Source organism: Arachis hypogaea, chromosome 17, assembly GCF_003086295.3.
Source record: "Arachis hypogaea cultivar Tifrunner chromosome 17, arahy.Tifrunner.gnm2.J5K5, whole genome shotgun sequence".
Classification (NCBI taxonomy): Eukaryota; Viridiplantae; Streptophyta; class Magnoliopsida; order Fabales; family Fabaceae; genus Arachis; species Arachis hypogaea.
The window spans coordinates 5,439,130-5,583,308 of NC_092052.1; the positions used below are offsets into that span (position 1 = coordinate 5,439,130).

The window sequence follows — 144,179 nt, forward strand, 5'->3', positions numbered from 1 at the left end:
ATCCTTTTAGCGAGGACATAATGAGGGCAAAGGTTCTAAGAAACTTTAAAAGCCCCGATATGGACCTCTATGATGGAACCACAGATCCAAAGCATCACTTGAGCAACTTTAAAAGTCAGATGTATCTGGCTGATGCTTCCGACGCAACGCGTTGCAAAGCTTTTCCGACTACCTTGTCGAAAGCAGCGATGAAATGGTTCGACACCCTCCCCCCAAGGTCGATAACCAGTTTTGACGACCTCTCAAGGAAGTTCTTGATGAGGTTCTCTATTCAGAAAGACAAAGTAAAGCATGCGCCAAGCATCCTGGGGATAAAGCAGGAGGTCGGAGAATCCTTACGAGCCTACATGGAAAGGTTCAATAAAGCATGTCTAGAAATCCAAGACCTGCCCACTGAGGCAGTCATAATGGGGTTAGTCAATGGGCTTAGAGAAGGTCCCTTCTCACAGTCCATATCGAAAAGACACCCCACCTCCTTAAGTGATGTACAGGAAAGAGCCGAAAAGTACATCAACATGGAGGAAAATGCTAAGCTGAGAGACCTAAGTTGCCGACCTGGGCACCCCCCCCAACAAAAGAAAGGGAGAGGGAAACCAAGAAGAAGGAAGAACTCGGTCTTGATAGACCAAGGGAATATCACTCTTATACTCCTCTAAAAGTCTCTATAATGGATGTATACAAAGAGATTTGTAATACTGAAAGGCTGCCACCCCCCAGACCCATTAAAAATAAAAAAGGTGGGAGCCGCAGTGACTACTGTGAGTACCATAAAATATATGGTCACTCCACAAACGACTGCTACGACCTTAAAAATGTGATAGAAAAACTGGCTAGAGAAGGTCGGCTTGACAGATATCTCATAGAAAGGTCGGACAGTCATGGGAAGAGAAAGCGAGATGATATAGATAGAAGAGACCCACCACCGCAGACTCTGGAGAGACATATCCATATGATCTCAGGGGGGTTCGCGGGAGGGGGACTCACCAAATCCTCTCGCAAAAGGCATCTTAAGAGAGTCTACCAGGTCGGAGGAGAGTCATCCGACCTCCCTACCATTTCATTCACGAAAGAAGATGGGCAAGGAATAATCCCTGGACATGATGATCCAGTGGTAATAACTATGATCCTGGCAAATGCCCATCTCCATAGAACCCTAGTGGACCAAGGAAGCTCAGCGGACATTATTTTTAAGCCCGCTTTCGACAAACTAGGGTTGGATAAAAAAGAGTTAAGAGCCTACCCCGACACCTTGTACGGATTAGGTGACACGCCAATAAAGCCACTGAGATTTTTGCCCCTCCACACCACTTTTGGAAAAGGGAAAAAATCAAAAACTCTGAGTATAGACTTCATAGTCATCGATGTAGGGTCAGCATATAATGCTTTAATCGGCAGAGCTACCTTTAATCGACTCGGAGCGGTGGTATCCACTCCCCACCTTTGTATGAAATTCCCGACCTCAGCGGGGATAGCAACGGTAAGGGGAGATCAGAAATTGGCAAGGAAATGCTACAATGAAAGCCTAAACCTGAGAGGAAAGGGCCGAGAAGTCCACACAATAGAGCTCGGAGGTGCAAGGGCTAGAGAAGAGCTACGACCACAGCCAGGAGGAAAAACCGAGGAGATACAGATTGGCGAAGAGGAAGGGAAAGATACTCACATAGGAGCCAACCTAGGGGAAACCCTAAAACAAGGGTTGACTAAGCTCCTAAGAGATAACTCCGATCTCTTTGCCTGGAAGGCCTCCGACATGCCAGGGATAGACCCCGAGCTCATGTCCCACAAGCTTTCGGTCTATTCGGGGTCCCGACCTGTACAACAAAGAAGACGCAAGCTCGGCCCGGAACGAGCCCTGGTAGTAGAAGAGTAAGTACAGGCACTCCTAGAAGCCAACTTCATCAGAGAAGTCAAGTACCCAACATGGCTAGCCAATGTAGTGCTAGTCAAAAAACAAAATGGCAAATGGAGAATGTGTGTTGACTATACCGACTTAAATAAGGCCTGTCCCAAGGACCCTTATCCACTGCCAAGTATTGACACCCTAGTAGACTCCAGCTCGGGGTATCAATACTTGTCGTTCATGGACGCTTACTCGGGGTATAACCAAATCCCGATGTATGAGCCAGACCAGGAGAAGACGTCATTCATCACGCCCAGAGCTAATTTCTGCTACGTGGTCATGCCATTTGGATTGAAAAATGCAGGGGCCACATACCAGAGGTTGATGAATAAGGTGTTCGCCTCTCACCTTGGAAGCCTAATGGAAGTATACGTCGACGACATGTTGGTGAAAACCGAAAAAGAAGTTGACCTCTTGTCAGATCTATCACGAGTCTTCGACACTATAAGGTTATACGGGATGAGACTAAATCCCGCAAAGTGTGCCTTCGCGGTAGAGGCAGGAAAATTTCTAGGGTTTATGCTGACACAAAGAGGGATCGAAGCAAATCCCGATAAGTGTAGAGCTATCCTGGAGATGAAAAGCCCGACTTGTTTAAGAGAGGTCCAACAACTGAATGGCCGACTTGCAGCCCTCTCCAGATTTTTGGCAGGATCAGCACTAAAATCCCTTCCACTGTTCTCCTTATTGAGAAAGGGATGTCAGTTCGAATGGACTCCTGAATGCGAAGAAGGGTTCCGGGAGTTCAAAAGATTCTTGAGCCAACCTCCCATTCTGACCCGACCTATAGCTGGAGAAAACCTCGTCCTATACTTATCTGTACCAGACAAGGCCGTCTCATCGGCCCTAATAAGAGAAGACGAGGTCGGTCAGTACCCAGTATATTTCATCAGTAAAGTTCTACAAGGCCCTGAGCTAAGGTACCACAAACTAGAGAAGTTTGCCTACTCCTTAGTAGTAGCCTCACGAAGACTACGACCTTACTTTCAAGCTCACACAATAAGAGTCTGCACGAACCAACCCATGAAGCAAATCCTCCAAAAGACGGATGTTGCAGAGAGAATGGTTCAATGGGCAATAGAGCTCTCCGAGTTCGACTTGAAGTATGAAACTCGGACGGCGATTAAAGCCCAGTGCCTCACCGACTTCATTGCAGAATACGCAGGAGACCAAGAGGAAAAACCAACTACATGGGAACTCTATGTAGATGGATCCTCAAACAAAACAGGAAGCGGTGCAGGCATAATACTGGTGGACGAAAGAGGAACCCAGATAGAAGTTTCCCTCAAATTTGAATTCCCAGCCTCAAATAATCAGGCAGAGTATGAAGCCTTGATTGCTGGATTGAAGCTGGCGGAAGAAGTCGGTGCTACAAAGGTGATGATATACAGCGACTCGCAGGTGGTGACCTCCCAGATAAGTGGAGAGTATCAGGTAAAAGACCCAAATATGAAGAGGTACTTGGAAAAAACTCTGGAACACCTTAGGCGCTTTGCAGAAACCGAGGTCAAACACATAACTCGGGATCTCAATTGCAGAGCAGACGCCCTATCCAAGTTAGCAAGTACCAAGCCAGGAGGGAATAACAGAAGCCTGATCCAGGAAACTCTCCAGGAACCCTCCGTAGTAAAAGAAAAAGACAAACAAGAGGTCCTTGAGGTAGTCGGATTAAGCCTCGGATGGATGAACCCCTTGGTCGAATACATAAAATTCGACATCCTCCCGAAGGAGGAAAAAGAGGCTAAAAAATCCGGAAGGAAGCACAACACTACACCTTGGTGAAAAATATTCTCTACAGGAGGGGAATATCAACACCATTATTAAAGTGCGTACCGACCTCAAAGGCCACCGAGGTGTTAGAGGAAGTCCATAGTGGGATCTGCGAAAATCATCTGGGAGCAAGGTCATTAGCCAGGAAAGTGATCCGAGCTGGATTCTACTGGCCACCTTGCCGAAAGATGCAACCGAATTTGTGAAAAAGTGTCAACCATGCCAGATGCATGCAAATTTTCACGTGGCTCCCCCGGAGGAGCTCATCAGCATCACTTCTCCATGGCCCTTTGCGAAAGGGGGAATGGACTTATTAGGTCCTTTTCCCCAGGCGCCAGGACAGGTCAAATACCTGATCGTGGGAATAGATTACTTCACAAAATGGATAGAAGCAGAACCATTGGCCACCATCACCGCACAGAGAAGTCGGAGGTTTCTATACAAAAATATCATCACAAGATATGGGATACCCTATTCCATTACTACAGATAATGGAACCCAGTTCACCGACTCTACCTTTAGAAGCCTAGTAGCCAGTATGAAAATCAAACACCAGTTCACCTCGGTGGAACACCCGCAAGCCAATGGGCAAGCCGAGGCAGCCAACAAAATCATACTGGCAGGGCTGAAGAAAAGATTACAAGATGCAAAGGGAGCCTGGGCCGAAGAGCTCCCACAAGTGCTATGGGCTTATAGGACAACCCCCCAGTCCGCCACTGGAGAAACGCCCTTCCGACTAGTCTATGGCGTAGAAGCCATGATACCAATAGAAGTCAACGAACAAAGCCCAAGAGTAATTCTCCACGACGAGGTCGGAAACGTACAGGGACACAAAGAGGAGCTCGACTTGCTCCCCAAAGTCCGAGAGAAAGCCCAGATAAGAGAAGCAGCGTTGAAGCAAAGAATGACTACAAGGTACAACAAAAAAGTCATTCGAAGAGCATTCGCCCCGAACGACTTGGTCTTGATCAGAAACGACATTGGAGTCAACAAATCAGGGGAAGGAAAACTCGCTGCAAATTGGAAGGGACCATACAAGGTCAATGAAGTCTTAGGAAAAGGTTATTATAAAGTAACCGACCTGAACGGAACCGAGTTACCGAGGTCGTGGCATGCTTGTAATATGAAAATGTACTACAGTTAAAAGCGAACTCTACTCCCTGATGTACTCTTTTCCTAACTTCATGATTTTTTCCCAAAAATCAAAGGGTTTTTTTCTGGAGAAGGGTTTTTAACGAGGCATCATAGTAGAGGTTAAGGGAAATAGGTTGTCAAAGACCCTTAGTAACAATAAGGTACCTCCCTGATTAATAAAGATCTTTTTTACAAATATCTTTTATAAATTCCTTCTTTGTTTTCTCTTTCGACGAAACGCGCCGACTTAAGCTCGACAAAACGTGAAAATCCCATGAACCGACCTAGATGGTCGTCAGGATAAAACGACGAGGTACAAGTCGGTGTAAAGAGGTTATAAAAGTTGATCGTAATAAACTCGGAAATTATCTGACTTACAAGTCGGAAAAGCCGAGAAATAAAGAAACGCATCGCAAAAATAACCTAAGTCATAAAAACTCAATAAAACAAAATTCAGTACGAGGAATAAACAAAAGAGATCGAAAAACCCAGGAAAATATCAAAAAGCTGCCCTTAAAACCCTTAAAACAAAAAGGTGCAGAAAGACAGACAAGCCAAAGAAAAGGTTTTTTTAGAAAAGATCAAGGAGAGTTCGAGAAATCACTATCAAAAAAGCATGCACACATAAGGTAACTTAAACCCTTATCCAAAAAAGGGCATTTATTTTTAACTTAAACCCTTATTAAAAAAGGGTATTTTAAATATGTTGTTTACGGCCTTATAAGGCCAGAAGTAAATTGTTCAAACAGCACCAAACACAAATAAAGTTTAAAAAAGGGGGGACCCACAGGCCGGGCCCCCATATAGCCAACAAAATTATTTTTTCGAAAGAGGAATAGACGGATCACCACCACCAGAATCAGGAAGAGCACCACCAAGACCGGGGAGAGAGGCATCCATTGGAGATGAAGAGGAAGTCGGAGGAACTGCTGAAGAACTCGGAGCGTCCTTTGAGTGAGGAGGGGACTCAATGATCCTCTGCCCCCGAGTCTTCAATTCTGACTCGGAAACGATCAGGGGAGCAGGAGGATCAACTATGGCACCGTCAATGACGACTTTGTCAGGATCCAAAGGAGAAAGGTCCAAGTCAGGAGCAATGACTCCAACTTGTTCTCTAAAGATCCTCCAAGCCTCCTCGGAAGCCTCAGCAATAGAGTCCTCCAACTCGGTATATGCCTTCCGAGAATTCAGCAAATCATTCTTCACAGACACAAGGTCTTCAAATAAACTTTGGTAGCTGTCCTGCGCTGTCTTCCTCAAACCCACCTCCATGTTGCATTGGGCCTACAACTTCCTCTCCCTCTCCCGAAGGCCATCTCTCTCCTCCCTCAGCTTGGCGACCTCCTCCTTCAACCCCCTCTCATGCTCTTGATATACAAGAAGCCTTCCTTCCAGCTCCTCAACCTTCAAGGTTGAACCCAAAGAGCTGAGAGGAGCCTTTTCAAAAATATCTAAGAGTTTACTGCAAACACCTGCCGCCCTGAGACTCTCCTCAACCAAAGAGGTAAGGTGATTCCGAACAGATACATCATCCATCCTCATATGAGCATGGGGGTAGATGTACTTTCGGACGAATGCAAGGGCATCCGCCTTAACATCACCCTCAAAGGTAGAGCCAGACTCTAAAGTCTTGCGCTTTCTCCTCTCAGGCTCAGGAGAAGGTCGGGCGGAGGGAGGCGGCTGAGAGAAAGTTGAAGAAGAAATCACGATAGGCTGGGAGGGAGTCCCAACGTTCTGAGGAGGAGGGGGAGGAGGAGCAGAGATAACCGCCTTGGAGCCACCAGTCCTGGCTCGAGACCTCGCTTCGGCCTCCTGGACTCTCTGGTAAGATTCCTGAGCATTCTGCTTCGCCATCTCTACAAAAGCAAGAAGTAACTAAAAGTTAAACAAGTCGGTACAAGAAATCACAAGTCATAAGCAAATTAGAAAAAGCTACCTAGCTGTGCCTGGACAAAGGTCGGGGACCCTTGGAGAAACTTTTTAGTGTCCAAATATGGGGCCCTCCCCCACACTTCTCGGAAGAACCCCACAAATGGCTGCTTCTACCTCGTCCAGGTCGTCCAGACCATATTTCTCGCAGGGGAAGGCCTCCAGCCAGTATAGAGGAAAGCGAGGAGAAGAACTCTCGTCCAAGAAAAAGGGGTGGTGACCCTCTACAGCTTGAACTTTGAAAAAATAGTTTTTAAAGTCGTGGAAGGATTCGTCAAAAAGGGTGAAAACTCTCCGACCTTGTATGGCTCGAAAAGACACCCACTGTTGCTTGTTATTTAGCCCACTGAAGGGCTTGGTCATATGGAAGAGATAGAAAAAAATCCTCAGAGAAGTCGGGAACTCCAAAGCCTGGCTAATAAATTGATAAATTTTCAAAAAACCCCAAGAGTTGGGATGAAGCTGAGTAGGGGCAACTCGGCAGTGACGCAACACAGACATCTCAAAATTCGAAAAATGAAGGAAAACACCCAAACGGGTGATCATGCACTCATACATAAAGAAAAAATGAGGGGCCGCCTCATTGGCCCTCCCAAAACAAACCCGGTCTTCTGGACCCGGGACTACCAATTCATACTTCGGCTCATCTTCCTCAGAAGTACAAATTCTGTGGTGAGTACGAAGATGGGTGATAAACTCAGTATCGACCGAAGGCTCCTCCCCTAGGACCGTGACATCAATCCACTGAGAAAGAACATCTACGGAACCCATTTCTTTTCTTAAAAAGGTGACAAAAAACCTACAAGGGAAAAAGGAAAGGAGAATCAAAAAACACGGTCTCTAAAGGGGGGGAATACGGAACTAAAGACTACAAACCAACCTATCTACAAAATAAAGGCATGCAAATAGAAAGCATGATTACAGAAGGAGAAAATGCTAACCTTTATCTGAAAATGAGGTTGGAGGAAGTAGAAGCCTTCGAAACACAAAAGTACAGCACGAACAAATGAAGAAGAAATTTGAAAAATTGCAGAAACGAAACAACGAAAAAGAGGGAAAGTATTTATAAACATGTTAGGGACACAATGGTAAAAGCGAGGCAGTCATTAATGAGAATGCACCGTTACCAAGACCATCAATCCCTACGCATATCCCTAAACGGACACGACGCTTGATTAGACGTAACTGTCAGAACCAAAAGGTCACAAAAAGTCACGTCGGTTTCAGAACATCACGTCGGTCCTCCAACAAGTCGGCTACGACCCCGAGTAGAATACTCGAACCCAAATCTTAAAAAATTGGGCTCGAGTAGGGGCACTGTTCATACCCTGACCCAATGATAAGGCCCAGGTCTAAATAAAAGGCCCAATTCTAAAGGATGAGCCCCGCATCTCACCTTCCATCCTCCCCGGAAGTCGGTTCCTACCCCGACTTACTCTAAAGAAGTCGGGGATGAGAGTTAGCTGCCAGATAAACACTCGTTTGAATGAGTAACTGCCCCTAGAATCTCTCTAACCACTTCTAGGAGCCATATCTTAACCTCCCTAAGATAAAGGGACGGTTAACACCCTAAAAAAGTGGCACTACTTCAACGGTGGTTATTGGTTCACCACTATAAGTACCCTGACATCCCTCAGGTATCTCGAAGTTCCAATACATTCTAAACCTGTTTAACCCCTTTGCTGACTTAGGCATCGGAGTGTCTTTGCAGGTACCACCCCCCATTTGTTCATACTCACAAGTCGGACGGAGGCCCCCAAGGTGCAGACCATCTCAAAGGCTTCCTTCCTCAGACGATTGGGCTAACCTAGCAAGTCCAGCCCACCATCTCTGGTTACCCATCGTAACAAAAGCTAACATAGGTAGGAAGATATCTGTTAAGAAAATGACTTTTTGCTTCGAACAACTTCTCAAGTTATACAAGACCAACCATAAAAAGATAAATGAAATCACAAGTACACAATAGCTAACAAAGTCTTGATCCAATGAAATTTAACGGAAAAAGGAATTCAAATAAGACAATTAAAGAAAATCGGAGACAAATTGTAGAGACCTTGCTAAATTCTATGGTAACTTGTGAAAAGATGATGCAATAGACCTACTTCTTGCAATTGAAAGAAAGGGAAGATTTTGCTAAACGCTGCTTCTCGACGGTGGTGGTGTTTACACGGCCGGTGATTGGGCTGTTGTCCATCTAAAATAATGAAGTCTATCAGATATCAAAAACTCACAAGAAAATCTCTATACATGGCAAGGTACCAACTGCAAGCTACTAAAGCTATAAAGGAACAATAACTTGCATTTTTTACCTATAACTCTGATTTGGTGAGCCAAGGCAACTATCTTCCAAACAAAGAAATAAGATAGGAAATGGAAGGAATAAGAATTTAATTAGAATACAAAGAAGGCACTCACCATGAATGAAAGAAGCCCTATGAGTATGCTACATTCGTAAATTAGAAAGTTCAGTATAGACCATTAGAAAGCTGTGTAGAAAAGTAACCAACATCTACAATTATTCTCAGATACAGGTTACTTGTGTAAAAGCATATAACTACAATCCAAAAGTTAAATGAATAGATTAAAAAACAAATCACATAACGAAACATCATAACTAAAATCAATCTGACCTTGAAACAGACCACATAGCTAATTTAGTGACTGATTTTGTGTGTCCAGAGTATTTTTGTACAACTTTTAATATATTGCATATATGCCTAGCAAAAAGCACTTGACACATTATTCACTTTCTTACGGATATTGTATATTTTGTTGAAAATACCCCAAACAATTTAAACTAAGTATATTTATTCTCTAAATTCATTAATCCAAATCAGTATCACATTAATTAGTGTTTAATTTGTCTTAACTCTGGTTTAATCTGCAAGTATCAAGTGACATAACTGACATGCATTACATTATGATGAGTATATGATATTTTATTTATTATATGATGACATTATTTCACTTCTTGTTGTAACAATAGGGAAGGAAAGTAACTGCATACCCTGCAATGAAGCTTAATATGGTATTAGCAGGAGCAACATGGATTGAACCAAATCCCATAACACTTTGCATCACTGATGGAAACTTAATTACTGGTGCTTCATGGCTAAGTCACCCTCACTTCATTTCTCACCTCATGGCATTACTTGGTATTAGTGTTTCTTTCTAGTGTAGCAGTTTGCAACGGAATCTATAATAATAAAGTATGCTTGCATGTTAGCCAAATGAGCCTTAGCTCAAGGAGCAGCAAAACATAGAAATATTAAATCAAAATTAGTATCTCATAATATTAACTGATTTGTGCTATAGCAGATAAAAGAACTTACAATCACTGAACCAGCAATAAAATAACAACCAGCAACAATGAAATCAATGATCAGTGACAAGTAAAACAATAAAACAAATAAAACAATAAATTTCCCTAAACAATGAAAAACAAATAAAATAATAACAAGTTTACAACAACCAGCGACAATAAATCAATGATTATTGAACAGAAATTAGTCAAATTACCTAATTACATACCTGACTCAGAGGCTCGGGCTCCATATCTCACTTGAATCGGAGGCTGGGTGGCTCGATGGTCAGTGCTGTGCTGTGCTGTGTTGTGGGTGGCCAGAAACGCTGCTGGGAAGAAGGCTTCGGCGCGGCTAGGCTGTGCTGTGCTAGGTGGCTCGGTGGGAACTGGGAAGAAGGCTTCGGCACTGCTGGGTCCGTGCTCGCTGTCGCTGGGAAGAAGGCTTCGCTGGGTTGGCGCTGCTGGGTTGGTGCTCGCTGGGAAGAAGGCTTCGGCGGCGCTGCCAGGTGGTGGGAGGAAGGGCTTCGAGCTCGAGACTCCAGTGCAGAGAGCAAGAGTGTGAGACGGAGAGGAGAGAGCAGCTAGAGGCCTAGATCTAGGTTTATGTTTGGGGGTGGGGGTGGAGGGTTAGGTCACAATGAGAGTCACGTTTGGGGGGCGGGGGGGGGGTTGGTTTTTTAGGGTTTTCAATATACCGATTTGGTTCGGTTCGGTTGGAGTTTTCATTATCAAAATCAAAAACCGAACCGAACCGCAATAAAAATAAAAATATTTTTTTGGTTTTTTTATTTTTGGTTTGTTCGGTTTTTTGTTTTTCGGTTCGGTTGATCAGTTTAGATCGGTCCGGATCGATTTTGAACATCCCTATATAAAATATCACCAACTAAATGTAATTAATCATCAAAATACTCGAAAACTTACAGCAAATATGTTGGCAATTAACATAATTATACTTCCATTAAAAGAGTAAATAGCCGTTTCTAACCATGAAAGATTCAGATACCGACAAAACTGACCATAAAAATTAAAACTAAAATTATACCCATACAAGATAAGTTTTGTTTGACAAAAATGACCAACAATTAATTTTTTATTAATAATTCCATAAATACTCTCTTCTTTCCTCTTCCTTCCTCATCTTCCTTTCATCAATCAAACTCAACCTGAATTTCTTCACATCTTCTACAGCAGTGCTTCTAAACAACCCAACATCAACAACATCAAACTCAACCTGAATTTCTTCACATCTTCCCATTTGGATGCAATCAATGCCAATCAACGGCTGAAATCTCACCAACGTTCTTCACTCCCTCAACGGACTCAACCTGGCACATAATCAACATCTCTTTTTGGTAATTACCAAGGTAACCTTCATCTATGTCGTAACCGGAAGCCCGGACGACGAAGTGAGCCGAGCCACGGATCCCAATGGGAGGGATCTGGCAGAACGACACGATGTCGATGGCAGATTTTGTGGAATCGATCATTAGAAACATGATCCCCTGTGGGCCTAAGTCAAGGGATTTCTTAGCCCAAGTGGCAGAGCTCTTTGGAACCTGGAGGATTGCAGCGGTGCCGGTGGCTGCGAAAGCATGGAGACAAGAGAGCGCGTCAGAGATTCTGCCGTGGCCGTGCTCCATGTTGATGGCGACGAAGTCGTAGTCTACAAGTCGGCGATTTCAGCGAGTGTTGGGGAAAAGGAGAAGAGGAAGAGGCCATAGAGTGTCGTCATTTTGGAGGCGTGACCTGAGATTTTTGGGAAGACAATGTGGCAGTTGTGTTCATAACAGAAAAAGCTGAGATGGCAGAGGAGACATCGCCGACGTAGGATTTGGGAATACACATAGTGTCGGGTCTGGTGGTGGTGAGGGTTTTGAGGGGTTTGAGTTTGAATGCAGAATATGAAGGGATGAGGATTGAATGGGTCTTTGGGTTAGTTTGGGAGAAGAGAGGAGAGGAATGCAGTGGTTGTTGGCAAGATGCAGATGTTTGGAAAAAGTGGGAATAGAGTAGATCTGGTGGAACAATAAATTTTCAGTGGAGTTAATAATGGTTATAGAAGGAAGATGAAGAAGGAAGAGAAAAGGAAGAGGGCATTTATGGAATTATCAATAAAAATTTAACTATTGGTTATTTTTGTCGTATAAAATTTATCTTATATGGGTATAACTTTAGTTTTAATTTTTCATGGTTAGTTTTGTCAGCATATGAATCTTTCATGGTCAGAAATGGCTATTTACTTTTCATTAAAAATAGTTGAATTGAATTGCAGTGCACAAGTTAAAGATAGAAAATATTGCCTTAATGTAACTGAGTCAAAAAAAGTAAAAAAAAAAAAAAAAAAAAACAGGTCCTTTTAATTTTTACTGTTGTAGGCTTCAATATAATCATTACCATACAAAGGAACTTTCTTGAAGGGATTTATGGCAACCAAAATAGGCCCTGCTTTTATCTGAACAAAAGCAAGATATGATTAACAAGGTTAAATTAAAACAATATTTTCCAGTTGTCTCACTGAGTCCAGCTAGATGGAACAGACATCACTGTGTACTATGGTAATTCTAGATCATATCTTACTTTCCCATTAGGAAGTGAAACAACAGACTCAATTCTAAAAGATGCTATTATCTTCACCAGCTCCCAATTCCCATTTGAAAGTTGAAGCCAACACTGAACCTTCTGAAACAATGAACTTCAGAAGTAAGGGAACGAAATAGAAAATTCTAAGCTATCCATGTCTTACTAATAATGAGAACAGAAAAACTCAATCTCTTGAACTCAATAATTACATAAGTTATCCAACTAAATAATTGCATCACAGTTATCATAAACTGATTTCAAAGCCTAGAAGCAGAGTGGAATTAAAAACATGAGGCATATAATAAATCAAAAGATCACCAATTGCAAATTTTTTAACAAGAACGGAATTTAAGAACAATGAAATTAATAAATCATTCACGAAATTAAAAACAGCAGCAGCATTCAGCAACAAACATTTAGCATTCATCACAAACATCATTCAGCAACAAGACCATATCTAAACTCAACAATCAGCATTCAGCAACAAACATTACAAAACATTAACCCATAATCACACTAAACCTCCAACCAACAACCAGTAACCAGCAATGACAAAATAACAACAAACATTAGTACATAAACATTCCAAAACAGTGATGACACTAAACCTGCACCCAACAACCAGTAATTACAAAACAGCAACATTATAAAACATTACAAAATATTACACAAAAATTTGAACAAAAATTCCAGAAATTAAAACGATCAAGAAGAACCAAGCATTCAAAAATTAAACAAAGCCATCTCTCATCAGTAAACGGAGCAAAATCAAAAGGAAGGAGCGGATCGAAGCAAAATTAAACAGACCCATCAGTAACCAGAAGCAAAATTAACCAGAGCCATCACTCATCACTCGTCGGTACCACTAACCATGGCAAAATTAAAAAGAATGAGCGAATGTGAAGCAAAGTTAAACAGACTAACAGAGCCATCAGTAACCAGAAACAAAATTAAACAGATCTATCACTAACCTTCGACGGAGACACGGATGGCAATCAACGAGACGACGACGATAGGCGAGGCGACGGCAAGCGGCAAACCAACGGCGAGCTGCTCCAAGCCACAAACAGAGAAGACAGGGAAGATGGGGATGACGAGCCGAGCTACCTGGGTTCCGGACAGGGGGAAGAGGAAGAAGTGGATGTGCCGAGAACCTAGGGACGGCGGCGGCAAGGATCCTAGGGCTAGGGTTCTCTTTGCTTTGCTTCAGAAGGGGCTAATGGGGGTGCACAGTGATTCTTGATTCGGGAAAGGGAATGTTTCAGGATTTGTTTCTTTTTCTTTTTTTCTTAAATCACAAAACGGCGTCGTTTTTATAGAACCGGCTGGTTACCGGTTCGATTCAACCGGCCGGCTAGCATTTTAGATTACCACAAATATCTGGCCTCCCTTGTGACTCCTTTTTTTTTTATAAATACTAGTGTATGTTTTATTATTATAAATACTTTATGAAATTATAATTAAAATTAAAGTCTCAGAATTTTTAATATTAAAATATTAAAAATAATTAATATTTATCTTAATAATTTGAGTTTGTTTTTGTATCCTCAATGGGATAATACATAAAATTATATAAAAAATTTTATTAAAAAATTAAATAAAATATATATAATAATTATTATTATAAATATTTTATAAAATTATAATTAAAATCAAACTTTCAAAATTTTTAATATTAAAATATTAAAAATAATTAGTAATTGTCTTAATCAATTTGAGTTTGTTGAGTGATAATCTCACTCATCCGCTTAAACAACTATTAGAAGTTAGAATTTCGCCTTATGTGTGTAGCAATTCATTGGCTAATGATAAACCCGTAATAAATGGAGCATCAATACATGGTTATACTGGGCAGGAGTACCCGAATACACGGATATTCGACCTATCCATACCCGATTGGGGAGGGTAATAACTTGACCTGAGTCAGGACAGATTTTGCTTAGGACATGGCATGGTCGGGTTTAGGATGTACCCGCCCCGAATAAATACATATAAACACTTTTTAGGAATTAGGATTTGACTCACATCTCAGATTCAGTGATTCACAACTTCACTCCATACTCTATAGCCATGCAAGAAAAATCCAGTCATCCTCATCCAAAGTCTTCTTCTTCTCGATTTTTTCACAAAAAATTTCATAGCTCCCGTCATTGTTGTTGCTAAGCCCATCGCCGCCTACCCTTTCACAGCTTCCATCTTCCTTCACAACTCATGTCATCATCGCTGCTTATCCCGTTACCATCGTTGTTGAGCCCGTCGCCGCCTTTCTCCTGCCAAGTCCCTTTTTTCTAGGTAAATTTCCCCATTTCTCTCATTGTGAGTTTGTTAAGTTCTTCTCTTCTTCTTCTTTCACAGACTCATCACTTAATCACCATCGTTATGAGTTCGGGCGTTGCCGTTGCAGTTTTATCTGAGCCTGCCACCGAATAAAATAAATTTTTTATTCAAGTTGGACCAGTTGAAAGTATAGCATGCATGAGATCATTTTTGCATATAATTTCTGAATTTTTTCATACAAATTTGATCTATGTGATTGAGTATTTTAGTATGGCGATCATTGTGGTTTCGTTGCGACACTAATGTGATAAAAGTTGCAGTAATTTCATAACTAATATATGAGACAGACCAAATTATTAAAGTAAACAGGGAAATAACATTCAGATGTGCACATAAAATTTATAAGATGTGATTATTTCAGGAAAAATATATATGTATAGCCCAAGTAGAAGATTGTTAGGAAATTATTATTTCTTAATATATTTATAGGCAATACATATATTAATTATAATTGCAAGTTAAGTAATTTCACATTAAATTACTTATATAACGGTGATTCCCATTTATTGTCATAAATGTTGAATTAAATAAGTCATTATTACTTTTGATTTAGATAAATGAGATTAAAATCATAGATATTATTTTATTTGAGTTTTAGGGTTTAATGAGTGTCACACTCAAATATAAATAATGACTTCAGGATTTTAGTATTCGACGCATCAAACTCATTTCCGTAGCTCTTTTCCCACAGTGGAATTGTGATTCAACCCTATCAAGGATATAGAAAGTTTTGGTTGACGAATATCAAAGAACCACAAAAGCCAAGCTTTCTGATCTCAATCATGCTCTCGAATGAAGGGATGCTCCTGCGCTCTCAGTTATATTTTTTAATGATTTAATATCGATGATCTAGAGATTGAGAAATCAAAAAATTTTCAGATAAAATAGAATTTTTATTCAATCAAATGATGATAAATAATTTTATTGAATTAAAGTATAATAATATGATCATTGGATGATAAAGAATGCTAAAAAAATAAATAAATAATATTTTAAGAGTATAAAAAATTAAATTGTCATTTTATTTTACTTTTTTAATTAATGACAATAAATATCTTGAATTAATTAAATTTTAATAAAAAATTATATACCTAAAATTATTTCATGTCTTAAAAAATCTTTTGAATATACAATGGTTCCATGAGAAGTTGACTATTGAGAATTGAATATAATATTTTTAAATTAATATTTTCAATAAAAAGATGTACTTAGTTCTATTCATCCTAAATAATTCTATATTCACTATTACTTATTTATCTAAATAATTCTAACATTAATAGAATATTATTTTTAGATGCAAAAAATTAAAATATATTTATTCTATTTCAAAAATCAATATTCATATTTAACTTAGGATTTCAACATATATAGCAAAAAATATTACATTTTTTAGTTAAAAAATAAAATATCTATAAATATATTTTTGTGCTTTAGCTTTAGATTTTTCAAAAAAATTTGGCAAGTTAATGGAATGAAATCATATTTCTATAACATATATAAGAATGTATACACATAAATAAAAAATGTTAGGTGTAATAAGAACAAATACATAAATTAAAGTAAAATTTAGAAAAATAAGAACTAATAAAATATTGAAGAAAAGAAATATAAATAGAAGAGAAATAAAATTATTAGACAGAAGAAAAATAATTTATTGTGTATTACTTGCTTGAATTGCTTGTGTTTGTACAACTGAGATGCCCTCATGCTGGTGTCGGTGGGTGTGAGGGCTGTTCTTGATGGGATGAACTGATGATGCGATTGCATGATGATGATGATTATTGAATGAGATAATCGGAGCTCCCTGGGTAGACGCAGTGATGTAGTTTCACTAGCTCTAGGCGAGGGTATGATGTATTGATATAGAATTTCTGAGGCAGAACAACTGGTGATGGTTTTGCTTATAATTCTGAGTTTGATTCGTGGAAGAGTCAGCGAGTTGGGAAATATGTGAAACATGAATTAGATTTAGCACTCCCTTATGACAGTTGCCTATTCATGGATTAGCGAGAACCTAGGATGAATATTTGGTGAAGAAGTTTAGGATGCTTAGTGAGATTTTATTGCAGTGCATTGTATCTATTTGGCACTTTTACCGTACTGGGAACCCATAGGCCCGGGGTTCTCATTCCGTATATATCTCTTATTTTTCATATACAGGTCCAGGTGCTCAGAAGTGAGTTGTGGGTCGTCTGAGAGACGGCAAAGATCTTTATTTCCTCTACTTTGTGTTTTGATTAGAATCTCTCCACCTTTGTTTTGAAAAGATTATATTATGTATTGAACTCTTTCGGAACTTGCCTATAGAGGCTCTTATGTTTCCTTTGGGAGAGATTAGGATATGCTGTTGTCATCTACTTTCATACTGTACCCTAGCCGGCCTAAACTTCGCGGGTCGCGACTAGTGGCTATTTACTTATGTTATATATATATCTATCTCTTAATCTCCTTTATGCCTTGTCCGTATATCGCGTTTGGCTTAGCAGTTTAACTTTTCGTTGTCGAAACGTGAGTGATACGCCTTCGCGATTTTATTTCTACTCTTTTCAGGCTTCTCGATTAATACTCTTTTCGAAATTACCTATATTTATATATTAAAAATCCACCTGAGAGTCGTACCACCGTAATATCATTGACTTATGACTCGAGCATAAGGATTTGAGTATTAGGGTGTTACATTTTACAACATAATTAAAGCATAATTCATACTTTTTTATTTTGTGATTAATCAATTTTTTTAAATTTTTTGGTTAAGTCTTCTGTATTATTTTATGATTGATAAATGTTCTCTACAAAACATAAATTTATAATGAATTATTACACTTATAATTAATTAAAAAATTAAAGAAAAATTATAAAAAAATCAAATGAAAGAAAAAATAGAATAAAAATTTATTTTGAAACTAAAAATTTGTCAATTATGCTAGAAATTCTAAAAATTTGTATCTTATTATATAATCAATTTTGTTACTCACTTCAACTTCAATTGCATCCAAAAAAGTATATAATGTCACGCTTATTTCAAAAAAAGATGAAACTCTTCAAATACACGGTATAATGTATAATTTAAGAATAATAAGATAAAAAATATCTAAAATTTTATAATAGTATTTGAAATTTTCAATGAAGATAATATAAAGAGTTTAAATCTACTAAATGAATTCAATAGTTATCTTTTGTACATCTTATTTAAATTTGAATTTTAAAATTTAATTTGTAACTTCTTTTTTCCTAATATAAATTACTTTTGACAAAAAATAGGAAAAAAATCTATTAGACTAAAAAAATATTCTATTAAAAGAATTATTATAAGGAGATTTATCATTAAAAAAGAAAATAATAAAAATATTAATAATAATAAAGAAAAAATGAAACTCTTATTAAAGAATATTAGAAAGAAATAATAAAGTTCCTATTAATAATAATGAATAAATGACCATTTGTACTCATGAAAAATGATAACACTGACATATGTACTCATGATATATCGAAACTGATCTTGTACCCACAAAAGGTGCCTTCCGTATGACAAAAGTACCCTATTTTGATTATGCACTTGCTTCATTATTATCCGAACCTACTTGGCACCCCCAACCCTCCAAAACCCTATCCCTCTTCAATTCCATTTTTAATTTCAACCACCCATCCCTATTCCATGGCGGCATCTTCCTCCTCCTCTGCCGCCACTGCCGCTCATCCGTCCTTTCGTACTTTCGTCTCATCCCCGCATTCTCCTTCTCAACTCTCCGTCTTTTCCAAACCTTCCTATTGCTTCCCCAACTTGTTATTGCATCTTGAATCTTCATAGCCACATAATTTTAGTTATCTTTGCCAGAAGAATCATTGGATTATATAAAATTGATGTCCAATTTTTACTTCAAAAAAACAAAAATTAAAATTACTTGTAAACCAAAAGATCAAAAAATAATGAATTCAATTCAACCATGGAAGTAAAACAACCTAACTTGAAACAATGTCGCAAATGTAACTGCACAAAAAGAATCAAGAATCGAGCACAAACTCATCGCCAGATCTAAATGAATGAGAAAATAGCTAGAGAAAGAGAAGTTGTCTGTGCAACTGAAGCTTCTCTTCTTCGATGTTCTGCAACAAGGAGAAGAAAGAAATCAAAGAATGAGAAAATGAAGTAACAACGGAATTGAATTGAAGGGCGAAGAATAGAAAAGTACCTTCTCGGTGTAGCTAATGATGAAAGCTTATCGAGGGAGACCGTCAGGTCTGATCTCAGGGATGAACGACTAGTTTGAAGCCATTTCGGAAAAAATCTCATACTCACGACGTGGGGTTTGCGATCTCCAAACAGCAGCGGCACCTGTGGTTCGACACCGGTTCAGAACGTGATTTTTGAGGGATTGAACCTAAATAAAAAAATGGCCTCTGATGGAGACATGGCATGGTGTTCTCCATCCCCCATAGGTGTTTTGTGATTGTTCGGAGCTTCTTACTTTTTGATGGAGAAGGGTTTGAAAAAGAGGGAGAGTTGGGAAGGAGAGCGCGAGGATGAAACGAAGGTGTGAAAGGACGGAAGAGCAGCCATGGCGGCAGAGGAAGAAGAAGCTGCTGCCATGGAATAGGGATGGATGGTTGAAATTAGAAATGGAATTGAAGAAGGATAGGGTTTTGGAGGTTTGGGAGTGCCACGTAGGTTCGGATAATAACGAAGCAAGTGCATAACTAAAGCAGGGTATTTTTGTCACATGAAGGGCAACTTTCGTGGGTACATATGTCAGCGTTATCATCATTCATGGGTACAAATGGTCATTTATTCTAATAATAATAATGCTAAGGAATGATATTGTTAGTTTAGGCTTCTAGCCTCCGCCTTTAGCCATCGTTTTTTTTTCTTTCTTTACTTTTTTATTTAAATTATCAAGTCATAAAAAAATAAAGAACAATTCAAGAAAACGAAAACAGTAAGATTAATAGTAACTATATAAATAAAAATACATAGGAGAAAAACAAACTATTATATAATAGAATTAACATGAGTATATTTTATTATCAAATAAATAAAGTTAACGCAAAGCAAAATTACACGTAAAGATAAAAAAAGAGTTAAAATATCCAAAGTGATAAAAAGATTATTTTTACCATTTTATTCTGTCATATTTATATATATATAGAAGACTATAAAAGAATGAACTTCTAACTAAATTAAATTGTATTTATTATTATTAGAAAGGGTAAGTGAGAGAGCATTAGAGAAAAGGTTTGTGTGTATTCAAGTTGTGTAAAATGATACAATATAAAAGGAGATTTATAGGTGCTAAGAGAATCGAAATATTAAAGACGTAATATCCTATAATAAATATTCAAATATATTAAATAATGTTAATTGATCTAATTGATCCTAATTATACTCTAACATCCCTCCTCAAACTCAAATGACAACTTAAGTTTGAAACAACTAAATAAAAAAATACATAAACTGATAAAACAGGTGCAGAGGGAACTGCCTGAAGAAAGCGTGCGCAGACAGAATTGTCGAAAGAAAGCACAGACGGAACTGTCAGAAGGAAGCGCAGATAGAACGGAATTGCCACAAGAAAATGCAGACGAAACTGTCACAAGAAAACGCTGACGGAACTGCTAGAAGGAAGTGCAGACGAAACTGCCGGAAGGAAACGCAGATGAAACTGCTGGAAGAGAACACAGATGAAACTGCTGGATCGGAAGATAACGCAAACAGAACTGCCGCAAGAGTGGCCAACTGCCAAAAAACTGCTGAAAAGATGGCGAACTGCCGGAAAACTGTTGAAAAGTGACAAAGTGCAAAGAGATGATAAACTATTGGAAGGTGACGAAAAACATATGGTTTCTCCATGAGAATAAGTATTGGATGAGCTAATCAGTCAGAAAAGCATCAAAGTATTGACAAAAGAGAAAAAAAATGACACAAAAGAAAAAGTATGAAAAGTATGGTGATTTTACCAGAAGAAAATCAACTTATCCTCCTCAAGGAGGATACCAGGATACCATGGCTCTGATACCATATTAGAAAGCGGAAAGGGAACAATAGAAAAAATGTTTGTGAGTATTCAAGTTGTGTAAAATGATACAATATAGAAGCATATTTATAGGTGATAAGAGAATCAAAATAATAAAGACGTAATATCCTATAATAAATATTCAGATATGTTGAATAATGTTAATTGATCTAATTGATCCTAATTATACTCTAACAATTATATTTAATTAATTGATATACATAATATTAAATTGTGTGATACTTAAATATCTAATCAAATCAATTAGTTGATATAATTAAGCCATTGTAATGAATTGTATTTAATAAGTTAAAAAAAATAAATTAAAAAACACTCTCAAAAATATGTCACATCAATTTTATCATTAAATGAAAAAATCTGATTTTTATATAATAGAATAGATTATTAAACTTATGGTATATTATTTAATTTTAAAGTTAAAATAAAATAAAACTAATTCGTCAAAATGATTTTATGAGTGGAATTGTATAAAAGTTATATCCAATACAAACACATCCTTAAGTTAGAATGGAGAAATTAACACAACAAAAAGTAAAAACAACAAAGAATATAATAATAGTTTTAGAAAATAGGGGGTAAGGTATTTAAGAGCTTTAATAGCATGTATTGTAAAAATATTTGAAATTTTTTATTTTTATCTCAAAAATATTAAATAATGTAAAATGAAATATTTTAAACATTAGGTATGAAACTAAAATTTGATTGAAAGATTAAGAACTAAAATATAAAACTAAAAATAAATAACTACGTTTTGGTTGGTTGTGTTATAAGCAACATATGGTTATCTGTTAATCCATGTATGAAAGGGACTTAATTATTATAATTAAGAACATATTCTGTTTGTGCTTGGCCGTGACCGTTCATTTCTTCTTCTTCTTTATTATTATTATTATTATTATTATTATTATTATTATTATTATTATTATTATTATTATTATTATTATTATTCAGTTATTTAAATGTGTGATAATATTATTACCGCGTGAAGAACACCAACAACTTCTCAATTGAAACAATATCATCACTAAAACTGAGACCATCCACATTTTCAATCAACATTATTATTTTATTTATGACAATAGATAAAATAATTAATAAACATAACGTAATCCAATTATAATTATTTATACTACTATACTATATTATAGGTGTAGCAGTTACCACCACCATAATTTCTAATGCACATTGCTTCCACTATCTTCATATTAATATCAAGAACATACTAATTTATTTGAGTGATCAACTAATTTATCTACTTAAATAAGTATAAAATATTTAAATTCTATTTTATATATGTAGTTATTTATTGGTTAATAATAAATTTTTAAATAAAATTTAAATTCACGACGAATTATCATTTAGTTTGTGTAACTAAAAAATACCGTATACAAAAAAAAAAAATCAAGAACACACCATATTTATAAAAGCCATATATAGCAGTTGACTATTTTACATTGTGTACAGCTTGTCGGGTACCGGGTGGTTCGGGGGTCTCCTTTCAAGGCTTAGTGGTTCCCGCTTAGTTGCTGGGTGTAGATGCGAGGGAGCGCAACCGACCTTCCGAGGACTTCGAGTTGTGTGGGAGGTGTCACCTGCAAAGACACTCCGACGCTCAAGTCAGCGATGTGTGCAGGTAAGGAAGAGAGTAAGGTTTTTGCTAGTGACGTACCTTGGGGGAGGGGTAGGACCCTCTCCTTATATACCGTGTCAGGAGTGGGTCCCGCAAGGGCAGACCCACCTTCCTCGAAGCTTCCCCATACAGCTGTAGTAGATAGCTGTCAAGGACGCGTGTCCGGATCGGTGGTTGAGCGCCTCGTACCCGACCGTTCGGGTCGGGTGGCTTATGGGTCGGGTCAGCCCACGTGATGTTTGGGCCAGGCCGTAACAGTGTCCCCAACGCGCCAGCAATGATCGTGAGAGCCATTGGTGGCGTGTTATGTTCGTTGCTGGGGATAACCGTTCGTCGTCTCGTTCTTCGCGTTGAGCATTTAATGCTCATAATGGGTTTTTTCAGACCCTGCGAGTAAAGACTCTTTTGCCCTTGCCTTTCGCGCTTCTTGGGTTGGTTTTCTAACTCCCCCCCCCCCCCAGTTTTGCATCCTACTTTCTCCTCCGTGACTGGCTCTTTCCTACTTTCATCTTTTTCTCTCGAATTTCCTGCTGTGATTCCTGCATCCTTGTGCATTCACTCCCTCTCACTCCCTTTAGAGTCATCACAATCAAGCATTCATCCCTTGCCTTCTGTTTCATGTTCACTTTATCTTCATTATCTATGCTCCTGTATACATGCTGCTCTCCTGATTTGACTTGCGTGCTGGCTGTCGTTAGTGTTAGATAGGTGCATTAGGGGGGGTTACCATTGTAGGGCATTAGTTTTAGGCTTTACTTAGGATTTGCTTCGGCCATGCTTGGTTCCAGTTGTTGAATAGGCTAAAAGTAGTTTCTGGGTTACTTCCGACCTACCGAGCTCTTAGACTAACGGAGTGGTGCCCCACTGTAGGTATGCCTCGTCACGTTGCACGGGCCTCCCCTTCGTCCACGGCTTACGATCGGTACGCCTGGGTGACTTCCGACGTGAAGGACTCCCCAAACCAAATGGGTGAGGAGGAGCTTACCGAGTTCTGTCAAGCCGAATACTTGTGTGGCGGGACTGACGAGGAGTCTAACTACGGCGTTTTCATCCCCGCCCCTTACGAGCGGTTATACGAAGTCAACCTCCACTCCCCCCGAGTCGCCGATTGGATCTGGTTCTACAAGGCGATGTTTACCCAATTGGGGGTTCACATTCCTTTTTCTTCTTTCCAAATGGCGCTCCTCAGCCGATGCTCCGTGGCGCCGTCGCAACTGCATCCGAACAGTTGGGCTTCCATCCGCTGTTTCGAGATGGTGTGTGATTATCTTGAGCTGACATATAAAGGAATGTCCTCTGTGGACAAAAAGATTGCCGACGTATTGTTGGCCGTGTTCGGGAAAAATCACGTGAACCTCCATCTCCTTATGGGTGACCGGGAGGTCGCTAGAAATTATATTTGTGAGTAGATTTAACTTGTATTTCTTGTATTACTGTTGCTTTTGTTTTGTTATGCGGATTTCTCGACTAACCAGTTTCCTTATCTTGTTGTAGTGTGGATGTCTGCTGAAGTGGCCGGCCTTGAAAGTCTATTCGAGACTTTCCTTGGTGGTGATAGCGACGAGGAGCAGGCCAATGAGAACCAGGAAGCTCCACCTGAACACAATGGGAGCCAAGCCGTGCCCCCCTCTAATGCTAACGAGGTGCCGATCCAGGGTGCTGAGGGGGGTCAGGCTTCGGTATCTCCCCTCCGGGAAGAGGCCGTCAGTGCTGGCGAGCACTCGTTCTCTAGCCCCCAATTTGAGGAGGATGACGTGAGGATCATTAGGACCCCTAAGAGAAAGAGGTCGTCCTCCAGCCCTGAGGGGTGTTCACCGTGATGGAGAAGAACTTCGATGCCGGGAACTTTATAGATTCCCAATTGCTTCCCGGCATGGAGGACTATTTCCATGGCGCCGACCTCCCCGGGCAGGCGAGGTGGATGTACCGTTCTCTCCTCCGCGGCACCGCTATTTCCAGGAAGGCCGAGTTTGAGTTGTCGGAAATGCAATCGGTGCGAAGGAAGCTTGAGTCTGCTGCTAAGGCCAACAATGAATTTAAGGTTGAAGTTGAAACACTTCGGAAGCAGCTGTCCCAGGCGAGCGAGAAGCTTAAGGCTGCCGAAAAGAAGGCCACGGCGGCTGAAGAAAAATTGAGGACTTCAGATGCGGTCGTTTCTCGTTTGACCGAGCGGGAGATGACTCTGGAGAGCAAGCTCAACTCTGCGCAAGGTCGGGTCCCTGTGCTGGAGAAGGAGCGCGACGAGGCTGACTCGTTGGTCAAGGCTGCTCGGGCAGCGGCTGAAGAGTGGAAGGGAAAGCACAAAGAGGTCGTGAAGCAGGGAAAGAGCGCCATCCTAATGACTGAAGAGGCTCTTAAGGCCCAGGTGAAGGTGGTGGCTCCTGAATTCGACACGTCGGCGATCGGGGAAGTGACTTTTGTAGCTTCCACTTCTTTAGCCTTGTAATTTTTATCTTTTTGGATCTTGGTTTGTAAACTCTGACTTCCTTACAAATGTTAGCCGTTTTGTTGGCTTATAAGTGTTATTTTATGACATCCAATAGTCATTTCATCGGTACCTGGATATCCGATTATGTTCGTTTTACCGTTGTGTCGGTAGTCGGCACAGCCAGGTCGTGGCTTCTATTGCTATATTCGTTTTGTCGCGTTATGTTCTCTGGTTCCCAGGGTTATCAGTCCCGATGTACCGTGTTGCCGTTTGCGTTTGCAATATGAGGTGAAATAACAAGAAACATATTTAATTGTGAAGTTAATGTTAATCGGAAATTGGACAAATGTACACGATGATAATAAACACTTGAAACAAAAGCTTGGATAGTGTTTTCCGGTTACTTATCTAAGATGGGAACCTTACTGATTTCGGAAAATCGTTGGGTCGCCTAGCTCGACCTAAGAGTAAAACCTTCTCAGGTTCCCCGCGTTCCATGTTCTAGGAACTTCTTTGCCATCTAGCCGTTCTAGCTTATAGGCACCTCTACCGAGCACTTCTTTCACCCTGTATGGGCCTTTCCCAGTTTGCCGCCAACTTTCCTTCCCCTTTGGTCGGTAGGCCCACATTGTTACGCCTTAAGACCAGGTCATTCTATTCGAACTCTCTTTTGAGCACCCTGGCGTTGTAGCGTAGGACCATCCTCTGCTTCAACGCCGTTTTCGACAAGTGGGTCATCTCCCTGGTTTCGTCGACTAGATCCTTTTCCACGGTCTCCTCGACTCCTCCCAAAAGTAGCCGCGGGCTCGGCTCACCAATTTTGACAGGTATCATCGCGTCTACCCCGTAAGTGAGACGAAAGGGGGTTTCGCCGGTAGACAACTGTTGCGTAGTTCGGTAAGACCAAAAAACTGAAGCCAACTCATCTGCCCATCCCCCTTTCTTGTGGTCGAGTCACTTTCTAAGGCCTTGTAAAATAACTTTGTTAGCTGCCTCGACTTGACCATTTGTTTGGGGATGTTCTACTGACGAGAACTTTTGTTTTATCCCCAAGCCGACTAAGAATTCTCCGAACCTTTTGCCGGCAAATTGGGTTCCATTATCCGACACGACGACTTCCAGGATTCCGAACCTGGTTTTCACTTGCCTCCACATGAACTTTCTACAGTTGGCTGAGGATATGCTCGCCAGTGGTTCTGCCTCTATCCACTTGGTATAATAGTCAATGGCAACTATCAAGTACTTGACTTGTCCTGGACCGACCGGGAAGGGTCCCAGGAGGTCGACTCCCCAGTGAGAAAAAGGTCGGGAGGACGTCAACAGGCTTAGTTCGGTTGCTGGTGCCTTGTGAAAATTGGCGTTTTCCTGGCACTTTACGCACTTTCTCACGAAATCTTTAGAATCCTTCATCATTGATGGCCAGTAGTAGCCGGCTCTGACGAGCTTTCTTGCTAGGGATTTTCCCCCAATGTGGTGGCCGCAGCATCCTTCATGGACTTCCTTAAGCACATACTCCATTTGGTCGGGATGTAAGCACTTCGGCAAAGGTTGGCTGAGGCCCTTCTTAAACAACTGGCCTTGTATGATTGCATATTTTGCCGCCTTTCTTCTCAACGCTTTGGCTGACTTCTCGTCTTCGGGGAGCTTGCCGCTTTCCAGGAAGTCGGCAATCGGGTTCATCCCAGAGGGGTCTACCCTTGTTATATGGAGGGTAACTGTTGGCTCTCTTGCCAGGCCTTGGATGAGAGATCGGTTTCTCACTCTTGGCTTGGTACTTGCCAGCTTCGACCAGAGGTCTGCTTGTGTATTCCTCTCTCTCGGGACGTGTCGTACTAAGACTTCCTCAAATTGCTTGGTTAGCTCCTTAACTTTCTCCATATATTTTTGTAGCAAAGAGTCTCTAGCCTAATATACCCCATTTATCTGCGAGGTCACGACCTGTGAATCGTTACATACTTCGAGTCTTGTGGCTCTGACTTCCTTAGCCAGGACCAACCCACCTAGGAGGGCTTCATATTCCGCTTGGTTGTTTGACACTGGGAACTCAAACTTGATCGACTGCTCGTAAACGACCCCAGTGGGCCTTTCCAAGATTATCCCGGCTTCGCTGAACGTTTGGTTGGAGGCTCCGTCTACATGAAGCTTCCACCGTGTGCTCGGTGACTCGGTTGGGTCCCTCGTCATCTCCACCAAGAAGTTGGCCATGGCTTGCGCTTTGATCGCGTGCCTGGGCTCGTATTGCAAGTCGTACTGGGATAGTTCGACTGCCGAGGTCATCATTCTTCCCGCTAAGTCAGGCTTCTGGAGGACCTGGCGAATTGCCTGGTCTGTCCTAACGACCACTTTGTGACTTTGAAAGTACTGTCGTAATCTGCGAGAAGAGTGTAGGAGCGCAAGTGCTAGCCTCTCCAATTTACTATACCTAAGTTTCGCTCCTTGTAGTGCTCTGCTCACAAAGTAGATTGGTTGTTGGGCCTTTCCTTCTTCCCGCACCAAGACCGCTGCCATCGCTTGATCCGTCATGGCCAAGTACAAGTATAACGGTTCACCGTCCTTGGGCTTCCCGAGGACAGGTGGTGATGCTAGTATTTTCTTGAAGTGTTCGAAAGCCTTTTCACATGCAGAGGTCCACTCGAAAGCTACCCCTTTCTTCATCAAATTGAAGAATGGTAACGCCTTAGCCGCCGACGCCACGAGGAAATGGGACATTACTGTGAGCCTTCCTGCCAACCTTTGAACGTCCTTGACACACCCCGGGCTCTTCATCTGGAGTATTGCTTGACATTTCTCCGGGTTGGCCTCTACTTCCCTTTAGGTTATCATAAACCCCAAGAATTTTTCTGCTTCCATGGCAAAGGCACATTTGAGTGGGTTGAGCCTCATGCCGAGTTGTCGGAGAGAAGCGAACACGTTTTCTAGGTCGCTTGTGAGGTCCTCAGGTTGGGTGGTCTTTACCAAGATATCGTCTACGTATACCTCCACTGTTTTGCCTATAAGGTTGCTAAATATATTGTTCATCAACCTTTGGTAGGTGGCTCCCGCGTTCTTTAGCCCGAATGGCATTACCTTGTAGCAGTATGTCCCCCCTGGCGTTATAAACGCCATTTTCTCCTCGTCTGGCCGGTGCATCGGTATCTGATTGTAGCCAGAGTAAGCATCCATGAAGCTCAGATACCGGTATCCTACCGCCGCGTCGACGAGCGCATCTATGTTGGGTAGGGGGTAGGAGTCCTTAGGACATGCTTTGTTAAGGTCGGAGTAATCCACACACATCCTCCATTTTCCATTGTGCTTTCTAACTAGAACTACGTTCGACAGCCAAGTCGAGTAGTCAAGCTCTCGTATGAACCTCGCTTTAAGGAGGCCGGCCGTCTGCCTGGCCACCTCCTATGCTCTTTCTTGTGATATTTTCCTTCTCCTTTGGGCTACTGGTTTGACCTCCGCCTTGACGGCCAGGCGATGAGACATGATCTGGGGGTCTATCCCGGGCATATCAGCTAGTAGGGGTGTTTGCGGTGCGGTTTGGTTCAGTTTTTGAACGAAAACTCATCCGAACCAAACCAAACCAATTAAAATCGGTTTGGTTTGGTTCGGTTTTTTGGTTTTTTCAATCAATTCAAAAGAAATATTTTCGGAGGTTTAGAGTCATATATACACTATATAGTTCTTGTTAGGAAATATTATATAAGCCCCACCCCTCTCCCCTTTGAGAGTGAAAAAAATTTACTGGATAAGAGTATGGAAGAATGGTATAGGAAAATCAGTTGCATGATAATAGATTCAGTTGTATATCAGTATTTGCTACATAAGTTAATGATATACACTCTATTTTCTCCTTCTCTGTTCTCTTCCTGAATACAATGATATCCAAGCAAATTTAATTAGCGACCTATAAGTCAAGTGTATCTCTAATATATAACTGCATTAAAAGCTTCAAAATAGAGATCTTTATTTAATTGTAAATCAAACTAATTAAATAAGAATTTTATCACAGTTGACTGGTTGAGTGAGGTGCCTTTTCATTGGAGCAGAAAAAATATGTGGTCTAAGATTGATGCATGGAGAGAAACCCACTGAACCAGTGAACCAGCAATCAGAAGCAATTTCCCTAAAGAATGAACAACAAATAAAATAATGAACACTGAACCCAGCAATAAAACAACCAGCAACAATGAAATCAATGAATCAATAACGAGATATTGAAAAATGTGTAATAACATGTTTGGTTTCATGTTTTAAAGTCCTAAAATAGAGGAAAAGGGTCACTAGCTCATAGAGTTCTAAAGCATGCAAACAAAACAAAACACCTAGTATACTCTAGAATAGACTAGAAGGAAGGATGAAAAAGGCCATTGGAGATAATTGATTTTCATACTGTGGCCTATGATTCATCCATGGAGAGTTCTAAATATATGGTCTTCAAACCAAAAACAGCTTTTCAGATATCATGATCAGTAAATACAACTTTGCTTGCTAACATCCATTCCATACAGTGGGAACTGAAAAAACAACTATTCAGGCTATGCCGTAAACAATACATTGAACAATGAACAATGAACAACAATCAGAAGCAATTTTAGTAAATCAACAACAAATAAAATCATAACAGAGAATAAAAATCTAACAACCCTCAACCAAAAAATCAGAACCAACAACCCTAAACCTATGAACTAAAATATACAAATAGAATTGAAAATCATGAATCCGAAATAACCCTAAACCCCTAAATCAAAATAGAACAAAAAGTTTAGAATTGAAAAACAAAATCAGAATCAACAACTCAACCATAGAATCAAGAACAACTCAACCAAGTATTAATTATAAATTAGAATCAATAAGAAGGCTAAACCAGAATTTAAAAATAAAAATAGAATCAGAACAAAAAACAAACACGAGGCTTAGCCTCCATTACAGAAGATGATGGAGGCTTGGTGGGAACTGGGGTCGGTGGTTTGGCGCTGCTGGGAAGAACGTTCCTGGGCCGGTGCTCACTGGCGATGCTGGGCGCTGCTGGAAAGAACGCTGCTGCCTACTGGGAACTGGGAAGAAGGCTTCGGTGTTGGTGGCTGGTGGGATTGCGACTTTGCGAGGGCGAGACTAAGAGCAGCAGAGAGCGACTGTGACGGGCCGAAGGCTTCGCGGTGGTGGGTGGCTGGGTGCGCAGGTCAGCAGGTGTGGCTGGGTGCGCAGGTCGGCAGGTGTGGAGATTTGGAGAAGAGGGAGCGATGAGTACTGACTAGGTTAGGGATTGGGGATTTGGGGGTTAGGGTAGACGCTCACACTCACGCAGTTCTGTTTGGGAGGTGGGGGTTTGGGTCGCGCAGTTTCGTTAGAGGGGTAATGTTTAGGGTTTTTTCCTAATCGGTTCGGTTCGGTTAGGGTTTTCAAATTCAAAACCGAAAATCGAACCGAACCGCACAAAAAACAGCAAAATCAATTTTTTTCGGTTATTGGTTTATTCAGTTTTCGGTTTTTTCGATTTGGTTCATCGGTTTAGTTCGGTTCGGATCGGTTTTGAACACCCCTATCGGCCGGCATCCAGGCAAAGAGATCGACGTTAGCCCTAATCATTTCCATTAAAGGTTCTTTCAATTGGTGTGAAAGGTTTCTGTTGACAAAAGTGAACTTCTCCTCGGAGTCGCCAACCCTAAACTTCTCTAAGTCTCCTTCTGGCTCGGGTCTAGGCTTGTCCTTGACCCTGACGTCCAGGTCGGCGAGAAAGACTCCCGACGCCTCTTTGGATTTCTTTCTTAAGGAGAGACTGGCGTTGTCGCAAGCGATTGCCGTTTCCAAGTCCCCCTTATGGATCCCACAGATACGTTATCAGTGATGAACTTCATTACCAACATCTTTGTGCTAATCACTGCCCCAAGATCGTTGATGGTCTTTCTCCCAAGAATGATGTTGTAGGCTGTGGAGTCTCGGAGGACCACGAACTCCGCCATTACCGACCTTTTTCCTTGTCTCAACCCTATGGATATATGTAGGGAGATTACTCCATCAGGCTTGATGAAGTGGTCGCCCAAGCCTACTACGCCATGCTGGTGAGTCTTTAAATCGGCATCTCGGAGGCCTAGGGCATCGAACACGTTGCGGAACATAATATTCGAGTCAGCGCCAGTGTCCACGAGGATCTTCTTGACCAAGCCGGTTCCCACTCTGGCCGTGATGACAATTGGAGGGTTTTCCGTGATCTCATCAAACCATTGGTCATCTGGACCGAATGATATGGGTGGGGTCCTCTTAGAATTTGGCGTGGGGCTAGATGACGATACTGCTAGGACTTTGGCGTCCTTCTTGTGTGCCGACTTCGACCTCGGAGCCACGTCTCTTCCGATTACCACATTTACTATGGTGAGGCCGCGCTCATTGTCCTCGGGCTCTTGGCGTCGTTTTACCGCGCGGTTTTTGTCCTCTCCATCTCGGTCCCGGTCACGTCTCCTCGGTTCCCTGATGAGGTGGGAGAACTCGGCTAGCTTTCCATCCCAGATTGCCTGCTCCAGCGCATCTTTTAAGTCAAAGCAGTCCTGTGTCTTGTGTCCATAGCCCTTGTGATAATCACAATAGAGGCTTTTATTCCCTCCCGTTCTGTCCTTTAGGGGTCGGGGCCTAGATAAGATCCCCTTCTCGACTATCTGCTGGTAAACTTCCACAATGGGGACTGCGAGGGGGGTATAGTTGGTAAATCTTCCTATTCGGGGGAATGTCTTGGTCGGCACTCCGTCTTTGGTGTGCTCCTTCTGCCTTTTCCCACTACCGTGCTGCCGGGCTTGGTTGTTGACGGGCTGCCGTTTGTTGGCCGCCACCACTTGACTGACTTCTTCATCATTGATATACTCCTTGGTCACGCCTTGGATCTCTTGCATCGTCCATACCGGCTTCGTGGTGAGATGCTTTCTGAAATCCTCGTTCAGAAGTCCGTTCGTTAAGCACAAACTGGCCACCGAGTCGATTAGGCCGTCAATCTCTAAACACTCGTCGTTGAACCGATCCAGGTATTTTCTGGTCGGCTCCCTAGGCCTTTGCGTCACCCCGAGTAAGTTGATTGGGTGCTTCGCCTTCGCGATTCGGGTCGTGAATTGGGCCAAGAAAGCGTGGCTAATGTCCAAGAACTTGGCGACGGAGCCTTGCGGGAGGCTGTTAAACCACCGTATTGCAGGTCCTGCCAGGGTGACCGGGAAAGCGCGACACCTAACTTCTTCGCCTACCCCTTCCAAATTCATTCTGGCCTCGAAGGCCGTCAGGTGCTCCTGTGGGTCTTGTGTTCCATCATACCTCATGTCCGTTGGCTTATCAAAGTGCTTTGGTAGCCGGACCTCGAGGATGGAGCGATGGAAAGGGGTTGCGCCCATGATCACGGGCTGTCGAGCTCTCCTCGCCCTTTCTCCGCCGTCCTCCTGATCTCTCCCAGCGGCTCGTGTCCTTCCGGATCGGGCGTATATCAAGGGGTCATGCCGCCTTCTTAGTTCTTCTTGGTCCTCCCGACTACTTTCAGATGCAGATCTTGGGATGGACGTGCGTCGGGAGTGACTTCTCTAAGAAGTTCTTCCACGGCTCTCGGGGGATGGGAAATAGTTTGGGTCAGAGGTTTGCTGACGATGCTTCTGATCCGCCAATTGACGTTCCAGGTTCTGCACCCTATGGCGCAGTTCCTGCATTATCTTGGCGCTGTCGTTACCGGTTCCCCCAAAGGGACGTCTTTCTCCGCCTCGTGTAGACGTCTCTGGTCGTCGCGGGGGGGGGGGGACCTCGTGCGTTCCCGGGAAGAAGCCACGGAGGCTGCCCCTGGGTCCGGCTCCATCTTCTGGCTCTACAGGTCCTAGCAGAAAGTCCATTTAGGCGGTCCCCACAGACGGCGCCAATGTACAGCTTGTCGGGTACCGGGTGGTTCGGGGGTCTCTTTCCAGGGCTTGGTGGTTCCCGCCTAGTTGCCGGGTGTAGATGCGAGGGAGGGCAACCGACCTTCCGAGGACTTCGAGTTGTGTGGGGGTGTCACCTGCAAAAACACTCCGACGCTCAAGTCAGCAATGTGTGCAGGTGAGGAAGAGAGTAAGGTTTTTGCTAGTGACGTACCTTGGGGCAGGGATAGGACCCTCCCCTTATATACTGTATCAGGAGTGGGTGCCGCAAGGACAGACCCACCTTCATCGAAACTTCCCCATACAACTGTAGTAAAGAGCTGTCAAGGACGCATGTCCGGGTCGGTGGTTGAGCACCTCGTACCCGACCGTTCGGATCGAGTTGCTTATGGATCGGGTCAACCCACGTGATGTTTGGGCCAGGCCGTAACACATTGTTTCCCAGTTTTATTGTTTTGTTGACAAACCAATGTCTAATCATATCACTTCTTTCTTATATTCTTCTCCATTTCTCTAAAGTCCTTTTCTTTTTTTTTTAATTATTTTTTAATAAACCTTTTCTCGAATTATTAGTAGTTCTATTAATTATATCCTTTTCGAAACTATATATTATATAAGAATTTCCTCTCCATCAAGTAGTATTTTTTTATCCCTTTTTTAGGTTTTGTCTTTGCCTATAATAATAACTATCGCTACTGTGGTTATAATGATTATGTACTTTTAAACAATATTTATAAAATATTGTTAAATTTTAGGTCATATTTTTATTACTTGACAATATTTTTGACATTTTTTCTACTTTAAAAATATTTTCAAGTAATTAAAATTTTTATTTTAGTTTTAACAATATTTTTTAAAAGTTGCCAAAGTTACATAAACATTATAACTACCATAATAGTAGCTATTATATATAGATAATACTAATCGGGACACAAGAGTATAGCTTTTTTAAGACTAATTTTTAAAAAAAATAAATATCTAATTATTTATATTTCTCTATGTAATTCTACTTATTATTATACCAATTAATTAAGAAAGTAGTGAAGCTCAACAACCATGACAATAATAATAGATTATATATCTGATTGTAAATTGGAATCATGGTGCTTTGATATTGTTACGGATCCGACCCACGGACCCCGCATACTCGGTTATCCGGGGACGACCCGCTTCAACCCGAAGGCCCAAACACCGGCCCTTCAAAGCCTCTAACCCAAATATCTCTCTTATCTTAACCAAATAAGATAAGATAAGATATTCACCATCACCTATAAATAAGAGGACCCAGGTCCCCCCAGGTATTCATTCATTCCTCACACTTTCTGCCTCTTAGATCCATTCTGACTTGAGCGTCGGAGTGTCTTTGCAGGTACCACCCCCATCGTTCCAGTCAAGCAATCCGGTTCCAGTTCCGCCCGCGGGTTCCCGATCCACCCTTCAAACCGTACCAGAGACTTCTCGTACATTGGCGCCGTCTGTGGGGAACCCGCGCCAGCTGGGCCCGATGGGGGACGTCCTGGAGGAAACCCCCTCAAGCCAGGATGACTCTCAACCGATTAACCCAACCCCCGAGCACCATGAAGTCACGAACCAAGCGAGAATAGCAAGCACTATCCAAAACGCGAACGATCACAACATCATGGACCGACGACATCCTGAGAAGGCCAGCGACAAAGCAGCGCAGATCATCCAGGATCTCTGCCTCAGAGTTCAGGAACTCGAAGGCAAGATAACCAATAAAGGAAAACACAACAACGAGCACGGAAGCCATGCAACCTCCAGATCAAGATCTCGCCGCGGAAGGTCGCCAACCCGACGACACGACAGAAGAGACGGTCGCAGCTCATCACGCGATCACAGACACGAGAAATCGCCAGAACGGCGATACAACAAGAAACATAACCGCAGCGCTTCTCAAGACCTAAGTTATCAACACTACTCAGACGAAGATCGGAGGGACCGGAACACCAAACGCACGAGAAACGACCATATAATAATGGGAGCTACACCCTTCACAGAAAGAATCCTAAGGGCAAAACTCCCCAAAGGCTTCGACAAACCTACCGATATGAAATACGATGGAACTAAGGATCCCCAAGAACACTTAACGGCTTTTGAGGCCAGAATGAACCTAGAAGGAGCGGCCGACGCGGTCCGATGCAGAGCCTTCCCGGTAACCCTCGCCGGGCCAGCGATCAAATGGTTCAACTCCCTCCCGAACGGATCCATAGCCAGCTTCCACGACATTACACGAAAGTTCATGGCCCAGTTCACTACTAGGATCACCAAAGCCAAACACCCCATCAGCTTACTAGGGGTCACGCAAAAACAAGAAGAATCCACAAGAAAGTACCTCGACCGCTTCAACGACGAATGCCTAACGGTCGACGGACTCACGGATTCCGTCGCAAGCCTTTGCCTGACCAATGGGCTAATGAACGAAGATTTTCGCAAACACCTCACCACCAGACCGGTATGGACCATGCATGAGATCTAGAACGTCGCCAAAGATTACATCAACGACGAAGAAGTCAGCCAGGTCGTCGCCGCCAACAAACGGCAGCACGGCAACGCCCAGCGCGGCAATTCGGCTTCTCACCAAAACCCAGCACTCAAAGAAAATCAACGGGACCACCCCAGGCCGACCAGCCGACCCCCGAGAATAGGCAAATTCTCAAATTACACGCCCCTGACAGCACCAATTACCGAGGTATACCACCAAATAGCAGATCGAGGCATCATTCTGAAAGCCCGGCAACTCAAAGAAAGGACAGGAGGCAACAAGACCCTTTACTGCGAATACCACCGAGGTTACGGTCACAGAACACAAGATTGTTTCGACCTTAAAGACGCCCTTGAACAAGCCATACGAGACGGCAAACTCCCAGAATTTGCCAAAATCATCAGAGAACCGAGACGCGCGGAGAGAGACAGGTCGTCGGAGAGGGAAGGACGTAACCCGAGAACCCAAAAGCAACCCCCGAGGGAAAGCCCAGAGGAAGATCCAACCATCATAGTAAACGTCATCACAGGCAAAGACGTATCAAGCAAGTCAAAACTAACAATGAAGAAAGACCTCAAGGTAATGGCTGTAAGGAACCAAGTCTCAATCTCCGCGGCCGACAATACGATAACGTTCTTACCAGAGGACTGCCAACACGGCACCTCAGCCGAGGATGCCCCTTTCGTCATCTCAGCTAGAATCGGAACAGGACTCGTACGAAGGATACTGGTAGACACCGGGGCAGACTCAAACATCCTTTTTCGAGGAGCCTTCGATAAACTCGGACTCCGCAACGACAACCTCCAAACACACCGCCACGGCGTCACGGGACTCGGAGACAACTTCCTCAAACCAGATGGCTCAATCACACTTCCCATCACCATAGGAACGAGCAGCCAGAAGAAGACAATCCTATCTGAATTCGTAGTCCTAAAAGACTCCACAGCCTATAACGTGATTCTCGGAAGGAAAACAATCAATGACTTCTCTGCAGTTATCTTTACCAAATACCTCCTTATGAAATTCAGAACCGATGACGGCTCCGTCGGCACCATCCACGGGGACCGAGAAGTCGCAGCCGAATGCGACAACACCAGCCTAGCCCTAAGGAAGAAATCACGAAATGCGGCCGGAGTATTCCTAGCCGATCTGGATGCCCGACAAGACGGCCAACCCAGGCCAGAGCCAGAAGGGGATATGGAAAAACTACAAATAGGGCCAACCAAGGATGAATACACCTTCATTAACAGGAACCTCCCATATGACCTCAAAGAGGAGCTCTCTCAACTCCTGAAACAAAATAGAGACCTGTTTGCATTCACACCGGCCGACATGCCGGGAATAAACCCCGACCTAATGTCTCACCATCTAGCCGTGGACCCCAAAGCTAAACCAATAGCACAAAGAAGAAGAAAAATATCACCGGACCGAGCCACCGAGGTCAAAAAAACAAGTTAAAGCCCTACTCGAGGCCAACTTCATCCAAGAACTCCCCTACACGACCTGGCTAGCCAACGCCGTACTAGTGAAAAAATCTAATGGGAAATGGCGAATGTGCGTCGACTACACGAACCTCAACAAAGCTTGTCCAAAGGACGCCTTCCCCCTACCAAACATCGACGGATTGGTAGACGCTGCATCCGGTCACCGATACCTCAGCTTCATGGACGCATATTCCGGATACAACCAGATTCCGATGCACCGACCAGACGAAGAGAAAACAGCGTTCATCACCCCAGACGGGACGTACTGCTACACAGTAATGCCCTTCGGCCTAAAAAACGCTGGAGCAACCTATCAAAGACTGGTTAACAAGATATTCCAAGACTTATCCGGTAACAAATTAGAAGTCTACATAGACGACATGCTCGCCAAAACCGAATCCGGCGAACAACTAACCGACGACCTCAAAGTCATAATGAACACCCTACGAAAGCACCAAATGCGACTCAACCCGGCAAAATGTGCCTTCGGAATGGAGGCAGGGAAGTTCCTCGGCTTCATGATTACGCAACGCGGAGTTGAAGCAAACCCAGAGAAATGTCATGCCATCCTCGAGATGACGAGCCCCAAAAACCTTAAAGACATCCAAAGGCTTACCGGCCGACTAACGGCATTGTCACGCTTTCTCGGGGCTTCGGCCCAAAAAGCGATCCCTTTCTTCAAACTAATGAAAAAAGAAGCCCCCTTCAAGTGGGAGACGGAATGTGAAGAAGCATTCCAACACTTCAAGAGGGTCCTAGCGGAACCACCAATTCTCGCCAAACCCCAAACAGGGGAAACACTTTACTTATACCTCTCCATAACGGAAGAGGCACTCGCAGCAGCACTCGTCCGTGAAAACGAGAAAAAGGAACAAAAACCCGTATACTTCATAAGCAAGGTCCTACAAGACGCGGAAGCTCGCTACTCACGCTTAGAAAAGCTAGCTTTCACACTCCTTACAGCCTCCCGACGCCTACGACAATACTTCCAAGCTCATCCCGTGACGGTTCGAACCGACCAAGCGGTCAAACAGGTGTTGCAGAAACCCGACCTAGCTGGAAGAATGCTAGCGTGGTCCATCGAACTATCTCAATTCCAGATCAAATTCGAACCCCGGAATGCGATCAAAGCACAAGCTATGGCCGACTTCATCGCCGAGATGACCCCGGGAAAGCTCACCCCCGAATCATGGAAACTACATGTCGACGGCTCATCAAACTCCACCTACGGAGGCGCCGGAGTCATACTAGAAAATCAAGACGGAATCACGATCGAACAGTCGGTACGATACGAATTTCTAGTATCGAACAACCAAGCGGAATACGAGGCCCTCTTGGCAGGCCTATCCTTAGCCCAGGAAGTCAGAGCAAAGGTCCTAGAAGTAAATACCGATTCACAAGTAGTCAGTTCCCAAATTAACGGAGACTACCAAACACGAGACCCCCTACTCCAACAATACCTCGCCAAGGTAAACAAACTAAAAGAAGGATTCGAACACGTCACAATACGGCACGTCCCTAGGGAATGAAATGCCAGAGCAGATCTACTCTCCAAGCTAGCTAGTACCAAACCCGGACACGGTAACAAATCGTTAATCCAGGAAGTCGTTAAGACACCTTCCGTGTCAACAACAACCAACGCTCACCTGACAATCTCAAACCAGGGATCTTGGACTTACCCGATCCTGCAATACCTCCTCGATGGAACACTGCCACCAGACCCCAAAGAGGAAAAGCGAATAAAAAGGGAAGCCGCCAACTATACCATTGTCGCAGGACAGCTATACAAACGCGGATTCTCGCAACCCCTGCTCAAATGCATCGAACCCGAGAACACGGAGTACATACTCCGTGAAATCCACGAAGGCTGCTGCGGTCACCACGTCGGAGGCAAGACTTTAGCCCAAAAAGTCATCAGAGCGGGCTACTTCTGGCCTACGGTTATCCGAGATTCCATACAAATAGTTAAAAACTGCGACAAATGCCAAAGGCACGCCAATATTCACCAAGCCGCACCGCACCAGCTCAGCACCATATCGGCAGAACGACCGTTCGGCACTTGGGGCATCGACCTCGTCGGACCTTTCCCAACGGCACCCGGCCAGCTTAGATACCTCATCGTCGCCATAGACTACTACACTAAAGGGATCGAAGCCGAACCCCTGTCCTCCATAACGGCAACCCAATGCCGAAAATTCCTCTGGCGTCAGATCATCACCCGATTCGGGATCCCCGAGATCGTTATCTCGGACAACGGAACCCAATTTACCGACAAAAAATTCAGAGAATTTTTAGAAGGGCTACATGTTTCCCACTGTTTCAGCTCGGTAGAACATCCTCAGACAAACGGACAGGTGGAATCCGCGAACAAAATAATCGTCAAAGGACTTAAAAAGCGGCTCGACGAAGCCAAAGGACTATGGGCCGACGAGCTCGGATCGGTCCTATGGTCGTACCGAACCACACCTCAAACAACAACGGGAGAAACACCTTTCCGACTAACATACGGTGTTGAGGCGGTCATCCCGGTAGAAATCGGAGACCCAGGCCCCAGAAAAACGGTCGGAGGTAACGACGAGGAAGCAGAACGAGACCTCATTGACGAAACAAGAAGCATAACCCATCTCAGAGAGCTAGCCCTAAAGCAAAGAATCAGCCTGAGATACAATCACGGAGTCATCCAGCGAGAATTCACGGCCAACGACCTCGTTTTACGACGAAACGACATCGGTCCCCCGACCCCAGGAGAAGGGAAGCTCACCCCCAACTGGGAAGGACCATACAGAATCAAGGCCGTAATCGAAAAAGGAGCGTACAAACTCGAACGGCTCAACGGCGACGAAGTCCCGAGAACATGGAACGCCGCCAACTTGCGACGATACTATGCCTAGACCAACCCACAAGGTCGCACCCTTGCCCTCATTTCTGTTTTTGTACTTCTCCTACCAGTTCACAAATTCTAAGTTTTTATTTCATCTAAGTTTTAAACTCGGGTACTCTTTCCCGCCACCAACGGAGGGTTTTAACGAGGCCCAACCACCAATAAAAATTCCATTAAAATAGCTATTTATATTTTCCTAAATGTCCCAAAAACGGAACGAAAACATGGCCACAATTGGGGGACTGATCACCCCCCAGGCCCAAAACACGCGGATATCCATGAAAAAACCCGACCAAACGACGGTCCGAGGGAACAAAATAGCCTAAAAACGGAATATAAAGAAGGCCCGGACGGCCCAAAAACAATATAACAAACGGAACATACAAAAAGGCCCGAACGGCCGATAAACACTAATAAAACGAAAGTTCGGTGTTCCAAAATCCCAAAATACACGGCCCTTGGCCATCCAAAAGTATCCAAAAACACAGTCTGAAGAAAAATCCAAAAACAGATAAAGATAGAAAGCTACTCGAGGTCAACGATCTGGCCATCACGAACAGTCTTGAAGGCCCCCATCACGGACACATCCGCACCAGGAGCCAGCACTAAAGCCTGAGCCCTCATCGTCTCCTCGGTAGCCGCAATCGCACCCTTTGCATCAGCCAATAACTCCGCCTTCTCCCTCCTCAAGGCAGCGACCTCGGCCTTCAAATTCTCTGATTCACTGAGAAGCACAGCCGCCTGAGAACCCGCATCAGAAGCCCGTTGCCGCTCCTCTGCCAGTTGAGAAAGAAGCGAAGTCTCAACCTCGGAAAGCCGGAGAATCTCCGCCCCGGCTTCCTCGGATGACTTCACCGCCTTCTCCCTAGCAACCCCGGCAGCCTCAAGCTCCTCCTTCAGCTTAGCCACCTCAGCCTGAGAATGACGGAGCTTCTTATCCAACAAGCCAACTTGCGCCATCACGGGCTCGGCTTTTCGAACAACAACGGCAGAACGGAGAAGAGCACGATACACCGACTTAGCCTGGAACGAAACATCGCAGCCATCAAAAAATGGCTCCATCCCAGGCATCAAGTGTTGATCAATAAACCCCGGAGCATCGAAACGTCGGTCCATCACACTGGGCACCAAACCTTCATCCTCAAAGGTCTCGCTGCTCGGGTCCTCAGGCCTTCTTCTCTTCCGAGAAGCCTCAGCAGCCGTCACCACAATGACTTCAGGAGAGTTCGTAGGCCCTGGAGAAACTTGAGCCTCGGCCCGCGCACCCGAGGAAACCACCTCCTGAGAAACTGGCTGAGAATCCACGGCAGGGTTAGAAACAGGAGTAGCCGGAGACGACAACCCCTCCTCCAGGGCCATCGCCGCCTTCAAACGAGCCAAGGATGTCAAGCCACCAGCCATCTCAACTGCAAACAATACAAAAAATCCCAAGTTACAAAAACGGGAAACAAAACATAAAAACCAAAGAAAAAATAGACACACACCAACATATGACCGGCAAGCAACCGGATCACCCATCACGTCCCGGGGATTAAGAGGACGCTCCCCAAACAACTGCCACAGAACGAGAGCAATATCCCGCTCCTCCGAGGACAGGAACTCTTTCGAAACCCGAGTAAAAACCGACGGACCCGCCTTAAAATTCCAGTAAGTGGGGAACCGACGATCACCCTCCAACGTCAACCAAAAGGGATGATGTCCCCCCGCGGGACGAACCTTAAAATAACCACTCTTAAAACCGTGGAAGGAGTCTTCATACAAACCAAAAATCCGACGATGGGGCTGAGCTCGGAAAGACACATACCCCTTTTTATGCTTACCCTCCTTAGTCGGAAGAGTACACAAGAAAAGGAAAAGAAAAACGTTTACTGAGGCAGGTAACTCTAAGTAATCACAAACGAGCTCAAAAGACCGTATTGCCGCCCAGCTGTTCGGATGTAGCTGGGATGGCGCCACGGAGCACCGATTCAACAACTGCTGAACAAAAGGAGAAAAGGGAAGCCGAACACCAAGCCGGGTGAACATCGCCTCATACATCCACATCCAATCTGGCACTGTCGGGGAGTCGAGATTGGTATAGCAAACCCTCTCGTCAACCCCAGGAAGGGCAAGCTCGTAGTGGCGTTCGGCATCGCCACCCCCACAAACAGCCCCTTCATCACGGAGCCGTTGGAGGTCCGCCTCCGTCATCCGCGACGGTGTCCCCCAAACATCACTGGTGACCCAAGAAAAAAGGTCAGGGACACCCCCCGCCGGGGCCACCGGAGCCCTCACACCCTCCGTCCGTCGGCGAGCCATACCTAAAATATCGACGAGCACCACCGTCAGCCAAACCTCACGGCAGAAAACGACGGCAGGTAAAAAACCAAAAAATACCGCCACCGCACACCACCAATTATACGGTGGCACTCGCCCCAACCCTTTTCTAGGAACCCAACAGAACTATCTAAACCACCATACAAACACCACAAAACTACTCTAAAACAGCTACACTTAGCAAAAACAAAAACAAAATACTGCAGAAGAAGCAAAAAGAGACAAGAGAAATGCTAACCTAATAAATCGAAGGAAAGACGCCGCAGAAGAAAACCAACCGAAACCACAGAAAGCGAAAATGGAGAATGGGAAATGCTGTAAGAGAAGCAACAGAGAAGTAAAAGCAGAACGAGGGAACTGAAGGAGGAAAACCAAAACGGTTTTTGAAAGAAGCAAAACGACGAAAATACCCTTAGAAAGCAAAGCAAACGCAAGGGCAAAAAAGAAAAAGCACAACCTGCAATAAATACCCCCTCGAAAAAGGTAACGCCTCGAAGAACGCAACAGACGCGACTGATACGGAAGAGTCACGTCAAACCCAAACGGTCAGACAAATCTTCCACGAAACGGAGACCGAGGCACCGACCTCATCTCAAAAGAAACCAGACGGGCATCCGAGAAAAAATCGAGCCCATGACAAACGTCTCCCAGCGACAGACCGACCTCGCTCGCTCTCCCGCTGCGGGGGCAACTGTTACGGATCCGACCCACGGACCCCGCATACCCGGTTACCCGGGGACGACCTGCTTCAACCCGAAGGCCCAAACACCGGCCCTTCAAAGCCTCTAACCCAAATATCTCTCTTATCTTAACCAAATAAGATAAGATAAGATATTCACCATCACCTATAAATAAGAGGACCCAGGTCCCCCCAGGTATTCATTCATTCCTCACACTTTCTGCCTCTTAGATCCATTCTGACTTGAGCGTCGGAGTGTCTTTGCAGGTACCACCCCCCATCGTTCCAGTCAAGCAATCCGGTTCCAGTTCCGCCCGCGGGTTCCCGATCCACCCTTCAAACCGTACCAGAGACTTCTCGTACAGATATAATTATAGCAACTTGAATCAGCATTATAATTAATAATTAATAATGTTATTCCAAAAAGCTTCTAATTAAAAATAAATAAAGGTCATGAAGTCAAGGTATCATTTTTTAAATTTATCATCACCATTGTTATTAGGTGACAGATTCTTCCATTAAACGTATGGGAAAAGTATGACGTGTTCTCCTGACAAAACGGTTTTCAGGTAGTCAATAGTATTTTTGTCTTGTAGTTAGTGTTATAATCATAGTAATTGAAAAATAAATAAGAACACAAAGAAAATTAGATAAAATAATGTATGCATATTCATCTATACTTATATAATTTTATCAACTTTATATTCTTAAAATTATGTGTGTATTTTATTTGTCTTTGCTGGTTTTATCACGTCTTTTATCCATTTATTAACATTTTAAAATCAAAACAAGTACAAAAAATGGGTTTATTTTATTTCATCAAGAATACAAAACTTTAAGACATTCTCATCTGTCTATTTGCATTGAAGTGAAAGGTAATAAGGTTAAAGCTTTTGCAACCAATGTTAAAGGTTTGAAGCATAAACAGCCAAATAATATGATAGACTTAGGAGCTTATAAAGAAGTTAAAAAATGACTTCCCTCTTAATACTATTACTTTTTATCATATTTTTATAAAATAAACATTTTAAAAACTAAAAATTCAAACACAAAATAATTTATTTATAAACTACTTTTAATATAATCATTTATTGTTTAAGCTATTTTTTCAAAAGGAACTTAATTAAGTTATTTACCTAAATTTCTCTTATAACTTTTAGTGTATAAAAGTAGAGAAAGAAGGGTTTTAACCATGGTTCTAAAAATTGGACCGGACTAACCAGTCGAACCGGTTCAACCGAAAACTGGCAATGAAAATGATCCGGTCTGTTGTCAATAACTATTGATCAGAAAACAGTTTGGAAACCGCTGAACCGGCCAAAAACCAGTCGATTGAATCGGACCAGTAACCGGCCGATTCTATGAAAACGACATCATTTTGTGTTAAAACTTAAAAAAAAAACCCCAAATGTGCAAGTCTTTGAAGCTAGCCATTCAGCCATTCCATTCGTGAACCCCCGTTTCCCCATCATTGGTGAAACCCCCCTCCCCTTTGGAGCAAAACCCTAGCCGCTTCTTCCTCAGATTCCTTGTTGTCGCCGCCACCCCAAGTTCTCCGTTCTCGTCGCCTCCGCTTCTTCTTCTTCCCCAAATCTGGAACCCAAGTAGCTCGGCCCGTCGTCCACGGGCTTCTCTCTTCGTGGCTTGGAGGTTGGAGTAGCTCGCCATTTGCTGTCGCCGTCGTCTCGTCTCTCGTCGGTTGCCGTCTGTGTCTCCGTTGAAGGTGAATGGTCGTGCTTTGCTTCTTCCTTTTAATTTTGCTCTAGTTACTGATGATTCTGGTTACTGAATGCTTGGTTCTTCTTCTTCCTGCCTTGCTAATGCTCTGTTTAATTTCTGAAATTTCATTCAGTGTTTAATATTTAATTTAGTGCTCTGTTTAATTTCTGAAATTTCATTCAGTGTTTAATATTTAATTTAGTGTCATCACCTCGAACCCCTGTCCTCAGAGAACAAAAGTGCCATTGCAGCCGCTAGGCTATTATGTTCCTTACTCATTTAAATGCAAATTATAATATATATAAATATTTTTTATCAAATAATTTACTTTTATTTAATTTACTTTAATTTTAGTTATAAATTCAATCATTTTTAATTATATTTTTATTTAATAATAATTATAAACTCACTTATTTTTTCTTTTCATAATTATATAATATATATTAATATTATTTTTTAATAAATACTCGTAGTATATAATGGTATAATAGATATAAACTAATTAATAAATTATTGAAATTTAAAAATAATAGTTATTTTAATACAAAACAAAATAAAAATATTTGTGATAGAATAAAAATAACAAAATACTTATTGTTCTTGTTCCATATTATTTTAAAATAGTTTAATATTCTTAAAATGTTAGTGAAAACATGTATTTTAAATTTTCAGCTATTTTTTATTTATATAGGACTGGATTAAACGGTTCAACTAGTAACTCACCGGTTGAACCAGTAACTCAGTGACCTGGTAACCTGACCAGTTCGATCACCGATTCAGTTCTGACAACTATGCTGAATGGCGTTGCTGTTTGATAATGTACTGGTGTTGCTGTTTTAGTGGTTTATAATGTACTGCTGTTTTCAGTGTTTTGTAATTGCTGAATGGTGATTGTTGAGTTTAAATATGATGTTGTTGATGATTAATTTACTGTCACCTTTTAAATGTTTGTTCTTTGTTGTTGAATGCTGCTGCTGTTTAGTTATGGTTTTATCACTTTATGCTTGTTGATAACTTATACCGTGTTGTTTGTGCTGAGGTTTTATGTTGCTGCATACTTTTTTTCAGAGCTTCATGTTTTAGGAATGGTTTTTATTGGCCTTATTTTTTAAGTGTTTGTTTTATTTATAATAATTTGTTCCTATTTCATGGTATGAATCTAAATTAATTTTTCACTTAGGTAGTTGTTATGTTTATTAGCAACCTTTCAATTTGTTTCTGTAATACTGCCTCTACTTTTTAATTGTTATACAAATGAATGTGTGATATATGTTGATTGTCTCTTCTTTTTTACCTCTTGTTGACTGTGGTAGAGTTGCTTGTTTGTTTATAGGATTTGGAGCATTTTCCAATTGAGATTAATTGGTTATGTATAACTTATTCATTTTTTCAATAACGTTCACATACTAAATCATGTTGCTGTTTCAACCTAGTTGATGTGTCATATAAGCCGAGTTTATCAGCTATTGTTATTTTAATTGCTATCCACCTGTGTATGAAAATGCTTATGGGATTTTAGTCTTCTTGTCTTGCATATGAATCCTGAAATCCTGAAATGCCGATAAATTTGAAATTTTTGTTGTAGTATTTTAAATTTGTAAGATATTTTAAGATTTATATTATTCTATAATTATATTTTAAAATATTTATTTATAATTTATTTATTATTTTATTCTAAAACGATTTTTCTGATTGAACCACAGTTAAATCGGTTAGACTAATGAACCAGTGAATAAAACGGTTTGATGATCGGTCCAGTTTTCAGAACTTTGGTTTTAACCCAGCTGGCAGCCGCCACCGTCAAATATGTGGGCTCTTCGTGGTCGAGCTTCTCTTCTTCCTCTCAGGTAACTCTAACCCTAATCGTCTTCTTTCTCTTCCTTTCTCTCTTCTATAAAAAAAATCATTTTGATTGCAACGTAATCAATTCTGGTACTTTGGAGTATTAGGAGGGCATATGACCGTTTGTTGTTGCCGAATACGTTTTACCATTATGGGCATGCCTCCCTGAAATTCGCTGTGAGTAGGCGCGAGCTTTCTTGGCAAAGTGATGCCAATAGCATGGAAGATCGCGATAAAAAAGGATGTTTTGATGTGCCTACGGGTATGTTTGCCGAAGAAACGGAAGAAAGAATCGAACGAGATATCTCACGGGCAAGGCGCATGGTTAAGCTTAACCCCTTCGACACTGAGTATAAAGCTGCCCTGGTAATTAAATTAATTGATTTGTGTGATTTCATTTATATTGTTATTTTGTAATAGTAACGTGAAACGTGATTATTATTATTATGTTCAGTCTTATTGTGATTTATGATATACTCATCAATATCAACCTCTAATAATAATCAGATAACAGTGTATGAGTTGTTTTCATTGATCCGTGTCATCTAGGAATACTAGTGCCTTATTAAAGAGTTTGTTGGATACGTGTGTTGTAGTTTTTCTCAACCTTCGAATTATTCTTCTTAGATCTTTTCAGCATCCTGGCTCCTAAATTACAATTGTTGATTAACAAAAATATTACTTCTATATTAAATTCAATAATTATATATTTTATTGAATTAGTTGATTTGTGTGATTACATCTATTTTTTTATGGTTGGTTTTGTGTAGCTTGAGAAGTTGTTCGAAGCAAAAAGTCATTTTCCTAACAGATATCTTCCTGCCTATGTTAGCTTCATTGCTAAATCGTCTCGTTATGAGTTACATGAGTTAAAACTATACTTTGAGGGTTCTCCTTCTGACTGGAGTGCTGGAGTTCTCCGATCAATTCGAGGTGCTCATGGAAAAAGAAAGGCAAGGGTAGTTGAAGACCTTATAGCAGCTGGGTTGAAAGAAAAGGCCAAAGAGTTATTGAAGGAAATGGAAGATGAAGACTTGCCAAAAAACCCTCAGGTTGGTAAGTACATAATTAGGTCTTATGCTAAATTGGCTGATACAACTGAAATGAGAAGAATTTGGCAGCTTTGTAAAGCTTGCCCTCAAAGGGAAGTATGTCTGGGTGCAATTGAGGCTTTTGGCTTAGTGAATCAAATCGATGAAGCAGAGGCCGTTTTGGAGTTTATGTCAAAAAGATGGCGGCTTATTCCCAGGAACTACTCACTTATGCTGAAGATTTATGCAAATAATAAGATGGTAAAAAAGGGCAAGGATCTCGTTAAGCGAATGGCAGACAGTGGGATGCGAATAGGCCCATTGACATGGGATGATCTAGTTAATCTTCATATCAAAGCAGGGGAAGTTGAGAACGCAGAAACCATTCTGGAGAAGGCAGTCCTGCAGAACCAGGGAAAACCATTTATCAATTCTTATACTGCTATTATGGAGATGTATGCCCAAAAAGGTGATATCCATAATACAAAGAGGATTTGGCGCAAAATGGATGATGAAATGGGCTACAAGTTGACTTCGAAGCAGTACGAAGTTCTAATGCAAGCCTATTCAACTGCCAAGGTTCCAGTGAGATAAAGTAAAAAAATAAGTAATAAAAAGTGGATATAAAATTTAACTTCTTAGTCAATATAATTATAACGTTAGTTTGAGTGTGATCAATTGAAAGTTAAGAATGGAAGCAGCATCTGGTTTAGTTCCCTCTGCAGAAAATATGCACCATCAGTACTATTTAATTGTTACCATAGGGCTGGAAATGATTTGTTTCTCATTGTAAATATTTTCTAATTACTTTTTTATATATTATGCAGGTTAATTTTTTAGGGTATCGATAGAAAATATTAAGCTGTTCATCATTATGGTTTATTGGTAAAAGATGTAGTGTTGAACTGATAGATGTAGTAATGTTGACTTGAGAGAAAATATACACCATCATTATGACTTTTACTAACAAATATTTCTATAAGGGTTGTTTCTACTCAACCTTGCACCTTTAATAACTGATAGTAGTCTTGTTCTGATTACACATATCTCTTTATTTTAATTCCAAAAGTTTTTCATAGCTCTTTCAGTGACTTACTATTCAATTTAAGTTCAACATGTTATGCTCTGGATCATTGTTCCTAATCTTAACTACTATGTAACCAGTTTTGATACAAATGATCTGTGATTTTAGCAATACGAATCTTGTTAATAAACCTCTTTCTAAAGCATAAAGCATTCTCAAATTTCTTAAACAATTATCTCACTGATTGGTTTTCTCTGAAGCAATAGAACACAACATAAAAAATAATGTTTCAAAAACCTGTAATAATGAAAAACATGTTAGTTAAGAGTATTGTGATGACAAACAACAACAACAACAACAAAGCCTTGTCCAAGTGGGGTCGGCTACATGAATCAAACGATGCCATTGTGTTCTGTCATGTATCATGTCTACAGAGAGACTATTTACATGTAGATCTTGTTTGACCACCTGATGGATAGTCTTCTTAGGTCTTTTTCTGCCTTTCGCCCTTTGTCCATCTTCCATCTCATCCACCCTCCTGACTGGATGTTCTATCGGTCTTCTTCTCACATGTCCAAATCACCTGAGACGCGATTCAACCATCTTTTTCACAATGGGTGCTACTTCAACTCTCTCTCTTATATCTTCATTCCTTATTTTATCCAATCGCGTATGTTCGTGCTCCCCTTTAGCCGCCCAACACTTCGTATCATACAGCATAGCCGGTCTTATAGCGGTGCGATAGAATTTACCTTTAAGTTTTAAAGGCACTTTTTTGTCGCATATAAAACCAGATGTACTCCGCCATTTTGACCAACCTGCTTGGATCCTATGATTTACATCCTGTTCAATCTCTCAATTATCCTGTATGATGCACCCAAGATACTTAAAACTTTTAACTTTTCGTAGGATGTTTTCTCCAATCTTCACCTCTATATTGGGGTTTTTCCTTCTCAAACTGAACTTACATTCCATATATTCTGTCTTGCTACGGCTTATGCGCAGACCATACACTTCTAAAGTTTCTCTCCATAACTCCAACTTCTTATTTAAGTCTTCTATTGACTCTCCCATAAGGACGATATCATCGGCAAAAAGCATGCACCATGGCACAGGCTCTTGGATGTGCTCTGTGAGTACTTCCAAGACTAATGTGAAAAGGTATGGATTTAAGGATGATCCCTGGTGTAATCCTATACCAATAGGGAATTCCTCTGTCACATCACCTTGGGTCTTCACTAGGGGTGGCAAGCGGGGAAGCCCGCCCCGCCCCGCCCCGCCAGAAGCCCACCATTTGGTGCCCGCCCCGCCTAGTGAGGCGGTCCTAGAATCCTAGCCCGCCCCGCCTAACGGCGGGCTGGCGGGCTAAGCCCGCCAAATATCCTCTTTTTTTTTTTTTTACTTTTAACTATTAAATAATATATATAAAGATATAAAAAAATCTCTTTTGTTTTTTACTTTTAACTATTATAATTTCTAAAAGTATAAACAAATTATAATTTTTATATTCACAAACATTAAAGTCTTTGTAATTATAAATATTGTTTCCAAAGCAAAATAAACATAATCCAAAACATAATTAATAATATTGTCTCCAAAACAAAACAAACATAATCTAAAACACCCAATTTTCATCTTCATTCTCTTGTAAGTTGGGTTGGGAAAGTTGGTTTTTGGTAAAAAAAAAATTATAAAAATACCCCTTGCTAAAAAAATACTAAGCCCGGCGGGGAAGCCCGCCCCGCCCCGCCAAAGCCCGCCAAAACCAGCGGTTTAAGCGGTGCGGGTTAAGCGGGCTTTTGCTATTTGGCGGTCCCAATTTTCCAGCCCGACCCGCCTTTTTTGGCGGGTTACGCGGGCTGGCCCGGCGGGTTTAGGCCCGTTTGCCACCCCTAGTCTTCACACTAGTTGTGGTCCCATCATACATGTCTTTAATTGCCCGAATATATGCGATCCTTACTCTCCTCTTTTCTAAAACCTTCCATAAGATCTCCCTTGATACCCTATCATAGGCTTTTTCCAAATCAATAAACACCATATGTAGATCCCTTTTATTACTACGATACCTCTCCATCATTCTTCTTAATAGGTATATCGCTTCAGTGGTAGATCTGCCTGGCATAAATCCAAATTGGTTCTCTGTTACTTGTGTCTCTTTTCTCAACCTCCGATCTATCACACTTTCCCATAACTTCATAATATGACTCATAAGCTTAATTCCTCTATAGTTTTCACAACTTTATATATCTCCCTTATTCTTATAGATAGGTACCAATGTGCTCTTTCTCCACTCATCAGGCATCTTCTTTGACCTTAAAATCTCATTAAAAAGCTTGGTTAACCAGTTGATGTCTTTTTCTCCAAGACCCTTCCAAACCTCAATCGGGATATTATCAGGTCCTACTGCCCTGCCATTTTTCATCTGCTTTAGAGCATCTTTTACCTCGAAGTCTCGAATCCTTCGATAGTAGTCAAAGTTTTGATCTTCTTCCCTTGTGCATAATCGACCAAGGCTCGGAAGAGTCTTCTGTCCCTCATTAAATAACTCGTAGAAGTAGCTCTTCCACCTTTCATTAATCTTCTCTTCTTGAGCCAACACCTCTCCATTCTTATCCTTTATGCACTTAACCTTATCCAAATCTCTCGTTCTTCTTTCCCGACTCTTTGCGATTCTATATATACATTTTTCTCCTTCTTTCGTGCCCAAAGACTGGTTAGAGACCCTCATATGCTCTTGTTCTTGCTTCACTTACAGCCACTTTTGTCTCTTTCTTAGCCGCCTTATATTTTTCCCAGTTATCTGTATTGCGGCATAAAGACCACTCTTTAAAGCATTCCCTTTTTATCTTTATCTTTTCTTGTATACTCGCATTCCACCACCAGGACTCCTTGTCTCTTGGTCCTATTCCTTTAGATTCACCAAAACTTTCTTTTGCTGTTCTTCTAATAACTTCTGCCATCTCCCTCCACATCTCTTCCGTGCTTCCATTCCCATCCCACTTTGCCTCTTTTCCTACTCGTCTTAGGAAGTTTCTTTGTTCCTCACCTTTCATCCGCCACCACCTCGTCCTTGGGTTCTTCGTATGTCTTTTTCTCAACTTTTGCTCAACGCGAAAATCCATGACGAGCACCCTATGTTGTGTTGTCAAACTCTCTCCCGGGATAATTTTACAGTTAATGCAAAATTTCCGGTCGACTCTCCTCAACAAGAAGAAATCGATTTGAGAACTTGTCATGCCACTCTTATAGGTTATAAGATGTTCGTCTCTCTTTTTAAAATATGTATTGTGATGACAAACAATTAAAAAAAAAAAAATAAACAATTTATAATTAAAAAGTTTAAATAACTAACCATTTTTAGCCAAAATACGATCAACAATTCTATTTTCATTGTCTTTTTCTTTTTAATGGCCACATGAAACATAATTCTTTGGCACAAAAGAGATACAACCACACAAGCGACATTTCTTTAATTTATTTCTGTAATTGGTTAACTAACAGATTTTAACATCATATTCATTTTTGTAATCTTATAATTAAAAAATCATATTAAGTATATACAAAAATCAGTCACTAATTAATTATTACATATAAAAATACGTATTTGATATCTACTAGATATAAGTGAATTTGATTTTTTATCTATTGTAAGTTTTAAATTTCACTCTGATATGTTTGATTATTCTAATAATTGATTATTTAGTTAAAAGAAACATGTAAATTAATATATACAAATATATAAATATTGATAACTGATTTTTTTTTGTGTAATTAGTATTTTTTCTTTAAATTCTAATCTTGTATATTTTTTTCCCTCTAGTGTACATTTCTTTCAAATGTCACCATTAAAAAAAATGGAAGATAGGGAAAAGGGATTGAGGGCATAGAAAAAAATAATTACAATTTTCAATGGCATAATACAACATTGTTATAAATATATATAAGAGCATATAATTTTTAATGGCATAATAATTGCAAACACACCCTAACATTGTCCCCTTCCATTCAAAACTCTACTATGTCTATGTGCTTCATATTATGAAAAATACAACATCAGCGTTATGTTTGTGCCTTCTAAGACGAAAAGAGCCTAGAAAACAAATAACCATGGCAACCCTGCACTATATCTAGCAGAGGTGCAACTTGGCATGCATCGTCAACGTCGCAATTCTTCCATTTCTCTAGTATACCTTCAGCATTAGGAACAAGTTGATGTTGCAAAACTGCAGCACCAAGAGGACCTATCAAATTCAACCTTGTAGCAGCAGAAATAACATCCCTCATTGTGATGTACATATAAGCTCTTTGAGAATCAGTACTATCTAATCCTAGTGTGCCACATATAAGTCCAAATATGGGAGCATGGTGAAAAGATACAGTACCTGACCCCAAAGAAGCATTTCTCATTGTTTTCAGAGAAGGGAGTTCCGAGAATACGGCTGAACCCACCCTCATTAGTGCAGACCCTTGTGAGATCGATGCCTTTCGGCTGACTTCATTTGTCAGTGTGGCATCTAATATTTTGTCAAGATTGTGCCAGGTTTCCAAATTGGGCGACACGGAAGCCGAGTGCACGAAAGGAAGGAGTAAGCTTCCTGTGTTCTCCAAGACATGGATAATGAATGTCTTGAGTTCATCTGGATTTGAGACCAGGTTGGACTGAACTGCTGCTTCAAGGCCAAAAGAGTGAGCAAAGCCGCCGGTGGGTAGAAGAGAATCAAGCAACTGCCATTGGCTCCACTGTGAAATGGAGTCTGCAAGGCGAGGTCCGTTGTCACACCCTTCACCTATTTGCATTGTAAATAATACTCAGCTGGCATCGACGACAAATATCAGATTCCCACAAAAGGCCTAGAAGAAGAAACCAGGCTTATACATTCAAATTCTTTAAGGAAATTGAAATATTTCCAGACATCATTTGAAAATGAATTACATATCATACAAGAAATAAAACTCAATGTCTCGACCAAAATTGAGCTCCCAAAAGCGTGATCTTGAGATCAAATGGAGACAACTCGATCACTGCTCCAAACCTATCTTCAAACAAATGCTTAAAATCCGGAAGAACCTTGAAAATTCCTCGGTTCCCATTCTTTAATTATTCTGAACTCTCTATGCCATGCTTATTAAATATTAACCATAATTCACTTACAGAGGGAGTAAGACATTTATTTATCAGATCTCATTATGAATTTGATCTCACTATGTTGTTCTGTGTCCAAACAAGGATTATGTTTTTTTCAATCCAATCAGAATCATATCTTCCAACATAACAAATCAGCATGTTAAAATGAAATTGCACAAGGAAGTAAGAGTTGCAACAATCTACTAATGGTGATTCTACATTATGTGATAAAAAAGACAAAACATTCAGTAGTTCCAACTTACAGACAATACACCTATGCTATCACATTATCTATTATCTCTGTCCCTAATATCATTACCCAAAAGAAAAGAGAAAAAAAAAAGAGGGGGGGGGGGGGGACTAAGACTCGTTTTCTTGGGATTTATCATCGTCCCTGTTCATGAAATGGAATCCCATAATATACCTATATTCTCCAGTACCAAGGCAACGGGAGCAGTAACCAAGACCGCTTCCGCCACAAGTTCTACACCATTTTGGCCAGTCACCTTTCGGGAGCATTTCCAAATGAACCTGGTTTGTCCTTCCCTTCCCACGACAATGGTGGCAATCGACTCGTCCACTCCCCTCACAGACTACACAATGCGGATCCGGCTTCTTTCTTCTCTTCTTCTTAACATTTGACTCCGTTCTCACAACCCAAGATGGCTTAGTGAGTGAGATGTGACTATGTGGCGACAACTTGGGGGAGCGAGGAGGAGGTAGGCCATTGAAACTCCCACTCTCGAATCGAATCATTGCCAATAAACTCAGGGTCCCAATAGCCATCTATCTAAGCAAGCAAAATATTTCCAGTATCTACTCCACCATGACCCTTGATATCTGAAACAAACGAGCTTCTTACTTACTTTAACATTTTCTCAAACATCTGGTGGGCATGATTGTGACTGTTCCTAACAGTGTGTATATTGAAGCAACATTGCATCCCTTTAACTGGATGGTTCTCCATTTATTCTATTGTACTATACACTCACCTAACTTATACATCCTCTGTAATCATGCTGATTGAAAAAATGAAATATTTGAGGATTAAATCATAAAATTTGCCCCAAAAAATAAACCAAAGAAAAAAAAAAGTCGAAACATTATTGAACAATATCATAGTACTTAATAATTTCTACTGGCAACACATGATTATTGAAGTAAGGAAGATATGCAATTGAATCCATAATCCATGACACAAAAAGTATTGAGGTTCAAACAAAATTCACAAAGCAATTTCAAGTTTTCAACATAAAGTAGAGTAATTCAGAGAAAATGAATCAAAAGGGTATGTGAAAGTTTACCAGGTGAAAAAAAGGTGGTGACTGAATCTGAGGCCAAACCAGAGAGAGAGAGAGAAAGAGAGATGTATGGTGTAAAAAATTAAAAATAGCTAATATATGTCCATCAAAAATTTATGCGGTAATTATTTGAACTTTTTCTTTTTAATATTGTATTACTAGAAGTGAAATCCTTCATCATGAACCAAACTATGTGTTGAGCACAACTATGGCCATTTACAAAACGTCAGTGACGTTTTGTGTTTCTTCAATTAAAATAATATTTTTTATTACAAAACGTCAGCGACGTTTTGTTCTTTCATGATTAAAAAATTTTTTTTATCGCAAAACGTCAACGACGTTTTGTGTTACTACCACAACCGTGTAGAACACCAAAATGATCAAATATTTTTGTATTTCACATTAAAATTATTCATATATAAAAATTTTAGCCTAATTATTTATGTGCATGACTTTGGTCTTTGGTCTCCTTGGAATATGCTGAATAATTTTTCCTGGCTTGGAACCACTTAACTGAATAAGATAACTTTTTTTGGGCTGTATATGATATCTTTCAATTAGTAGATCAATAATTAATTTGTTGTATATTTAGTTTTATATTAGATAAAATTTAAATTTTTAATATTTATTTAAACTGATAAATATACTTATCATTTAATCAATCTAAATTAATGGAATAAGATAATTTTTCTAAAATTTTTTAAAAAGCAATTTGATCTATATCTTTTACAAATTGACTTGTTAATAATTTGTCACCTAATAATTATGGAAAAAAAATTCTAAACGGTACTTGATAATTATTTCAAAAGACAATAAAGTCTTCAATAAAAAAAATCTTCTGGTTCTTGAACTTTATTTCTGTGATATTATTTATTTCTTCTGTCAATATTTTCTCTCTGTATTTAGAATAAACTTACATAGCATGTTAAGCTGTTAATTAATTTATTAAGAGCTAACTAAATTTGACGAACTTTTTTTGTTAGGAGTCTCATTGTCTTTTAAAGATAATTGTTAGTTTTTTTTTTTTTAGTTATCTTTTTAAATATATTGACTAAATTTATGATGTAAAACTAAGAAATATTAGTATTTTTTAAATTATTTTTATTTAAAAAGTTAAATAGAAGACATATTAGTGATTAACGAATGATATAAGTATATTCTAAAAAGAAATCGTTGACAAAAAAATTAATCAGTCTCACAAAATTAATTATCAAAACTCAAAAGTCAAATAGATATTTTTTTTTGAAGGTCTCATGATCTTTCAAAAAAATATCAAGGCTAGAATAAATATTCGTCCAAATTTTATATTTTAAATTTTAAATTCACATTATAGTCAAGTTGATAAATGATGATTCGATCTAATTGTATACTAGTCTACTAGGTGACCAGATTTTATAACAAAAAAATTTTTACTTAATCAGCATCAAACATTATTTCAATTAAAAATTTATTAGAATGAGTACTAATTTTTTAAGGAGATTGATAAATTTTTTATTAAATATAATCAATATTCATATTCTAAAGTGTTATCTTGAGAAAATAAAAGTGAATCGATTTGAAATAGAAGTCATCCAAAGTTTATAAATAATAAAAATGACAATTATGAATATCTGTAAAAGATTTTAATATTAAATTTAGCAAGTATATGAGTAGAGTAAGTTACTTGGATTAAAAAGTTATTGAGATGTATATTTATAAGAGAATCTAGAGTTGACCATAAAAAATCTTTCAGTGACATATCGTGTGCAAATAATTATCGCCTTTAACGAAGTAATCATTCTCATTGTAGGAGATTAAGTCTCAGTTTGTGTGTGAAATATTTTTGTTAGTAGATAGTTGTAAATATACTCTCAAAGTCAAGTGAAGTACCATATTAGAGGATTGATTTCTTATGTTTTTTTTTAACTCAATAGACTGAAGATTAATTCATCGCGAATTAAATTTTATTTAAGAATTTATCGATGATCAATGAGTTACTGCATACACAAGAAAAAATTCGAACTTTTGACACTTACTTAAACATACTAATGAACTGATAACTAAATCACTTTAGTTAGAAATCAAAATTATATCAAATCAAGTAGTATTTGGCAACTTGATGCGATTGAAATAAGCCCAAAGCATCTCCTCCGTCCTTGCCAAATCCCTTTGTCTTTGGGTGGATTGCAGAGGTTGAATGATACAATGAGTGAAATTTGGTTGTGGATTAGTCCTTTATATGTCGGATTGGAGAATATTGCGAGCAACAAAAAAAATATTTTTTCAATTTATTTGTTTGTCAAGAAAAAAATATAAATTTCTGTGATATAAATATAAATATAAATTATACTGATTTATTATAATTTGAAAAAAAAATGATAAATAGATTTTTGATCTTTTGATTCGCAAATATTTAAGTACTCGAAAATTTGAAAATACATTTAAGTTCCCAACCTTTTTAAAATATGGATATATCGATCCCTTATATTCACTTGGGTCTGTCAGACCTAGGAAAAAAATTAAACATGACTTCTGTTGTACTGATTGATATGAATGCACACATGAAAGAATTTTTAAAATGGGACAAATTAGACTTAGAAATTAATGTATCCAAATTTTAAAAATGTCAAAAACTTAAATATATTTTTAAATTTTCAAAAACTTAAATGTCCATAGACTACAAAATCATACATTGATCTATCATTTTCTCTTATAATTTTAAATTTGATATAATGATTAAACTTTTAAATTTTTTTTTCGGCTATTTAAGATTTCTTTGGATTTAATCTAATCTGAAGTTTGTTACTTTGTTTCGGTTTATAGTCTAATTGATGTTTGATTAAAAAAAATGAGTAATACCTCAAATAGGTCCCAAAAAATTTGGCGATTTAACAAATTTTTCCTTCAGAAAAATTAACTAGGTCCTGAGTTCCCAAGATTATTAGATATATACCATATAGGTCTCCAAGCCAGGTTAAACCGGTTAACACGATACTCTCTCTCCTACATGGGGATTGTAGGTGCGACGTGTCAGGTAAAGTAACATACGTGGCACTCAAGACACATTAGTCCCTGGACACATGGCTAAAACGACGTCATTTTGGGACAACACCAAACGACACCATTTTGAGGGGACAGATACGTCCCCACCTTTGTTCTCTGATTCTCCAAATTTCGACGTTTTAAAGTCAAATAGGTCCCCTAAAATTTTTGTTACAAGTCAAAAAGGCCCCTAAGTTTATAGTATATATGTCAAATTAGTCCCCTAGAATAAAGCAACTAGAACCATAATTAGAATGAAATCATGATGAAATTATCCAAAGTACGTTGAAATATGCAGTTTCAAGCACATGAAATGACAAATCTCAAGTACAATTACAATCAAACAATTAGAATTTGTCAGTATCCTCGTTTAGCATCTTGTTCTTTTATAGAACTTTGATCTCTTTATCTCCATAAATTGGATGAATACCAGATTCTAAGTTAGCAAAAGTGGGATCATACTAATACGTTGTCTTGTGGTCAACTGGTTATAATAATCCAAGTCCAAAAAAAAATTTCTATAGGTCAAAGAAATAAATCAAGTCATCAAGCAACCAACACAATACAACATCACAACAGAATACAAATTTCAAATACTATTATTGTTTTTGTTATTATCAAATACGTATTCGTAACCACTTCACAACTCTCACTTAAGCTACACCTATAACATACTATCTTTGATCTACCCTAACATCACATGCATGTTCATCATACTTCACTCTTTACTGCCAATTTAATGCAGCAAAAGCTAACCTAACTTACTTCAAACAATGACGATATACACGACACACCACCACCAAACAGTCCATGTACACACCATCAAAGCACCATTACGAATTTGGATAAACGTTAATGGGGTGAAGAATATGAAGGGTTACACTACAAGAAAAAGTAATATTTGTAACAAAAAAAATTGTTACAAAAAGTCGAAATTTTAAAATAAAAGGATTTTGTAACAAAAAAGGGGTTGTTGCAGTATGTCCCGTTACAAAAAGTTTTTGTAACAAAAAATAGAATTGTTACAATTCAAAGTAATATTTTGTAACAAATTTTTCTAATACAAAAAACTAAAAGTCATTACAAAAGTGATAACAAATTTTGATCTTCAAAATGTTTTTCGTAACAATTTAAACTTTTTTGTCATAATATTTTGTTACAAAATACTACTTGCTTTTGTAACATTTTTTATTCTTAGTTACAAAAATAGAAAATTCATTTTAAAATATTTAATTAAATAATTGATAAATCAATTAATTTTCTAAACATGCTAACTTAACATTTATATAATATATAATCATATAGATAATTAGAATATCTTACATGTCATTAAGATTCTTTTACAATAAAATAAATTCTACAAATTCAACTAAACACAACTTTTTCCTAACATAAAATTGTATCATATCGGATTTATAATTCTTGATTCTTCTAGCATATTTCAGTCAATATAAAGTCTAGCATATTGGCATCAATTTTGTACCCCTGCAAATATGAGCAATGAAAACCAAAATTAAAAAACCACATATAACACTATCTTCATCAGAGTAAAAATAAAATTAGAACTTACAAGTTAAAATTAACTAATTCTTAAAGAATCTATTCTCAAAGTTTAAAACTAGTCAATCAAGAATGCAAATTATCAAAAATTGACAATTCAATATATAAACTCGGCCTAATTAATCATAATTCAATTCATTAAATTTACATAAGTATCAATTGTCTAAAAATCACTACAAAGCATAATTTTCACCAAAGTCCTCATAACAAATATACTTGACTTTTGAAAATAGTTTGAAAATAGAAAAGTATAGCAAGAATGGAAAAATAAAACCGAATAACAACTTGACAGCTAAGCCACACTATCTTGAACTTTCTTGACAACTAAGCCACACTAATCCAGAGATCTCTTTTGCCACCTAATTTACTTTTATATGATTTTTTTTTAAAAATCGGCTACTGATTTAGTACACTTCAGAAAAACAGCAAGCAGTAACCAATTTAAAAAAAAAACATATAAAATCCATCTTTTATTGGATTCTCCTAAATTTTGGTGTGGTTGAACTAGAATTTCTCATCTGTCACCCAGTTCAAGTTCCAGAGAATCTTCACTTCTCTAGAAATTTTCACTTTTCTAGAAAAAGTTATACCTCTTGAAATATGATTTTGTTTTAAGGAAAGGATGCTGTCACAACAGTGAATAGCCCTGCTTCCAGAAAGCACAACTTTCTCTACAAAACTCGAATTATCCTAAAATTTGGACATAAAATACTAGACATCCTAATATTTCACCCCTCTTTGGTTTCACCTCCAAAGTATTTCAGAGTATTGAGATATGTGGTTTTGAAGTTACTGTTCCAGAATTCGGACAGCAATATTTCTGCAGAAAATGACCATTTTCTAAAAATCATATCTCCCAAACCACACATCAAAAAATTCTGAAATTTTAGAGGAACAATCTAGACATATCAAATTTTTATAAAAAAATAATTTCACCCATTTTGAGTGGTTAGATTGCTCCCAGTTTTGTTCACAAAGTGCTGTCTGAAACTGCATAATTCTGCAACATGTAAACTTGGTTTTGAGAGGTCAAAAATTGATTCCTAGCTTTTCATTCACTCTAACCTTGAATTCTAACTTTTTTTATCTATTGTGACTTGTTAAAAATATTAAATTAGCCTCAAGTACTCATGATTAATAAATCACCATTTTTGGTCAGTTTTCACATTTAAGCATACTCATATGAAATCAACAAGTTCTGCATTACTCAACACAATCCAGCCACAAATTACTCAAACAATTCACATATATTATCATCAATTTACTGCATCATATATAACAAATAGTCCAACATCATCTCAAGTAATCATTAGCATGTATCATCAATTAATTCAATCATAAAACTTGGCTTTTAGCCTTTCAACAAATTCTGCACTCTAACAAACAGAATTTTCAGCATCATCAGCATTTAATAAATCAAACACAGCATCATTCAATCAGTTTAAACAAAAAGTTTTCTAAAGTTGCAATAATCAAAATTCTATACACGCATCCTCATCACAGAAACTATACACGCATCCTTAATAAGAAATTCTAATCAAAATTCATAAATTTCAATAATCAACATTTATAATCAGTACAATTTAACAATTCATAGTATTTTTTCTTTGAAAATCTCTTTACAGGAATAATCACATTTTGTTTTACATGTATCTTCTTCTTGCTATCAATTTAGCTACATAACTTGAATGCAGATGGCTTTAAATATTAGTATTTACACAGCATCTCATCAATTTAAATTCCATATATATATAATAAATCAATATATCATTCCATCCATCAGATTAACCATTATCTAAGTCTGGAATAAGACATGACTTAACGTTTTTTATATACATGAAAGGGGGTTTGGATGATTGACACTAACAGGAACTCAGGAAGAACAAAATCAATCAATATTATAAAGCCTTAATCAAAACACTAACAGGAACTCAAGAAGAACAAAATCAGAACAATTCACTAACAAGAAGAGAAGAGAAGCAAATTTCAAATTTACCTAATCAGAACTTCTAATAACCAAATCCCAAATTTCAGAAGAGAAGCAATCTTAATCAGAAATTTCAATTTTCCAATAATCAGAACCCTAAATCCCTAATCATAAATTCCAATAATCAAATCCCTAATCAAAAATTTTAATAACCAAATCCCTAATTAGAAATTCAAAACATATAATTTACCTGAACTGAACTTGAGCAGGGGCTAGAAAAGAGAAGAAGACCAGCGGAAGATCAGTCGTTGTCGCCGTCGTCCTTCAGGCCTTGAGGGTCAGAGAAGCTCCGTCGCTGTTTGCAGTTATTTGCCATCTGAAAGAACGCTTCTCCTCCAGACTTCCAGCAGCAGATCCGGCAAGACACAGCTCCACCGACGGCACCAGGAAGCACGATGATGACAGCTTGGTGAGACGCGACAGCGGCGAAGCATGATGACAGCAGAGACAGCTTCGTGGTGGCATTTCCCTTCACACACGCTCTCTCTCCTCTTCGTGATTCTTCTCAGGCTACAGAACCGGCTTGATAGAAGGCAGAACGGCGACTGGGCAGCGACGAACGGTAGACTCCAAGGTGGCGACGGCGCAGTGGCACTGCGGACAGCCCCCCCTTCCTCCCTTTTCTTCTCCTGGCGCGACTCTCTCTTCCCTCTTCCCTCTTCCCTCTTCCGTTTCTTTCTTTCTTTCATATTTCTGTGTGTGGGTGTGTGGAACAGGTGACCCCTGTGTGGCTGGGTGTATGTGCATGCTGAAGAGGGGTGGGGGTTCTAGGGTTAGATTTTCCTAAGGGTTTGTAATTTTAATTAAATTAGGGAATAGAGTATTCACTAAAAATATAATTTAATCTCTTTAAATTTCTTTAAAACATTAATTAAATTATTAATTTGTTAATTAATTCTTAATAAGTATTTTAATTTAAAATATAAGATGATATAATTAATTATAAAAATTAAAGTATTAAATTCTAAAATCTCAATTATTTAAATTAAATAGTATAATTTTTTTTACAACTACTAAGTCTTATAATTTAAATATAAAAAATTATTCAATAATTCTAAAATTCAGTAAAATTTTTATTTTAATTACCAAAACTTGATTTAATTACTCTCAATGAAATAATTTTTGAAAATAAAATCACTAATAAATAAATAAATTTGGAATCAACTCAAAATAGGATTTTTCAAAAGTTCTGGATCTTACATAAATAATTTTTTGAAAATAAAACCATGAATAACTATAATAAATCACAATACAAATAATTTATTATTTATTTTCTAACAATCGTAGATTTTACCGGCTTAATGATGAGTGTTAGGTTAAGGTGGGTTTAGGACTAGTAGAGAGAGAAAAAGAGCTCTATATTTTATACTTAAGGGAGTTTTTCAAAATTTTACTTAAATGGACGAGGATGGCAAACAACAAAATAAAAAATAAAGGTGAGGGTTAGAATTAGAATTTTTATTTTTTATATTTGTTTTTATTTTTAAATTTTAACTATTTTTATTTATGTTTAATAATTAATTTTTTAATTTAAAAATTTAATTTTTAATCAACATTTAAGATTTAATTATTAGTAAAATTATATATTAATTTTATAAAAAAATATAAAATAATATATACCATTTTTAAAAATAAATCATTTAATCTTTAATTCTTTTATAAAAAATAATTCTTTTAATTATCTTAGAGATTTTAATCATTTAATCGTTTAATTCTTTTAATTATCTTAGAAATTTTAACATTTTAAAATAATTTTTTTACTTACAAAAATTTTTGTATTTTGTGACAAACAAATAACTTGTTACAAACAATATTAAATTTTGTGATAAATTAATTTTTTGTTACAAAATAATTGGAGTTTTTGAAACAAATGGACATTTTGTTACAAAATATTTTAAACTTTTGCAACAAAACAATGGTTCGTTACAAAAGCCAATATAATTCGTAACAAAAAAATCATGTCGTTACAAAATATCAAAACATTTTGTAACAAATTGTATTGTTGTTACAAACATTATTATTATGTAACAGTTACTAATTTTTGTTACAAAAGAATAATTTTTTGTAACAATTTTAAATTTGTTACAAAGTTTTTGTTACAAATGTTCAATTTTCTTGTAGTGTTAGTTTGTAAAACCTAGGTGAGGGTTTGTGATACTTGTAATTTTATAAAGAGAAAGGGAAAGGAAGAGGTTTTTTTTATGTAAGGTACTCACTTAAATTCAGGCACCTTTTTGACTTATAACAAAAATTTTAGGGGACCTATTTGACTTTAAAACGTCGAAGTTTGGAGAATCAAGGAATAAAAGTGGGGACGTATCTGTCCCCTCAAAACGGCGTCGTTTGGTGTTGTCCCAAAACGACGTCGTTTTAGCCACGTTTCCAAAGACTAATGTGTCTGAGCGCTATACCTGACACGTCACACCTACAACCTTCACGTAGGAGAGACAGTGTTGTGTTAACCGGTTCAACCTGGCTTGGGGACCTATATGGCATATATCTAGTAATCTTAGGGACCCGAGACCTAGTTAATTTTTCTGAAAGACAAATCTGTCGGACCATCAAATCTTTGGGGACCTATTTGGGGTATTACTAAAAAAAATTGAACGGTCTGTAAAGTTATTAGGAAGGGATGAATATAATGTTCAGAAGGAATGAAAATGAAAATGGCATCGTACAGAGAGAGAGAGAAAGAACATCGACAATGCTACAGCCATTAAAACATGTAACCAAATGCAATTCCTCTTCTCTTCTTTTCTCATTCACAATAACAACCCTTTTTCCTTTCTTCTTCTTCTTCTTCATCTTCTTTTTCTTCCGCCGACGTGTCCCCGCCTTCTATCGGATATGCTATTGCGGGTAAGCTTGAGATTGCACTCCACTTGAATGCCTGAGATTTGGATACCTTTAGTTACCATATGCTTTTGAATGTCCTTGTTAAGAAGAATTATTTCGATGCTGTTGATGTCATTGTTAGGAAGATTACGATGAGGGGTTTTGAGAATCGGTATACCAATACGCTTGTTATGAAGGATTTGTGTAAGCAGGAAAGGTTGGATGATGCTAAAGAGTTATTGTTTAGCTTGGTGGATGGTGGCAAGGAGCTTCATGGCTCCGAGGTGAGTGTTCTTATCAGTGTTTTGTGTGGGAACAATAGGTTTGATCATGCTATTAAGTTGGTTAGAGAGTTTGGAAATTCGGGTTGGTGCCGTTGGATCATACTTATGGAATTTGGATAAGGGGTCTTGTGCATGGCGGCCGGTTAGACGAGGTCTTGGAGTTTTTCAAATAGAAGAAAAAAAAGATAAAAGGTACATTCCTTGTTTAGCCAAGTAGAACGTGTTGATTTACAGGCTTTTAAGGGAGAAAAATAGGCTCAAAGAGGTGTATGATTTATTGATGGACATGTATGAGACTACGGTTCCACCGAATATGGCTACCATAAATGCTGTGTTTATTTTATTTTTGAATACTATTTTTTAATTTTTAAAAGAAAATTTAATAGACAAGTACTCTTTATTTTATTCCATTTTTATATCTAAAGTTTTTTTTTTGTATAACTGTAAATCGAGTACTACTGCTTAATATGTAAAAAAATTTCTTATATGAACCAGCTTTAAATAATATATAAAGGCAATACTACAATTTGATGTCTAACTTTTGAAGAAATTATGTGCCTTCAAATAATTCATTTCACAAAATAAATTTAATGGATAAAATAGTAACAATAATTTTTTTAAATATTTTATCTTTATTATATAATATTTATTCAAAAAAATTTTCGTAATGAATAGATTTAAAGATATGTTATTGCACACTACTATATATAAAATGCCTAATAACAAACAAGATTATGAATTTGATAATAAATAATCAAAATAAATTTTTAACAAATAAAAAATTTTAAAATAGACAATACATTCATAATACTAATAATAGTAATTGTAATAAAGTTAAATTTTTTGATTAAAAATAACATTTTAATATAAAAAATTTTAATATTATAAAAAGAGAAAGTATGAGGAGACAATAGCCTTATTGTACAATACATACAATGGGGTTTTTTAAATTATGGGTAATTATTTAATTTTAAATAATTCCTAATTTAAAATTTAAAAGAAATAAAAATTCTGGTCAGTTACCTAAATCCATCCAAAAACTACTTCCCTCTTCCCCTTCGTTGTTATCTTCTAACCCTAATTTATTGGCACCGTTCACCCAATAATCCTCTTTCCCAGAAACCGCCACCGTCACTCTCAGCAATCATCCCACTCACCGGCGGTAGAGGCTTCGCCACCGTCAACCATCGTCCGCCCCCGTAGCCCCTCCCCTGCGCGTCTGTCTCTCCCTCGCCGGCAGAAAAAGTAGTAGAGGGCCCCATTCGTCCCCGTCGCGCATCTCTCTCTTAGTCGCCGGTAGCCATCAACGCGGAAGGCAGGTCCTTTCCTTGTCCCCAGTTCTTTCTATTTTATTTATTTCATTGCTTTTAATTCTGATTTCTGCATATAGATTAGGCTTAGGACTAGTTAATATCTGTTGCTAGATTCAATGTGTTTGATGGTTGAATTTTATGGGTTGATTACTGCTTCCATTGACCTGAATGCTCACATGATGCACATCATATGTTCGATGAAATGTCTAAATGAAATCTTTTTGTTTAATTCTTATGTATGGCCAGCATTTGACTTAAATTATATCCTCATAAGGCATTATAATTTACAATTGTGCGGTTTGATGTGATTTCTAATGATGTTTGAGCTTGAATTTTGTTATGCACTTGTTTGTGATTTTTTTATCAAAACACCAATTTAGTTAAAAATTCAAATATTATCAATTGTTTGATATATTTTTAAGAAGTGCATACCATGTTTTATTGAGTGATTTGAATGAAATGGTTTATTCATGTTGGTTTTGAACATAAATGATCACATGCATCATCACTCGTTCTTTGAAGCTTTTGAGCAATTAAAATTGGTTTTCATCAATATTATTGCTTTTTGAACAAAGGGCTGTGTTTTTGTGATTATTTTATACTCTTTGACATGAATAAGTGGGCTTCTTTTTTATTGCCTTGATTATTGTCTTTGTGCTAATTTTGATTAACTCTTGCAAATTCAATACACAATTGCAATAACCAAGCTTTGCAGCCTCAATTCACTCTAAATTGCTTTAGTCTAAGTTGTTTGCATTTATTCCTTTATTAGTTACTTAGGCTCCTTAATTTTGGAAAACCTCACTTTCTTTTGAGCATATTACACATTTTCAAACTTTTTTCCTCAACATTTTACATATTAGGTTTGTCTTCATATTATCACTCTGCGGAAGTTCTTTAATAGAGTCCATTTTGGTTGAACCGATATGTCGTGTTCCATCTTCCGACGGCAATGAGAATTCATCACATGCACATGAACACGTAGCAAACCATGATGTCGTCGAGGGTGAGAAATCTAATATGGTGAGCAACGTTCGTTGAATGCATTGATAATGAATAGTTATTTTCATGTGAATTAGATGTTCATGCTCAATGCAAGTGGCGTGTTTATTTTTATGTTTAATGCTTACCCAAATGCATCATAAGCATTCATGATTCAACCAAACTTATGAAGATTTTATGTTCATGGTATGCTTTTATGTATGAGAAATTTGCATGTGTTAATTAAGCATGGCATATTAATGTGACGCTGGATGAAATTAGGTCTTTCTTGGACAAACTTTTATTGGTATATGAATTTATATGACATAATGTAAATTGCATGTATAAACATGAGATTGTTGAATATGAAAAATAGCGAATGTTATTATCATCATTAAGATTTAATTTGATAATGAAAATTAAATAGCCAAGAGTTAGTTATCAATGGATGGGCGACATAATATGCTTCCTGCATGTTCAGTTTAGAATATACATATGATCACACATGATAAACACTAAATGAATAAAAAAACAACTCTAGTCACCATTGGCTCTGAAACCGATGTCTAGACTATGTGCTTGGTAGTTGTATCTACTGCATGTTCATGTATGTGATGTATAGTGACATTGTTTGTGCTAGTTAGTGAGGTTTCTTTTTTGGTCTATGTGCTTGGTAGAATGATTGACTTGATTTCGTTTTTGGGTCGCATTATTTGTGCTGGTTAGTGAGATTTCAAGCAAATGATATATACTAAGGATTTATCTTATCATTTTTTTTGGAATTGTAGGCCATACAACTATCGGACGTTATTGAGGTTGGAAGTGAAGAGATGGATCTTGGTTACGAGGTTTGGACTCTAGAGGTCGGTGCTCATGTTGGCCGCAATGAGCCCCACCAATTTGGTGCGCTCGTATGTTTGTTAAGCTCATTCGACAATAGTTAGTTTCTGTTGGACATGACTTTCAGTACGTAATTCATGTATTAGATACCATAGACGAAAATGGTTATCTGGTCCGGAAAGAGTAGGTTTATTTTTAAAAAAATTTGGATGTTCGTTTCTAAATATTAATGATGTTCACCGTTATTGTATCCATCCGGATGGTTAATTTATTAGACAAGCTGGATGTTCATTCTGATTATATGATCCCACTTATTTATTACACAATTATCCCTACTCACAAATGTTGGATGTTCATCTTTGCATATAACTGGATGTTCAAACCGTGGTCACTATAGTGTCTGTTCAGGACGCTTCATGAAATCTTGGCTCAATGACAAAATTCAAGAACTCAATGCTTAACAAATTCAAGTCATTTGACTTTGGAAAAGTAAACATAAATCTCTGGATAAAGATAGGATGTTCGTTATAGTAAGAATCTAGATGGTTACTTTCGCAGGAACAATGGATGTTCACTTTCGCTGTAACATCTGTTCAGAACGCTTCATGAAAACTTGACTCAAGTTCAAATTTCAAGAACTCAATGCTTAATAATTTCAAGTCGTTCCACTTTGGAAAACTAAAGATAAATCCCTGAATAAAGACATAGATAGACGGATGTTCGGTTTAGCTAGAATATGGATGTTTCCTTTCACAGAGAAAATGGAGGTTCACTTTCATGCATTTTTTAGAATGTCATGTCTGAGTGAATGAAGACCAACATATTCACAAAATTACAAAAGGTAAAAGAGGGTCTATAGTTACGTCCTCCTAGTTTCACATAAATAAATTCCCAAGACTAGAACCAATGTATAAGCAAATCAAAAGTTGCATTCTAGTATCAGTATGCTACTTTTTTCTGCCCTTGACCTTTTCCATAGGTGGTAATCCTTCAGCCCGTCGCGTTAACATCCTCGTGCTAGGTGCTGTGAGTATGCTAACACCTGATCACGCAATTGGTCCTCTGTATATATGGGCGACGCCGTAAACATTTTCATACCTTTTTACCCACCTAATTCTTCGTATCGACTGCAGAAGTTTGGACGGATGTCACGCCGCTGACACCTGCAATCCATTGCAATATGTTTTCAATTTAATAACCAAGAAACAAGATAGATAACAGGACAAGGTAACATTTAAAAAATTCAGTCAATATTTGGTACCGAATTCATATTCCTTACAACAACATGGCAGCCCGATTAATTGATGTTTACAACCGGCAATAGTGTTCCGAATATATTTTAAATTAGCCACTAATTTCAGTAAAAATTGGTTATTTCTAACTCAGATTAGAACCAAGGTTGCGCATCATACAAGGGTGTGTTGACCTAACAAAATCAACCAAAAAAAATTAAAACAAAAAATCGATCAAACATCAACCGATTCAATGAAGCCTTCAATCTAATAACATCAAACTACCATTCACGATCATCAAAATCAATCCTCCAATTGTCCCTATAGTAAGCACATCGAATTAGGAGGAAAACTATATTCAAGGAACAGCGACGTGAATAGATACTAATTTAGCCACCAATTTCAGTTATAATCGGTTCTTAGTAACTCATATCAGAACCCAGTTTTTACGTCATACATGCATATGTTTACCCAAAAAACAAGAAACCACATAGGGACATAAAAAATATAAAAAAAAATCAGACATCAACCGAATCAATTCTCCATTTGCCCATACAGTACGCCTGAAAAACCATAATCAAGCAAGCACTCAATCAATTGTGAAAACCAACCATCCGAATGGTTACTCAATTAGGCCACCCATTAAACCGATAAAAATATCTATCATGAAGACCAACCATCCAATACGTGTATAACACCCCTAAACAGAAAGGATTCCATCAGCATCAGTTCAATTGGTCCAATAGACAGGGTGAATCAGTTACCAACACAACAATCATTAGTGTCAAATATTCTAACTCGATCTAACAAAATGGCAGCCCCATAAATCAATGTTCACAGCCAGAAACAGCAACGCGAATAGATATTAAATTAGCCACCAATTTCAGTTAAAATTAGTATTTGGTATCTCATATCAGGAGCCAATTTTTGTATCATACATGCATTAGTTTACTTAAAAAAACAAACCGTGTAAGAATGAAAAAAATAACCGATTCAATCCTCCAGTTGACCATATAGTAAGCATATTTAAATAAAAGGAAAACTATAATCAAACATGGATACATGCGACTGTGAAAACCAACCATCTGATTACCTAGTAAAGTATCCATCCAATTAAAGGGGCAAAAAAATATCTATCATGAACACCAAACATCCAATACCCTACTAAAGTAACCATCCAATTACAGGGGGAAAAAAAACCTATCAATAATACCGAACATCCAATACCCTACTAAAGTAACCATCCCATTATAGTCAACATTAAGAAGCAAGTGATCAACTTGGTTTACGTAACCTCGCATCCAAAGGTTCACACGGGGCGGGAAAATAAAATGCTATGTAAACTAGATTAACAAACTTATTTCACATTTTCCACTCAAAAGTTATATCAATTGTAACGATCTCAAACAATAACTAATTTCACATGCTCGAACATACTAAAATTCCACATACTGCATTTTCACCATGTAAAATCAATCAAATAAGCAACATAGACTCTCTACATTACAAAATGCAAGTGAATGATGTTTCATGAAAGGAAAAAACTAACCCACTTAACGTGGATGCTTGACGACGATATAGTTCTGATGTTCGCGTTGGTCCCAGTAAATGGTTCACGTCAGGCGGCGAAGCTGTTAAATCAATTGCAACAATCTCAAGCAACAGCTAATTTCTAATGATTTCTCAGTACGTATAATCACTCATATCAGAAGCAAAATCAGTCAATAGTACAACATGCAACAACGATTACTATTCAATAAATGAACAACTCAACCCACTAACCTTGGATGGTTAGCCTACTGCCGGCGATGATGTTCGTTGTGTTCCCAGTGGATGATCGACAAGCAAGCGGGTAATCTTCCAGGATCGGATGCTTAGCTGCCAACAGTGCAATGGGTTTGCTGGAGTCGACGGCTTCCGCGCGATGAGATGTGCGATGGAACAGTGCGAGGCTGATCGGTTCGGAGGGGTACCGCGCAGAGGCTGGGCTCCAGTGACGGGGAGATGGGAAACGGCAAGAGGGCGAGGGACTTGAGGGGAGCGATGAAGGATGCTCGCGAGGATAGGTCGTCTTCCGATGTTGCAGCTTCCGGCGCACGCCGTTCTCCGTCGATGGGCGTCTCTGTAGCGACTGGGAGGGTTTGGGGTAGGGGAGCCAAACCGTGGAAACCAATAGGATTGGGTAATTGGGGAAAAATTTGAAATAGGATTAATTTGGGGGTGAGGTAAACTAAACAGCCATTAGGAATTAGGGTTATTGATGGTTAATTTACTCTTTTAGTTTTAATTGGGCCCAATAAACAACCCATTGTAGCTATTGTATACAACTCCATTGTTTCCCTAGCGAGACTCTTATAAAAAATTATGACGTAATAATTGATAATAAATAAAAAATATTTATATTTTTATGCAATTATACAAATTATATTTAATTTATTCAAAAATAAAAAAGATTATATTTATCATTTTAAGTTATGTGTAAAAAAATTATTTATTTATTTACCTATAAATATATTCTATGTTTATTAAAATCTATTTATATTTTTTTTGTTACATCGTTTGATACAATTATTAAAGTCTATGTTTATTAAAGTCGATTAATACTTTTATTTACATATTAATACGTATTAATCTATAACGACTTAAAAAAATGCAGCATATGAGAATGGTTAGTATGAATGAAGTAAGAGTAGTTGTTGAAAATAATGGGATTAGAGCAGCAAGAATGAATGAAAAAATAATGGAATATTAGGCAACAGTTTATAATGGACTTTGGATGCGTAGAGAGCAAGTAATAGATACCATGAGACATATATAAAAAGTTTAGACACAAGAGTTGTATGAAACTGTGAGCAGCATGTAAGTGCTCTAGGTGACATGAAATCAACGTGCCAACAAATACAACATGAAGTGAAACAGTAAAAATGTATTCAGCAGGCAAAGAAGTTTTAATGTGTAGTATACATGATAATAGATAGTACTGTTATTGTGTCTTCTGTAGTATATTATTAGTGTCAATAAGTCCTATGTGTTATTTTCGAGTGATATTATTGAGTTGTATAATTATATTTAGTATTTTGTTGATAATGGATATTATCTATTTTTTATGATACTGCTAAAGAGAATAGTTTAATAAATCATAATATATTTTTTTTTTGCTTCTTTTCATGATTCGAATTGTATGAACAATCTAAAAAACAGTGAGGCGCAGTGGTTAGTTAAAAAAAATTGACAATAAAAAATATGAATAGGTTATCCTTATAAAAGTGTAAGAAAGACTCAAAAAATATGACACATATATGCTATTATGTTTTTTTTTTTTCACTTTTCAATTTCTTATATCTTATTTTAATCCTATTAACATAATCTGAAACTAATTTTGCATATACTTATTTCACTAACATTACAAAAAAGTTCACTCATAACTTTTTGCAAAAAATTATTAGTTTTGTCTTTTATAATATCATTTGTCTAGCATATGATACTGGTTATTTGATTGACATATGAATGACGTAATCTACACTTATTAATAATTTGTTAACACATTAATAGATTAATTTTCTAAACTATTAATTATGTTAAATATTGTACGTGACATCTAAATACATGAAAATTTGTTTATACTTAAATTAAATAAATAAATTATATTTAAAAAATTAATTAATTTAATATTATTTGTTTAATATATATCACAAATTATTTTAGTGGCTTATAAAGGACTCAAGAAAGTCTACACCTACTAATGATAGAATAAAAAATCTCACGCATATTTTATTAACTTCTTTTTTTTTAATCTGTTTTACATTTGATAATATTATTTTTTATCGATTATGAGATTAATATATAATATTAAAGATGTAGCAAGATAAGAACATTTGTTGAATTGTTTTTTTTAACTAATTTGACAACTCAATAAAATAAAATTATTTTATTTTATTAGTTTTCTAATTTATTTTATTGTATTTTTCTTTTACTTTAAAAACTTTAGGATCTAAAAATCTCAGTTTAAATAATTTCAATCATTTTGATTAAAAAGTAAATCGAGAAAATAGGTTTGAATTTAAACAATTTATTGAATGTAACTAAAATAAACATATTGAAATACAATAAACAAAATTGTTAATTAATTCAACATTTATTAATAAATAATTACTAGAAGAAAAAATATTGCATAAATAATAGAAATAATTAGATAATATATAGACTAATTTAGACCATAAAAAAAGTAAAATAAGTAACAAAAAGTAAATATATAATTTTATTAAAAAAATAACTAATATCATTTAACTTTAATTTTCGCCTTTTCGAAAAAATCAAAAAATATAAATTTTTAAGCATTAGATAATTTAAAAGTACTTATTGTAGAAAAAAATACAATTATAGAAAAATTAAAAAATATTATGACCCATAAAAATTATTTAATAACAAAATTGAGTTTGTTTAAAATTGTAAAAAAAAAAGAAGAAAAAAATTGAATCTTTTAACTAATCACAAGGAATCACACAATTAACTTATTAAATTTGAGTAATATCAAAGAGAATTAAGAAGTAAAACAAGACGATGAATTTAAAAGTTTTTTTATTTCTTTTAATTAAAGTAGTGTTTCACCTTAAATAACTAATTTTTATAAACAATATTCATATAACAAATAAAATAGTAAAAAGATTCATATTAGATTATAAAAATTAATGTCATTCTTATTATAATATAATCACATTATTTTAAAATAGATAAAATAAAATAATAAAGTACAATTTAATTAACGTGTGTTGGGAATAAGGAGTATGACCACAATCCAATCAATCATGTCTCAAATAATTTGTTATTGTTATTATATTAAAATGTTAATATAATAAGGTCCTTGATTAAATTTAGAGATTTATCATTGTAATAGTGATCATAATATTGAGAGATAAATCTTTTATAATTTAATCTAAATTGTTCTTGGTCATAGGATTATTAAAAAGGACATTAATAATCCGGAAAGATCAATATATATATATATATATATAATGGTCTTCATTGGATGAAGATTAATAGATCTCACTTATTAAATTATATATATAGATGGTGCATATAGAGATATGACCATTGAACTGACTCACATTGAGAATTTCTAATGGTTATAATTACCGTATATTTGTCAATAGGATATTCTCAAGATGAACATAGTAATAGAGTTTCCTTTGACCTGCGACTATCATAGTAATTAACAATGTATTTATTATACTTTGATTATGGACATCTAATACCCTAGGGTGCTAGTTGAATGGATATTGAGTATGATTTAAATACTTGTAGAATTAATGATTAGTCAATAAGGAATCTGTCAACTCTTGGTAAAGAGTTTGAGCTCTATGATTATAATGACTGAGATGAATAAAACCTTGGCCAAGGGAATTGAATGAATGAAGAAATGAGTTTCTTAGGTCATTCACAGTTCATTATAATAATGGTAACAAGTTAGAGTTTGACAATTAAACCATACTCTAAGGGTTAACCAAGAGCTGGAAATATGGAAGGAACTATACTTTATTCTTCTAAGGTTCTTAGTAAAAATATATTACTTCATACTATTGGGTCGTTGAGGAGTGTTGCTAGACGTCAACCTCGATTAGTAAATTTAGTATGACTAATTTACTACCTGCTTAGTATTGAACCTATGGTGTCACACACTAACGAGTGTTCTAATCTTTGCTATAGAATTATTTAATTATTATTTTGATTTGATCAAATAAATAATTATATAAATTCAAATGGAATATTATTATATTCTTTGCTAGCACCAAGAATATAATAATAGTATGATAATTGAGAATATTAAATGAGATTTGAGAATAATTAGTTATTCTATTTCTAAATTTGGATGAGATCCTAACTGATTCTGTTTTCAAATTGAGTTATTATGATATGATTCATAAATTTGAAGAAATCATATTTAGAATTTCAAGATATGATTTAAATTTGAATTGATATTCAAATTTAAAATCATTAACAAATCTCATACTATATATATGTATGCCAAGAGTAGATGAATCATTAGAAAAACAGAGAGAATAACAAGGGTTGTTATTCCTTTACCTCTACGCACATAAATGTATGTGAGCCTAATTCTTGGAGAAAAATTTTATGGTGTGCAAAGAGTTGCAAGAGGTTTCTCAATTTATATCAGATGTCCATTGGTCAAGGAGTTGACAGCAAAGGTTGGTCTCGGTGTGGATACGCATAGAGTCTTCGTACAATCGAAGAATAAAATTTTTACTAAAGCATCTAAAGGTATTTAGATCTGATCTATATTATATATTATTTATTGGAATAAAATTTAAGCACAAAATAGATCTTTAGGATTACTTTCTTTTCTTCAGCTGCGTGTTATGAACACATGGTAATCCTACAACGTATATAATAAAATAAATATGAAACTTATATAGTGGTAATCCAATATGAAAAGCAATGGTGTACTATATTAAAATGCAACTAAAATTTATAATTATTAGTTACAAAACTTATAATGATGTACTATTATTTATTACATTAATTAAAAATAAATATTTTGATATTAATTTTTAGAATTATTGACAACAAATTTTGATCATTTGAGCAAAAATTTTAAATAATTTATGTCATAAATTTCTTTTTAATAAATTAATGAGATGACTTATTAGGCAAATTAAGAAAATAACTATAGTATTGTGTATGTTTGGACGCCATTATTTTATTAAAAAAAGATATTTTTTCAATGAAAAAATATCTTTTTTTATTTTTTAACGTGTTTGACAAATTTCTAGTAGTAAAAGTAAAAGCACTAGTAAAATAAAAAAAAAATCTTTTTTGAGAAGCTATAATTTACATCTTTTTTTAAAAGATATTTTTTCCTTAAAAAAAAGATGTTTTTCATGTAATAAATAAACAAAAAAGTACTTTTATATTGTTATACCCAAACATAATTGATTGATAAAAAGACCTTTTTACATGAGATATCCAAACATAAAATTACTTTTATTTCTCTATAAGATCTTTTAAAAAAAGATAACTCGAAAAAAGATCTTTTCTTAGAAGCTCACCCAAACAAGCCCTTTATACACATCTAGATATTTAAGAGAGACAAAAGAATTATTTTATCAAAACTTATACAATACATAAAAAATTATCACAATAAATGGTTATAGATCAAAATGATAGATAAGATTGAGAGTTATAATAATCGTATTGGGTGATAATTAACTATGATAGAGTGAAGAGAAGATGGAAAGAAAAGAAGAAGAAAAAAACAAGAAATGAGAAGAGAATAAGTTAATATAATAGTGGTGTTGAGATAATACTAGATATGTGTATAAAGAATAATAATAAGAAAAAAGAATAGTACGTGGCATAGTGAGAGAATATAATAAAAATATACATTAATAATTAAAAAAATAATGAAACTAAAGATAATTTAAGAAATTGAATATAAAATTAAAAAATATTTTTTTTATTTATTAAAAATATGTATGAAAATAAAAATAACATTGCATAAAAAATTGATTTCTACTTTAAATTAAATATTATTAAAAAAATAAATAAATAAATTTGATAATATTTATAATAATTAAATTATAAATAATATTTATAAATTTTTATTTTGATTTTATTATATATAATAATAATATAATAAATTTTTTAATATTTTATTTAATTTAAATTTATAAATTTTATATATTTTAAAAATTAAATAACTTATAAAATTTTTATATTTATTTTTAATTATTTAATAATTTATAAATAAAAAATAAAATTATAAAAATTAATCTCTTTAAAATAATAAAAAAATTGCTGAACTTGATAGTGCTGCACTGCTGCCTGTTGAGCCGCTAATTAAGATAATAGCGCAGATAATATTCAGAACTTAATATGTAAATCAAAATAAAAGATGAGGTGCTAGGTTACGCTTTTTAATTTCTATATGGAAGGAAGGCTGGGGTTGAATCCGGTTATGGGAAGGAGGGGTGCTGCACAAAGGGGTGGTGTCAGTTAAAAAGGAAATCAGACCGTGGGTGTAGGTATGTGCAAGTCGGACCGTGCGACATGCAGCTGCTCCCCAACACGGACCCTGCGACATGCTGGAGCTCTTCAACTCGGACCCTGCGACATGTAGCTCACAACACGGATGGTCCGTTTTGTGACTCCCTGGACACGCGTCGTCCAACCCTCGCTCTCCAAACGGTGCACTGATTACCAATATAGTGCATGAAGTCGGGACACCCACTATCCGATAACTCACTTTCAGCATTCACCCCTAACTTCCAAACTCCATTCTTCTTCTTCATTCCTCTGCTGGTAGTGAGTGTCTTTGGTGAAAAAATAAAGAAAATGCTAAAGAAATATAAAATCAAAGATGTTGATCGTCCTGAACTTCATATTAGACACTATATCAGCCATTCTGATTATGTAAGTTTATTTAATATTTTGTTAAATTTTTATAATTATAAATATTGTTCTTACAATTTAGTTGTTCCTGTTATTATTAGGATCTGAGGTTAGAAATATACATAGAACGGTTAGAACTATTTTCTAAATTTTTTTAAATTTTTTCCTGAATTTTTTTATTATTTATTTTTTAAAATTGTTATTGTTATGGTCTGAATTATTATTATTGTTGTTACATAAAATCTGAAAATGTAGTTAGAATGATGTTATATTTATGTAAAACAAAGACAATATTTTTTTGAATTTGTTTAATTATTTTTAATATATTTATTATTAGTGTTAGGAAGTGAAGTGAATCATTGTATCTAGAAAATAAATTATAAAATGTAAAATAGGACCGGATCTTTAATAAAAATTTTTATAGAACGTTTTTTTTATTTTTTATTTTTTCAAGTTATAATTGTTAGAAAATTAAATATTATTGTGCGAGCAGTAATTGAATGTAAGAAAAAAAAATGATTGATTAGTATTAATTTTTAACAGATATTTAGTTTGATTTCATTAATTATAATCATAACTGTGGAAGTTAATTATTCATTATTGTTATTAGTAAATGAATTTAGAAAGATAATGAGAATGATTATTAGTAAATTTTAAAATTTATATATATATATGTGTTTAACTTTACTTAAGTACTAGTTAATAGATAATTAAAAATACAAATTATAATGTTATATATTATAAAATTAGAATCTACTGGAAATAAATATATAACCAGCATGTCTAATGTTGTCATAGTCTTTAGAACTGATTAGGAATGTATTTATTAGTAGATGTCATTAACAGTTAATTTTGAGAGATTTCAAGGATTAGTCAAATATTTGTTGTAAATATTTGTTTTACTTTGCCTTAGTCAAATAATTTATGAATGTTGTGTGGCTTCAACTAATATGTGTTGTTGAGTTAATTGTGCAACAATTTTGTTAATGATTTGATCTACTTAGAACTTTATTGCCGCCTAGTAGTAAGTTAGTAATGGTTAATTAGTTGACTAATAATTTGTTATGTTTTTGTAGAAATTAAGAATGTTGACCTGTAATCATCCAGTTCCTCCTAATCGGTACGACAATAGGGTGGAGGAGTATTTACGAGTTACTGGATTTTATCATGCATCTCAGATAGGTGTAGTACAGTGCCAGAAAGCACTTGTGAATGCTCTAATTGAACGGTGGCACCCAGATACACATACGTTTCATCTTTCCATTGATGAATGTGCCATAACTCTTGAAGACGTCGCTTTAATTCTTGGTCTTCCGACGGATGGTCTTCCAGTCACGGGGATGACAATGAGTAGTTTCGAAGCGTTGCAGGCTGAGTGTTTGGAACAATTTGGAGTTGCACCGTCTAAGGAACAGTGTAGAGGATGCTGCATAAAACTTACGTGGCTGCGCGACTTAAAAGAAAATTTATAGTTGACTGATGAGATAAGTATACGTGGGTATGTGAAGTACCACATTATGTTGCTGATCGGGACGATCTTGTTTGGGGATAAATCTAGGGCAGTTGTGCACTGGAAGTTTCTTCCATTGCTTCGTGATTTCGGCAGTATTAGACAGTATAGCTGGGGATCAGCATGCTTAGCACACCTTTACAGGGCATTATGTAGGGCATCTCACTTTAACTGCAAGGAAATCGATGGTCCACTAACCCTTCTGCTCGTATGGGCTTGGATCCGACTGCCTTATCTATCTCCGCTACCTAGGGAACCACGCAGTTTTCCGCTAGCAAACAGATAATATTATGTTACAATGTATCAATTTCTTGATATTTAAAATTCAGTTGCACTAAATAAATATATCATATTAGGTGGCCTAACTGGGAGCGTGGTGACCGACGATATAGATATCTGACGCTAAGTCACTTTAGGAAGGCTTCGTACGATGTTTTCGAGCCTCCAAATATTTTTTCCACTGCCTTTTGCTTAGCCAACCATGCTTTCCAATAACTAACGGTGTAGTTGAACTTCGATTGTACCTTTGCTATAACCGATTTTACCTTTAAGGCGGGATCAGCCTCAACCAACGGCTTTATTGCTTCTGCAATTGTATTCGAATCCAACTTCGAATGATCCTGAGAAATTGTTGCTCTGGTACATGTGTGACTGTCATTATACCTCCTTATAACCCAACAGTACTTCCGGCTGATCATGCTAACCCGGATAAGCCAATCACACCCTGACCCATACTGTGTACACTTAGCATAAAATGTCAAAGGCTCAGACTCATACACCCGGTAGTCTACGCTTCTTCGTATGGTATACTCTTTTATCGCCTTAATAACAGCTTTCCTAGAACTGAATTCCATCCCAACAGCAAATTCACCATCTGCGACAAAAGAAATTTCTGCCATAAAGACAACCATACAAAACATATTTAAAACACAAATATTATAACATCGAAAATGAACGTAAACAATTTTTTACTGCATCAATTATAACATAACTCCAATTTATTTATATTTAACTAATTGACTTATCTACAATGAAAGCAAATTTATTTTTCACTAATTTACTATCAGATATTAATTTCTATTTAACTAACTCAGTGGTTTACTATTTTACTAATAAATACTAATTTATATTAATCTAATTTACTAATTTACTAATAAATACGAATAAATATGTTTACTGAAGTTTTCTAACTTAACACGTAAATCCTAACTAATATTTAACTGATTTGCAAATTTCTATATAACTTCTAATTTATGTTCAACTAATTCAGTCACTTGCTAAAAAATTAACGTTCTTAAACTTAGATACACAAACAGGTGAATAAAAATAAATACTAATCCAGTAAATTTTCACACTTTACTTAGCTAGTTGGTCCAACTATCAACATAAATTATTAAAAAATTCTAATACATATTATAAATATAGAGAATTATGTACTTGCACTGGTATAATCCAGAAACTCCAGAACATGCATGGTTTCCAAATCCAAAACTCGCATGAATGATAGCTCCTCAAACGGCACTTCGTTTGCCAATGCATTTGCCACATCTGACACATTCGGAGCCATAGGTCCGTCACCTTGATCTTCATCTCCATCTGGACCAACAACTTCGTAGTTGCTTTCGAACTCTTTTTCACTGTCGCTATTGTAATCTTCCCGTAGAATATTCTGGTCGGCCTCAGATTGCTCGAACTCAACATACAACTCAATGAACGCGAGTTAACTCCGATTTTCAATAAACATTGAAAACATCTCTTGCATGCTCGCTTCGTCCGTTACATATTTGGTTTGAAACTGGACGAATCCACCAAACACCTGCACAGGGTATCTATATAGAATACAGGCTACTCTTCTTGCCCTCTCAGAATGGATCTTTTCACAGAACACACCTTTGAGTTCTTCAAATGAGATTGTGAAAGGAATCACAATATCTAACGGATTTTCACAAACAAATCTTACTCCTTCAGATGTTTGTAATAAAATCTGACCAAAATAATACACCTTCAATAAAACTTTGTCACTCATTTCTTTTAATCCCATAAACAAAATTAAAAACTTGAAAACTCGATCTGTAACTAATATGAACGCTAAGTAATGAAGAAATAGAGAAAGAAAAATCAGAGGAAAGAACCGTTGAAGAAGAAGAAGACACGAGTGGGTCTCACCAGCATTCATACACTTTTTTTTAGAGTCCCCAACATGTCGGATCCTCCAATTAGGTATACTTCATTCAAAAAATTATTAAAATAATCTACTCGCACCCTCTAATTTCGTTAAACGAATTAAAAAAAAATACCCTCTACTAGCAACTCGGAGAGTCCGATTAAGCGTATCAGAGGATTCAAAAATTCATCCCCTTCAAATCGGACCAACCGATTTGTTGGTCCAAAACTAAAACACAAACATATCTTAGGGTCCGAGCTAAAGCACCTGACACTAGAAAAAAGGCTGCCCCATATATTAGTATGAAATCCCATCATGCCATATTCGGAAATGACACACACCCTCCTTTCATATCAATAAAATTGAGCCGCTAGGTTAGGTTTGTGTAAAATTGAAGAAAGAGCGTGAAAATGGGTTTGAGGAATGAAAATGAAAATGGAAATGGCATCGGAGAGAGAGAGAGAACATCCACAATGCTACAGTCACTAAAACATGTAACCAAACGCAGATCCCTCTTCTCTTCTCTTCTCATTCAGATCAATTCCTTTTCTTCTTCTTCTTCATCTTCTTCTTCTCATAACTGCCACACCGTCTTAAGAAAAATAAACCAAAACGACGTCGCATCCTCCGTCAAGGACTGGTTCAACACGCGCGACCCACTCATCACCCGAATCTTTCAGATTCTTTCTTCGACGGACTCTAGCTCTGACGCCGCCCTCGACGCCTCTCTCGCCGCCCTAACACTCCCCCGTCTCGACGAGTCCTTCATCCTCACCGTACTCCACCATGGCACCGCCGCCGCCCACGTCTACCCCTGCCTCCGCTTCTTCGATTGGGCCGGCCGCCAGCCCGGCTTCCACCACACGCGCGGCACCTTCTCCGCCATCTTCAGAATCCTCGCACGCAACAGATCAATGTCAACCATCATCGAGTTCCTCCGATCCTTCCGCCGCCATGGCCCCGCCTTCTACCCTCGTGCGCGGTTCAATGATACTCTCGTCATTGGATATGCTATTGCGGGTAAGCCTGAGATTGCACTCCACCATGTTTCATGGTTTGGACTTGGATACCTTTGGTTACCATGTGCTTTTGAATGCCCTTGTTGAGAAGAGTTATTTCGATGTTGTTGATGTCATTGTTAGGCAGATTAGGATGAGGGGTTTTGATAATCGGTATACCAATGTCCTTGTTATGGAGAGTTTGTGTAAGCAGGGGAGGTTGGATGAAGCTGAAGGGTTCTTGTTTGGCTTGGTGGATGGTGTCAAGGAGTTTCCTGGCTCCGAGGTGAGTGTTTCTTGTGTTTCTTGTCCGTGTTTTGTGTGGGAGCAATAGGTTTGATCATGGTGTTAGGTTGGTTAGAGGGTTTGGAGATTCGGGGCTGGTTCCGTTGGATCATGCTTATGGGGTTTGGATAAGGGACCTTGTGAAGGGTGGCCTGGTTTGTCGAGATCCACTTAATATGGTTACCATGAATGCTGTGCTGTGCTTCTTTTGCAAGGTGGGGATGGTGGATGTCCCTCTTGATTTGTTCAAGTCCAAGGAAGCATTAGTCATAATTTTCAATTCCAAGGCAATCATGATGGAGCAACTCTTTCAGCTTATCAGTCATGCAATGCCTTGGATTGGAAAATTATGCCTAATGCTTCCACGTATGACAACTTTATAACGGCACTGTGCCGGGCGGGAAGAGTGGAAGATAGTTATTTGAATAGGGGAGATTTTGCTGCTCGTCTTCTCATTGAAATGAAGGAGAAGGGTCATAAAGTGACACCGGCTCTATGTAGAGTTGTTGTTTGTTGATTACTTCAGATGGGCAATTCAAGGTCTCTGCTTTTCAGTTTGTTTGAGATGCTGTCCCATAATGATAGTCAACATTATATTTATGATTGTTTCATTGATGCGGCTGGGCATGCCAAGCAGGCTGAGTTGGCTTGGAAAGTGTTTGAGTTGATGCAGAAGAATGGCATTCAGCCCACTTCATCTTCTCTAATTCTTATGTTGAAAGCTTATTTGAAAAGTGGAAGGACTTATGATGCTCTTATCTTCTTTAATAATGTTTGGTCCCTGGGATTGGCGACTAAAAAGTTATATAATTGCTTAGTTGTTTCTCTCTGCAAGAGCAAGAATCCTGAACCTGCGTATCTGCTCTTACCCCAAATGTTAAAAGACGGTTTTCATCCAACCATTGAATGCCATGAGAATCTTCTACTGGAGCTTTGTTCATCGAAAAGATATCATGAGGCAGTGAATCTTGTTAATGTGTATAAGAAAATGGGACGTCGATTAACCTCTTTTCTTGGTAACGTACTTCTTTATCAATCTATGTTTTCACCGGAAGTTTACAATGCCTGTGTTCGTTTAAGAGGAGTGAAAGAGGAGGGAAAAACTGATTGGTCAATGCTTAGCTTTGTGGTTGGTGCATTTTATGGTCATCATAGAGCTAGCCATGTTGAGGACTTGGAGAAATTAATAGCAAAGTGCTTTCCACTTGACATTTACACTTACAATATGTTGTTGAGAAAAGCATGTAAGAGTGATATGGGGAAGGCTTATGAGTTGTTTGAAAGGATGCGTCGAAGGGGCTTTGAGCCCAACCGTTATACCACCATGGTTTATGGTTTCAAAAGGCATGGGATGAGTGACGAGGCTCAGAGGTGGTTTCAAGAAAGTAAAAGGATACTATCCTACAGAGAAACCTGAATGCTCATTTAAGGAACAAGTGGTCAGTATGCGTTAGATATCCAAAATGGTCCACCCAATTTTGGTAAGGATATTTTTTAGAATTGCATATTTATCAAAAGAAAGAAGTTATCTTGGATGCATTGGATTTAGTTTTTTTTTTTTATCTGTATCATTTATTAATATTACTTCCTGTGCAATCCTTTTATGTTGACTATTCCCCTCCCCCACCAAAAAAAAACCCTTCTTTTTATGTGTGGAAGCAATGGGAAATAAAATAGTTTCCACATTGCATTATTTATCAGTTATCACATTAGATTTACATAAGCTGTGATATTTGATTTAACTTCATTTTTATCTGATACTGTTTTTTTTGCAAGTTTGATGTATTGCATCTTAACCTCATTTGATGGTAATAGTCATTGCCCAAGAAATAAAAAATCAAATATGATACAAAGTTGAAGCTTCAGATAGGGGATTGGTGTTCCCTCATTGATCTGCAACGTCTTCATTGCATTCTTATTTGAGCATAAGCTATATTGGTTTATCTTTATTTGACAATAGTTCTCTCTTCTACTGGCTCTTATTTTGGTTTGTAGAAGAATTAATCTGTCTTTTTTACCTTGGTTTCTTTAATGATTGTGTGCTTGACTCCCTTCCTTATTTAGAATTTGCACTTGAAGTCATATTTTAGTTCTTACTTCTGTTTGCCATTCATCAAAGCTTTCCTCATATTTCATCAAATGATTAGCCTCAAAATTTTCAAAAACAGGAATCAACTATGTTGATCTCTGGGTGGCCTCTTTTATTCTTTTCATGAACATATACTAGTAAATTACTATGAGAGCTTAGTATCTATATTTGTCAGGGATCATACAAGTTTATACTCTTCTTAGAACTCATTTTGCTAGAAACTTGCTACTTAGAAATACAGATTGAAAGCCAATGTTGTAAGAGTAGTTTGGGAGAGCTTTTCGTATAAGGTCTACTGCTTAGTGCAAAAAGAATCTAATTGAAAACTCAACAAACTGATATTGTTGAAAGAAACTGAGAGACGAGAAGAAAAAGAAAGGAGGAAGAAGAAATCGCAGGGTGGAGTTGGGGAGACGTTACTTGAGAAGTGTTTCAAAATTTCAAATTGGAGAAAATGAAACACACCGGATTTTGCAAAACGTTGAACTATTGCATCTTTTTCTCTGGTGTTTGCACTGCCAAAATTCATGGAGTCATGGTTCAAAGGATCTAAGCTTCATATATTTGAAGATGTTGACAAAGCTGCTTTGAGGTTTTTATTTTTATTTTTTTGGGTGATATATGAAAGTGAAGGAATTGAAAAAGAATGCTGAAAAAGTATTGAGTGATTAGAGGTGCGAAAGCACTTTTTTTTTTTTTTTTTTTTGTTTCATGATGAAATCATAGTGTGAACAAATGATGTTAAGTGAGTCATTCTCTTGTTGTATGGAGAATTGGGTAGAAGGTTGATGAGTCTTTTCGATTCAATTTTTAAACTATGATATGGACAAGTTAGGTTGAGGAGTCTTTTTTCCGTATCAGAGCCATGATCAAACTAGTTCTAATTACCAAATATCAGTAATTGAATGCCATGAACAAATGCTTTGAATGTGCAACAGTGCATGCTCCCTGAAAAAAATTGCTTGCCAGAAGATCTTATTTTTGGAGTACACAATATAACACTTTGAGGTAAAGTTTAGGGTGCCCACATGTGCTATTGAAATAAAATAAATTATTTACTGCTGTTTAGGAAAAAAAGTTACTACAAAAATTAGCTACAATGTGACGAACAAAATTTACAAGAAAAGATTATAGGTAAATAAGAAAATGGAAGCTATTTTATAAACTAAAACTATATATTTTTACTATTGTTATTGTATATTCACTACCGTTTAGTTTATCTCCATATTTTTACTAAACATACTATTTTCAGTAAATTCTATTTCGATAAAATTTCCTCTATAAAATAATTATGTGGGAGCTTTGGCCTTTAGGGAGGCTGCTCAAAGCCTCAAACTACTCAAATATTCAGATAAAAGGAGACGAAACAAAAATTAAATCTTCCTTTTTTTAAGAAAAAAAAAAAAAAAACTGAGAACAAATGTGTAGATATTAAGATATTTCACTTTTCCGATCCAAAGAGGTAAATTATATAAATAGCTAGTTAACATATTTGATGTCATCCACCAAAAAAAAAATATATTAACTCTATTTTATCTAAACAGTAATGTTTTATTGTGCTCACCACCAATATTATTTTCACATGCACAGGCATAAGTGGGTTGGTGATTCCCTGGATCTATAAGATTGGGATTGTAATAGATTTTTGATAGTGTCCTACATTCCTTTAAATTAAACCTCGCCTTTCCAAAAACGTTGTTTAAAAAAATATACAAGGTTAAAATTTTTAATATATATTTTGTATTTATTAAAATAAAATGTTCATATAAGTGGCGGGAGTTCGAATCCCGTCTTGTGCATGTAGCAATTCATTGGCTAGCGGCAGATCCTTAAATGGAACTTAGATCCACTATGGATTAGTCATTGACATGTCTGGTTGGGATATACTGTGGGCAACCAAAAATAAAATAAAATGTTCAAAAAGTATTTAGTTATATAATTTTAATTTAGTTGGAAGGAAAGAAACAGAGAGAAAGGAAAGAAAAAAAATTAGGTGGATTTTTATTTTCCTTAAATGTATTTAGGAAAGGAAAATAAGAAGGAAAGACATGTTATAAAAAGATAATTTTATCTTTATATTATAAAATATACTGAAAAAAGTAAAGGGGTAGTATTGAAAGTAGAAAGAGAAAAATTAATTTTTTTTCTATTTTCTCACCAATTTTTTTCCATCATTTTTCTTTTTTCTCTAGTTTCTTATCTCAACCAAACAATGAAAAATAATAATTTTTTTCCCATTTTCTTTCCTTCCTTTCTTTCCTTCAAACAAACATAAGTATTTTCATTGATCAGCACGTCTTAAAGTTGATTCCTACAACATAAGTATTTTGATTTTGGGACGTCTTAAATTATCTATTTTTTTGTAGTTGTCCACGGTATTCTTTAATCTAATAAATTAAGAACTAATTCGTCGTAAATTTGAGTTTTATTTAAGGGTCTGTTGTTGGCTAATGAATTGTTATATGTACCAGGCAAGATTTAAATTTATGACGCTTGTTTAAGCAGATGAGTGAATTAAACAAATAGACACTAATACTAAGGATCCAACTCGAAAAATAATATTTAAACAAGTAACTATAACTCGTAAGTTTGTATTTAGGGCTGCACACGGATCGGATCGGATACGATATCCTCATTTTTTTAGGTTGGATCCGATCCGATCCGCATACTTGCGGATCGGATCGGATATCGGATATATCTGCATAACTCAAAAAATTTATTTTAAGATTCTGTTTGGCTGTTTTTACAAAAAAAATATCCAGAGAATTCATTTTTTATCTGTTTAAACCTATTTACTCCTAAAATATTATCAATAATAGTTCTCTTGAATAATAAAAACAAAATAATAATACAAGATTTAAGTTTAATTATTCTAAGTTAAAGTACAACATAAAAAATTAAAAACAAAATATCATAAAATTCATAAAATAACACACTAAAATTCATATCATATTAAGGTTTACTTACTTAAACTATGTTATTTATATGTGATGTGCGGATATGCGGATTTGCGGATCGGATCTGCGGATATCACTACCGAATCCGCAATCCGATCCTACCATAGTGCGGGTCAGATCCGATCCATTCCGATGGCTCTGCGGATCGGATAATATCCACAAAATTCAGAACAGATGCGGATAATTACCGCAGATAGTGGATATTATTCGATCCATGTGTAGCCCTATTTGTATTTGGTTTTATGATTTTGTTTAACGTATTTAACAATGAATTATTTGTTATACATTATCATTTAAAATGATCTGTTCAAATAATGTTTTAATTTTAATTTTTGATTTAACACCCAAGTCAATCACCTACTTCGAAATTGGTGTACATGTAGCAATGTTATCCACTCTTATAAGTTATAATAATACTTGTTAGAATTTTAAATCTTATAGCATCACCAAATTTTATTTAAATAATTCTTTTTTTTTTTGATAAATTATATGAATAATTCAAATATGGTAACATTTTAATGAATTCAAACAGATTACCTAGCATTTTAAATTACCACAAATATCTGGCCTCCCTCGTAACTCCTTTTTTATGAATATTATAAAACTTATGGTATATTTAGTTTTAGAGTTAAAATAAAATAAAAATAATTCGTCTAAATGATTTTATTAGTGGAATTGTATAAAAATTATATCCAACACAAACACATCCTTAAGTTAAAATAGAGAAATTAACACAACAAAAAGTAAAAAACAACAAAGAATATACTAATAATAGTTTTAAAAAATAGGGGTAAGGTATTTAAGAGCTTTAATAATAGCATGTGTTGTAAAAATATTTGAAATTTTTTATTTTTATCTCAAAAATTTTAAATAATGTAAAATAAAATATTTTAAACATTAGGTATGAAACTAAAATTTGATTCAAAGATTTTTTTTCCAAACATAAATGTTATTTTATTAATATAAAATAAAAGTGTTTTCGCAAGAAAGTACAAAAGAATTGTGTATTTTTATTTATCACCAATTGTGACTGAAAGACTAAGAGTTTAAAAAAGAATAGAGTAAAAGTAAAGAAAATTAGAAGTGTTCCAACACAGCGCCGCTATGAGGAAGGTCTTTTGTCTAACGTCGAATTGAGCCGTTGCCTAGGATAAGACTCGTTGCCACCAATTGAAAAATGTCTCTTCTTCTCTCATCCATAGATCAGGGTTATTAAGTTTAGACTCCATATTATTGAAGACAGGGGGCATTGGAATGAGAAATTGATTCAGCCTTCAACATGCATCTTGGACAAGTGGCAGGAGTGGATGCGAATCGGCTGTGAACTTGTTGCAACACCGGAAGTTTTTCATGAAGATTTTTCCATAGAAAAATCTTAATTTTATGTGATAATTTCAACTCTCAAATGCTATTTCAGACTCTGTTGTGTATATGAAGTAGGAGAATGAAAAAATCTATAAGTAATTTTATATTCTGACCCAACTTTATATATACCATATTTTGTCCAACACCAATTAACTTCATCCTCCTCTTTTGTTGATTTGATTGAAAAAATTTGATTCAAAGATTAAGAACTAAAATATAAAACTAAAAATAAATAACTACGATTTGGTTGGTTGTGTTATAAGCAACATATGGTTATTTGCTAATCCACGTATGCAAGGGACTTAATTATTATAATTAAGAACATATTCTGTTTGTGCTTAGTCATGACCGTTCATTTTCTTCATTATTATTATTTTATTTTTCAGTTATTCAAATGTGTGATAATATGTACCGCGTGAAGAACATAAACAACAACTCAATTGAAACAATATCATCATCACTAACTATTAAGACCATCCACATTTTCAATCAACATTATTATTTTATTTATGACAATAGATAAAATAATTAATAAACATAACGTAACCCAATTATTAATTAGTTATACTACTATACTATATTATACGGGTAGCAGTTACCACCACTATAATTTCTAATGCACGTTGGCTCCAATATCTTCATATCAAAAAGAACATATTAATCAATTTAGGTCGATGGAGTGATCACAATTCATTCGTCTATTTAAATAAATGTCAAAAATTTGAATTATGTTTTGTGTATACAGTAATTTATTGACCAATAATAAACCTTTAAATAAATTTCAGATCTACGACGAATTAGTATTTAATTTGTTAGACTAAAAAATACCGTAAACAAATAAAAAATTCAAAAACACACCATATATAGCAGTTGACTATTTTACATTGTTTCCCACTTTTATTGTTTTGTTGACAAACCAATGTCTAATCATATCACTTCTTTCTTATATTCTTCTCCATTTTTCTAAAAAATTTTTTCTAATTATTTTTTAATAAATCTACTACAACAATATAAATTTTTTTTAGGGTTATATGTGTAAAAAAAGAATTAAAATTTATTAAAAAATAAATTTTGACACTATTTTAATTATAAAAATATGTTAATAAAAATTTTGTCAAAAATAATATTTTTAATATATAAGTAATTGTGAAAAAAGTTTAAATTTTATTTTGATAAATATTAACGGTCAAAAATAATTTATTAGAAAAATTTGAGAATATATTTTCTGTGATACTTATTAACCGTCAAATATACTATTTATTTTGATATTTATTGACCATAAAATATTCTCAACAAAATTTTTTAACAAAGAATGAGATGAGATCTTGAAACTGAAGAATAAATTGAGATTTTAAAGATAAAGAATGAGTAGTATGATCTCAAACTGAGAGCAGTGTGATGTCAAAATTGACAGAGCCCAGAGAAAAAGAGAAATAGCGGAGTAAATTGAAAACAAATGAGTATCAAAATTGAGAAATAATTTTCTATAGTCAAATTATTTATTAAAAAATATAAAAAATTTAATATTTGTGATATTTGTCAAAAATATATATTAATTTTAATATTTAATTATGATGTTAAAAAATAAAATATTAAAATAGCTCTCTTTTTTTATAGGGACCTTTTTCTCAAATTAGTAGTTCTATTAATTATATCCTGTTCGAAACTATATATTATATAAGAATTTCCTCTCCATCAAGTATTTTTTTATCTTTTTTTTAAATTACGTCTTGTCTATAATAACTATCGTTACAGTGACTATAATGATTATGTAATTTTGACAATATTTATAAAATATTGTTAATTTTTAGATCATATCTTTTATTATTTGACAATATTTTTTACATTTTTTTTCAAATTAAAAATATTTTCAAGTAATTAAAAATTATTATTTTAATTTTAACAATATTTTTTAAACGTTGCTAAAGTTATATAGTCATTATAGCTACCATAATGGGTATATATACTACTAATCGAGCTTCATAAGACCATAATTTTTTTAGACTAATTTAAAAAAAAAATCTAATTATTTATATTTCTCTATGTAATTCTACATTACACCAATTAATTAAGAAAGTAGTGGAGCTCAACAACCATGACAATAATAATAGATTATATATCTGCTTGTAAATTGAAATCATGGTGCTTTGATATAATTATAGCAACTTGAATCAGCATTATAATTAATAATTAACAATCTTATTCCAAAAAGCTTATAATTTAAAAAAAATAAAGGTCATGAAGTCAAGGTATCATTCTTTAAATTTATCATCACTGTATTCTTATTAGGCGACAGATTGTTCAATTAAAGTATTAAAAATGTTATTCGTATATTAAAATCAGCCACTAATATATTTATTTATAAATATATGTATAATTTAATTTATTTTTAATGTGTATTTATATTTTAATATATAATTTATAATAATAATTAATTTTAATAACTAATTTTGATATACATGTAACATAATTATTAAATATACTTGGTGTAATCAATAATTATATGAAGTAGAAATTAGTTAGATATTAAATTAATCATTTTAGAATGTTTGTTAGAAGTTTGTTAGAAGAATTGTACAGCTGGCTCTCCTCTGTTGGTTGATTAGTCTAGATCTCAATTTGTTAGCCAGTGATATAGAAAAAGAGGAGTGTTAGGAGGCAAGTAAATTTTGTGATTTGTAGTTATTAATATAATTGGTTATTATTAATGTTTTTAATGGTGTGAGATTTTATTCAATAGTGTGAAATTACTCACTTTTCTTTTATTGATTAAATGTTGATCGAATTTTAATAAAAGTGTAAAAAAAATTTTGGTTTACTTATACCCTTGGTCCTTATAATTACTAAATTGGTAATTAAATTTTTATATTTTTTTCTTTTAATTTAGTCCCTTTATTATTATTTTTAATTTTGTAATTAGATCTTTTATAGTGTAAAAAATATTAGAGTTAACTAAATATTTATCCGCAAATAGAAGATATATATAGATAAGAATCTAATTAGATATTTTACTACATATTTTTTTAGAGAAATATTATGTTAATTTTAACGATTTTGACATGAAAATGACTTAATTATAAAATTAAAAACAGTATAAAGATTCGGTTGAAAAAAAAAATATAAAGACTTAATTATAAATTTAATAAAACTATAAAGACTAACAAAATAATTAAATAAAAAAATTTAAATATTTCTCAGTATTTCGGTAATTTTAATTGTTAATTTCAATTTATATATATGTATGCTCTTTGTAACTTTATATTTTTTGATTGACTATTATACAGTGATGAATTAATCTCTCATTTTCTCTTTTCGCTGCTTCTCTTCTTCATTCAATTTTCTTCTCGTTCTCAATTGTCATGCATTATTCTTCACTGACTCACATGTGGACAATCGTAACAAATACGTTGTATGTAACATTATTGCACATTGAATCAAATTGAAATTAAAGCTATCTGGAAAAAAAAAAAGAAAAGAAAAAAAGGTGCATGTCTTAACTCTTAGCACTATATCGGATATAAAGTTATTGCAGCAACTTAGACAGAAGAGGAGGTAGTTGAGGATAGTGGATTTATGAGTAGGTCATTAGTTTTTGGTAATGATAATAATTAATGGCTCTCACCATGCCCAAATGTAATTAATTAGATTAGTTAGATTCTCCTTCTTCAAATTATTTTTATCAAGTTGTATATTTTTCTTATGGTAGAATTAATTAAGCATACATATTTGTAAAGTATTAAATTAGTTCTTACATTTAAGCGTAATTCTGTTTTGGTTTTTAAAATTTAAAGTGTCATATTTGAATTAAAAAAAAATTCATTTAATTTTAATGTAGTCCCACTGTAAAGTCAAAATTAAATAACTAATGAAATGTTCAATATGACAGCAATACAAGAACAAGATCGATAATTTGAAAAATAAATACAAATTTCAAAGGCATAAAATTAACTGTGATGCATCAATATATTTATTTATTATTTTTATTACAATTTAAATAAAATATTTTTTATAGAATTAAGAAAGATGATAAATAAATGTATTGATGTATCAACGGTTGATTTTGTATTGTACTTATTCTCCAGATTATCGACCTTATTCTTGTACTGCTTTTATGTAGGATATTTCATTAATTATTTAACTTTGACCTCACGGTGGGACTACATTGAAGCTAAATGAAATTTTTTGGATTCAAATACGAGACTTTAAACCTTAATGACCAAAACAGGACGCCCAAACGTATGAGACTAATTTAGTACTTTACCCTTAATCTATTGCAAGGGTTTTTTGTGGTTACAATTAATCTATCAGGAACATTTGAAACAGCTTACTAATAAATCATGTAAAACTGTTACTAAAACTCTTTAATTAATACTTAATGTATTTTTTATTGATTAAACTACTAAAATAGTATCCAAAAATTCACATCGCTTACAAAAATAATTTTAAAAGATGTTAATGACAAATAGGTCTCCAAAAGATTCAAAAATACGACAAAACAATTAGATATTAAATATATATTCTAAAAAAATTTTAAAGATCATATTTTGATACAACATTTTGCAAGCATTATTAGAAAAATAAAATCTTTTCATCTTCAAAATTTGTAATTTTATGTCAAGTGGATTTTTTTAATTATGAATTATTAAATTTTTTTACAGATCAAATTTTGCTCTAATTTTTTTTATTCACCTTTTAAATATTTATTAAAATGTTGATCCAACATTTGAATTAAATAGATAAGTCATTTGCTAATAAATATGAAAGTTTTTTGTTATTTAAAAAAAATAATATTTATTCATTATTTTTGTCACATTATTAAATTATTCAAAGATTATGTTGTTAATAATATCTTTTAAGGATCTTTTTGTCAGCATTTGAACTTTTTAGATAACAAATTAATAGTTAACTCCTTTATTTTATAAGAGTAATATTAAACACTACTAATGATCTTTTGTTATAAACTTTTAAATTTTTTTAAACTAGAGTATCATATGTATACTAGCTACCATCCAAATGCATAAATCAACCGCATAAAATTACTATGTGTAGTGCTAGGTAAATAATGACTATTTTAAACAATATGAACAACCACTAATCAAATAAAAATACATTACACCTTCAAATTAACTATCTAAATCTTAATATTAAAATAACCATCCGTTAACCTAATGAAATGAACATTTAATATATCTATTATTCACATTGTTTAATATTTCCATTATCTACCTATACTTTTCCAATTACTATAAATATGATTTCATCAAACGTAAGTATGATTTACTTTAATAATCTATATGATTTACCTTAATAATCTATATCATATGAGTTACCTTAATAATTTACATCTATATATTATATATTAAACTCGGATACACGCCAATGAGTAATAGCTCAAATGGCATAGACTCCCCATACTCAATTAAGAGATTGCGGATTCGAGTCTCCTATCTTTCCAAATTTGCCAATGAGTTATAGCTCAAATGGCATAGACTCCCCATACTCAATTAAGAAGTCGTGGATTCGAGTCACATATTTTTTCAAATTTTGCCACCATACTCAATTAAGAAGTTGCGGGTTCAAAAAGTTAATAAATTATAATGTAGGTGTGCAAGAGTGGGATTGTACTAACCTCTAGAATATAATCTATTATTCCCATATCTTGGAAAATGATAATTTGGTAACCTAAAGATCAAAGGTTCTCTTTTAGTGATAACTTTAATTTGGAGAATTGTTGATGGTGACTGGGCTTTGTATCCATTAAACTGATAGAAAATCTTTAATTTCCCTTAAAGAGTAAGAAAGAAAATAAAAAAAAAATAAAAAAATTCAGAAGATAATATTTGGAGATTCCCAAAAATCAAATACACAAATTAATAACCTTTACATATATATACATATTTAGAATAGTTTGAAGGTTATATATGAAAAATGTGAAATTCTGTGGACACTAATAATAATGGATCAATTGGTTAATTTTCTACTATAGATCACCAACTCCCTTTAATTTGTATAATAATTAATTAATCTAAATATTATACATGTTAATGTTTCCTGCGCCGCCCACACACTTCGACCATGATCTTAATAAAATTGAGAAATTATATTGTCCGTACTACTAATATAGAATGGGATGATTTACACTGCAATATCATGAAATTCATGATTTAAGAGAAGCCAAGGATTATTTATTAGCCAATAGAATTAAATTTATGTTACTTATTCTGGAATAATTCTCCAGGTACAAGCGTTTTTTAATACAAATCTTTACAAGTCATTTATATTAACGCGTTTCGAATCGTACTGTATGTTTTCACTGCATCTTCTTCTTCTTCTTGCTGCACGTTCTTCTTCCTCTTCCTCTTCTTCTTCTTCTTTTCTTTCGTTTCTTACCTTCTCTTTCTCCTTCTTCATTTACGTATTTTTCTCTCTGTTTTCTTTCTTCGTTATTCTCGATTTCCATTGTTTTTTGACATCAAGCTCTGAAATCGTTTTTGAATAAGAAGAAGAAGCAGAAGATGAGGAGGAGAAAGAGAAAGAGTTCTAAATTATGCATAAGGTGTACTTCAACGAATTTTGTGTGTATTTCTTAAATCCTTTTGGTGTAGTTTTGTAATCTTTTGGGTGTATTTCTGTAATTCTTTAGGTGTATTTCTGTAATCGTTTGAGTGTATTTCTGAAGTTTCATTATCTTCAAATTTGGCAAGAAACTCGTTTTCATGGAGGAAGAAGAAGAAGAGTCGTTCATAATGTATGGTGAGTAGTGCGCTTTGGAAACAGTAAGTGGTTGAATAACGTGCGTTTATTTACTCTTGAATGTGAGAGTGTAATGCATGTGTTTTGTTGGACTTGTGCCAACTTGTAAGACTTGTAAACCAAAAAGACTTGTATATGTAGCAGCCCTCCTTATTCTGTAGGTTAATAGTTAAATTAATTTTTAAAAGATTACAAATTTATTAATTTAATTTTTGAAAAATATAATAGTGATCATTTTGCTAATTAGATGATAATGTATAGTAGTAGAATAGTTATGTCATATATTATAATTTTTTTTTCTCTTTAAAAAGCTTTATAGCTATTAAGTAGAATTACATAATTCATATCCTAATTCCCAACTATTTACTTTACTTTTTTTGGAGGACTATATTAAAATAAAAATCAAAGGAGAATTCTATGACAAATTAAATAAATATTGTTTTGCATCAAAACATACATGATGATGCTACGCCATTGTATATTTTAACATAATTAAAAAGTTAAAATTATATATGATCAAAGCTAGATTTAGAATATTATCTTGATCCCACTTAATTAACCTAATTTATTTGGCTAAAGTGAAAACAAGTTGAAAATTCTACCAACCCATATCTCCTATTTTATATATTCAATTTGTTCATTTGGATTATTACTTCGCTTTTTCATATTCATTTCCATTAATTTATGGCATTCTTTGAAGCCCCAACTTGACAAATATTTCAGACACCACAAACAAACAAAAATAAAAAGACCCTTTCCATATAACATAACTACCTTAACTTTATTATTACAATAATATATATATATATATATATATTCACTTTTCACCATTTAGTAAATGTAAATAAGGAAGCCATAGCTATTTATAATTTGAGAAAAACAAATATGTGCATTAATATTAAGAAAGATAAATATAAATTAAGAAATGGAAGAAGAGAGAACTTCATTTAATTTCCAAACATATATATACCTTTTTATTAATGAACAATGGTGTATACTTCTACATCTAATAGCAAGAAAAACAAGCAATAATTTTTCTATAATAACATATATTCAAATATTCAATCACCTTAATTAAGTATTTCATATATCTTCCTAATTATAACAAAAACAAGAAAAAGAAAATAAGAAAAAAAAAGTAGGGACAAAAGAGAGGAAGATAAGAACACAACAATTATTAATTAAGCTACTATATTCACATCTTTTTTTTTTTCTTTCTTTTTTTTCCCCTACATCAAAATTGCATATCTCATGCTATCACTTACCATGAGATGATTCATCTCAGAAATCTGAGAGAATTCACCAGTAGTAACCCAAATCCCATCAGAACCATTAACCCTAGGATGAGAAACACATGATAGTATTGAAATTGGTGCTTGAAGTATGCTATGTATAATTGAGAATCCACCATGCCCTCTTCTTCCATTTTCATGTCCAAAAACATGAATCTCAACTCCATTCGCGCCCTCAAACATGCTCTCATCGGCCACTTTCGAACTCTTTTTCGTACTCTGGAGATTTCTCGCCACAGCGGCCAAAACGCGCCACATCTTATATCCTAAACCCTAAATTCTACGAATATGTGTACAATAAATGTTGTACTATATGGTGTAGAGCTCTTGTTTAGTATTTAGTAGGATTTTGAACTCTTAAAAGAGAAGTTCAAAGGGTTCAAAGGATATAGAATAATGTTGTACTACTTACTAGTGCTTGTGTTTATCTCACACAAAAAAAAGCTTGTTGGTGCCTTTGAGTTTTAAAGTGGCAACTAGGATCAATTGCAAACATTTCTTCTTTTCCCATTAATCAAAATGTGGGGCCTATTAAGCCCAACTTGCCGACAAAGCTGCCTAATTGTACAAAAAAGTTGACCTTTTTATGTTAAAATGCCACACATGTTCTCATATTTTTGTACATTAATTAATTAAATAAATTGATTCATTCACTTTTATTATTATTATTATAATTAATTAATTAATTAATTAATTAAGATGGAGTGTTAGATTAATAGGATCTTGAAACCTATCTTATAATGGATGAAGAAGTAAATTAAAATGAGGATATGTTATATATATATGACTCTATTTGATAATTACTTTAGAGAATATAAACATAGAAGTATTTAAAAAATATATATAAATCTATTTAAACATAGAAATGAATAAATAATTAAATAGATAAAATATTTGTTTTGAGATAAAATTTATTTTAACTTTTATGCACAAGATCATTTTTTTTTAAATAAAAATTCCAACATTTTCTGCTTTATTTTTTTTATTTAAATTATAGTAGTGTTGATCAAATACAACTTATATGTAAAAATTAAAGAAAACAAAAAGGTGAACACAAGAACATTTCTCTTTTATTTTTCAACATTGTTTTGGATTTGAGGGGATTTGCTTGCTTTTCCCAAGTTATTCTTGTACACCAATTTCTTCATATATATATATATATATATAAAACTTTGTTTTAACAAGGCATAAAAAGAAGGAATTTGAAGGTATAGCTTTTTAACACTAGAGATAGAATTGATCATTCAGGTATGCAACTTGATTATTAAGGGTCCCCTCATCACTTGAATTGCCTTTGATCACTAAAAAATAAAGTTAAGTTGTTGCTTCAGATCTTATCGGAATTGGGTATCATAATCAATCATTTGATTAAAAACTTCATCATACAATCATAACCGTAGATGATGATCACAAATATTATCTATCTATATATATTGGTTTTTAGTTGTTTTACTAGAAAGATCAATTAATTAATAATCAAAATAATGCAAAGTAGTTTTTCTACTTTTTCTTTGGTGTGATCCCCACAAATGGTAGAGTCAATAGAGGTACCAAAATTGTGATGGAGACCCATGTGGTGGTGGGTATGTCAAATGTGTGTACTATTGCTCCACTAAGGAACATAACCCTCAAATACTTTATTTTATTTTATTTTATTTTATTTATCAACTTTAATTTGTGGAAAACCTAATTAAATATGTAGATAGATAGATGAAAATTAATAATACATACATTATTGATAAATATATTTCTTCTAACAAAGAAGAAAAAGTCTTCTCATATTTATATAGGTTAAAGTCAATGATAAAATATATTTGATATGATGATTGTTTTTAAGTAAATGACACTATAATATATCATTTTTTTTAGTATATTTCATTTAAATTTGTTAAAATTAATCATTCATATACGTCTTCCTATAACTTAAATTTTTTTCTGAGAAATAATTTTATCATATGATATCGAAACTTTTATAACTAAAAGATAAAAAATGTAATTATTGTTGACCAAAAAAATTAGCATAAGATCAATAAAAAAATGAAAAATATATATACAAAAAAGTCATACAAATCCAAAAAAAAAAATTGCATGAGAGAATGTATTAAAATTATAATTTAATTTTGATACACTGTCAATGTAAAATAACATGCATCAAATCACGTAACGCCGCATCATAAAAAACAACTACTATTTTTATTGACCGCGTGAATGATTATCCAAAAAAACGGATGTAATTGCATGACTATGTAAAATATTTTACACTCTTAACGGATCAAAATTAAACTCGTTAAAATTATAGTCATCCATATACCTTCTTCTATAATTTAAACTTTTAGAAGGAGTAGTTTAATGACATCATTCTAATTTTGATACTCTCCTACATAATTAATATTACAAATAATTTTATATGAAACATTAAGAAACTTAATTAATGCTATGTGAGTCATGTAACTCAATTAAGACCACAATTTAAAAGGTTCATATTTGTGAGTTCAAGATGCGACTATATATACTATAGAGTATCCTTAAGTAAACCACAAAACCCTTTTTTTTTTTTTCTTTATCACTATTAAGTTAATTAGTATATATATATATGTCCCTACTTGACTATAGTTGGATTTTGAAAATTATAGTTCATATGATGATACATCCAATTAACATGCTGATCACGATTCCACACTATACATTTAAATCATAAATAATATATACATGATTGACTATGCTTAATTGATTAATAGGGTCATCCCAATTAGGGTGACATAGCACTAATATAACATTATTCCATTTATGCATAATAACACATATAAGATAGAGGTCTTTAGTTTTGTTTTTATGGGACTTTCCATTATTGGCTTTGAATGGCATCATAGTCTTCACGCCAAAGACCTTAAAATTCCTTCAACATATATACTTTCGTCATACCAATTACTAATTACCAAACTAAAACCAATCATTAAGGCAGGCTTGTTTTGGATGGAGGTGATAAAATAGGAAAAAAAAAAAAACAAAAGTTTTATACAGGGTTAAGTACTATTATAATCTTTAAAATTTTTTATTGAAAATTAAAATTGTCCATGATATTTTATTATTTTTTTTTTGTTAAAAATTGTTCTTAATATTAATTTTAATTTTAAAATCATCTTTTAGTTCCAAATCTTTTTTTAAAGACAAAATTGTCTTTCGTTTAGGTTTTTTTTTTATTCCTGCAAAATTTTTCATTCATTATTCATTATTCATAAATCATAACATAATAAAAGAAAACACTTATTAAGATGATTGTTTGAAAGTCTGGCATCAACACAAGTTTAATAGCAAAAAATTTATGATGAGGCTTTAAGCTACCATCTTAATAAGTGTTTTTTTTTTTTTTTTTGTTACATTGTGAGTGATTAAATATAGATAAAAGATAGATTTTGCGAGAATGAGAAAAAGAAAAAGAAACGAATGGAGAATTTTGTCTTTAAAAAAAATTTAGAATTAAAGATAATTTTAAAACTAAAATTAATATTAAAAACAATTTTAAACAAAAAACTAGAGACGACTTTAATTTTTAGCAAAAATCATAAGAATTAAATTAGTACTTAACCCTTAATTTGTATATATATAATCTATGTATTTCATACATAAACAGTATAAAAGGATTTTACAGAATGATTTAATTATACATTGCTATATTATCATAGATAATTAATTTTTAAATTCACTACTTAAAAAATCATCTGAATACATAAATTTAATTGGATAATTATATGAAATTACATATATTATCAATACATTAAAATTAAAATAATATGTTTATCTCTTTTATTATGAGGCATTTATATCAAAATACAATATTAATATGCTGATTTCTTTTTCATGTAGTCATTATAATCTTATGAACTTGAAACCATAATATGATTGAGTGTGAGATTTTTGAGAGATCCTGTAAAGTCATAAGATAAAATCATATAAAGTAATAATCATATAAATAAGGTGAATTCGATTAACTATATATAAAACGTGGTAACCAAGTTGGGTTGGTCTAGTGGTTAGCTCACTAGTCCGCTTAAGCAAGTGTCGGGGGTTCGAATCCCGCCTTGTGCATGCAGCAACTCATTGGCCAGCGGCAAACCCTTAAATGGAGCTCAGTACCGCGACGGATTAGTCCTTGGCCTGTCGGGTTGGGGGATACCGTGGGAAACCAAAAAAAATATATAAAACGTGGTTAAATTATAATAATAGTATAATATAAATCTTCAAAAAAAAAAAAAAAAAGCCCACTACCTCATCACATACATAAAGCACTTTATTGCAATCCACTATTATTCTCGTGACTATATAAATTTTAAACATTGTAAAATGGCCAATAATGAAGTTTAAATTTCCTGTGGGGGTTTACCATTTTATATACATATATAGTCCCTCTTTAATTTGGACTTTTTTTTTTTTTAATTATCCGCAAAAAGTTTCACTTATTTAATTTGCATTGAAGTATATATAAATTAAGGAAGAAAAAAAAATTTACGTGTTATTTTTATAAAATAAATTGTGATCTATCAAGTTAATAAGTATTTTAATTTTGATATAGCGACGGTATAAATAGTTCTAATAAACACTGTTATTTAATTAAATTTATATATTTAGATTTTTTTATATAATAAATTTAACAATTAATTATTTTAATAATGTAACAATATACAATTAGATATTTATATAAAATTTAATCATGAAAATTAAATTCTTTTCATATAATAGTTTCTTTAAACATAAAATGTATCGATTGATAAAAAAAAACCGTCATGTTTTATGTTAAGATTGAACATAGTCATAAACTACTTAGAAGAAAAGGTGTTGACCAAAAAGTGCTGAATGGCTGGATCCAAATTCAAAAATGTATGCAGACATATTCTGTGGACGAAGAACTTTCTATATACTTACCTCCTTTTTACCTACCAACTACCTCAGCACGCGTTAAAAATTGTATTATTTGAATAGACTAAATTATTAAAATGGTACCAAAAGATTTTCATGGCTGATCAAAATAACTTTACAATACATAAATAATAAATAAAATTTTAAAAAATTTAAAAATATGATAAAAAAAATTAAATATTAAATATATATTTTAAAAAAGTATTTTAGAGATTAGATTTTTATCTAATTTTTTGTGGATATTATTAAAATAGAAGTTTTTTTTTAATTTAATAATTTTATGTCAAATGAATTTTTTTAAAAAAAATTATTGTGAATGATCAATATTTAAAAAAAAATTAAAAAGAAAAATTTTAAAATCAAATTGTGTTTTAATTTTTTGTGTACCTTCTAAATATTTATTCAAATATCACTACAAAAATTCGGATGAGATGAATAAATTATTTACTAAATAGAAAAATTTTTCGTTACTTATAAAAATATAATGTTTATTAGTTAGTTTTATAGCATTTTCAAATCATTTTAAGACTAATTTATCGTACATATTTTTAAGAATTATTCTTGTCAACAGCATAAATTTTGGGTATTATTTTAGTAGTTTATTCTATTTGAATTCAAAAGTATATTTATTGTTGGTGTTTGAAAATATTATATATTAATTAATTATTTTATTAAAATTAGGTTATAATTTTATATTGAATAAATATTTATTTAGACAAATATTTTATAGATTGTATATTAATAAAATTCTTACAATAACTTCAAACGTCCTATTTCAATTCCAAAAAGTTTTAAATTAGTTCAATGTGGTTCTACCATTAAATTTGACATTAATAGTTAATGAAAGACGATAATAATAACGTTACTAGTTAAGTCATATTTTAAAAAAATATAACAAAAACCTTCTTGTAAAACTTTTTTTTTCTCAATTTTCTTGTTGTATAAAACTGCAAATCCTAACAATCAATCATCAACACTTCAAAATTAAAGGAAAAACTTTTATATTAGTGATAGTTAGTTCATCGATTTTACTTATATACTGAAATCAAATGCTATTGGCTCTTTAATATGCAAATTATTTGTGTCAAATTTAATGGTGGAACAATATTAAATCTGCTTAAAAATTTTTTGAGATTAAAATAAGATGTTTAAAATATTAGAGACTAAATTAAAATTCAGCGTATGTTGAGGACTAAAATAATATTTTATTACCTTATTTTTAATTTCAAAATTCTTTGACATATATATATATATTAAAAATATGACAAAACTATCAAACTGAACCTAATAAAAATTTTCAATAATGTATCAAATGAATATTGATACAAATATGATAAGATAATAAAAAAATATTTTATATATATTAAAAATTAACTACTAAATTAATTACTATATATTTGTATATATATTAATTCACACATTTTTTAAACAATAATTAAAATAATCAAATATGTCATAGTATAATACTCAAACTTGTTAATAATAATATAATAAAATTTCTTATAAAATATTAAATAAATATGTCCTTTTATACACAATAATTAATTAATGGTTGGTTTTTTGTGTATATATAATATGATTAATATAATTTAGATAAAACCATTGTTCCATTAACTAAAGAGATAATAAAGTTGTGTAGCAAAGAACGAAATTTGTTTAATTAAGGTGGGGAAGAATAATAATCTATTAAGTATTAATAGTAATTAATTATTAATGAATATTATCTTGATACAGTTGCACGCGGTAATGTGATGAGCACACTGGTTTGATGGTTCAGTTTAAATCTACTTTTCATTAAGGCTTTACTTTACTTTAAATAAAAAGAAAATAATGATGATAGCATTGCATTGCTCCATTCATAATTGACATTAGTGCCATAACCACCTTAAAACAAATGAAGATAGGGTTTCAAAGTCAAAAGTCAACTTTCACAGGCAGGCCAAGTTTGGGGGAAAAGTTTCTATTTTATTTTATTTTATTTTTTTTAAGTATTTATTTTTATTTATTATTAAATTCACCATAACCGCCGCCCTCCCTTTCCTTAAATACTAAATTCCACCTATTATTCCGACAAATTTCAGGTATTTATGAAACACTAAGCTAGGATATATTGTAATCAAATTATATATGGTTTTGGAGAATAGTACTGTTCTGGGGGTTATTATCTGAAATCGGTGGATTAGGCTTTGGATAGGAAGTCCAAATGTTTAAGAAAGGTGGTTTTTGACGCTCTGTTCGAGTTGTATGTTTTGAGAAATAGGGGGTGGTACCTACAAAGATATTCTGATGTTTAAGTCAACAAAGAATTAAGTAAGTTTGAATATATTAGAATTTAGATATATCTTAGTGTCTCAGCATATTTATAGGAGATGAGCCAATAATTACTGTTGAAATAATTCCACTTCTGATGGTGGATAGTCGTCCCTTTATCTTAGGGTTGTTGATATCTCCCTTTTAGAAATAAGAGAGAGATTTACGAAGACAGTTACTTAGATAAATGTTAGGTTTCTGCTTACGTTGACTCCGACCTCTTTGAAGAGGTCGGATAGACAGTGAAAACCAATTTTATAAATTAGACCTTTTAGTTTAAGAAATTTATAGTGTACAGATCGATGAGCATACAGAGAGCGTACAGAGATTCCATTATTCCTTCTGCTTGAGTTCCTAATCGACACGTGGTCATGGTGTGGAGGCATGGGGATGCGGGCTGAGAGGGCTGGCGAATAGGGGGCTCTTCAAGCGCGATGGCTGGCTTGCAGCAACTGTAACAGCGCCACCATAAAGGCCGTGGAAACGTGATGGGTCTTTGGGCTGGACGTTGAAATCCCGAGAAATGGGCTCATTCATACTCTTGCTTGTCAATCTTTGCTTCCTGTGGACTGAGAAATGAATTTTTGGACTGAAAATAAATGGGGTCGAAAAAAAAATCGATGGAGTGAAATAAACGCCGGAGGGAGATGGCCCAAAAGGGTAAATGTCCGTAGAGTGAAATTGCAACCCCATGGTCTTATGATAAAGTTACCAAATTTAAAAGAAAAATACAATAGAATAAAAAATAATCCAATGGAGATAAGTGCGCCATTACATCTAGCAGGTTTAGCAATAACCACCTATAAGTGCGGACCTCCTCATCCTCCAACAATGCGAACCCAAATATAGTTGTTTGTTTGTGGTGATTTGATCCAGAGAAAACCACCAGTGGCTTCTTGTACTTTTTAGATCGGTACGTCGAATCAAAGGCCAAGACGTCACCAAAAAGCTGATAATCCGTCATCATCTCACCGTCAGTCCAAAATAGGCTGCCCAAACGATTGTCCGGGGTTCGTGTGTATCTCGCCACGCTCCTCATGTCAGCATTTGCCTTTCCCTCCAAATAACTGATAGTCGCCACGGCGTCACCGTCGATTATTCGTGCAACCCTTTGCCCGTGAACATAATTATACACATCCCGTTTGGTAAATCGGAGCATGCCATACCCACCAACTTGCCCCGCCATGTAAGCCATTGTTTTCGACGTTGCGATCCCAAATTGCTTCCAACTATCCACCTGTGCCTTGTCACCCTCACTCATCTTCCGATTACTAGGAAGGAGACGTGCGAACACTGCTGGGGCAAGCTCGTGGTTGTGTTCGTCTACGATGGTGCTGACCCTCCACACACTATGCTGCATATCATAGTAAATCTTCAACTTTGCCTTGCAGTCCGTGCGACTCTCCAACCTCTCCTCCCTTACTCGCTCATGACGGTCGTAGTGCTTTGGATGTCTTGTACCTTGTCGATGACAGAAAAAGTCTCTCCTAATCAACACCCCATTCACACGAGCTACATCTCCCTTCCGAACTCCGAAACCCCTTAATTTAGCGAATTCCTTGTAGGCAGCGTAAGCATCCTCCTTAGTTGCAAACTCTTTTCCCAAGAAGTCCTTCGCAGCGACTGGCCGGCGGAGACAACCCTCTGCCACATCATCTGCATCACCCGACCCATCACCATCATCGGCACCACCTTCACTATTTTCCCCGCTAGCGCCACCCGCACTGCATTCGAGGTTCTCCTCGTCGTCGTATGTATCACCACTAGGACAATAATGTCCACAACTATCATCGGAGGCACTCCCAACCGAGTCTTCGCCCTCACTGTTAAACGAATGACTGAAATCCATTGGAAACAACTTGGTAACCTTCTAGCCTGGTCACATACAAAATAGACAAATCATGCTCACAACCACGCCGTTAGTACAGTCAAAACATTGACCAATGCTATCATAAACGGACTATATCTTACTCCACAAATAAGGCAAAACCAATGGGTCTAAACATACCTCACCAACTTTAGTGCATATTAAATAAGTTAAATTTCGAAAAAATTAATAACCTACCCGGCACCGTAACTTTATCTGCGTTCCCGGCAGAATTGTAGCCAAAAGGATAAAAACCCTATCCAAATTTTATCGCCGCGAATTAAAAAAACAAAAAAAGCAACCGGTCATATAATATAAAAAAAATCACGATCTAATAAGAAATCGGTTACAACCATCTTTTCGTCTTATAGTCCATGGTTTCTCGCTATGAAACAAAACATTGAAATTACCATGTCGATGTCTCTAGTGTCTATAAAGGTGTCCTTCCTTAGTAGGTTGATACAACTCCTTACTTTCACAAAATCACCCTAGCAAAAGTCCGAGACATCAAACTTATTACTAAACCACGACAACTACCTATGGGGCGGTAACAGGAACTGACCTCTCAACAGCCATGTATAGATTATGTTGCCTAGATTGCTAGCAGTACCTGTTGCATTAACAATTTCCCAAACCCACAATACATTGAACTTACTAATTTCTCACTATATACTATTTCTAAAGAATCTACCAATTTGTTCATACCAGACTTCGTCGAATGCTAACAATGATCTAATTTAGCTTACTCTTTTACCAACTACCCTAATCCTTTAACCACAACATCACAATTCAGATTTTCACCTCCATGCCAATACCAGAACATACAATTTCACAAAACAACTTTCAGACGCAATACTCAAATTCAACCTAACCTGATAGTATTTCGAGACCCGAGCTCAAAGCTGATCCTTCACTGGGCAAACCAGCTCCAACCTTCGACTGACAGGCACCGTGGATGACGAGCAATAACACCCACTACAGGACAACCACACCTCAGAGGCATGGCGGCTGTGATCACCACCGATCCTTTGTTTCCATCGATCCTTGGGTACCACGCATGCTCTGGAGAATGGCGTCGGTGGAGAGGTCTTTCACCGGGAGGGCGCAGCCGTGACAGACGAGGAAGCCAACCGCCGGAGATAGCAACAGTCACCAGACCCGCGGCGGCTATCTTGGTGAACGCTTCTAGGGTTTTTCCGAGTGACAGGGAAAGACTGATCCACCCACACCAACAACTCCCTTGGTTACCCCAACTTGTTTTGCGAACAAACCTGAAGGTCCAACAACACCACTAACGGGACACTCTACAACGAAAATCCCGTTCTGAATGGCGCTATAAAGCCGGCTCACCAAGCCCTTGAATGAGTCTCCCCAGCTACTTGAGACAAATCTGCTTTCAGCCATACATAGACAACACGTGTCCACAGCAGATTCAATAAAAATAAGAATATGTAAATCTATACAAATATGCATCTTTACAGTAGATCGACCCTTTAGTTTAATTTAGATCTAACTTATCATTTGGGTCAGGATATGAATAAATGCTATTTTAATAACTAAATTATTTGAATTAAGACAAAAATGTGAATATCACTTGACTAACATTACTTTGATGCGTGCAAAGACTAAAGTCAAACAAAATAATCATAGAAATTAAATCTAAACCAATAAATATTTTTGTGAATGTTTGAACTTCAACCAAAGTAAAAAAAAACTTACAATATTTTCAGGATAAACAAAAATATGGAGAAATTCTATTTAAACAACCAAATCCTACTACTACAAACAAATAAGTTATACATTAATTTTGTTGTCTTTTTCAAATAAGCTTTTATAATTCTCTCCATGTATATATAAAAGCACCATTAACATAATTAGTTGAAATTGACCTTTCAATAAAAAATATTATAAAATTTTATATATACACAATATCAGTGATAAATTTAAAAAATTTTGTAATCAACTTATGTTAATAGAGTGATTAGTAATATAACATTGAGAGCAAAGTTAATAAAATAATAAGACAAATAAATATTATTATTATTATTATATATTATTTAAAAAATATTCAAATTTTAGTGAAAATATTTGTTCTTATTATTATGATTATGATAGGTGTATATTAAAATCAGTTACCAATATAAAATATATATTAAAATATAAATACATATTGAAAATAAATTAAACTACACAAGTAATTATGCACAAATACATTTGTAGCAAATTTTAGTGGATAAACAATATTTTTGATTTACTAAACAATCTAGACACCTGTCACTTAGGCTGTGTTTATTTACAGATACTGAGATAAGGATATAGAGATATAAAATTATATTTAATAGATTAGATATAAATAGAGATATTGTATCCAGCTGAATTAGTGTATTTTGTGTTTAAAAAAGACACAAAGACACTAAGAGACAAAATTTATTTTTCATTTTTTTCTATTATTCTTGTAAATTTTTTATAATTATATATTTTTCTCAAGTTTTTGAATTAAAAAAAAGAATAAATTGGACTTTCATAATTTATTCTAATTTATCACCAAACAAAATATAAAAATACTAATTTTTGTATCTTTATTATTTATATCTTGTTTTTAGTATCTTATCTTGTCATGTTCTCCCAACCAAACATAATCTTATAACTTCCTATTTTTGGTCTTGACCTATAGCTTCTATTGTTTTTTTTTTTTTTTGTCATGGGCTAAGCCCAAAAACTCTACCCAAACCCTAAAACAACTCGCCCACCCAATTCCAATTTCATCATCTCCCTAACGGGAGTTATGTTGTGGCCGAGAAGTGAACTCGAATCCATGGCCTCAATAAGAAGACTATGTTATCCACTTTCGGACTGAGCCAAGATCTGAAAATCAAGTTGCGAATTTGTTGATGAGGTCTGAATCAGGTCACTCTGCTGGCTTTACTTCGGTATAAAGCTCCATCGCAGAGGTAAGGATTCCTCTTCTAGGATGACACCAGGCTTGGCCGCCCAGATAATGATATTGGTGCTTCTCTCCGAAGAATGCATACAACACTGCGTAGTAGATCAATGCACCACTTTTGACTCAATTTATCTGATTTGTAATTGATAAATTTGCTATGATATGTACTAATTGGTTAGCTTCTCTTCGAATCCAAGTGAATCCACATTTGTTAAAACTTTTCTATAGTTCAAAGATATCTTGCAAAATCGGATCAATCTCTTGAAGGCTATTTTTTTATTTAATTGCCTGCACCAAAGGTAAATAATCAGATTCAATTAGTATCATATCTGGCTATAGATTTCTTGCCAAAATTAAAGCATTTTTTGTTGCTAATGCTTCTGCTGCAATACTGGACAGTTGTGATTCTATCTGTGTTTCCCACAAGAAATCTTCCAAAGCTGTCCCTTGTAGCTACTGGCGTTGCTCCATCACCAGAAGCTTTCTGGAAGGCTGCATCAACGTTCAGTTTCAACCAATTTCTTGGCAGGGGTCTCCAAGTAACTTTAATTCTTCTATTCTCTGTTTGTTTCTGAACTGCTTGATCAATAGTTGCTCTGTACTATTTTTCTACTATTCTAGCCTTGACAATAGCCTCCTTAGGATTGATCTTTTTAGTGTTGAATATGGCTTGGTTCCTGGTTTTTCATATCTCCCATATTAAAAAATCATCTTTCCTATCCTTTCCTCTTTGTCAGTTTTTCCTTCCTCCTTAATTCTTCTAATTTTCTGTAAAAGCCATTCTCCAAAGCTTGTGATGTGATCCTGATAGGGACAATATTGGCATTGGCTACCAAACCAAGCTACCCTCTTCCATGGACATAGTAACAATGTATGTTTGATAGTCTTAGACTCCACGAAACAAATCTGACACATAAGGAAGTTGACTATATTCCTTTTAAACAACCTTTCAATAACCGGTACTATATTATGCGCTGCTCTCCAAATAAAACTTTTAATCTTTTGGGGAGTTTGGACATTCCATATCTCCATCTATAATTCTTCTAAATTTATACTCGATGAAGCTTCTTCCATTTTGTTTCCTTAGCTTTCCTTTTTAGCTATGTGATATCCAGTTCTGACACTGTAGTTTTCATCCTTTCTATATGGCCAAATAAGTCTATCTTTTCTTTTCAAAATGTTTGTAGGAGTCTTCAGAATTTTTTTTTTTAAATATCAGTAAAAACCCCTTCAATCTTCCTCACATTCCACCATTCCCCTTCCTTCAAAAGTTCACTAACATAATTCAACTCTATTCCTTCTTGTCTTTGAATTTTTCCTTCGCCTACTACCCACTTATCATCCCAAACATTAATTCTTGACCCGTCATCCACACTCCATCTCCCATTTCTGTGAAGAAAAACTCTTCCTTTAATTATACTTTTCCAAGCCTAAGATGCATTAATATAGCATTTCGCATTCTAAAAATCTCTATCGGAAAAATAGACTACCTTTAAAATACGTACCCATATTGAATTAGAATTTTCTATGATTCTCCAAGCTTGTTTTGCTAAAAAAGCTAAATTTTGGCCATGAAGATCCTTGAAGCCTAGCCCTCCATTTCTTTTACTTGCACAAATCTTGTCCCAACTTTTTCAGTGTATACCTCTTTTTTTTCAGAATTGGCCCACTAAAATCTTGCAATCATAGCGTTTAATCTCTGACGGAATACTTTTAGAAATTCAATAACTGTCATACCGTAGCTAGGAATAGCTTGTATAACAGCTTTAATAAGGACTTCAGGCTTGGTTTAGGAGCTTTTCTTTCCATCCTTCGACTTTTTTCATCACCTTCTCCTCTATCCAATTTAGAGCTTTAATTTTTCACCTGTCCCAAATCCCTGGCAGCCCTAAATACATTCCTGAATTATCCCAATACTTCATTCCTAGGATTTTCTCTATGTTAACTCTGGTTTGTATGGGTATTTGACTACCAAAAATAATCTCCGATTTATCTAGATTGATCATTTGACCTGATGCCTCTGTATACTTATTAAGAATCAAAATGAGATTGTAAATTTTCTCCTCTTTTGCTTCTATAAAAATAATACAATCATCCGCAAACAGAAGATGAGTAATTGGAGGGGCTGTTGGTGCGATTTTGAACCCTGAAATTTCCTTTCTTTCTCTTGCTTCCTCCATGAGAATAGTGAACACTTCATCCACAATTATAAAAAGATATGGGGATATAGGATCGCCCTGTCTCAGCCCTCTTTCAGGTATAATTTTACTAGTGAGCCTCCCATTCATTCTAACCTTATACGTAGCACTTCTAACACACTTCATTATTAAGAAAACCCACCTCTGGTCAAAACCAAAAGCTGTCAATGTAGACTCCAAAAAAATTTACTCTAATCTATCATAAGCCTTATTCATATCTATCTTAATAGCTAGACTTTCCAATCTATTCCTACTTTTTTTTATTAATACTATGAAAAATCTCTTGAACTATGATAATATTATCCTGAATCAACCTACACCCACTCTGGATTGGCAAAATAACCTTATCCATGAACCTTATAATTTTGTATATATATAATTACAGTAACTAATAGGCCTAAATTGATTAAGATTTTTTGGTTGTTTCACTTTTGGAACAAGAACAACAATAATTTCACTTACCTCTTCTGGCATAATACCTTCATAAAAAAAGCTTATAATCACAGCACAAACTTTATTTTTTATTGTGTTCCAGTGACTCTGATAAAAAAGTCCATTTAATCCATTTGGTCCAGGGGCTTTGAGGCTGCCCAAGCTAAAAACAGCTTCCTCAATCTCCTTTTCTGAAATTTCCTCCATGAGTTGTTCGTTCATTTCTTGAGTAACTCTTTTTGGAATCCTATTTATACAATCTCTGAAATCATATTTGGCTGAGGATGTAAACAACTTTGTAAAGTGCTCCTCCACTATCTTCAAGATTCTATCATCTCGTGAAACCCATTGGCCCTCCTTATCTTTTAATCTTTTCACTTTATTTTTATTTCTCCTTTGAATCGTTATCGCATAAAAGAATATGGAATTTTTGTCTCCTCACTTTAGCCACTTTAGCTTGGATCTCATTCCCCAGTATTTCTCTTCTTGCCTTTATAACTGGCTTATCCTTTCCTTGATTTGACACCTCCGTGCTTGCTGTTCTTCATTTAATTCTGCCTCTTGAAGCTTCTGTAGCTCAACCTTCAACTTTTTAATCTCTATATCAGCTCTAGCAAAAGTGTTCCTACTCCAATTCCTTAAATTTTTCTTGCAGTTTCTCATCTTCTTCAGCAACCTATCCTATTCGTTATTATTATGCTCTTCTTTTTTTCAACTCATCTTAATAATCTCCTCACAGTTTTTATGGTTGTTCCAAAATGCTTCAAATTTGAACGACCTATCCACCTTATACTTAGGCTGTAACCTCAAAACAATGAGCGTATGGTCTGAACTCACTGCTGGCATAGCTATCAAACTTGCATTTGGAAACTTGTGCCTCCATTTCCAGTTAACAAAGCCCTATCTATTCTTTTCTTAATTATTAACCTATTTCGAGGATTACTAAACCAAGTGAATTTTCCTCCTTTTAGATTCATGTTCATGAGAGCATTAAAATCCATAAAATTTTTTGAAATCCACAATCTGTTTTCTCGGCTGCTCATGCATGCCTTCCTTCTCCTCTAGAGCTAAAACAACATTGAAATCTCCCATGAAGAGTTTAGGTTCATTCTTGTTAAGATTGCTTGTTGTGAGCTCCCCCCATTCCTCCCTCCTCTTGCCTGGTTTTGGGTTACCGTACATGAAAATGATTTTTCAATCATTTCCTTTTCTATCTTTAATGTAAGCTTTAATATAATAATTAGAGTAAGAGTAAACATCAATATTAATATTTTCATTTCATAGCAAACATAGATCTCCAAACATACTCCAGAGTTCTACATAAAAATATTTATCAAAATGAAGCCTTCTCTTAATTTTACTTATACTACTATCCTTACCTCTTGTCTCCATGAGAAATACAATAGCGAATTTTATCTATTTACACAAATATAAAAGTTTTGAAACTGTCATGGGGCTGCCACCCCTCACCAGTTCCAACTAATGATGCTCATAGCTGAGGGTGAGGCTTGATAAGGCCCGCCTCCTCGACCATGAATTTGTTTTCTACTTTACCTTCCATAACCCAGTTCCTATCCACTCCTCCAACGTTCTCCTCCTTCTCTCCACCCTTGCCTTCTATTGGTTCATTTTGTAGGTTTAATTTTGGACATGGGTTCATTTTCTAGTTTTTTCTTTTGTCAGGGATTTCGTAGTTTAGTTAGAGCTATCTAAATAGCAAATCTGAAACATGGAAAACATATGCAAACTCATGAGAAAAAAAAAAAAAACACATGCGGACCTTTTTATTTTACATATTTTGTTTCTCCTTTTTTTGGTCTTTTATTTTGGGCCTTACCCTCGTACATTTCTCAAACAATGATGTTCTAAATTCAGACTAAAAATCTTTCGCAAATGGGCTTTAGAAACTCTTCTCAACCATGAGCTGACATTACATTTAGACTAGAGGTGGCAGCTGAGGCTTGGCACAGATGGAGGATTTCTACGCCTCTCATCAAGCTGCATCCGGGTTCAAATCCCAGCTGAGGCTGGATGTTGCAAGAACCCATAGTACCCATGTAGTGTGTGTGAGTGTGTTGTGTGGGTGTGTGAAACATGGGGTTAATGCCTAGGATTGGGGGCTGTCCAATCCACTTGACCAAAAAAAAAAAAAAAAGACTAGAGGTGCACATGATCGGCCTGTCCCCGAATATTTTTAGGAGTTAATTTGGTGTGATTTCATCGAATTTAGAGTTGAATAAGGGTCTCAAAAATAGATCCGATCATTATTTTGGGTGAAGTCCAGGTCAAGTTGAACCCGGCTTCACCTGGCCCATGTGCACCATAAGGAAACTAAAAAAGATATTTATGTTTTAAATTAATTTTAATATTACGTTATATTAATTATAAGCTTATTGTTTTATTTTTAATCACATTTGTTGAATTAGAAAATAGATCAAAAAAGCATCAAATTAAAATTTATAGACAAATTCAAGTTCAAATATGAATATCAACTTTTCGTTGACAAGTTTCTTCTTTACAAATAAGTGAAGTTTATTTATAAATTATTGTTAAAGCTTTAAAGACCCGGTTTAGACCCGATATAGTTGTAACCCGAAATGTTTAGATTTCATCGAATTTAGAACTGGGTTAGAGTATAAAAAATAAATCCGGTATATATTTAGAACCGGGTCTAGTTTATGACAAATTCGATTTCACCCGGCCTGAACATCCCTACAATTAGACCCAATTAATTTGGGCCTAACGAGTCCAAAGTTTAAAAAGAATGAAAAGAGAAAAAAAAAAAAAACACCGCAAGAATTATAATTCAGACAGAAAACCGAAAAGAGAAAATAGAGTAAGAAATGAAATAGTAAAGCACGCCTTTATGCTCTCTGTTGTTTTTGCTTTTTATCTCTGAAAATTTTTCCAAGTGAAGACGTCAACAAGAAAAAAAAAATCCCTACAGAGAACCCTAAAAATTGGATTGAGGAATTTTAGTTCTTCGGAAGGATTAGGGTTTTTTTTCCTCAGGTGGGAACAATGTCGATTGCAGCCCCAGGGCAACTGAACGTGAACGAATCCCCTTCTTGGGGATCCAGAAGTGTCGATTGCTTCGAGAAGTTAGAGCAAATTGGCGAGGGCACATACGGGTTTGTTTCACTTTCATTCCTTTTAACCTTTCAGCTATCAGAATCTTTTTTCTTTGTTTTTTTTTCAAAAAAAGAATAAAAATTCCCTTTTTTTGGAGTGTGTATGAAATTTGTGGATTCAGTGGTAATTACTTGCACCACTTTACCAAGAACTCGAGTTTTGGGTCGCTGATGCTTCGCTGGAGAATCGTGGCACTTTTCTCTATCGAGAGGGCGATGATATTTTTCACGAGATTGAGCTGCCGGAGCCATAATTCTTCAAGTGCTTGTAGTGTTTGTGTGCTAGTATGCTGATTATTCATGTGTGTTACCATTATTGGAATGTTAATGTGTAGTACTAAAGCTTAGTTGTAATTTTTCACTAATTGTTGTTAGGCATTTTGTATAAGCATAATTGTAATTGGTTTGATTGATGTTTGTAAGTTTTAAAGTTTTTAAATCATGATTTGTATGAAAGGCTCTTTTTCTTTTCCCTTTCCGAAATTCGTTATCGATATAGTTGAAATGTGTAAAATTTCTACTTTCAGATGAAGATTATTTACTCTGTTAACTTACCATAAAATCCATTGCTAATATTATCATAAGGTAATTGATCTTTGCTTCCATATATTATACTTGCAGTCAAGTTTACATGGCTAAAGAGATCAAAACTGGTGAAATTGTTGCTCTGAAGAAAATTCGAATGGACAATGAGAGAGAAGGGGTATTTCTATATATAATTTGTTGTTTATTATGTTATAGGTGCATAACATTCTATATTGGTACTTCCTTTCACTTGTGACTTACTAGCTTTGTATCTTCTCTAACAAACTTATACATGCAATTCTGTAATATATATTTATATCTGACTTGTATTGTAAATTTTGCCATGGCAGTTTCCTATAACTGCTATACGAGAAATCAAAATTCTTAAGAAACTACACCATGAAAATGTGATCAAGCTAAAAGAAATTGTCACTTCTCCAGGTGCTGTTTTAAAGAACTATTCACTTGAGTAAAGATTGTTTTGTTTAGATCTAACATTGTCTGTTTCTTCTTTCAGGCCCTGAGAAAGATGAACAAGGGAGGCCAGGCAAGTTATTCACTCTCATGTCGTGTTATTAGCCAATTTCTTTATTTACAACCATAAAGTTGCGCATAAGTTTTGTTTGTAAGAATATATTTATCAACTTCTTTTGGATATCCTTAGTTTATCTATGTACTAAATTAATTCATCTGCTATTCATATTTGTTTTGGCCTTTTGGGGGCTACAGACGGTAACAAATATAAAGGGGGCATCTATATGGTCTTCGAATACATGGACCATGATTTGACTGGTCTTGCTGACCGTCCTGGGATGAGATTCACAGTTCCCCAAATTAAGGTATTGCGTTAATACGAGTGTTACTTTATACTGTTAAAATTGTTTATTTCATGTTTCCTGAGTTACTTTTTCCTTCTGAAGTGTTACATGAGACAGCTGTTGACGGGGCTTCATTATTGTCATGTAAATCAAGTACTTCATCGAGATATTAAAGGTGTGTGTGTGGCCAAAGTTTCGTCTTTAGATCTAGTTGAATATGTCAAATCCCATTTGATGTATTATGTTCTGTTGCAGGCTCAAATCTCCTTATAGACAATGAAGGAAATCTGAAGCTTGCAGATTTCGGACTGGCACGGTCATTTTCTAATGATCACAATGCAAATCTTACAAACCGTGTCATTACATTATGGTACAGGTAAATGTTGTGACCTGTGTTTTCATGAGAGTTCAGTGGGGAAGAGGGGGTTGGACTCTTGAGATTGACCGGTGCATATATGGATTTTGTCATTGTAAATTTAGACCCCCTGAGTTGCTGCTAGGGACAACAAAGTATGGGCCAGCTGTAGATATGTGGTCTGTTGGGTGCATTTTCGCTGAACTTCTTCATGGGAAGCCTATCTTTCCTGGAAAAGATGAGGTTAGTGATATTCTGTGTATGATATATGAGTGGATTAGAGGTGCATTGGATCACTAATGTTAAATTGTTATAGGGAATATATGATCTTGTATATCTTCATGGCAACAATTTCTTTGTATAGCTTAGATGTAATGTATGTTTCCTTTGTAATTATTGCAGCCTGAACAACTAAATAAAATATTTGAGCTGTGTGGAGCACCGGATGAGGTGAACTGGCCTGGGGTTTCCAAGACTCCTTGGTATAATCAATTTAAACCAACAAGGCCAATGAAAAGACGTCTGAGGGAAGTTTTCAGACAGTAAGTAGATAACATGAGTTTCACTGATGAGTATATACGCCTTTATTGTTTTATATTTTTTTAATTAACTCTTCTCTTCGTATTGTGAATTCTAGTTTTGATCGTCATGCTCTGGAATTGTTGGAGAGGATGCTGACACTTGATCCAGCTCAGGTATTTGACATTCAGGGATCTGATTTATTTGTTGTAGAGTTAACTTGAATTGCTACTTTATGTGCTCCATTTACGTGTCATTCCGGTTGCCTTACATCATTTAATATCATTTAATTTGACAAATTTAATTCGGTCTACTATTTTTGTTTTAAATTTTTATGTACCTTACATATTTACAAATCTCAAAGCTAAGCTAGTGATAAAAAAGAATAGATGATATAATGTTGAAGTGAATTGAGTTTTGAAAAGTAAGGGTGCGTTTGGTTTATGTTTTCATTTTTAGTGTTTTCTGTTTTCTGGATTTTGTGAAGGAAAAAGTGAAAATAGGAGGCGAAAACAGAAAACAGAATTTTATTGTTTTCACTGTTTTTACTCTTTCTTTTCACAAAATCTAAAAAATAGAAAATACTGAAAATGAAAACACATACCAAACGCACCGTAAATATTTTTTCAGATATGGATTTGTATGTTAAAAAAGATATCTGTTAATAACATGACAATTTATCTTTCAGCGCTAGTTGTGCTTTTGTATGACTAGTTCCTAATTCCCATAAGAATCTGCATGCTAATATTTACTGGTCAATTTTTCTTGTTTATAGAGAATTACTGCGAAGGATGCTCTTGATGCTGAGTATTTCTGGACTGATCCATTGCCATGTGACCCCAAGAGGTATCTTAAACTTTAGTTTTTCCTTTTGTTTTTCTGAAAATATTACATTTCCTGGAAAGTACATGATCTTGAAATCGATATAAGATTACATGCGTGTCCCATTGATCCCTCCCTTTTTGACTTTTGTTGTTCTTGTTGTGTTTTTTTTTTCTGGCCAGTATACTTAATGTTTCCACATCTGTTATGTTTTCCTCAGTTTACCCAAGTATGAATCATCACATGAGTTTCAGACAAAGAAAAAGCGTCAGCAACAACGGCAAAATGAAGAAATGGCTAAGCGCCAGAAAATGCAGCATCCTCAGCAGCATACTCGTCTTCCCCCCATTCAACAGCCGGGGCAACATGCACAAATGCGATCAGGACCTAACCAAAATTTACATGGTTCTCAACCCCAAGTTGCTGCGGGACCTAGTCACCATTATGGGAAGCCTCGAGGTCCATCTGGTGGGCCAGGAAGATATCCACCAAGCGGGAACCCTGGTGGAGGATACAATCACCCTAATCGGGGAGGTCAAGGAGGGGGTGGCTATGGCAGCGGGCCTTATCCTCCTCAAGGGCGAGGGGCACCTTATGGTTCCAGCGGCATGCCTGGTGGTGGTCCTCGCGGAGGAGGTGGTAGTGGCTATGGAGTCGGAGCCCCAACTTATCCCCAGCAAGGGGGTCCATATGGTGGGTCTGGCACTGGTCGTGGCTCAAACATGATGGGTGGAAACCGCAATCAACAATACGGATGGCAGCAATGAAAAAAAAAAAGATTTTCTTTGAATGGTCTCTATTATGTTCTGATTTGACATTGGTCTGATATGTTTGATTAAGAAGCGAGTTATAGAAAGATCAAACAAATCAATGGATCAAGTTGTTGAGAAAAAAGACATGGTTGGTCTCTGGATTATAGATTATTGAGATATAATGTTCTTATTACCTTAAGTGACTGAAAGCCTATGTCATGCACCTAATATAATGTTTTTGGTGCTGTGTCTTTAGGGACCATGAGAAACAAAGACATGGCTTTTGATGTTTGTTCATTGCATGCCATAGATTCATTCACCAAGCTATAGGTATGAATAAGTAGCATAACTCAACATGTATAAGAGATTCCACTTACTATAATATTCTTCCTGGGATACAACCTTGTAACAAATTTTGTTTTTTTTTTTTTTCCTATTTAGGGAATGTGTAAATCAAGAAATCAACTAGTATGTTCAATATAATGTGTTCTTTGTTTTTCATTTTTTTTGTTGGGGGGGAGGTTAAATAGAACTACAAAATCATGAAAATGGAAAGAGTGCGGTTGAAAATTGTGATTAAGCTTAGAAGGCATGCAATTAAGAGTGAAGAAACCGGAGAAATGATGCATCCAAACGAAGAATCAAATGTAAATGTTAGGGGTCAATAATAGTAATAATGATGGATTACTAAGTCCTTGTGCTGGAAATGGGCATAGATTTTGTTGAAAAAAGGTAATTGGAAAATATAATAATATTTTGAATTCATACCCAAAACACCAAGGAACCATGTCTAAAAAATGAGGAAAATGAGAAAAATGTTAATGTAATACAGTATGATGATGTAATATGCATTAATTAAGTACATATGAAAACCAAAACATCAGATCATAGAATTTTAACAAATACCTCATTACTTAAGTCTCTAACCATTCTGGCATGAGCTGCTGCTTGAGCAAGTTGCATGCTAATTGTACTCCAACTTCTTTTTGTTCTCGTCTTGTTTCCTAAAATGTAAAATTCATAAATATTTTAAAGAGATTATCGGTGCCTCTCTGCTGGAGAAAGCTACCGAATCTTTAGCCAACAAAGAATGTTTTAAGCATAAAAACATTAAATAAATCTTGAAATACTAATTTTATTTTTGCAAAAGAAGTTGCAATTTTCCATATAATTCATAACAATGCTATAAGAATAAAATTAATTATTTAGACTTGTATAATTTAAAGTAAACATATGATCAAAATCCAAGAAACATATGATCAATTCAAATATAATCTAAAGCAAGAATAGGATTTTGGTAAATTCTATCCTTCACAATCACTAATCTCAGAAAAAAAACATTTGACAGGAATTAAGTTATCTAAATCAAACTTTCAATTTATAATAATAATAATAATAGTTGTAGAAAGCAAGCAGCAGTTTGTTAACACACCTTCACAAACAATGAAATGGATATAACATAAACGTTAAGCTGAATTTTTACCCTATAAAATTTAAATGAATAAATAAATTGTACAATGAAATTGCACACCTTCACTATGAACTCAGGTTCTTATTATTGAAGACTTCTTGTTATTGACAATGCAGCCACTGAAATACAAAGAAAAGGATATTACAAAGTTTATTGATGCTGAAACATAGAAGAAAACTGCCGATTAAATTCAGCAATCAATTTTAAAGGTTCCATTAAAAAAAAAAAAAAGAGCTGCCCCAGTTGCATACCAAGAACTCAACATCAACAAATTCAAACTTAATGAGCAGTGGGAGTAAATTTTGGTGTATGGCAAAAAGAGCTTTATTAATTTTGAAAAGAATATATATCCACTACTTTTATGGTATGGACTAACATTTACTTATAATATTCTTCCTGTGATACAACCTTGTACCAAAATCATGAAAATGGAAAGAGTGCGGTTGAAAATTGTGATTATAATGAAGGTGAGTGATTACATTGAGTTATAGAGCTTAGACACACTGATAAATAAACTGATAAACTAATATACAACTAGCTCTCTCTAATTAACCATTTTGTTACAAACTTTACATACTATACTCTGTCATCATACATTCATGCTTGAAACAAATTCATGAAATACCCTTCTTAGGGGTTAGGCAAGGTAACACTTTCCAATGAATAACCCTTAAAAAAAATGAAAGCATATGTTGAGAAGCTCATAGTTTTTGAGCACTTGAAAGTGACTTTTGGGAATGATTAGAAGAATGTTTGCTGGTTGCACTACTCTCAGTTGCCCTTTTTGGGGTCCTTGTGATTGAATTTGTGGATTGAAGTGCTTCCAATGCAGCTAAAACATTCACCATTTGTGGCCTATATTTTGGATCAGCATTCAGGCACTGCAAGGCGAGTGCGGCCGCGGCTTGAGCTCCTTTCCTAGAGTACTGTCCACCCAACCTGGTATCCATGATTCTCAAAATCCTTCTGCTATCACTTAGGAATGGCCTCGCCCAATCCACCAATGTTTCTTCTGGAATTCCTTCTTTCTCGTTTTCGACTACACGCCTTCCGGTTAATAACTCTAGCAAGACAACGCCAAAGCTGTATACATCACTCCTTGGGGTCAAATGACCTGTTTGTTTTGTCAAATGCAAAAGGCTCATCAAATTTTTGAAATCTTACTTGTGATGAAACTACTCATCTCAAAAGCTTAAGCTGATAGAAGAAAGCAACATTAATAGTTATATCTCTAACACTCCCCCTCAAGCACGGGGACATAGGCTTTAATACCATGTCATGAAACCACTTATCTCAAAAACTTTAAGCTAATAGAAAAAGACAACATTAAGGTAGCATTTGTTTTGGGAGACCGAGACTCAATATCATGTTTGTTGGTTTAGAGACTGGTACTAAAATTTTTGTCTCTATCTCCAAAATTTCAGTATTTCAGTATCTCCAAAATGTAGGGACACAGGAACTAAAATTTTTAGAGATGGAGATTGAAACTTTAATAACATTTTATACCTAAAATATCCTCATTTCAATTAATTAATTCCAATTTTACTCTTTGTGCAAATTAAATTAGAGTTTCATTCTTCTTTTAATTTCTGTCTCCCACTTTGTACCAAACAGAATACTCAGATTTATTTCAATTTCTGTTTCTTAGTCTCTGTCTTTCGGTCTTAGTCTTTCTGTCTCTGTCTCTCTACCAAACACTACCTAATGATTATATCTCTAATGATAGTAAGTCACATGTATTTTGAAAGGGAAGGAAAATTTACCTGTAGCTACATACTCTGGTGCAGCATAACCATGAGTTCCAATAATTCTGGTTGAAACGTGTGTATTATCTCCGGTAGGACCGTCTCTTGCCAAGCCAAAATCCGAAATCTTCGCATTGAAATCCTGCATAAATTTTGGAAATACTCTTTCAGAATGAAACAATAGTGTACAATGTACATTCACATTTCATAGAATCACAGACTCAAACTACTTACAGAGTCTAGTAGGACATTGGAAGCCTTTAAATCGCGAAAAATGATATTTGAATCGAGGGAATGCAAGAATGCTAATCCTCTAGCAACAGCTATGGCGATGTTGATCCTCATAATCCATGGAATCGGTTGAACACCTTCTGCAAAATGGTAACAAAAATATACTGAAAATGAAAATAGAAACCGAAAAGTTTCTAAATATGTTGAAAATAAAAACGAGGAAATAGTCAAATTAGTACTCAATCACCAAATTAGTCCCGGTTTTTTTAATCAAATTCGTCTGGCAAAGATTTTAAGTTAGTCATTTTAGTACTTTTGTCACTTCCGTTCATCAAAATTTGTTGATGTGACACGTTTAGTTACACCAGAGTAGTCCTAATTGACGGCGTGATTTATAAAATTAGATCAAGGATTCTAGTGCCTCAGGTCCTTCCTTCAATTAGATTTTGATTTGATCTAATTTTATAAAATTATCATGCTAATAGTCAATTAATACTCATATGTGTGTTGTAATATCACTTAAGGTGCTATATTAATAAATTTTGGTGTCGTCAACAAAGAAAATGACAGAATGACTAACACCGCTAATTTAAAATATTTGAAAAGAGAATTTGATTAGAAAAATCTTTTGGAGACTAATTTGAAAAATAAGTAATCTTTCAACCACGAATTTGAGCATTCAGCCAAGTAAATACACTTACTTCTGAATAAATGGTTTTCCAAACTTCCTTTCTGCATAAACTCATAAACTAGAAGCCTATTCTTCCCTTCCAAGCAATAACCAATAAGTCTTACAAGATTTTCATGGTGAAGCTGCCCTAGATAGTTCACTTCTGCAAGCCATTCTTGGTGTCCTTGAAAGCTTTCTGGCTTAAGCTTCTTTATGGCTGCTACTATACCAGTCCCTGGTTTTGTGGGAGCAAAAGTGTTCTCATCTATCCACCCTTTGTACACAAACCCGAACCCTCCCTCGCCGATCAAATTCTCTCGCCGGAAGTTCTTAGTTGCCTCCTTCAGATCACTAAAGGAGAAGGACTTAAGGCTGCTAGAAATTGTTCTCTCAATAGCATTTGACACTGAAGTTTGAGCAGAAGATTTTTGTTTGGGAGGACTTGAATTCTGCTTTGGCTTAGTTTGAGATTTATTACTTCCTGATTAGATGAAAATCAAAGTTAAAATCAACCAATTTAACAACTTAACCATATAACAAAATGCAGCAAAATTGTGATTTTGGTTAATAATAAATAGAGTTAAAACCTTAACTAGGGTATTAAAATTCCAACTTTAAAGCACAAATTGAATGAAATTAGCTCAACTAATCACAAACCTTAATTAGAGTATCAAAATTGCAAAATTTCTAATGAACAATATGTTTTAAGAACCTGCTAGAACAGTGTGAAAAAGCCACATCTTCATTTTTCCAACCAAATTTTAAGTTTTTAATAACCATGGTACTAGAAAACACTAAAAAGGTTTATAGTATATTAGGTGAACAAAAAGACAAAGAGTATCAACTAATCCCAGAAACCCAAAGGGAATAAGAACATTAAAAAACAGAGAACTGAGTAAAACAAAAAAGGATTATTTGATGAACATTGGTTTTATCCTTTAGGAACCATCGCCATCTTTCTTTCTTTCTTCCCCTTTTGCGTGGAAAACAAAGCAAGAAAACCATAACAAAAGCATCATGGTACGACAGAAAATACAAAGACACAGAGACAGAAACAAGAGAGAAAAGTTGTGGCCTAAAAAAGAAGGAATTGAAGGAAGAACTGACCAAAAAGGGTTGTGGAAGAAACATGAGCAACTGGTTTTATGAAGCAATTTCCCATGATGATGATGATGATCTATGATGCAAAGTGTTTTATGTTAGAACAAGAAAAAGGGTTTGTATAATTGTATATGTAAGATGAGAGTAAGAGTGTGAAAAAGTATGCAAAGAAATACGTGTGAAGTTGGAAGAAAAAGTCCACCATGGGAGCTAGGAAGAGAGGAGTGGTTGACAAGTTACCATAGTCAATGGGGTGGGAAATTCACACCATGCTTACACCATTCATAATACAAACATAAAACATGCTCCCACATTTCATATATCACGGTCCTAAAAAGCCCAAACATATTTCCATCATTTATAAATATCAATTTTATTTTAATGGGATGACAGTGTAGAACAATTTTATCCCTGTATCGATTCATACAATAACAAAAATATTTGACAACAAAAAATTAACTAAAAATAGCCAAAATTTACAGTTACAGACTCAAATTCCGACTTTAACAGTCTAATTACAATTCGGCCACCAAGTAGGCTCAAAATTTCGATACCTCTGATATTTGAATTAGAATTTTTCTTATCTTCTAACAAATTAGGAGATAAGATAAACAACCAAGCCTATATAAAAGAGAGCCGGGTTTCCAAATTTGTCATACACACCGACACAACTACCTTATTAATCCTACCTTTGAAAGTGATTTTAACTTTATCGTCGGATACAAGTCATTTTTCATTTTTTACACAGTAGAACCGGATATTTCAGATAATTCACCAATAATTATCTTATTTAATATTTATTAATTATTATTAAATTTAATTAATATTAAATAAAATAAATTTAAGTTATTTTTGTTTAGTCTCTCTAATTTTATCGTAAAAAATAAATATTTTTATATTAATTATATAAATAATTATTTAAAAAAATAAATATAATTAAATAATTGTATAACTTTTTTATATGGAAATACATTAAAACGAAGTGTTTGTTGAATCTAAAAATATGCATAATTTTAATAGATGGATGGGTATTGAACTTATCTAAATTTTTTCTTGCATAAAAAAAAATCTTGTAATTTATTAGGTATTAAAGGTTGTGTTGGATGGTAAGAATAAGATAAGATAAGACATTAAAAATAAGACATAAAGAATAGAAATATAAAAATTAGTGTTCTTATATTTTGCTTAGTGATAAATTAGAATAAACTCATTTTTTTCATTCGAAAAATTTGAAAAAAAATATAATAATAAAAAATATAATTATAAAAAAATAACAAAAATAATAAAAAATAAATTGTGACTCTTGTTAGTATTTCTTAGCTGTGTACATGAGCCGACCCAGATCCAAATATTTTGGAACTAATTTGGTGTGATTTCACGTGTTTAGAGTCCGGTAAGGATCTCAAAAATATATCCGGTAATTATTTAGAGTCGGATTTGGGTCAAAGCGAACTCGACTTCACCCGGCTTATATGCACTCTAAAGAGACTAAAAAATGTATATATGTTTTAAATTAATTTTAATATTATGTTATATTAATTATAAGTTTATTGTTTTATTTTTAATCACACTTGCTAAACTAGAAAATAGATCAAAGAAGTATAAAATTATACTTTATGGATAAATTCAAATTTAAATATGGATATCAACTTCTCAGTAATAAGTATAATTTTTTTTTTTAAGTGTATCATAATTTTTTGACATAAAATTTATCAAGATTTTGACAATACCGGTTTAGACTCAGTTTTAGTGTGACTCAAAAGTAGTAAAATTTCATCGGATCTAAGATTGAATAAAAATTTCAAAAATAGACATGGTCATTATTTAGGATCGAATTCGGATCAAAGCGAATTTAATTTCACTCGACTTATGTACACTCATAATATTTTTGTGTCCTTTCTAATAAGATAAATATAAAATACATTAATTCAGTATTTTTAGATACAATATCTTTATCTATATTTTATCTACCAAACATAATTTTATATCTTTATATCTTTATCTTAATATCCAACAAACGCCGTAAGAGATTAAATTTACAACAAATTATATATCCTTGTTAGCATAAAAATGCTTTGCAATGAGAAAAAGTGATTGGACCTATTTTTTGTTTATAAATTGATAGATATACAATTAAATTAGAATTACAAGGCTCGTATACTCACGATTTACTATATCACACACTAAATTGATTTGCCAACAAGTAAATGCATTGTGAAATATGAAAAACATTATCTTTGTATACAAGAAAAAATGGTATTTTCTTCCTCTACTTATCCTATTCGTCATCAACTTTTTCAATTGTCAACATCATTTAATGGCATAAGATCTTTTAAAAGAAAATCATTTCTTAGCATAGGATCTAAAAATTTATCCTAATGGATGGAACATGTTACTAATAGAGTTCCGATAAAATATACGATGAATATTAGAAGTTAAAGTAGTTATATAATTTTAATAATACTTAACATATATTACTCAAATTAAGGTCATATTATTTTACTTTTTAAATTTTTTATTTTAATTTTTTAAATTAAAAGTATTTTAAAATATTAAAGAATGTTATTTTAATTTTAAATGCTGTTAAAATTATGTAGCCAGTATTGTAATTAGGACTGAAAATGAGTCAAGTTAGCTCATGAGTCAGTTCGAGTTCGACTCGTTAATAGCTAAACTCATGAGTTCATGAGGCGAGTTTGAGCCTGGAATTAACTTCATAAATTAAATGAGTCGAGATTGAACTTGGATAAACTCAATTCATTAGCTCGTGAGCTGGCTCAATTATATATAATATTAAAAATATAGATTAAATGTATATAGAATATGCGTATTAATAATTTAATATATATATATATATATATATATATATATATAATAGTAATATATAATTTTACATATATATATATATTAATGTTTTCAATTATTTAAAATTTTATAGTTATTTTTTATTCATAATTTTAATGTAGGATATAAATAAAAAATTTATAATTATTAGATAGATAATATATAAAATTTATCTTTTTAAATATTTTTTAATATATATATTATAATTTATTGATATAAAACGATAGATTATGTTCCTATTATTTTACCTAATTTATAAATTTTTGTTGAGCCAAATTTAAACTCACAAAATAAACTCAATTATTAATTAATCGAATCGTGAACCAAACTTAATTTTTATAAACTGAGCTTGAATTTACTCTAACTAGACTCTCTTCTAATTGGAACTGTAATAATAGCCACCGCATTCTATAAAATATTAAAATGCTTTGATCAATTCAAAGATTGAAGTATGGGCCAAGCTTTCCTAAATTTGGTTCTGGCTTGGGTCCTACCAGCTTTTAAATTATGGGACATAGTTTTGACTTCCAAATATATATATATTCATCTTCCTCAGTCTATGAACATAATCAATGTTGACACAGGAAATAGGAAGTTAGGAACAGCATAAAAAAAGGGGAAAAAAAAAGGAAATTGATGCTCTTGTCAATCTTATCTTATTATAATTCTATTTTAGGTAAACACTTTCACATTAGATATTTTTGTCCCAGCAAATTTTATTACTTTAAAAATTTCCGAAATAAATTAATCTCTCAGTAAAAATAAAATTTGTCTAATAATAAATTTTTTATCTAATTATTTTATAATAAAAATATTAAAAATTTATTTATCCCATATACATATTAGAACTTTTGTTGAAAACGACAAAAAAAAAAATCAATCTATTATGGGAAAAAAGCATAAATTTGTTTGGAAACCAATTTGTAGTCACTCATTTATTTAACTTTTTATCGTATGCTTCTCGATTCATAAAGAACATCCTTTTTTATGTTATTTTAGCATGCATATTAAAAGATACTCTGAAAATTAGGGGTGTGCATAGTTGGGTGAAATTGGGTTTGATGTAATTTAGATCTGACTTAAAATATATACTGGATTTATTTGTTAGACTCAAATCCGGTCATAAATCCGATGAAATCTATATATTTTCGGACCACGATTATACCGAATAAAAATCGGGTGAAAATTGGACCGTTAACATTACATTACCTTGTTACCTTCTTATAAGCTAGCATATGAAAATATCCAAATTTTCAAGACTCCAATCATTATTTGACATGATAAAATTTACTTAAAAAAATATAATAAGAACCAACTCTTCTCTAAAATTAAAGCATAACCATAATCAATATTAATATTGTCTAATAATATCAAATATTTAAATCAATACAAATAACACAATATTATGTATTAGTAAAAAATCTTATGCATTTTAAACGTAAAACATTAACTTATAGTCTTATAATAACTAATAACACAAAATATTAAGATTTACAATACTTAAATTCCACATAAGAATAGTCATCATCCATCACTAATAACACAATAATTGTGTACGATGATTGGGCTAACGAGTCGAATTCGGGTGACCCGAGCCATGGTCCGGACTCGACTCGAAATAATGACCGGGTCTATTTTTTAGGCCCTTACTCGACTTTAGACCAAGTGAAATCATACCAAATTAACCCCTAAAATGTTCGGAGTCGGGTCGGGCCTTCATATCGGGCCATACACACCCCTACTGAAAACTATATAAATAAAAAAAAATATTGTTTTGAGAAAAATATCAAACCTAATAAATTTTAAAATAATTTTAACAAGTTGATAGGAGTTAATAAACTATGGGAATATTTTCATAAAACTAACTAATACTTTAAAAATTTTAATTTTAAAAATGTAACTATTCATAAATATAGAGTATTATGTTTAACTTCTATATCTCTTTAATTAATAGTAAAAATTCATGTACAGTTATAAAATTAATAACTAAAAATTATTGTAAAAAAAATTTAATTGCAAAGGAGAGACTCAATAACTTGAATTTAGAAAAAAAAAAGTTTTCTACCAATTCTTAATGTGAAAAAAATATAAAAATAAGATGTAAATATGTGATTGAATTAACTTCTTTCGGTGCAAATTCGTCTATTTATATTTATATATAATTTTAAAGAGTAAGTAACTAACTAATTATAAATATACTAACATAGCTAATTCTAATAAATTAATAAACTTCTATCTTATTTAACATATGCATCACATATTAAATTATATTATAATTTTTAATTATTAATTTCATATAAAAATAATTGTGAGTGAATTTTCCTTGAAATTAACAGGGAGAATCACCTGAGTCTATGACTAATGTGAAAATTTCCCAAAAGATGCAGCTCTTGTTTTTGGACTTGGAACTCGGTTTGAAAATACACGCTTTCCCAATAAATATTAAACTCCAATGCCCAAAAAATTAATAATAAAATAAAAAAAAGAAACTAATAACATATTATCGTTGACAAGTTCCGCGATTAGTTTTTTGGGGAAGAAATATTGAAATTGATTATACAAAAAAGTTAGTACTACATTAACAATTGCATTAAATAAGTACATTAAAATAACTATAAAAAGTCAAGAGCAGAGAAAATTTTAGTACTGTATTATAATACATGTTGACATCATTATTGAAAATAAGAAGTATGATTATAATTTAATTTAAATTGTTCTTGGTTATAGGATTATTAAAAATGATATAATTCAAAAAGATTAATATATATAATGGTTTATTTATTGGATGAAGATTAATAAATCTCATTTATTAAATTATATACATATATATAGTGTATATAGAGATATGACAATTGAACTAACTCAATTTGAGAATTTCTAATGGTTATAATTATCGTATATTTGTTAATAGGATATTCTCAAAATGAACATGGCAATAGAGTTTTTTTTAACCTGCGACTTTCATAGTAATTAATAATGTATATTGGGTATGATTTAAATTAAATATTTGTAGAATTAATGATTAGTTAATAAATATATTGTTAATTACTATGACAGTTGCAGGTCAAAGGAAACTCTATTACGATGTTCATCTTGAAAATATCCTATTGACAAATATACGGTAATTATAACAATTAGTAATTCTCAAATTATTCAGTTGAATGGTCATATCTCTATATGTACCATCTATATATATAATTTAATAAATGAGATCTATTAATCTTCATCCAATGAAAATCATTATATATATATATATATATATATATATATATATATATATATATATATATATATATATATATATATTGATCTTTTTAGATCATAATGTCCTTTTTAATAATCCTATAACCAAGAACAATTTAGATTAAATTATAAAAGATTCATCTCTCAATATTATAATCACTATCATAATGATAAATCTCTAAATTTAATCAAAAATCTTATTATATTAATATTTTAATATAATAAACAATAACAAATTATTTGACATATGATTAATTGAATTGTGATCATATTACTTATTCCTAACAATCTCCTACTTGCATGAGAGCCAATCATGATAAATTATATTTTGGACATACTATTATCTCAACAATAATAGTAGAATATACTATATAGTAGCTTATAATTTTATTCCGAATTTATATTTGTTCAAATAAAATGTTTAGCTAATTCTATACGTCGAACCAAAATTTTTTTCTATGATTATTTTGAAATAGGACCTTTTAGCAATGTAAAATACTACAACGAACTAAATTAAAAAAGAGAATAAAAAAAATAAAAACAATAAGAATATACGAATAAAAATAAAGGATAAAAAATATATATATATATCAATGATATAGAATTTGAATATGTAAAGGTCTTATGTTTATTTCCAGTTCATTTTGAATTTGGTAGTTTAACCATAGAATTTCGTTCTTTCTTTATTTTTGGAATATGAGTATGTGACTCGTTCTAATTGATCTTATTGCAAATTTCGTTCGAGTGTCCGAAAATAATATTCTAAAGCTTTTGTATGTTCTCCTATACTTGTGTAAATAAGGCCTATGTTATAAAGTATATAACTTCATTCCCATTCACATAAGAATGAATACTATGATTTGCGTTTCAAACAAACATAAATATAGGATATCTTCCGTCTTAAAATTTAAAAATTTACAACTTTTGAAAATAAAGAAACAAAAAATTAAAAGGACAAAAAGATTGCTACTAATTTTATTATGTTTATTATCCAATTAACATTATTGTATTACTTGTAAATAATGATTTTCTTTGTAAGTTGTTCATAAAATAATGTATTTAATAAGCTACACACTTTTATATATCTTTATCATAAATACAAAAGGAAATGTTCTTATCTTAAATTTATACTTTATTTTGTTACATTATTATTACAACAAATTTTTCTAGCAAGATAGCTGTTCAATATGAAATGTCCCAATCTTCTTTACTTCGTCACAATCTTCCATTGACCACAACGTATTAATAAGAGTCCACAATGACACAATAACTTTGGTGTTTATGTCATTTTTTATTTTTTTAAATGATAAGCCATGTGATCTTTGAATGTATTTTTTCTTTTGAAAAAAAAGATAAATTAATCCTTGATTTTTTAGGCTATGAACATTTAAGTCTCTAAAAAATTTAAAAATATATTTAAATTTTTTACTTTTTCAAAATTTGGACATAGTTTAATTTATTTAATTTTAAAAATTCTCTCACGTGTACATCCGTATCAAATAGGTTAGTACAACCGGAATAATATTGAGTCAGGTCTAAGTGAATATTAGAGATCAATATGTTTAGGTTTTAAAAAGTTCAGAAACTTAAATATATTTTTAAATTTTCGAAAACTTAAATATATATATGTGGATCAAAAAGTTAAGAACTTATTTGTCTTTTTTTCTTTTTTCTTTTTATACCATATCCTTTTAATTTGATTAGTCAATAATTAATTTATTATAAATTTAAATTTTATTTCAAAACTTATATTGGTCAATTAATTACTGCAAATACAAGTTAAAATTCACATTTTAAATAGGCAAATGAATTAATTACTCGAAAAACCTATTACGGATGAAACTAATTAAAGATAGGAAATCTTATTCAAAGTGCCACTCAAGAAAATTCTAGTTGCATCTACATTACAATTGTTTGGCCAAATTCAACTAACTTCCATATTTAAATTCATCCATGGGATTGGGCTATAACCAAGTCTCTTCTAAATAGTTTTTAATAACTTAAGAAATTGAGTAGTCACTAGAGTTCCCTTAAGATTTAATAATCAGGTTATTGTTATAGAATAAATAAGGAAGAGATAATAAAATAAAGTATAAATAGAAAAATACTATTATCAATATTTATTAATACTATTATACTACTATAAAGATAATATATTAATATTATATTAGTAGTATGTGAAAAGAAAAAGTAAAAGTGTTTTTATATTGTAATGCATATGAGAAAGAGAGAGAGAAAGTATTTGCTTTTTATTATTGTTGTGTGTCCAAAGCCTCAGTCTTATTCTTCTATTTATACATGTGCAATATTACACTTTTTCAAATGTTGGAAAACATGCATCGCTTATTCTTTAATGTTTGTACTTTTCAATAGTACTTGAATGGAAGAATAGATTATGTTGAGTAGGCATTGAATGGATATATAGACATCCATATTGTAACACTTCTCCTTGGATGTCCATTTAGGATTATGCCTCATTAAAACTTTATTAAAGAAAACCCAATGGGAAAAAACTTTAGTGAAGGAAAAAGAGTACAATATCCTTTGTGATGGGACTGTCTCATTAAAAACTTTGTCAAGAAAAATCCAATGGAAAAAAACCTGACCAAGGGAAAAAGAGTACAGTCTCCCCTTATTGCCGACATCATTTAATGTCTCGAAATCGGTGCATCCCAATCTTATGTACCAATCTTTCAAATGAGGATTTGGGGAATGACTTTGTAAATAAATCTGCCAGATTATCACTTGAGCGGATCTGTTGGATATCAATTGTTCCTTGATTTTGAAGATCATGAGTGAAGAAGAATTTGGGAGAAATATGCTTTGTTCTATCACCTTTGATGTATCCGCCTTTAAGTTGAGCAATGCATGCTGTATTATCTTCAAACAGGATAGTTGGAGCTATCTTATAATCAATCAGTCCATATGATGACAGAATATATTGGATCAGACTTCTGAGCCAAAAACACTCGCGACTAGCTTCATGAATCGCTAGTATTTCGGCATGATTAGAGGATGTTGCAGCAATTGTCTGTTTCATGGACCTCCATGATATAGCTGTACCCCATATGTGAACAGATATCCTGTTTGAGATCTCCTTTTATGTGGATCAGACAAGTATCCAGCATCTGCATAGCCAACTAATTGTGACTTGGATCCATAGGGATAAAACAATCCCATATCAACTGTCCCATGAAGATATCTAAAGATTTGCTTGATTCCACTCCAATGTCTTCTGGTTGGAGAGGAACTATACCTTTCTAGTAAATTCACAGCAAATGATATATCGGGTCGTGTATTATTAGCAAGATAAATTAGCGCTCTAATGGCACTAAGATATGGTACTTCAGGACCAAGGATATCTTTATTCTTTTCTTTAGGACGGAATTGATCATTCTCCACATCCAAAGATCTTACGATCATTGGGGTACTCAAGGGATGTGACTTATCCATATAAAATCTTTTCAAGATCTTCTCTGTGTATGTTGTTTGATGAATAAAGATCCCATTTTTATATGCTCGATCTGCAGGCCGAGATAAAATTTAGTCCTTCCAAGATCTTTCATCTCAAACTCTTCTTTTAGAATTTTTATAATTGTTGGAATCTCTTCAGGAGTTCCAATTATATTTAAATCATCAACGTACACAGCAATTATAATGAATCCAGATGCAGATTTCTTTATGAAAACACATGGACAGATATCGTCATTCTTGAATCCATTTTTAGCCAGATACTCCGTAAGACGATTATACCACATTCGTCTAGATTGCTTTAGACCATATAAAAGATCTTTGCAATTTAACTGAGTATAACCCCTACGAATATTTATTGGATGGTTTAGATATCTTCAGTCCTTCAGGAACTTTCATATAGATATCACGATCTAAGGAGCCGTATAAATAGGCTGTTACCACATCCATTAAATGCATATGCAATTTATGATATGCAGATAAACTGACTAAATAACGCAATGTTATCGCATCCACTACAGGGGAATACGTTTCTTCATAATCTATAACGGGCCTTTATGAAAAACCTTGTGCCACAAATCGAGCTTTATAGCGCACAACTTCATTTTTCTCATTTTGTTTTCTCACAAATACTCACCTGTATCCAACATGTTTTACATCTTCTGGTGTACGGACTACAGGTCCAAAGACTTCACGTTTTGCAAGTGAGTCTAATTCAGCCTTCATGGCTTCTTCCCATTTTGGCCAATCATTTCTTTATCGACATTCTTCGACTGATCTTGGCTCAAGATCCTTACTTTTATACATGATATTTAATGCCACATTATATGCAAATGTTTCATTGACAATTGTCTTATTTCGGTCCAATTTCTCTCCTGTAAAGACATAATTTATCGAGATCTCGTCATTTTCACAATTTTCAGGTACTTGAACGTCTTCTGGCGTTAAAACTATATCAGAATTTTGGACAACTGCAGGTGTCTTTACTATGTCTTTTTCAACAGGGATAGTATTTACCTCTTTTCTCTTTCAAAGATTTTTGTCTTTAGAACCGACAGGCCTGCCACGCTTCTAGCGTGAATTTGTTTCAGTGACTATTTGTCCTACTGGGTAGGGGTGTGCATGGCCCGGCCCGGCCCGAAGACCCGGCCCGGCCCCGAGCACTTTAGGGGCTAATTTGATGTGATTTCATCGGGTCTAGGGCCGGGTATGGGTCTCAAAAGTAGACCCGATCATTATTTCGGGTCGGGTCCGGGCCATAGCTCGGATCACCCGAAATCGGCCCGGTGGCCCGGTCATCATACACAATTAATATTTTGTGTTATTAGTGATGGATGATGGCTATTATTATGTGAAATTTAAGTATTGTAAACCTTAATATTTTGTGTTATTAGTCATTATATATAAGACTATAAGTTAGTGTTTTATGTTTAAAATGTATAAGACTTTAGACTAATGCATAATTTTGTGTTATTTGTATTGATTTAAATATTTGGTGCTATTAGGCAATAGTAGTATTGATTATGGTTATACTTTAATTTTAGAGAAGAGTTACTTATTATATTTTTCTAAGTGAATTTTACCATGTCAAATAATGGTTGGAGTCTTGAAAATTTGGATATTTTTACATGCTAACTTACAAGAAGGTATCAAGGTAATATAATGTTAACGGCCCGATTTTCACCCGGTTTTTATCCGGTATAATCGTGGCCCGAAAGTGTATAGGTTTCATCGGGTCTAGGGTCGGGTTCGGGTCTAACAAATAGGCCCGGTATATATTTCGGGCCGGGTCTGGGTCACATCAAACCCGGTTTCACCCGGCCCATGCACACCCCTACTACTGGGACATCAATTCGAATTGGGGCATTTTCTGCTGGTATATACGACTTGGTTATCCTCTTTGTATCGAAAAATGTATCAGGCAATTCATTTGCTATTCTTTACAAATGTATAATCTTTTGAACTTCTAGTTCACATTGCCCTGATCGAGGATCTAAATGTATCAACGATGATGCATTCCAATTTATTTCCTTTTTAGGAAGCTTATTCTCTCCCCCTAATGTTGGAAATTTTGATTAATTAAAATGACAATCCGCAAACTGGGCTTTAAATACATCTCCAGTTTGTATCTCAAGATATCTAACTATAGAGGGAGAATCATATCCAACATATATCCCCAATTTTCTTTGGAGTCCCATTTTGGTGCGATTAGGTGGTGCAATGGGAACATATATCGCACACCCAAATATTCTTAAATGAGAAACATTTGGCTACTGACCAAAAGATAATTGTATAAGAGAGAACTGATGGTAACTCGTTGGCCTCAAACGAATAAGTGCTGCGCCATGTAAAATAGCATGCCCACAAACCGAGGTTGGGAGATTTATTCTCATAAGTAAGGGTCTAGCAATTAATTGGAGGCGTTTAATAAGTGATTCTGCTAACCTATTTTGTGTGTGAACATAAGCTACTGGATGTTCAACACTTATTCCATTAGCCATACAATAAGCATCAAAAGCTTGGGAAGTAAATTCACCAGCATTATCAAGACAAATTGCTTTGATTGGATTTTCTGAAAATTGTACTTTTAATCGAATAATTTGAGCCAGTAATCTCGCAAACGCCAGATTGCGAGAAGATAATAAGCACACGTGTGATCATCTCGAAGATGCGTCTATTAGAACCATAACATATCTAAAAGATCCACATGGTGGATGAATAGGTTCACATATATCGCCTTGAATCCTTTCTAGGAATTCAGATGACTCAAATCCAATCTTTACTGGTGATGGCCTTAAAATTAACTTCCCTTGAGAACATGCAACACAACAAAATTCACTAGATTTAAGAATCTTCTGGTTCTTTAGTGAATGTCCATGAGAATTTTCAATAATTATCCTCATCATGGTTGTTCCCGGATGACCCAATCGATCGTGCCAAGTTATGAATTCATTTGGGTTAGTAAACTTCTAGTTTACAATGGCATGTGATTCAATTGCACTAATCTTGGTGTAATATAACCAGATGAAAGTTAGGGTAATTTTTCTAATATAACTTTCTTATTTGAATCATGAGTTGTGATACATAAATACTCATGATTTCCCTCATTCATTATTTCAATATAATATTCATTTCGGCGAATATCTTTGAAACTCAACAAGTTCCTCAGATACTTGGTAGATAATAGTGCATTATTTATTATAAATTTTGTTCCTCCAGAAAATAAAATTATAGCTCTTCCGGAGCCTTCTATCACATTGCCTGAGCCAATAATAGTATTAACACATTCTTCTTTTGGCACCAGATGGGTAAAATATATATCACTTTTGAGAATAGTGTGCGAACTTGCACTATCTGCAAGGCATACATCTTCATTATATATCCTTGCAATTTTCTTCAAAAATAAATAATCATAAAATGAGTAGTATGCACAGTTAAATTGAATACTTGATCGAAATTATTTTTCTAAGAAACACTGTACATAATGTCATATACTAAAATTTTATTTTAAAATTTGACACATTTAATGATTTCAAAATTCATAAACATTAATATTTCATTATTTATATACATCACATTTAAAACTTAAATACATAGAAAATAAAACTTAACAATAAGTTCTTTACATTATTTATTTACATAGATACTTAACAATTTCACATATTAAACTATTCCATCATTGATCAAATGACCAATATTTTTTTCAGAGTCCTCAAAGAAATCAGATACATCATAATGAGTGGTGGAATTTTCAGCATCATTTGAAAGAAAATTTGTTTCCTTTCCTTTGTCATCATTTTTCAAAGATGCTTAGTAAAGATCGACTAGGTGCCTTGGAGTACGACAGGTACGTGACCAATGGCCCTTTCCACCACAACGGAAACACTTATCCTCTGTTGATTTATTTTGCCCAGAATTTCTTTCTTTATCCCACTTCTGGTGAGATCCTCTCTTGTGAACATAATTCCTTTTCCTTCCATAATTTTTCTTGTTACTAAAACCTTGCCATTTACCTCTTCTGGGGTAATTTGCCGCATTTACTTCACGAAATGGGGCAGCACCAGTTGGGCGCGCTTCATGATTCTTTAAAAGCAACTCATTATTGCGTTCAGCAACAAGAAGGCAAGAAATTAACTCAGAATATTTTTTAAACTCTTTTTCTCGATACTGTTGCTGCAGGAGCACATTCGAGGCATGGAAGGTCGAAAAAGTTTTCTCTAACATATCATTATCAGATATCTTTTTCCCACATAATTTCATTCGTGAGGTGATTCGAAACATTGCAGAATTATATTTATTTATAGATTTAAAATCCTGCAGACGCAAGTGCGTCCACTCATATCAGGCTTGAGGAAGTATCACCGTTTTTTTATGATTATACCTTTTGTCATAGTCTTTCCAAAGATATGCAGGATCTTTTAATGTGAGATATTCATTTTTCAATCCTTCGTCAAGATGACGACGAAGAAAAATCATGTCTTTGACTTTATCCTTCTGGGATGCATTATTTTCAGCCTTAATGGTATCTCCAAGATCCATTGAATCAAGATGGATTTCAACATCTAGTATCCATGATAAATAATTGTTTCTAGATATATCAAGAGCATTGAATTCAAGATGAGAGAGATTCAACATAATGAAAAATTGTTACATGAGTCTTCCTAAAATTTGATCAGAGTCTCGTGCTGATAACGTGTTGTAGAATAAATAAGGAAGAGGTAATAAAGTAAAGTATAAATAGAAAAATATTACTATCAATATTTACCAATACTATTATACTACTATAAAGATAATATATTAATATTATATTAGTAGTATGTGAAAAGAGAAAGTAAAAATGCTTTATATTGTAGTTCATATAAAAAAGAGAAAGAAAAAGTATTTGCTTTTTATTATTGTTGTGTGTTCAAACCTCAGCCAGTCAGCCTTATTCCTTTATTTATATATGTGCAATATTACACTTTTTCAAATGTTGAAAAACATGCATCGCTTATTCTTTAATATTTATACTTCTCAATAGTATTTAAATAGAAAAATAGATTATATTGAGTAAACATTGAATAGATATATGGACATCCATATCATAATAGTTATAACTAATATTTGTCACCCTTTTTCTCTAGTACATAAGCAAATAACACAAATTTTTATCTTTGTTAATAAAGATTTAAGTTCAATTTTCATTGTCGTCGTGAGAATCCACTTTAACAAGTAATTTATTTATTCTAACTTTTAATTTATCTCAATTTTATCTAAACTTTTAGTCTTAAAATAATAATAATAAAAAATCTTCACCCATTTCAAAGTAAAAGTCTCCGATTTAAGCTTTTTAACAAAGTCTTCACCCATTTTAAATTTAAAATATCTTTTTTAAGTTTTAAATTTCAATATGCATGGTTCTTCTCTCTTATATGGCCTATACATCTACTAAATGAGCTGTCCAACTTTTAGCAATAAATAACAAGAATTTAATTTTAATATTTTATCAGCATAAAATAATTTTATAAGTATATCTAATTACGTAATATCACATAAATATAAATAATTTTTTTTATATTAATTGAATAATAAATAATCATTTAAAAAAATAAATATAATTATATGACTGTATAAAATATTTCATATTGTCTGCACAATAAAATTAAACTAAAATAACAATACATCTACATTGGTATTGCCACTATTTTAGTATAATTAAGTATCAAATCATATCATGTTATTTGGTTCCTATTTTAGTATAATTAAGTATAATTAAGATACATTGGATAAGCATCCAAATTTGGAAGCCATGAAAAACAAAACAAAAAGGGGTATACTGACAATAGAATCTTAATTGGACATTTTGGATTTCAATTCAGTTCCCAAATTTGCATAAATGTGGTCTCCCCTAAATATCTAACAATTAAAATTTACATTAAATTTAGTATGCTTGAATTTAACAAATGACATCAATAAACTTATATATCAAAATCAATTTTATACTATTGGAATATTCTAGCAAGCACACAGACATTTTGTTGAATTGTCATGTTCGCGTGTCGAACATATTTTGGATACGACATTTACATTCGTCCGACACGCATATCTATTGTATCTAACTGTGTCTTAATAAAAAAGTAAAAAAAAATTTTCGAGACACACTTGCACATACTTAAATACTATCATGTATCAGCATGTTCAACCTTATTCTTAATATGTATTCTTAAAATAAATTTAAAAATAGTATATATTATTATTTATTAAAATAAAAATATTTTATATAATTAAAAAAAATAAAAATAATTAAAAATTTAATTTATATTTTAATATCAATAAAATATCAAAATATCATTATAATTTATCTAAAAAATACTTTATATTTTATATATATACGTGTCCCTATATCTTATAAGATTTTAAAATTTATGTGTCGACGTATTTTATATCATATTGTGTCTTATATCTGTCTCAATATCTTTGCATGATAATTGATAGGTAATGTTTAACTTTAGTTTCTTTTGGTGTACATAATATTATTTTAGGGTAAAATATACTTTTTGTCCCTAAAGTTTGACAAAAGTTTTAAAAATATCCCTAAATTTTATTTTATTTGAATTTTATCCCAAAAGTTTTCAATTTGCATCAAATATACATCTAACGACTAATTTTTCAAAAAATTTAAGACAAATTTCAACAACAATTTCGTTATGATGGTTTATCAGTGACTAAGAGAAACGGGGTTGAATCTTAGCCCCCTTTTGTTGAGTAACTCTTGCTGCCCTTTTAAAATGCTTTAGGAGATATTTCTCCTTTTTGTCTCGTCACTAGTTAAGAGACATTTTCTTTTTGTCTCATAACCAACAAGGAGATATTTTTCAATTTTGTCTCCTATGAACAGATTCAGAAATTGAGTAGAAGAGAGAGAGAGAATCACACCAAAAAGTATCCTGATTCAACTGCTAAGTGCAGTGCAGCCTACATCCAGTTTCTATCACAACAATGATGGAATTTCACTATAATCAAACAGATTACAGACACTAATTCTCCCTAGGAACTACCCTTCCTATCCGGGACAAGTCCAGAATCTATCCCCAATCCTGAACTTGACTTGGTCACCTACCAAGCTTTCAACTGCTAAGTGTTAACCCAACTTGCAAGGGGATTCCCACAGTATCATGAAACACAACACAGATGTACAAAGGACCTCTAGGACATCTATGGCTTTTTCTTTTAATTTTGTATACTCTACCTTTTTTCGCTCTATGGTTTTTTCATACAAATCTCACTGTTTGCCTTTTTCATGAGACTCAAGATAGACAAAACTAAACAGAAAAATACAACATGAAACACATTGAAGGAGAAGAACTTCTGTTAGCTTGGGTAGCTATGAGAACTCTGTGCTTTCACTCTTTTCTCCTTGCTCCAAGCCTTTGCTGTTCACCCTTATTATAGAAGGAGAAGCCTCCAAGGTTGAAATCGGTCCAACCGAGCTAATCTTCTTCTTCTTCAACACAAAACCGGTTCGGCCAGAAAGAGAAGAGAAAGAACCGAATGTAAAAACCAACATGCAGTTACCTCTTCCACATCCCTTCTCACCAAGCTTCATCAATCTGGGCCTTCCATCTTGACTTGCTCCCCAAGAAGGATTCCTAGCCCTTGATGAGTCCTTGATGCTTGATAGCTCCTCCTACTCCACTTTTGCTTCCTCCTTCACGTAGCTTCTCTAGCTACCTTCTGTGATGGGTGACCACAAGTAGAGACGAGCCATGCTTTAGAGATCTTCTTCTCTAACCGAGCCGGATCGTCTTCCATTTTTGGGTATGGATAATTTGAGACTTTCTCACCATTTCTTACCATAAGTGGCAAAGATCTCAGCCACACCCTGCTGTGGATCTTCTTTCTGCAAGGGCCATCATCACTTTGGCCTCTTGCTTATGCATACCCTCTGCTTCCTTCTTCTGATTACTTTCTTCTACCATCTTCTTCTCTAACAGTGAGGTGACCGAATGCAAAGAGAGAGAAGAGAGAGAAGAGTGAAAAAGCTTTTAAAGGAAATAAATAAAGAAATTAAAATCAATTACGTTTAATTAAAAACCCACTTTCTTTTTTCATGCCTTGTAACGTGTAGAAATTAAATGCCACCAAATCAATTGCATTTTCTCTCTCATGTTACCAATATCTGCATTAAATCCATTTAATCAAAATTTGAATTCCATCACCCATAGAGAATGACATCCGTGGAAAGCATGCTTTCAATTAGAATTTGGATTCCACCAAGGTAAATGGGTAACGAAGCATGCTTGAGATTCTTGGACTTCATTCTTTGATTTATTAACTTTGGTTTATGGGCTTTTGATTTGGGCTTAACTCAATCTCAAAATTCAGCCACTTATATTTGAATTAATTTTGTCCAAGACTGAATTTTCTTTAATGATCCATTTGGGCTTGTGATTTGGGCCAATTTGGTTTTCTTTTATTTCAAAGCACACCCACTTATATTAATTTTGCACATGGCTTGGCTTGATTAATAACAAGTGGGGCTCATATTGCCTTTTGACCCAATATATGAAATCTGCACACTAACAAACACATTAAACAAACCTATTGGAAGCAAATAACAATTTAATAATTTAATAATGTTTGATCATCAAATTAGATATTAGTTTTCCAAACTCAACACATTAGAATAATCCTCAAATCAAGCATAATTTTCATACATTATTATTAGATTAGTCTTAAATTTTTTGAAAATTTAGCCGTCGATGGTATATTTGATGCAAATCGAAAATTTCTAGGATAAAATTGAAACAAAATAAAACTTAATGATATTTTTAAAACTTTTACCAAACTTTAGAGACAAAAAATATACTTTACCCTACTATTTTTTTATTCAATAAACTTTATTATTAATTTCTCCTTAATAAAATGTGTGCAAAAATAGTTGTCTTGTGTATCATATAAAAGATGTAATTAGTAATTACACACAATTGTTAGTTGTTATGCATGAAAATTAATGAGATTAAAAAATATACTTCATCAAATTAAAAGGATATCTCTGTACATACAAAATAGAAAATACTGTATTGGAACTTGGAAGTGCTTCTAGAGTAAAGATCTCATTAACTAGGAAATTGATTTACTAATTTTGAGTTCACATTTAGGTTTATATTTTATTAACAACTCTCATGTATATAAATAACAATTCACATATTCGAAGTAATCCTGTTGATAAAGCATCTATTAACATAAAACATCTTTTTTATAGTTTACATGTTTTCACATTATACTTTGAAATTCTATTCAGATTCATGAATATATATATATATATATTAAAAGAGAAGAAATTTAAACTAGTTTCAGATCATGCACACTCATAACAGAAAGAAGAGAAAAACTCAATTCATATGTGTTTTAAGAAAAAAATTAACTCATTTTGCAACATATAAATACATAATACAAACAAAGGTAAGGATTAATATTATTTCAAGCCTTGAGTTGAATAAGTTCTAGCATAAAAGAAGAAAAAGATCGTGATAAGACAATTAAGAACTTCACAAAACAGTCAATACACACAAATGAAAAAACTTTGAATCTGCAAAAATAGAGGAGAAAAGACTCTTCGATGTTGCAGAACAGAGGAATCACTGGTTAGGGTTTGTAACAAAAAGATGAGAGATTTAAAATTTTCTAAAATGAGTGAGAATAAAATGGTCCAAAAAAATGTTTTAGATCTGTGTCCATCACTCAATATCCGTGTCTCATCATTTTCTTGAGACATGAATTACATGTATCTTGTGTATATTTGTAAGTAAGCGTGTCTCATCATTTATGTGTCTCACAAACTAAACAATAGACACGTCCCACCATATCTATATCTTGGCATGTCAAAGGATATGACTGTTCAACTCAAATTGATTTTTTTTTTCCATGGCATCTCTATTTAAGAATTTTTTATTGGTCAATGGGTTGTTGTATGCACAAAACGAGATTCGAATCCCCAATATTTGTTTAAACTAACTAGTGAACTAACCACTAAACCAACCTAATTTGGTTTATTTTATTGGTCAGAGTTTTCTTTTTCCTTTTTGTTTTTGGTCATAGTGTTGGTCAGATTTTTTTTTTTTTTTTTGGACTTACGGTCATAGTTGAATATACAAGTGAACTAGTGAAGTTTTTCCTTGTCAAATCCCAAAGTTATTTTTGGGCTGGGTTTTTATATGTTTTTCGGCTATTATACAAACAAAAATTGCAAAGCCCAAAGACCCAAAAATAATAACTATACTACCCAAGACTGGACATTTAAATATTTAATAATCATTCAATCTCTAACCAAAAAAAAAAAATTCATTCAATCTTTTTACAATTTCCATTCCAAATTTTCCCGAAAATCCTAATGGGATCACTTTAGGTGTTGGACCTAATAGGGATAAAAAATCATTTTCCATTTTTCCAAATAATAGTGACAACTCACAAATGGAAATCCTATAATTTATGTATGTATTAATTATTAAGCATAGATATATCCAATAATATCCAAAACATAACCACCCTAATAATAGGTCATGGTACCATTGAAAATTAGTGAATTGCTGAGTTGTTTCTTGCCATCCCCAATTTCCACAATTAAAAGAGTCTTCAATTCAAGTTCAAGAATGAAAAGCTACAACACATATAAGTACGGTAACAATATTTTCCAATTTTTTTAAAATACAAATTTAATTCAGAGTAATTGTAATGTGCTAACTATAAGGTACTCCATTTATTTTAGTAAGTTTTTAAATAAACATAGGACAAATTAAGGGAAAATGTGACAAATTAATCCTTGTTTAAAAGAATAAAGGATGAATTTCTCTGAAAAAAATTAATTTGTCATTTTCAAATCTTGAAAGACAATCTAATTCTATAAATTTAAAAGTTAGAGACTTCGAGGGTTGGAATATAATTAAAATAGAATTATTAAAAGAAAATATAATTAGAAATTGTGAAAGATGAGATTATTTGAAATAATAGATCTTTGTATTTAATTGGTATCCCATGCATATAGGATAGTAGATTTCAATTATTTTTCAATTATTCTTCAACTTTTTTCTCCAATATCTTACTCTAGAAATTGTGCACTAAATTATTTAAAAATTGAATGGGAAAAAAAAAAAGTTCTGT

The 144,179-nt window shown here is 34.5% G+C and overlaps 8 protein-coding genes and 1 pseudogene across 14 annotated transcripts; 4 read left to right on the forward strand and 5 right to left on the reverse strand.

The window, feature by feature from the left end:
- Window positions 1-11,091: 11,091 nt before the first annotated feature.
- On the reverse strand, window positions 11,092-18,760 carry LOC112762657 (uncharacterized; annotated as a pseudogene).
- Window positions 18,761-30,534: 11,774 nt separating this feature from the next.
- Window positions 30,535-32,393, reverse strand: LOC112762658 (uncharacterized). The gene is made up of 2 exons (XM_025808519.1): window positions 30,885-32,393; window positions 30,535-30,840 (listed from the first exon to the last, which is right to left on the reverse strand). The coding sequence occupies exons 1-2, from the start codon at window positions 32,391-32,393 to the stop codon at window positions 30,535-30,537; spliced, it is 1,815 nt and encodes a 604-aa protein (XP_025664304.1).
- Window positions 32,394-46,191: 13,798 nt separating this feature from the next.
- On the forward strand, window positions 46,192-48,326 carry LOC112765687 (pentatricopeptide repeat-containing protein At1g80270, mitochondrial). The gene is made up of 3 exons (XM_025811562.3): window positions 46,192-46,329; window positions 46,432-46,690; window positions 47,095-48,326. Exons 1-3 carry the CDS (start codon window positions 46,289-46,291, stop codon window positions 47,947-47,949), a joined length of 1,155 nt encoding a protein of 384 aa, XP_025667347.1. The 5' UTR covers window positions 46,192-46,288; the 3' UTR covers window positions 47,950-48,326.
- Window positions 48,327-52,263: 3,937 nt separating this feature from the next.
- On the reverse strand, window positions 52,264-54,936 carry LOC112766482 (urease accessory protein F). 4 transcript variants are annotated; one of them, XM_025812381.3, is made up of 2 exons: window positions 54,809-54,877; window positions 52,264-53,192 (listed from the first exon to the last, which is right to left on the reverse strand). In XM_025812381.3, the coding sequence occupies exon 2, from the start codon at window positions 53,174-53,176 to the stop codon at window positions 52,454-52,456; it is 723 nt and encodes a 240-aa protein (XP_025668166.1). In that variant the 5' UTR covers window positions 53,177-53,192; window positions 54,809-54,877; the 3' UTR covers window positions 52,264-52,453. The 4 variants fall into 4 exon arrangements, 2 of the variants coding, with proteins under 2 accessions (XP_025668166.1, XP_025668165.1); XM_025812380.3 differs by having other exon boundaries at window positions 52,264-53,230; XR_011874867.1 differs by lacking the exon at window positions 52,264-53,192 and adding an exon at window positions 53,689-54,344 and having other exon boundaries at window positions 54,809-54,936.
- A 15,926-nt stretch (window positions 54,937-70,862) lies between these two features.
- Window positions 70,863-78,736, forward strand: LOC140180458 (protein MAIN-LIKE 2-like). Its single transcript, XM_072221631.1, has 2 exons — window positions 70,863-70,997; window positions 78,341-78,736. The coding sequence occupies exons 1-2, from the start codon at window positions 70,863-70,865 to the stop codon at window positions 78,734-78,736; spliced, it is 531 nt and encodes a 176-aa protein (XP_072077732.1).
- Window positions 78,737-81,348: 2,612 nt separating this feature from the next.
- On the forward strand, window positions 81,349-83,638 carry LOC112762660 (uncharacterized). Its single transcript, XM_072221632.1, has 3 exons — window positions 81,349-81,992; window positions 82,081-82,222; window positions 82,748-83,638. Exons 1-3 carry the CDS (start codon window positions 81,349-81,351, stop codon window positions 83,636-83,638), a joined length of 1,677 nt encoding a protein of 558 aa, XP_072077733.1.
- A 12,976-nt stretch (window positions 83,639-96,614) lies between these two features.
- LOC140180459 (uncharacterized) lies at window positions 96,615-96,935 on the reverse strand. The gene has a single exon (XM_072221633.1). The coding sequence runs from the start codon at window positions 96,933-96,935 to the stop codon at window positions 96,615-96,617; it is 321 nt and encodes a 106-aa protein (XP_072077734.1).
- Window positions 96,936-114,102: 17,167 nt separating this feature from the next.
- LOC112764511 (cyclin-dependent kinase C-2) lies at window positions 114,103-118,765 on the forward strand. Its single transcript, XM_025810158.3, has 12 exons — window positions 114,103-114,473; window positions 115,095-115,176; window positions 115,349-115,439; window positions 115,516-115,545; window positions 115,728-115,837; window positions 115,919-115,991; window positions 116,072-116,192; window positions 116,297-116,414; window positions 116,574-116,713; window positions 116,809-116,866; window positions 117,466-117,536; window positions 117,733-118,765. Exons 1-12 carry the CDS (start codon window positions 114,364-114,366, stop codon window positions 118,277-118,279), a joined length of 1,551 nt encoding a protein of 516 aa, XP_025665943.1. The 5' UTR covers window positions 114,103-114,363; the 3' UTR covers window positions 118,280-118,765.
- A 1,408-nt stretch (window positions 118,766-120,173) lies between these two features.
- LOC112766222 (probable serine/threonine-protein kinase PBL3) lies at window positions 120,174-123,814 on the reverse strand. 4 transcript variants are annotated; one of them, XM_072223335.1, is made up of 6 exons: window positions 123,723-123,814; window positions 123,489-123,558; window positions 122,413-122,862; window positions 121,715-121,851; window positions 121,499-121,622; window positions 120,174-120,849 (listed from the first exon to the last, which is right to left on the reverse strand). In XM_072223335.1, the coding sequence occupies exons 1-6, from the start codon at window positions 123,723-123,725 to the stop codon at window positions 120,437-120,439; spliced, it is 1,197 nt and encodes a 398-aa protein (XP_072079436.1). In that variant the 5' UTR covers window positions 123,726-123,814; the 3' UTR covers window positions 120,174-120,436. The 4 variants fall into 4 exon arrangements, with proteins under 4 accessions (XP_072079436.1, XP_072079435.1, XP_025667900.1 ...); XM_072223334.1 differs by having other exon boundaries at window positions 123,659-123,786; XM_025812115.3 differs by lacking the exon at window positions 123,723-123,814 and having other exon boundaries at window positions 123,489-123,696.
- Window positions 123,815-144,179: the final 20,365 nt, after the last annotated feature.

Coding starts and splice junctions, on each gene's coding strand:
- LOC112765687 (XM_025811562.3), top strand. CDS start 46,289: ATGTGGGCTCTTCGTGGTCGAGCTTCTCTTCTTCCTCTCAG. Junction 46,330..46,431: donor GCTTCTCTTCTTCCTCTCAG/GTAACTCTAACC, acceptor TTGGAGTATTAG/GAGGGCATATGACCGTTTGT. Junction 46,691..47,094: donor CTGAGTATAAAGCTGCCCTG/GTAATTAAATTA, acceptor GGTTTTGTGTAG/CTTGAGAAGTTGTTCGAAGC.
- LOC112766482 (XM_025812381.3), bottom strand. CDS start 53,176: ATGCAAATAGGTGAAGGGTGTGACAACGGACCTCGCCTTGCAGACTCC.
- LOC112766222 (XM_072223335.1), bottom strand. Junction 122,863..123,488: donor TTCTTCCACAACCCTTTTTG/GTCAGTTCTTCC, acceptor TCATCTAATCAG/GAAGTAATAAATCTCAAACT. Junction 121,623..121,714: donor CCAATGTCCTACTAGACTCT/GTAAGTAGTTTG, acceptor AAATTTATGCAG/GATTTCAATGCGAAGATTTC.
- LOC112764511 (XM_025810158.3), top strand. CDS start 114,364: ATGTCGATTGCAGCCCCAGGGCAACTGAACGTGAACGAATCCCCTTCT. Junction 115,546..115,727: donor AGATGAACAAGGGAGGCCAG/GCAAGTTATTCA, acceptor TGGGGGCTACAG/ACGGTAACAAATATAAAGGG. Junction 116,415..116,573: donor TCTTTCCTGGAAAAGATGAG/GTTAGTGATATT, acceptor TAATTATTGCAG/CCTGAACAACTAAATAAAAT.
- LOC140180458 (XM_072221631.1), top strand. CDS start 70,863: ATGGGAAACGGCAAGAGGGCGAGGGACTTGAGGGGAGCGATGAAGGAT. Junction 70,998..78,340: donor TCTCTGTAGCGACTGGGAGG/GTTTGGGGTAGG, acceptor ATGTTTTTGTAG/AAATTAAGAATGTTGACCTG.
- LOC112762660 (XM_072221632.1), top strand. CDS start 81,349: ATGGGTTTGAGGAATGAAAATGAAAATGGAAATGGCATCGGAGAGAGA. Junction 81,993..82,080: donor GCACTCCACCATGTTTCATG/GTTTGGACTTGG, acceptor TGTCATTGTTAG/GCAGATTAGGATGAGGGGTT. Junction 82,223..82,747: donor AGGAGTTTCCTGGCTCCGAG/GTGAGTGTTTCT, acceptor TGATTACTTCAG/ATGGGCAATTCAAGGTCTCT.
- LOC112762658 (XM_025808519.1), bottom strand. CDS start 32,393: ATGGGCGCAACCCCTTTCCATCGCTCCATCCTCGAGGTCCGGCTACCA. Junction 30,841..30,884: donor TGATTAGCACAAAGATGTTG/GTAATGAAGTTC, acceptor GGGATCCATAAG/GGGGACTTGGAAACGGCAAT.
- LOC140180459 (XM_072221633.1), bottom strand. CDS start 96,935: ATGTGGCGCGTTTTGGCCGCTGTGGCGAGAAATCTCCAGAGTACGAAA.